This window comes from Oncorhynchus masou, chromosome 27 (genome assembly GCF_036934945.1).
Source record: "Oncorhynchus masou masou isolate Uvic2021 chromosome 27, UVic_Omas_1.1, whole genome shotgun sequence".
In the NCBI taxonomy this organism is placed as follows: Eukaryota; Metazoa; Chordata; class Actinopteri; order Salmoniformes; family Salmonidae; genus Oncorhynchus; species Oncorhynchus masou.
The window spans coordinates 43,168,731-43,285,036 of record NC_088238.1 but is presented as its reverse complement, the minus strand read 5'-3'; the positions used below and the strand labels follow the sequence as shown (position 1 = coordinate 43,285,036).

The 116,306-nt window shown below is 44.0% G+C and overlaps 9 protein-coding genes and 3 non-coding genes across 22 annotated transcripts; 4 read left to right on the top strand and 8 right to left on the bottom strand.

The window, feature by feature from the left end:
* The first annotated feature begins 802 nt into the window (after nt 1-802).
* Nucleotides 803-12,921, top strand: ajuba (ajuba LIM protein). Of its 2 annotated transcripts, none has more exons than XM_064940376.1 (8): nt 803-3,592; nt 5,569-5,670; nt 8,488-8,555; nt 8,741-8,803; nt 8,973-9,103; nt 9,262-9,361; nt 10,458-10,526; nt 10,847-12,921. In XM_064940376.1, exons 1-8 carry the CDS (start codon nt 2,050-2,052, stop codon nt 10,949-10,951), a joined length of 2,181 nt encoding a protein of 726 aa, XP_064796448.1. In that variant the 5' UTR covers nt 803-2,049; the 3' UTR covers nt 10,952-12,921. The 2 variants fall into 2 exon arrangements, with proteins under 2 accessions (XP_064796448.1, XP_064796449.1); XM_064940377.1 differs by having other exon boundaries at nt 804-3,592; nt 9,310-9,361.
* A 675-nt stretch (nt 12,922-13,596) lies between these two features.
* Nucleotides 13,597-42,612, bottom strand: LOC135516231 (apoptotic chromatin condensation inducer in the nucleus-like). Of its 3 annotated transcripts, none has more exons than XM_064940371.1 (17): nt 42,443-42,612; nt 39,234-39,299; nt 38,844-38,955; nt 37,953-38,026; nt 34,965-37,784; nt 34,392-34,468; nt 30,119-30,242; nt 25,431-25,476; nt 22,967-23,115; nt 22,669-22,812; nt 17,162-17,345; nt 16,876-17,021; nt 16,529-16,636; nt 16,205-16,312; nt 15,533-15,884; nt 15,310-15,398; nt 13,597-15,229 (listed from the first exon to the last, which is right to left on the bottom strand). In XM_064940371.1, the coding sequence occupies exons 1-17, from the start codon at nt 42,575-42,577 to the stop codon at nt 14,906-14,908; spliced, it is 5,058 nt and encodes a 1,685-aa protein (XP_064796443.1). In that variant the 5' UTR covers nt 42,578-42,612; the 3' UTR covers nt 13,597-14,905. The 3 variants fall into 3 exon arrangements, with proteins under 3 accessions (XP_064796443.1, XP_064796447.1, XP_064796446.1); XM_064940375.1 differs by having other exon boundaries at nt 22,967-23,112; XM_064940374.1 differs by having other exon boundaries at nt 34,392-34,465.
* LOC135516617 (small nucleolar RNA U6-53/MBII-28) lies at nt 34,751-34,852 on the bottom strand. Its single transcript, XR_010451963.1, has one exon. It is a non-coding gene; the product is annotated as a small nucleolar RNA U6-53/MBII-28 (small nucleolar RNA).
* LOC135516615 (small nucleolar RNA U6-53/MBII-28) lies at nt 38,309-38,427 on the bottom strand. The gene has a single exon (XR_010451962.1). It is a non-coding gene; the product is annotated as a small nucleolar RNA U6-53/MBII-28 (small nucleolar RNA).
* LOC135516618 (small nucleolar RNA U6-53/MBII-28) lies at nt 39,392-39,510 on the bottom strand. The gene has a single exon (XR_010451964.1). It is a non-coding gene; the product is annotated as a small nucleolar RNA U6-53/MBII-28 (small nucleolar RNA).
* Nucleotides 42,613-42,873: 261 nt separating the features above from the next.
* LOC135516229 (embryonal Fyn-associated substrate-like) lies at nt 42,874-56,508 on the bottom strand. Of its 4 annotated transcripts, none has more exons than XM_064940367.1 (8): nt 56,339-56,508; nt 55,371-55,747; nt 52,778-54,202; nt 51,830-51,949; nt 50,309-51,301; nt 50,051-50,125; nt 45,369-45,626; nt 42,874-45,032 (listed from the first exon to the last, which is right to left on the bottom strand). In XM_064940367.1, exons 2-8 carry the CDS (start codon nt 55,380-55,382, stop codon nt 44,850-44,852), a joined length of 3,066 nt encoding a protein of 1,021 aa, XP_064796439.1. In that variant the 5' UTR covers nt 55,383-55,747; nt 56,339-56,508; the 3' UTR covers nt 42,874-44,849. The 4 variants fall into 4 exon arrangements, with proteins under 4 accessions (XP_064796439.1, XP_064796442.1, XP_064796440.1 ...); XM_064940370.1 differs by having other exon boundaries at nt 45,369-45,491; XM_064940368.1 differs by having other exon boundaries at nt 55,371-55,662.
* A 14,088-nt stretch (nt 56,509-70,596) lies between these two features.
* Nucleotides 70,597-73,965, top strand: LOC135516228 (dehydrogenase/reductase SDR family member 4-like). Its single transcript, XM_064940366.1, has 9 exons — nt 70,597-70,792; nt 71,527-71,669; nt 71,967-72,144; nt 72,319-72,420; nt 72,785-72,855; nt 72,925-72,976; nt 73,081-73,215; nt 73,377-73,432; nt 73,716-73,965. The coding sequence occupies exons 2-9, from the start codon at nt 71,530-71,532 to the stop codon at nt 73,828-73,830; spliced, it is 849 nt and encodes a 282-aa protein (XP_064796438.1). The 5' UTR covers nt 70,597-70,792; nt 71,527-71,529; the 3' UTR covers nt 73,831-73,965.
* Nucleotides 73,966-74,270: 305 nt separating this feature from the next.
* LOC135516227 (uncharacterized) lies at nt 74,271-79,072 on the bottom strand. 3 transcript variants are annotated; one of them, XM_064940363.1, is made up of 9 exons: nt 78,759-79,072; nt 77,959-78,161; nt 77,624-77,722; nt 77,366-77,461; nt 76,932-77,166; nt 76,041-76,812; nt 75,669-75,733; nt 75,432-75,517; nt 74,271-75,149 (listed from the first exon to the last, which is right to left on the bottom strand). In XM_064940363.1, the coding sequence occupies exons 1-9, from the start codon at nt 78,784-78,786 to the stop codon at nt 74,973-74,975; spliced, it is 1,761 nt and encodes a 586-aa protein (XP_064796435.1). In that variant the 5' UTR covers nt 78,787-79,072; the 3' UTR covers nt 74,271-74,972. The 3 variants fall into 3 exon arrangements, with proteins under 3 accessions (XP_064796435.1, XP_064796436.1, XP_064796437.1); XM_064940364.1 differs by having other exon boundaries at nt 77,959-78,125; XM_064940365.1 differs by having other exon boundaries at nt 75,036-75,141.
* A 5,556-nt stretch (nt 79,073-84,628) lies between these two features.
* On the top strand, nt 84,629-92,650 carry LOC135516226 (lipid transferase CIDEB-like). Its single transcript, XM_064940362.1, has 5 exons — nt 84,629-84,764; nt 88,402-88,525; nt 88,751-88,909; nt 91,960-92,150; nt 92,250-92,650. Exons 1-5 carry the CDS (start codon nt 84,739-84,741, stop codon nt 92,383-92,385), a joined length of 636 nt encoding a protein of 211 aa, XP_064796434.1. The 5' UTR covers nt 84,629-84,738; the 3' UTR covers nt 92,386-92,650.
* A 204-nt stretch (nt 92,651-92,854) lies between these two features.
* LOC135515493 (zinc fingers and homeoboxes protein 3-like) lies at nt 92,855-95,591 on the bottom strand. The gene is made up of 3 exons (XM_064939124.1): nt 95,516-95,591; nt 95,130-95,422; nt 92,855-94,942 (listed from the first exon to the last, which is right to left on the bottom strand). The coding sequence occupies exons 1-3, from the start codon at nt 95,589-95,591 to the stop codon at nt 93,626-93,628; spliced, it is 1,686 nt and encodes a 561-aa protein (XP_064795196.1). The 3' UTR covers nt 92,855-93,625.
* Nucleotides 95,592-100,057: 4,466 nt separating this feature from the next.
* On the bottom strand, nt 100,058-112,272 carry LOC135516225 (GMP reductase 2-like). 3 transcript variants are annotated; one of them, XM_064940360.1, is made up of 11 exons: nt 112,174-112,260; nt 111,037-111,403; nt 108,282-108,418; nt 107,909-108,028; nt 106,000-106,083; nt 105,701-105,874; nt 105,383-105,464; nt 105,156-105,262; nt 102,741-102,783; nt 102,406-102,565; nt 100,058-102,153 (listed from the first exon to the last, which is right to left on the bottom strand). In XM_064940360.1, the coding sequence occupies exons 3-11, from the start codon at nt 108,366-108,368 to the stop codon at nt 101,964-101,966; spliced, it is 1,047 nt and encodes a 348-aa protein (XP_064796432.1). In that variant the 5' UTR covers nt 108,369-108,418; nt 111,037-111,403; nt 112,174-112,260; the 3' UTR covers nt 100,058-101,963. The 3 variants fall into 3 exon arrangements, with proteins under 3 accessions (XP_064796432.1, XP_064796430.1, XP_064796433.1); XM_064940358.1 differs by lacking the exon at nt 111,037-111,403 and having other exon boundaries at nt 112,174-112,272; XM_064940361.1 differs by lacking the exons at nt 111,037-111,403; nt 112,174-112,260 and adding an exon at nt 110,958-111,022.
* A 307-nt stretch (nt 112,273-112,579) lies between these two features.
* On the top strand, nt 112,580-114,039 carry LOC135516224 (NEDD8-like). Its single transcript, XM_064940357.1, has 4 exons — nt 112,580-112,773; nt 112,975-113,022; nt 113,160-113,242; nt 113,532-114,039. Exons 1-4 carry the CDS (start codon nt 112,756-112,758, stop codon nt 113,650-113,652), a joined length of 270 nt encoding a protein of 89 aa, XP_064796429.1. The 5' UTR covers nt 112,580-112,755; the 3' UTR covers nt 113,653-114,039.
* The last annotated feature ends 2,267 nt before the right edge of the window (nt 114,040-116,306 follow it).

The window sequence follows — 116,306 nt, the reverse complement described above, 5'->3', positions numbered from 1 at the left end:
TGCAAGGCCGATGAAAGAGTCTAGGGAGAAAAGACGGGGCTTCGGGGTAGGCAAAATCAGCCTGCCCACAGTAGGCCCTAATATACACAAAATTGTTTCACAAAGATGTGATTCATGTTATGGGTTAATGTCGCCAAAACGACTCAGATCGCGTTGAAATGTATGACACTTGTTTACTTTGTATCGTCCTTGGAGAACACGTACATGCCGAAAAAAAATCATAGCGCCGTGTCTCTAGCGAATGTCCTTCCGCACATTCCACAGAATGGGAGCACAATAAAGTAGTACCCAAATAGGTTTGGACCATTATGGCCGATTACACATATTCTAGTTACGTAGGCCAATACCAAAGTCACATTTTAACTGTGTCAGGTCTTGACAATATACAATATATTGCTTTCTGCCTCAGGCCCGACATATTGGTGTGTGGTTGATAAGGCTTGGGGCAAAATAACATACCTGAGACAGGTATTTGAGAGGTCATAATTGTGTAATAAGTCATTAACCCACCCATGTGAAAAATCTGAATGTGATGATTTATGATTGTAATTTAGTATAAATTATGCTATTGAAAGGTTTTTTATCCCCAATTCCACATGAATTCTTATTTAAGCCCCCACTGAATATAAGGCATAGCCTCTTAATTTGGTTAATACCGAAAAAAAAATGGGAAAACAAGATGGTGTCTTTTGATGTGTCTGTCACCCAAACTAGTGGACTCTGCAATGGCATTGTTCACCCACTGGGAATTTTGCGAATGAACGACGAAATATTTTGGGACGTTATCCATTCGCGATTGCTGGCAGAAAGGTGTTCCGGCCTGAAGGAAAAAAACAAGCCAGTGGCTGATAAAGGAAAAAGAGGGGGAGGCAAATCATTTGGGGGAAAGAAAGAAACGAAGTTGTTGTAGGCTGTGACACATTTGCGGAATGGATTAATGCTTGCCTACTTTTACGGTACAATTGGTTTGGCAACGGTCAGTAGAGTTTAAGGCAGCATGGGTTCCGTTCTCAAACTTATCCGCATATTTTTTGTCGTAAAATGATTTGAAAACGGAATGTGAGCAATAATACATCCTCGAAACATCGAATGCTTTATGTTTTCGTTTGATCCGTTTTTTTCTCGCGTTTTTATATGCATTTTCAATATCATGTTTCTTTCAAAGTGAATAGAAGAGTTTGGATACGCTACATTTTATACAGAAACTGACTTGTTTTCCTCCTTCCACTGGTCCTCACTTAGCCAGACGAGTTATTCCAAAAAGCTTTGCCGTGGAAAATCGTGCGGAACGGAACTTCACTGGACTACATGTGGCTTTAAAAAACAAGTTCAAAGGGGAATGCTTCTTAATTAAAATGACCCGAAATAAGAGCATTTAAGTTTATACTGGTGCCAGTTGCGTGGGAAACAACGAATAGCAGAAACAACTCATCTTTACGTGACCAAGTCTAACCTAATATAATGGACCGTTTCGTCACACCGAAGACATGCAGGTGTGGGGCTACCTAGTCTCAAACGAGACCGACAACAACAACTTCAGCTTCACGAGAGTGACCTAAAAAGCCATTTTTATCCGTATTTATCTCCAGCATTGCCAGAACAATAGAAGTAGTCCACTACTAACTCGATGGATTCACATGCGTTACCTTCTACCTGTCTGCCTGTAGTCTCCACAGCCAAGACACGATGACTCTCAACACTGTTATCCAAACATGATTATATCGTCATGTGATCCTCCAAAAATGTCTTAATCGTCTTATTTAACGTCTGTTTTTTTTATTTATTGTATATGTACATATAGCCTACACAGGTCTGTCCGTTGGTTGTTCTAATTTGGGGGGTATTTGTTTAGCATATAGATTGCAAGGGTCTCTGTCATTTCAACTACTGTAGTTCAACTGTACTGTAGACATACTTGAGTGTTAATGTATTTCCAACTCACACACTGTATTTATTGAGTACATTAACTTATATAACATAGTGGTTTGTTAACAGCATTTAATTTAATTTGATTATTCAGAGTTTTAGACGACCAGGTCAGACATTACAATGGACCGACTTGGAAGTAAGTTATTGGAGAAGTTGAAACTGACTGACTCAGGGAGTGTGAAATTCGCCAGTTCTAAAAAGAAAAACGAGTTGGTCAACAACACCAACAATAACAGCAATGGGAACACCAGTAGTGGACTACCACCAACCCTGAGCACTGCAACCTCCTCACCATCAACACCCGGCCAGTTCTCTCTCACCTCTCCAACCTCAACGGAGGCATGCAGACCGGCCAGTGGCAGAGGTGGGAATGGACTGGGAGAGAGAGTCTCCGCTACCCAGCACCTCTCCCCCTCTACAAGCTCCATCGCCCCCCAAACTGCTGACTGCGAACATCAACCCTACCCCCTCTCAAATCTCGCCCCCCTTCGGCGGCGTTCGCCCCAGCAGCGTGCCTCCTGCTACTTGGGGGAGGGCGTTGACATCCAGCTGAGGCGTGAGTCAGGCCTGGGGGACTGTGACCCGGCTGGGTCCAAGGCCTCTCTGAACCAGCGCCGCTACTCTCTGGAGCTCCAGCAGCTGGTCCGACGCCAGCAGCTCCTCTCCCACCCTCCTCTGTCCCACTCCTCTGGCCCCCCTCCGGCATACCCCACCTCCTCCACCTCCTCGGGTTACGGCTCCGCTCCCCGTGGTGGCGCAATGGCCGAGCTGCACTATGTCCCCGAGCCGGAGCGCCACAAACGCCTCTCCCTCCAGGAGGCACTGTTCTACAAGCGGCTGAGCGCCGGAGGGGAACTCTGGGAGAGCACCAGGCCGGCCTCGCTCTCTCACCCCCCTCACAGGCCCTCTGAGATGGGAGGAGGAGGAGTGGTGGGTGGCGGTTTCTTCTTCCCCCCAGGCCCGACACTGAGCCCCTGCTCGTCCTTCAGTCTCCAAGAGTCGGTGCTGGTCAGTCCCAGGTCCAGCTTTGCCTCCAGTACTGCCAGCGGTGGAAGCCCCATGGGCAGCCGCTGTAGCAGCAACCGCACCAGCGGAATCAGCCTGGGGTATGACACCCGCTACTCCGCGGCACCGCAGCTGCAGTTCTCCTCCCTGCACGCAGGGGGCTCCACCAGTGGACAGGGATACACAGTCTCTGGCAGGGCCGGGGCACACTCTGGGTCAGGAGGCTGGCAGGACTACCTGGACGGGGTCTCCTCACCTGGAGGAACAGGGGTTCAGGACAGCCGGCATTCATACCCGCCTGCGGTGGGTAGCCCGGCAGCGGCCTGTTACCGGGCTGGGCCCGAGTGGTGGGATGAGAGGGGAGTAGGATCAGCACGAGGGGAGGAGACTGGCGTGGGCGCTGGCAGGGAACGGGCGCGCTACTCGGACCTCCCGGGGACCCGCTACCAAGAGGAACTGACGCGCCTGTTGCTAAGAGACGCAGCACTGGAGGGGGAGGGGCTACACCTGGGTGGTCTGATGCTCAAAGAACATGCCAAGGCCCTCAGCAAGCCGGTGACGCTTGTCAACACAGCTACGGCTGCCGGACCAATCAAAGCCCAGGAGGAGCCAGGAGCGGGGAGGGAGGCGTTGTCTGAGAATCGCCAGGAGTTCTTTGGTGAGATCATCAACCACTTCATCATTTATTTATTTTTCAATGAAAGGATTGGATAGATGAATGGATGGATAGACAGATTGAATAGATGAAAGAGAAGGATGGATGGTGCCTCGATACCTGTAGGGACTTGCATGTCTTACCTACATACCTCCCACACAAGCAGGGAAAGGGAAAGAAACACATTTTGCCATCAGTGGGCTAGCTAAGGCAGAGGCCTATCCAGACAAGTAGAGCTGCTAGGCTATCCACATCAGACAGAAAGGAGAAGAGAGGGATGCAGAGATCAATTGATGAGGAGTAATTATCATAGTTGACATGCAAAAATACACACATCAAAGACTGTCTGTGCAACAGTCACTCAGCCATAATGTAAAGCAGTAAATCACATTGGGAGACTCTAGGTATACAACATTTTTTAGGTAGAGTTAAGCACAGACATTGAACCACATGGCAGGGGTTCTCAAAGTGGGGTCCGCGGTACTGCAGGGGTTCCGAGGCCAGATAAAACAATATATAGATTTATTATTTTTTTATGATTGTTACTAACAACAACAGATTAAACTGCATTTGGTCAAGGATCCGTGGAATAAGTTTAGTGTAATACAATGTAATATTAACCCTGGGCAACATGAGCCTGGGAGGCTCACAGGGATATTGGTATCCACAGTACTCTACAAATTATCCATACTTCCAATGCACTGTAATTTAAGCTTTAAAACGGCAAAGTTTTCTCTCTGCCCATTACAAAAATGTGCAAAATTGCAGGAAATTAGCTTTAAAACTGCAAAGTTATCTTAGATCCCAAGAGGCAGGCCTTTAAAATGCTCCTTCCCATTTCTGAGACGTGGTACATCCAGCCATCCAAATCAAATGTATTTATAAAGCCCTTCTTACATCAGCTGATATCTCAAAGTGCTGTACAGAAACCCAGCCTAAAACCCCAAACAGCAAGCAATGCAGGTGTAGAAACACGGTGGCTAGGAAAAACTCCCTAGAAAGGCCAGAACCTAGGAAGAAACCTAGAGAGGAACCAGGCTATGTGGTGTGGCCAGTCCTCTTCTGGCTGTGCCGGGTGGAGATTATCCATCCACTGCCAAAGTCATAGTAAAACTCCTTGTGTGCTATTTTATTCTCACTCGAGTTGTTCTGATTATGAGGGGTTCCCCTGATGAATTGGCTATCACAAAAGGGGCCCCCAAAATGTTTGAGATCCCCTCCCATAGAGGGCAGAGGAAGCGTAGCTATACATACACACTGAACTGCAAAGCCTAGTTCTGCTGCAATGTTCAGACAAATTACATGGTAGCGATAAACACAGCACTGACCATTAGTATGAGTCATAGAGAAGATTACAGCTTTGGACTGGCAGTGTGCGTGTCGTGTGGCAGGGTGTGTGTGTTCGGAGTGACTCCAGGCCATTATAATATGCAGTGTGTGGGACGCGAGTCATGCGTGTGCTGGTGTGTTACCCTGGCACGGCGTGCACAGCGGAGGTGTGCTATAGCCTGTTTTTCTGCTCCCGTATGTGAGCCCTCAGGGGATGTGAACTGTACTGCCACCTCCTCTCACTGTGGCAGCTAAGCTAGGCTCAGAGCTGTTAACACGACAGAGGCCCTAACCGGAGCTCAGAACAAGAGGGCGTTTTAAGAAGGGCCAGGAGTTGTTCCCTAGGCAGGTGACCAGAAGGAAAAAAACGAGTCCTAATTTTGAGCGTTGACTTTTGTGTCTGGCTTGAAGTATCTTGTTGGTTTCAAGTTTTATTAGTCCTATGTACGGGATACAGTAATGTTTACTGAGTGTGTGTGTGTGTAACGAGGGAGGTTTGACTAAGGCCAAGACGTTTTCTTGACGAGGTGACTTCACCAGGAAAGAATGTGGGCCCATGTCTTTGTGAGTAATGGTTGTTCATTGTATTGTGTTGCAGGTACATGTGTGACGTATAGTAAGGGTTATTTATTGTGTTGATTGTGTTGCAGGTACATGTGTGAAGTGTGGGAAAGGTGTGTATGGAGCGGATAATGCTTGCCAGGCTCTGGACAGCCTCTATCACACACACTGCTTCACCTGTGTGTCCTGTGGTGAGTTGAACACACACACACCTCTCGTTGACTGGCTGATTGAACAACAGCAGAATGGTTAAACTGATATTTCACGCAAATTGCACATTGGTTCCTTATCCTGTAATCAGTCTACGGACAAGGCATGACAGCAATTCATGCTTTGGTTTTGTTTCCCGGGCCCTGTTTCCACATGCTTACGTTTTAGCTTTTGTGGCACAAATCCCATTCAAGTTATAGGACTGATATTAGATTTTTTTGCAAATCATGTCCAAATCATCCAAAAGTATCTAAAAATTGATTGAGAAGCACAACAAAGTCACTTAAAGATGAGAGAAAAATGCTAACATCGGTCCCATGACTTGAATGGGAATGGTGCAACAAATACTCAAATTATAGCATGTGGAAACTAAACCAAAGCATGGATTGCTGTTGTACCTTGTCCATAGACTGCATACAGGGTAAGGAAACCAATGTCATTTTGTAATTTGGGTGAACTTTCCCTTTAACTCAGTGGAAATGAAGCATTCCAAGCCAACTGCATCATCAAATCAAATGTAATTTGTTAAATGCGCCAAATACAACAAGTGTAGACCTTACAGTGAACTGCTTACTTACAAGCCCTTAACCAGCAATGTCGTTTTCAGAAAAATAAGTTTTAAGTAAATAAATAATTATATTATTTAGCTTTAAAACTGCAAAATTCTCTTAGATCCCAAGAGGCAGGGATATTATAATTTATATATACACACACACACACACACACATATATGTATATATATACAATTATTTTACTTAAAACAGTAGCAGCAGTAAAATAACAGTAGCGAGGCTATATACAGGGGGTACCTGTACAGAGTCAATGTGCGTGGGCACAGGTTAGTCGAGGTAATTGAGGTAATATGCACATGTAGGTAGAGTTAGTGACTATGCATAGATAATAAACAGAGTAGCAGCAGTGTAAAATAGGGCGGGGGGACAATGCTAATAGTCTGGGTAGCTATTTGATTAGCTGCTCAGGAGTCTTAGACCTATACTTGGTGCTCCGGTACCGCTTGCCATGCGGGAGCAGAGTGAACAGTCTATGACTACGGTGGCTAGTCTTTGACAATTTTTAAGGCCTTCCTGGTATAGAGGTCACGGATGGCAGGAAGCTTGGCCCCAGTGATGTACTGGGCCGTTCACACTACCCTCTAGAGCCTTGCGGTCGGAGGCCAAGCAGTTGCCATACCAGGCGGTGATGCAACCAGTCTCGATGGTGCAGCTGTAGACATTTTTGAGGATCCGAGGACCCATGCCAAATCTTTTCAGTCTCCTGAGGGGGAATAGCCTTTGTTGTGCCCTCTTCACGACTGTCTTGGTGTGTTTGGACCATTATAGTTTTATGGTGATGTGGACACCAAGGAACTTGAAGCTCTCAATAAACAGCATTCTCACGTAGGTGTTCCTTTTGTCCAGGTGGGAGAGGGCAGTGTGGAGTACAATAGAGATGTTGAGGTGGTGTGCAAATTGGAGTGGGACTAGGGTTTCTGGGATAATGATGTTGAGCCGTGACCAGCCTTTCAAAGCACTTCTTGGCTACAGACGTGAATGCTACAGGTCAGTAGTCATTTAGGCAGGTTACCTTAGTGTTCTTGGGTACTGGGACTATAGCGGTTTGCTTAAAACATGTTGATATTACAGACTCTCTCAGGGAGAGGTTGAAAACGTCAGTGAAGACACTTGCCAGTTGGTCAGCGCATGCTCGGAGTACACGTCCTGGTAATCCATCTGGCCCTGCGGCCTTGTGAATGTTGACCTGTTTAAAGATCACATCGGCGACGGAGAGCTTGATCACACAGTCTCATGCATGCTTCAGTGTTGCTTGCCTCGAAGCGAGCATAGAAGTCATTTAGCTCGTCTGGTAGAATAATAGAAAGATTGTACAACCGTATACCTTTTTTAGGGTCTGAGGACCCATGCCAAATCTTTTCAGTCTCCTGAGGGGGAATAGGCTTTGTCGTGCCCTCTTCACAACTGTTTCGGTGTGTTTGGACCATGAAGCTCTCAACCTGTTCCACTACAGCCCCGGCGATGAGAATGGGGACGTGCTCGGTCCGCCTTTTCCTGTAGTCCACAATCATCTCCTTTGTTGTGATCACATTGTCCTGGCACCATATGGCCAGGTCTCTGAACTCCCTATAGGCAGTCTCATCGTTGTCAGTGATCAGGCCTACCACCGTTGTGTCGTTGGAAAACTTTATGGTGTTGCGGAGTCATGCCTGGCCGTGCAGTCAAGAGTGAACAGGGAGTACAGGAGGGGACTGAGAACGCACCCCTGAGGGGCCCCCATGTTGAGGATCAACGTGGCAGATGTTGTTACCTACCCTTAACACCTGGGGGCAACCCTTCAGGAAGTCCAGGATCCAGTTGCAGAGGGAGGTGTTTAGTCCCAGGGTCCTTAGCTTAGTGATGAGCTTCGTGGGCACTATGGTGTTGAAAGCTGAGCTGTAGTCAATGAACAGCATTCTCACATAGGTGTTCCTTTTGTCTGGTGGGAAAGGGCAGTGTGGAGTGCAATAGAGATGGCATCATCTGTGGATCTGTTGGGACGGTATGCAAATTGGAGTGGGTCTAGGGTTTCTTGGTGATATGATAAACTCAGTTTGAACAATCATTCCACTCCATGAATGTGTTTGCACTTAGTGACACACGGATGTATTTTATGGGAATGTGTACCGTTTTAAATACCGGTAATATCACAGAGGACACGGTACATAGTCAAAGCAAGGAAAACATCTGGGTAAGCCTGGCCTCCCTCTGTTCCTCTGCAGTCATTCATGTTTCCCTCTCTGTTAGGTCGCACCCTGAGAAACAAGGACTTTTACAACGTCAATGGCTCTGTGTACTGTAAAGAGGATTACATGGTAAGAGGGCAAGGCCAATGATTCTCTCTCTCTTTCAGTTCCATTCCTGGATATCAGTGCAGTACATTTCTAAACAATGGCCTCCTAGACATTACAGCAAATTGCATTAAAGTTTTAAATAGTACTTTTCTATGGTATGATATAAAATCATCTCAAATGTTCTCTCTTCTCTCCATACTTGTCAGTTCTCAGGGTTCCAGGCTGCAGCAGAGAAATGCAGTGTGTGTGGCCACCTTATCCTGGAACAGGTGTGTGTGTGTGTGTTTGTGTGTGCGTCAGCGACTCCTCAACATTCAAGCCCGTGTATTTTTGACCATGACCATAAAAAAAGGAAAATGTTTCTGACCATGACCACATTTTCTAACCTTGTTTTCAAAAATAATTTCTTCACATTCCCCCATCTGTTTCGTCCATCAGATCCTCCAGGCAATGGGGAACTCTTACCACCCTGGTTGTTTCCGCTGTGTGGTGTGTTCCAAAGCCCTGGACGGAGTTCCCTTCACCGTCGACCACCTCAGCAACATCTACTGTGTCTCGGACTACAACAGGTGAGGCTGGGTGTCTTCAGTAGGTCAAACTGAGGCATTGATATACAGATGGGGGTCGACATTAATTCAATTGTCAAGTTGTTTATGGTCAGAGGATAATACTCAGTTTATCACACAGTTTGTTAGATTTGTACATTAGTAGTACATTACATTTCTAGGTCTACATGTCGTTCTATTCTGCCATTGGAACTCTTGTTGCCCCGCAGAACGTTTGCTCCTAAATGTGCTGCCTGCTTACAACCCATCTTACCTGCTGAGGTGAGTGTCTCGTTTCATTCAATGTGTTTGTTGTTTGTTGCGTATCATGTAGTTAGACAATACTGCATGCCACTCAAAAGTCTAACTACACTGTTTATGCAAAAGTATGTGGACGCCCCCTTAAAATTTGTGGATTCGGCTATTTCAGCCACACCCGTTGCTGATGGGTGTGTAAAATCTAGCACACAGTCATGCAATCTACTTAGACAAACATTGGGAGTAGAGCTGCCCCAGGCAACTTTAAGCGCTGTTATTGTGAAGTGGAAACGTCTAGGAGCAACAACGGCTCAGCCGCAAAGTGGTAGGCCACACAAGGCCGAGCAGCCACACACAAGCCTAAGATCACCATGCGCAATGCCAAAGCGATGGCTGGAGTGGTGTAAAGCTCGCTGCCATTGGACTCTGGAGCAGTGGAAACGTGTTCTCTGGAGTGAAGAATCACACTTCACCATCTGACAGTCCGTTGGACAAATCTGGGTTTGGCGTTTGCCAGGAAAACGCTACCTCCCCCAATGCATAGTGCCAACTGTAAAGACTGGTGGAGGAGGAATAATGGTCTGGGGCAGTTTTTCATGGTTCGGGTTAGGCCCCTTAGTTCCAGTGAAGGGAAATCTTAAAGCTACAGTATACAATGACATTGTAGACGATCCTGTGCATCCAACTTTGTGGCAACAGTTTGGGGAAGGCCCTTTCCTGTTTCAGAACGACAGTGCCCGTGTGCACTAAGTGAGATCCACAGAAATGGTTTGTCGAGATCGGTGTGGAAGAACTTGACTGGGCCGCACAGAACTGACCTCAACACCATCGAACACCTTTGGGATGAATTGGAGCACCGACTGAGCCAGGCCTAATCGCCCAACATCAGTGCCCAACCTCTCTTATGCCCGTGGCTAAATGGAATCAAGTCCCTGCAGCAATGTTCCAACGTCTAGTGGAAAGCCTTCCCAGAAGAGTGGAGGCTGTTATAGCGGCAAACAGGGGACCAACTCCATATTAATGCCCATAATTTTGGAATGAGATGTTCAACTAGCACGTGTCCACATACTTTTGGCCATGATTGTGGTGCACTAATCTCACCACCGCTGTTTTGTTACAGGGCAGCGAGGAGATACTCCGGGTGATGTCTATGAACAACGATTATCACTTTGAGTGCTACCACTGTGAGGTTAGTGCGGCCTTCATCTAATATTAACAACACCTGCTACGTAATGTGGTCAGTCTGTACCCGTGTTCATTGAGAATGAGCAGGCTTTTGTTCCAGCTGTGCAATAACTCACCTGATTCAACTAATCTAGGGCTTGATAGTTTAATCAGGTGTGATAACTGTACTGGAACAATACCCAGAACATCCTGCGAGTCACCGGGAGTATGGTTGAAAAACACCGACCATAGTAGTGTACTGTTACTGTATGTACTTTATGAAGAATTATACCTGAACTTAGATCAGAAGTAATGTTCTCTCTCCATGTCTGTTTTATTCCTCAGGAATGTGGGAAGCAGCTCTCGGATCAGCAGGGCTCCCAGTGCTTCCCTCTGGACTCTCATCTCCTCTGCCATTCATGTCACATGACCCGGGTGTGCGCCTCATAACATTTCCCCTCACAACATGAGGAAGGAACTCTATGCATAAAACATTCCCTTTTCTTTCTCACACAAACTCTTTCTTTCTCTCTATTGCACACCAAGAGATGGGTTTCCTCTGATGTTCGAATTTCATGTGTGAGACAAGCTCACATGAAAACGCTGGTATAAGATGTATTTTATTTACCGTTTTGGTCCAGAGTTTGACACAATAGCACCAATGTCTTAGATCCAGGGATGGGTCGGTTACTTTCTAAATGTAATCTATTCGTTAACTGTCAAATTGTAGTCAGTAACAACTTTTGGATTACCCAAACTCTAACGTAATCTGATTAGTTTGTTACTTTTAGATTACTTTCCCCTCAAGTGGCACCCTGCCTCCGTTTTTGTAAAACGCTGAGGGATGGCCCTGGCGAAATGAAACCACTCTAAGATTAATAGACAGCCAATTCTCCAATGTTTTTATACAAGAAAAAATACCAATGTTTTGAGGCTATAGTGTTTGTAAATAATGTTTACAAACATTGGGGGGAAACAAGTTTACAGTATTTTGGGTTATCATGGCATGTGATAGTTGAACTAAGCTCATGAGCCATTTATAATTTATATTCTTAAAGAATCAATGGGTATATACGCTATCATTAATTTATACATCCAAAAATTGAGGTAGCAACTACAGATTTACCCTTTGTCTATCAAAAGTGCGTGAGTCCATTAGGCCTATGGATTATTTTTTTATCAACACTAATTAGATTGAGCAATAAAAGCCCTATTCGTGGTCTTAAATTAAACTTGTTTTTGACTGTATTGAGCACAATACCACAGGAGTTTAGAAATTAACACCCTCAAACTTAAATTCCATAAACTGGGATCCGCAGTATGCAACTGTTACAAGAGAGCATTTTTCACTGGCTATCCACTAGTTGCAAAAACTGATTGAAAGGCAGTTTAAACTTTTTCAGTTCAACCATTATTGGGTTAAAATACACATACATTTCAACAGCCATCTACAACAACCACAACCCATACGGCGATAATAGCTAAATGAGAGAGCTGCAGTGTGATTCACAATAATGTAGATAGATAAAGAAGTATTCTTATCGCCCGTAGGCTAAACCACTGCTCTCCAAGCATTTCTTAAAGTTGAGTCATCTTTGAATGCTGACAGCAGTCGCAACATTGGACTGTAGCCTACAAAGCCTATTTCCTTCTCTTTTCCCGCGATCCATCAAACATTTGGTACGTCGTCACAGTGGCCTCTGACTTGTGGTCAGACTCGTTTAGGCGGATCAAACTTAAACTTGCACCTTTTTTCAATTATGATTTAAATGTCATTGTGAAAACAAAAGGTGTCATATTTTTTGTTGTTGCAAACAGCCTTTCTGAATTTAAAAAGACTAGAAGTAATAATCTTGCTGGTAATTTAATGGATTCGTTTTTGTAATCCGTTACACCCCAATCTGGTTTAGATCAAACCCCTATGTCCGGGGGCAAGTTCATTAAGGCGCACACGTTTGGCAGAAGCTAAAAATAAGTATTTATTTCTGGGCAAGTTGAGCATTTTCTTCAGTTGTGTGCCTACTGAACACCACCCAGGTGCAACATAATGAGTCATGCCATTCCGCAGACCATCACTGTACCAGACTGGGAGAAGAATATAGCCGGGTCCAAGATCAGTTTATGCAGTCTCGGCAACTCTTATGGTAATTGTCACGGCATTGTTTGGCATATCTGGGACCAGGCTAAGAAGAATACACCAAACTATGGTTTTGTTTTTACCACCCGACCATGTGCTATAGAATAAGGGATTTATCGATCTGGTTAACCTGTTTTTGTATTTAACCATCACTAGCAAACAATTTGCACTTAAAATTTGACTTGTTTACCCGTAAGATATTTTGTAAGTGTTTCTTCTTGTAAAAAAATAAAACATTCCTGTATCGGTTGTAATTAATAAATATTTTCCTTTGTGTGTCTAACTTTTGAGGTAGTCTTTATTGCAGTTACAATCTGTGGCCAGAAGGTGGAAATCAAACCTAGTATTCGGGATATCCGTGTGTGTGTGTATATATATATATATAAAATACACACACAAGTTAGATTCCAGGCTCTACCGTGACCGGGAGACCCATGGGGCAGCGCACAATTGGCCCAGCGTAGCGTCGTCCGGGTTCGGGGAGGGTTTGGCCGGCATGGATGTCCTTGTCCCATCGCGCAATAGCGACACCTGTGGCGGTCCGGGGGCTGTGCACGCTGACACCTTCGCCAGGTGTATGGTGTTTCTTCCAACACATTGGTGCGGCTGGCTTCCGGGTTAAGCGAGCATTGTGTCAAGAAGCAATTCGGCTTGGTTGGGTTGTGTCCCGACCTTGACCTCCCGAGTCCATAAAGGAGTTGCAGCAGATGAGACAAGACTAACTACCAATTGGATACCATGAAATTAAGAAAAACATTTTTTAAATGCTGTTCTTGTGAAACTCCATAATAATGCCCATGATTTTGGAATGAGGTGGTCGATGAGCAGGTGTCCACATACTTTTGGCCATGTAGTGTATCCATATAATGGACTAATCTCCCAAATAAGCAATTGTTGAACATGAACAACATTACAAAATGTGACTTGAGATACTATATTAAAGAATGCGCTGACAAAATTTAAACTTTTACATTTATTTTGAATTCTTTGTACATTCAGCACTTACAGGAGAAAAAAAAGAGCCAAATAAGAATCAGTTTCAAACAAATTAAAAACAATATTAAAACAGTTATAATCTAAGTTAAACTCATCCGATGTCTGATTCATTTACAAAAAGAACTGGGAGGGTCGAGGGTACACTGAGTGGATAAGAAGGAAGAGAGCAAGAAAGGGATAGTTTCACATGTTGGGACAGTTTCACATTGTGCCACACGGATTCTCTCAGTGCGTTTGGATCCCCCCTACCCAAACAACCTAAAAAAGAACCGTATACATGCCAAGTGTGCGCAAATGAAATCAGTCCCCCACCCAACACAAAAATGTCCCTACCCCTCTGACAAGGCAAAAAGATAGTTTCCTAATTTTCTTAAACGTATGCTGCTTTCAGTGTAATGACACATTAACCAACTTTAACCTTAGTGTGTGGAGAGAGGGAGAGCAGAGCACCACCACACACACACTAGAACACACAAAAACCATCCAAGGCTGAGATTTACATGATTCATCATAATAAAACGTCAAAGCAGAAAAAATAACCTTCACATGACCCTACAAAGGGCCTTGGTACCGGTCGTAGAAAAAATAACTTCACTGGATTTTGAAATACTAAAATTGATTCTAGAACACATTTGGGGGTTGGTAAACTGGGCTGCTATTTTTAAATGGATTATTACAGGGAAGAGTCTTATTACTGTGTGCCCGCAGAGATTGGTGGAACAAGACTCGGCCTCGAGGCAAACCTCCACCCTTTATTTCCATTTCTGGTTAAAATGCATGAGAATTTCCAGAGCTCAGAATAGACCTCTGGACTGCTTCGTATGAGAAGCTTGAGACAGATGAGACAGCTATAGGAGGAAGAGGGAGAGCGAAAATGTCACCATATCTATTCCCTATATAGTACACTACTTTTGACGGGGGCAATCATATAGGAAATAGGGTGCCATTTTGGAGGCAGACATTTTTCAGTTCACTAAACTATCAACATGTGACCAAAGTCCATACATGTAGATTTTTATGGTCATGTGAGAGACAGACAGCATTACTGAGTGAGGATTTGGGGTTTTCTAAATAGGAGTCTCTCTGGCCCATAGGACAGGAGAGCCAGAAGAGGAACAGCCTGTTAACCTGAAGACTATGGAAGTGGTTGTAATGTAAAGGAGGGGGACTAGAAATCTCTTTCTGCTGTGTTCCAATTGTATGTTGAATGAGGGACTGCATCCATCCTTTTTTCCTCCTCCCCATCTCTCTCACTCCGTCAAACTGAACACTCAACGGCGTTTGTCTCGGGGGTTGCTACGGCTACGGGAACGTCGGAACCCAGCAGAGGGTTTAGGATCAGGACCTCTGGGTCTGAATCCACCACTGTCCCTCCTCTTCTCCCCCTCTCTCTCCCTCCCACGCTCCCTTTCTCCCTCAGATCCCCTGACACTCACACTTCCAGTGCTTACCGCAGCTCCTCCCTCCTTCTCTCTGCTTTTAATTCTCTCCTTTCTCTCCTCCTCTCGCTTCTTGTCCTCCTCATCCTGCTGTTCTTTCCGCCTCCTCTCTCGTTCTTTCTGTCGCTCTTCCCGTTCTTTTCCCCTCTGGTTTGCCTAGGGATGCAAACAAAAGTCATTAATGACAATAAAACACTCCCATCAAGTTGCTGTATGATGATGTGTGTGTGTCTTACCTGTTCTTCAGTGAGAGGGAGCCAGTATATACAGGGAGCTGCTTTGGTCTTATTGAAGAGGTCGTCTAGTAATTTGGCAGGAGGCTCATCTGTTGGAATGGATTAAAATGGAGGAAGGGAGAGAGAAAGATAGTGAGTTAACATCGTAATAGCTATAGGTTACAAACAGCTTAGATATTAAAACATGCATAGGGAGGACAAGAGACTTCCCAACTCCTCTCACCCTTTTTGTCAGTCTTTTTCTCCCTGCCGTCCCTCTCCTTCCGCCTTCTCTCTCTATCCAGGGACCGAGATCTCCTCCCCCTCTCCCTCTCCTCTCCTGGTTTGCCTCCGAAGTCTCGAACCTTGTCCCGGTCCCACTCACGTTCCGCCCTGGTCCTCTCCCGGCGTTCCATCTCCCTTTCTCTCTCCGCCCACTGGTCCCGCACCCCTCCGACCACGCCGCGGTCCCCGCGCCCGTCCATCAGAGGGGGCAGCACGCCCGGTCGGACTTTGGGACCTCCAGGACCCACACCAGGCTGGGGGCGGTGCTCCTCTCTGGGATCCACGGCCAGTAGGCCTCTGTGAAAGTCCAGCTAGAGAAGGGAGAGAACGAAGGGAATAAAGGATGAATGAGAGGAAAAGAAGGTGAATGATTTTTAGATGGGCAGTGTTTTATCACTTTAAAAACTTTTTCCTTGGATGGATAAAAGAGGAAGGGCTTTGTTAAATCATAATTTACACAATAGATCTACACACCACATATTTCTACACACCAAGCGCCAGCTATTTTCCCCCAAGTTAGTTTATGTAGATACCCATTAGTCCATCAGAGCAATTATTCCTATGTTCCTAGTGTTTACTAGTACTAGTCCAGTTGTTCCCTGTTGGTTGTGAAAGGGTTGGACAGAATTACCTCGTTCTGCTCACAGAAGTCCACACTGAGGACCTTAGGGTTGCTTTGGGGCCACTTCACCCCGTGGAGCGCAGCTCGTGTGGCCACAGCCTCCTCTGTGCTGGAGTACTGGGAGGAAAGAGAGAGAGAGCGAGAGAGAGGTCAAAGAACAATGACCGGTTCTTTGAAAAACAACAGTGTGATGTGCGTGGACTTTCAAAGCCATCAGTTTCTCTAGTCCCAATTAAGTAATTTGGGAATTAATTATCTGACCGACTTGACACTTACAATGATAGTGAGAGACAAACTGGTATGAGAGAGAACGAGACCATGACAGTTACTCACAGTGACGTAGCAGTGAGACTTGATCTTGTCGATCCAGAAGCCATCCTCTACCACTGAGCCTGTCCTGTTCAGCAGCTCCTTCAGCTGACCCAGGGTGAAAGGTCGCACCTAATGGACAGGAGAGAGGTCATAGGTCAGTCAGGGCCACAGGTCACTAAGTTCATGATGTTGATTCAAGTTAGAAGTTGCCCTTTTGCACAGATCTAGGAACCATATATCCTAACCTTACCCATTAGGGAAGAAAATGTTAAACTGATCAGTGACTAGGAGCAACCTTATCCCAAGATCTACTTTTATATATGCTATACACTCAAATGAGTGTGTTAAAGACAATGCTCTGAACTCACCAGGTTACAGACGTGGACGATGTTGGAGACTTTGCCTCTGGGCGGAGAGGGCTGTTTGGCGGTGCGAACCGGGTCGTCGATGGTGACAGACACACCTGACTTCTGCTGGCTGATGGAGCGACGCACCAGCGTATCACTGGGAGTGACTGAGGGAGAGAGATTGATTTGAAGAGAAAGGGACAAACAAGGGGAACAGGGCAGGAAGATAAAGTGGCTAGAAAGAAGTGTCATATTAGCCAGAGAGACTTGGGAGACAGCGTTACATTTCAGAACTGTTGTGCGTTACCTTTCTTAGCATCAGTGTCGTGCGTAGCAGAGGACTGAGACTCCATGGTGTCTTCTGAGTCCTTCCTCTTCTCTTTCTGTGCCCTCTCTCTGTCATGCTCCTGTTTCTTCTCCTCCTCCTCCTCCTCCTCTTCCTCTTCATCTTGTTCTCCCTGGCCATTCTCCTGGTTTTCACTTGGGACCACCTATGAATGGAGAAGTGACAACTTAATCACTATACAGCTCAAGGGTGTAAGAATAAATGTTGGCTTGTCGATAAAAAGAAAACTCGGTCTCTTGTCCTCACACGATGCTCGTTCCCGATGCTCGTTCCGTGGGTAAGTGAATGCTCCTACCACTGTCTTTCCCAAGCATCTTCGACCAGTGTTTAGGCTTACTGCCCAGCATATACCTTGTATCAACAGCACTGGCTTATGCTAGACAGAAATAAACACCCCAAAGCTCATGGTGGAAGAGGAATATGTATCAAACGCTACACTCCATGAACTCGATCAACAAAAAGAGTTGGATAAAGATCCCCAGAAAAAGTCTGTCCTGCAACTCTTTATGGATTCTACCAACAAAGGGGTTGATGATTTGTTTAAGGAAGTCATGGAATTTAAACAGTTGAGTTTACGCAGTCAGAGGTGGAGGAGCTAAAGGGCGTGAATGTCACCATTTAGCAATTTTCCAAACACTTGACAAGCACTCTTCCAAAAGGAGACTACCTCAAAAACCGATAGAGGCGCAAAAACATAAAAAATAAATCAATAAAAAAAAAAAAAATGGAATTGAGGATGTTAAGACTGAAACTTGGCATGACACCGAAGTTAAGGGCAAGAAACTCCTGGCAGATCAACTCAAACTGGACCCTAAACTCGTGGAGATGGAGAGGGCGATTAGGAATGGCACTTTCTTCCCTGATGGACGGCCCAGATCTATAGTGGTCGAAAATGCTCAGGTTGAAAGACAAGGAGGAGATTCTCAGGAGAGCCAAGTGCCTGAAGGAAACCAACATCTCCATAAATGAAGACTTCTCTGAAAAGGTACGCCTCAAAAGAAAGGAACTGCTGCCATGACTAATTGAAGAACAAAAAAAAAAAGAGGCCAAATTGGAAAACCACTGATGGAAATCCTGTGTATTGCATTAAGGAACATTTCCATTCTCTTTCAGTTTGATCCTCCTGATGTAATGGAGGTAATTGGTAACTTAAAGATATCAGCAGCAGCCTCTAATGTATATCTTCACCAAATCTATGCAAACTGGTATTGTTCCTAAAGATAGACCATTTTCTAAAGTTATCCCCCTCTATATAATCTGGGGATCCAAGATCTTCTGCAAATTATCCCCCAATATCTGTACTACTATGTTTTTCTAAAATCCTCAGAATTGGTATATAAAGAAAATGTTGAAACATTTAATTAACACTTCTGTATGAGCAACAATATGGTTTTCGTAAAAACTACTCCAAAGATATGGCTCGTTTGCAACTTGTGGATAAGATCTATACAGCCCTTAATGAATATATGCTTTGGCATCTTTTGAGATTTATCCAAAGCGTTGACACGGTTGATCAGGAAATATTACTTTCTAAATTGCATTACTACAGTTTTCATGATAATACATATCATTGGTTATATAGTTATGTTTATGATAGAGACCAATTTGTTTATGCAAACAGCTGTGCATCTACCAGGGCCAAGATACGATAACTAGGCCTTTGTTGTTCCTAATGTATATCAATGACCTTGCTGCTTTCTACCATTCTCTTTGCTGATGATACCAATTAGATTTTATCACACAGTCATTTTGATTCACTAATTAATGAAGCCAACTCAGATATGGCTAAATTTTCTGAATGTTTCAGATAGATTTTAAAAAATTTAAAAAAGATTTAAAAATATAATTTAACTACTTTATTCTCCAGAATCTCAATTGGTGGGAATGAAATGGAACAAGTCACATCCACTAGATTCCTCCGAATCTAATTGATGAAAAGTTACCTTGAAAAGATCATTCACTTTGTCTGCAGTAGAGGTCGACTGATTAATCGGAATGGCCGATTAATTAGGGACGATTTCAAGTTTTCATAGATTTGTTTTTACACCTTTATTTAACTAGGCAAGTCAGTTAAGAACACATTCTTATTTTCAATGACGGCCTAGGAACCGGTGGGTTAACTGTTCAGGGGCAGAACGACAGATTTTTACCTTGTCAGCTCGGGTATCCAATCTTGCAACCTTACAGTTAAGTAGTCCAACGCTCTAACTACCTGCCTCTCATTGCACTCCACGAGGAGCCTGCCTGTTACGCAAATGCAGTAAGAAGCCAAGGTAAGTTGCTAGCTAGCGTTAAACTTATCTTTAAAAAACAATCATCAATCATAAATCACTAGTTATAACTACACATGGTTTATCTAGCGTGTCCTGCGTTGCAGGACCGTCGTTGCTCCAATATGTACCTAACCATAAACATCAATGCCTTTCTTAAAAACAATACACAAGTATATATTTTTTAAACCTGCATATTTAGTTAATATTGCCTGCTAACATGGATTTCTTTTAACTAGGTAAATTGTGTCACTTCTCTTGCAACAGAGTCAGGGTATATGCAGCAGTTTGGGCCGCCTGGCTCGTTGCGAAGACAGCCAACTTCGCCAAACGGGGGATGATTTAACAAAAGCGCATTTGCGAGAAAAAAAACACAATCGTTGCACAACTGTACCGAACCGAAACACCAATGCCGTACCAATGCTGTACCGAACCGAAACACCAATGCCGTTCTTAAAATCATTACACAGAAGTATATATTTTTAAACCTGCATATTTAGCTAAAAGAAATCCAGGTTAGCAGGCAATATTAACCAGGTGTGTCACTTCTCTTGCGTTCATTGCATGCAGCGTCAGGGTATATGCAACTAATTTGCCAGAATTTTATGTAATTATGACATAACATTGAAGGTTGTACAGACCAATATTTAGACTTAGGGTTGCCACCCGTTAGATAAAATACAGAATGGTTCCGTATCACACTGAAATAATATACGTTTTGTTTTCGAAATGGTTTCCAAATTCAACCATATTAATGACCAAAAGCTCGTATTTGTGTGTGTTATGTTATAATTAAGTCTATAATTTGATATAACAATCTGACTGAGTGGTGGTAGGCAACAGCAGGCTCATAAGCACTCATTCAAACGCTGTGCTTCAAGCATTGAGCTGTTTATGACTTGAAGCCTATCAACTCCCGAGATTAAGCTGGTGTAACCGATGTGAAATGGCTAGCTAGTTAGCAGGGTGTGTGCTAATAGCGTTTCAAACGTCACTCGCTCAGAGACTTGGAGTAGTTGTTCCCCTTGCAATTTTATTTAATTTAAATCTTTGGTCCTCCAATAATCGGTATCGGCGTTGAAAAATCATAATTGGTCAACCTCTAGTCTGTGGCAAAGTGATGATATATTTTGGTATCATCAGAAAGATTAGCGGTTTGGTTCAACAGGCTTGCATCCTAACTCTATACTACAGTTTAATTTAAACATATCTAATTTACTGTAATATTGTCTGGGCCCGTACATATACCTCATACCTACACAAATTACTCATCATACAAAATACATTTGCAAGACTAGCCACCTCTAATTACCTGGCTCCATCTGAGCCTTTGTTTAACCTGTAGTGACACCCCATCCCGTGAACGGGACCGTTGTCATCATCTCACACTAATTAGCATAATGCAACGGACATAAATCTTCCTATTCATGAAAATCACAAGTGAAATATATTGGAACACAGCTTAGCCTTTTGTTAATCACCCTGTCATCTCAGATTTTCAAAATATGCTTTACAGCCAACGCTAGACAAGCATTTGTGTAAGTTTATCATAGCCTAGGCTATTGTTGTTTTGCTAGCAGCAGGCAACCTTGTCACGGAAATCAGAAAAGCAATCAAATTAAATCGTTTACCTTTGATGAACTTCGGATGTTTTCACTCACGAGACTTTCAGGTACAGCCAAAGTTAATTTTCCCCAAAAATATTATTTTTGTAGGCGAAATAGCTCCGTTTGTTCTTCATGTTTGGCTGAGAAATCGCGGTCACCACAACACCGAAAAATATTCCAAATTAGCTCCATAATATTGACAGAAACATGGCAAACATTGTTTAGAATCCATCCTCAAGGCGTTTTTCTAATATCTATTCGATAATATATCCGCCAGGACAATTCGTTTTTCACTAGGACCGATTGGAGTAATGGCTACCTCTGTATTTTACGTGAGAATCTCTCTCGGAGCCACCATGTGACCACTTACGCAATGTGGCCGCCTACGGCTATTCTTCAACAGAAATACGTAAAACTACGTCACAATGCTGTAGACACCCTGGGGAATACGTAGAAAGTGTAAGCTCGTTGATGGTACATTCACAGCTGAATAGGGAGTCATTGGAACGCAGCGCTTTCAAAACCTGGGCACTTCTGGATTGGATTTTTCTCAGGCTTTTGCCTGCAACATCAGTTCTGTTATACTCACAGACAATATCTTTACCGTTTTGGAAACGTTAGAGTGTTATCTATCCAAAGCTGTCAATTATATGCATATTCTAGCATCTTCTCCTGACAAAATATCCCGTTTAAAACGGGAAAGTTTTTTACCCCCAAAAATAAAAATACTGCCCCCTAACACCAAACTCAACATCTTGTCTATTTACGATATTAATGTACTCCAATTATGTACTTTAATCTACAAATGCTCATACCTCACAGTTTACCTAAACCCTTCAATGGAATCTTCCAGGTTAATTCTGAAATCCATCTACATAACACAAGACACTGTGATAACCGTCACCCTCCCCACTGCCACACCTGACATAGTCAATTCTCTATCAGATACAGAGGTACCATACTCTGGAATTCTTATCATCATATTGCAAAAACCTCACCATCCCTCAAATAACTTCAAGTGAAGACGGAGTCAGCCTGACGCACCAAACTACCCAGTAATCCCCTCCATCTAGCCTAATTCTCACACACAATCAAACACTTTTCTTGTATCATGAGTATATCATGTACAATTATAATTAATATGCTTTGTTTAACAAACAAACTTTTTTTAAACTTATAAACGCACTTTGGTTCAAATAAATAAAAACGAAACCTAGTTTTAAATGTACTATATATACCAATATCACTCCAGATATGATCAATTTATGGTGGTGCAATTACATTGAATGGCCCACAAAGTAATGTTGTATACATATCTGTGGTACACACATATGATATACACCTATGCGGCAGCTAGCCTAGTGGTTAGAGCGTTGGGCCAGTAACCGAATCCCTTAGCTGACAAGGTACAAATCTGTCGTTTTGCCCCTGAACAAGGCTGTTAACCAACTGTTCCCCGGTAGGCCGTCATTGTAAATAAGAATTTGTTCTTATTAACGGACTTGCCCAGTTAAATAAAGGTTCAATATTTTGAATTATACAGTAGCCTATTAAAGTTGGTCTGATCCACTCCCCAGGCCCCTTTCCCCACCTGTGTGACAGTGCGTCTGATCTTGAGGCCCTTGTCCAGGCCCTGGTCCTCCCTGGTGGTGTCCTCGTCCCCAGACAACTGGATGTCATCAGGGTGGAGATCCACCACAGCATCCTGACTGGGCTTGATGTCTGGGATCAGAGACTGGTAGGAGAAGGGGAGAAATGAGGACAATAGTCTGAATATAACAACTTTGAACCCATGTTGTGTCTGAATTGAAACAAGGATTTTTAGGGTGTTCTTTTCTTCTTCAGATTGTGTGCCTGTCTGTATGTGTGTGTGCTGCCATGTACAGTACCTTGAGTGAGTCTGTGGTGATGCTGATGGATGGTTTCTTGGCGTTGACAGCCGTGCTGGATCCCCACCTCCTCTTCCTCCCAGCAGCGGTCCCGGACTCTGCCTCCCCCCCTGCTGCTGCTGCTCCCTCCGGAGACGTCTTACTGCCTGCTGAGAGGATGAATAACATGGTAAGTATATATTTTTCACCTGCGTTCAAATACAACAGGTGTAGAGTTTTACAGTGAAACGCTTATTTACGAGCCCTTTCAACAAAGCAGAATTTAAAATGCAAGACAAATTAGCTTTAAAAAAAATTACTTTGAAATAGTAACAATAAAAATACAAAAATATATTCAAAAGGAGTACTGGTACTGTTGTACTGTAATTTAGCATGTTCGTAAGGATATTGTCTGCACAACATGAGGAGGATAATAAGGAAGAATAAAAGTTACAAAAGGGAATACTGAATTACAGACATAAGAATTATGATAGTCTGATGTATATCCTAAAGATTGATTCTATACATCATGACATGTTTCTACGAACTGTAAAGGAACTTTTTGAATTTTCGTCTGCTCCTAGTGATCGCGCGTCGTGAGTTTGGATTACTGGGCTAAACGCGCAAACAAAGGGGAGGTATTTGGACATAAATGATGGACATTATCGAACAAAACAAACATTAATTGTGGAACTGGGATTCCTGGGAGTGCATTATGATGAAGATCATCAAAGGTAAGTGAATATTTATAATGCTATTTCTGACTTCTGTTGACAACACAACATGGCAGATATCTGTTTGGGTTGTTTTGGTCTCTGAGCGCTGTACTCAGATTGTAGCACGGTGTGGTTTTTCAGTAAAGCGTTTATGAAATCTGACCCAGCGGTTGCATTAACTGTGCATGCTCCTCAAACAATAGCATGGTATTATTTCATTGTAATAGCTACTGTAATTTGGACAGTGCAGTTAGATTAGCAAGAATTTAAGCTTTCTGACAATATCTGATGTGTCTCTGTCCTGGGAAATTTTCTTGTTACTTACTACCTCATTCTAAGGACCCTGGTATTAAACATCTCCCTCTGCAACTGGATCCTGGACTTCCTGACGGGCCGCCACCAGATGGTAAGGGTAGGTAACGACACATTCGTTACACTGATCCTCAACATGGGGAACTCTCAGGGGTGCGTGCTCAGTCCCCTCCTGTACTTCCTGTTCACTCATGACTGCATGGCCAGGCACGACTCCAACACCATCAAGTTTGCCTGTAGGGACGAGCGCAGAGACCTGGCCATGTGGTGCCAGGACAACAACCTCTCCCTCTACGTGATCAAGACAAAGGAGATGATTGTGGACTACAGGAAAAGGAGGACCGAGCACACCCCCATTCTCACAAACAAGATGTAGTGGAGCAGGTTGAGTGCTTCAAGTTCCTTGGTGTCCACATCAACAAACTATCATGGTCCAAACACACCAAGACAGTCGTGAAGAGGGCACAACAAAGGCTATTCCCTCTCAGGAGACTGAAAAGATTTGGCATGGGTCCTCAGATCCTCAAAAAGTTCTACAGATGCACCATCGAGAGCATTCCGACTGGTTGCATCACTGCCTGGTATGGTAACTGCTCAGCCTCCGACCACAAGGCTCTAGAGCGTAGGGCGTACGGCCCAGTGCAACATTGGGGCCAAGCTTTCTGCCATCCATGACCTCTATACCAGGCAGTGTCAGAGGAAGGCCTTAAAAATTGTCAAAGACTACAGCCACCCTAGTCATACACTGTTCTCTCTGGTACCACACGACAAATGGTACCGGAGTGCCAAGTCTAGGTCCAAAAGGCTTCTTAACAGCTTCTACCCCTAAGCCATAAGACTCCTGAACAGCTATTCAAATGGCTACCCAGACTCTTTGCATTTTTCACTTAACACTTATTTTTCTTATATCTGCACTGTTGGTTAAGGGCTTGTAAGTAAGCATTTCACTAAGGTCTACTACACCTGTTGTATCCGGCGCATGTAACAAATCCAATTTGATTTGCAATATTTATAGTACAGACACTGTAGTAAACTAGTCTAATCATATTGAAGTTAATTTCCTTGGAATGATAACTGCCACGTGATTCTCCGCCCATGCAGTCACTAGGCAGGTTACTCTATTTCAACGAGGCGCACTAGATCCCGCACGCCCAACTAGAAGGAGCGGTAGGCTACTGAACTTGTGTGTGTGTGTGTGAATATTGCAACAAATATGTGCTTTTAGGTCGATCTAGTTTAAACGCACACGAAGCAGAAAGACGTCCGTTTCCAAGAAATGTTTGTCCAAAAGTAGTCTTATGACTGCCCGTAGCATGAAAAATGCTGACGCGTCACAATGATCTGTCGGGACCCGCGGCCTGGAATGTATCTAGACTGATGTGATTATTTTCTACGGTCTAGATTAGAGGGGATCCAGTACAGGACAGGCAACAGTTAGCCAAACTGGTAATACTCACTGGTCAAGGAGATCTTGCGTGCAGCGAACGCTTTAGGAGTGGTGCTCTGGAAAGAGAGAGAGGATGTAACAGATACCCCGGGGGCGTGGGGTGAGATGAGACCCAGATACTGTGACAACATACTAAACACACAGAGAGAGAGAGAGGGGTGGGGGATAGAGGGAGAGAACTGTCTGACAGGCTCCTATTAACCCGCATAAGGAGAAGATGGGGGGGGGGGGGGGCTTGGTCGATACAGAGGGAAACTCCAGACACGTTCGCCTCCACCTTTGTTCAAAGACACTGGAAGATTAAGACGAATTAATATGTTCCTACGTGTGTAAGTGTAGCACTGCAACTTAATCACTAGACATCTAAAGTACACTCCTACTGGTGTGTTGGTGTAGGCACAGTGGTAATTCACAGAAAATCCTCCTACTGCGGTGTTGCTGTGGTGTGGGTGTAGTACCAACTGAGGACAAACCAAGTGCATAGAATATGCTATATAAAAGGGTCTAATTTAAGGCACCGGCAAGCTTTCCTCTGCTAGACTGTAGAGACCTGGTTGAGTATAAGACAGACTGACATTAACTGTATTAATGCATCTTTATGGTATCCATGCCCGGCCAATAAGAATGAGTTTTTCCTCACAAAAGTGCTTTACTACAGACAGAAATACTCCTCAACACCACCCCCCCCCCCCCCAAGCGTGGTTACATGTGGTCTACGGTTGTGAGGCCAGTTGGACATACTTGAGACATCTGTGGCATCGGGTTGTGACAAAACTGCACCTTTTAGAGTGGCCTTTAATTGTCCCCAGCAAAATGTGCATCTGTGTAATGATCATGGTGTTTAAGTCAGCTACTTGATATACCACACGTGTCAGGTGGGTGGACGATATTGACAAATGATTAACATCCCTGTTAGTCAGCATTTTACAAATTTGTGCACAACATAGAAAAAGTTTGTGCGTATGGAATATTTCTGGAATCTTTTATTTCAGCTCATGAAACATGGGACGAACACTTCATATTTTGCGTTTATATTTTTGGTTCAGTATATATAGTCTCTGATTCAGAGGGGTTGGGTTAAATGCGGAAGACATTTCAGTTGTACAACTGTCGAGATGTCCCCCTTTCCCTTTCATTATGTACCTTACATTTTGTTGCCCTTAAAATGTACAAGGGCCTGTGTTGGTGCCTAAACATCTACATACAATGTTGTGAGTTAGTGTTTGGGTTGTGACGGAGTGTTCAATGTCACAGAGGTGGAGGGGTGGGCGCTGGAGACCTCGTCTGTCAGACCAGAGACCCCTGAGCAGGTCTAGGCTGATACTGCAGATCCAATTCAGTGGATGATTCAAACAAAGAATGGTGTTCTGCCAGGAAATGCATGCAGACACTTAGGATAGGCTACATATCAAATTAGGATATTTTATCAACTTGAAACTGCAGTAATCATGACAGTTTAAAAAAATGTTTATATTGAGTTACACATAGCAAAATGAAGTCAATCCTCCTGTCTTGAAATGACCAAACAGATCTGAGAAGAAACTATCTGACATTACTTAAGTTAATTAAAAAAGTAAAATACATCTCAAATAGAGAGAAAAATGACAAGTCATTTCCTGGTACCATCGACACCTGATTCCTCACTGGCTTGGCTATGGCCCAACCGCACGGCAGTGTGTACTGTATCTAGGCAACAAGGGTCCAATCAGAGAAGGCAGAGGAGTGAGGGCGGGACTCGATTTGAGTGTGCTGAATGGTGATTAGCCGGCAGGCAGGAAGTGATCTTAGCTTTGGACTTGTTTTTTTTTTCTCGAACGAGAGGGGGAAGAAGGCTTTTCTCAACTGACTGGTGCTTTGCTTGATAAAGAGTCATTTTGCCTTTAGCTTGTGAGGCAAGGGATTCCTGAATGGTTGGTTTAGCGAACAAATATGGTTAGAAGGGGTCAAAACGTTTGAGGTCCCAATATAAAGAAATTGGATCCCCTGATGTCATGACAGAATTTGTGTGACGTATAGACTTGCAAAGTTGCAGCTGAAAAGTCTGATGGTGTAATAACCAATAGTCCAATGAGACCACGGATTGAAGTTCACGTCCATAATGCCTCGAGTAGTTTTATAAAAAGGTTCAGTGAGGGGAGATGTTCTATAAATAGCTTTGAAAGTCTCTTACAGATGTCTGGACAAACACCCAGTTGTCAATTCAGAATGTAGGCTATAAGCACTGATGACATATTCTTTGTGTGCACTGTAACCAGATTTGCCCCAAAAATGTGCCCCAATCTTTGATACAGGTGAAAAGTTCAAATCAGATGCAGCAGTCTGATAAAGGCTGACCAGCCAATCAAGGTCCAGGTTGGCTGCTGGCAGGTCAAGCCAATAGGAGCATTCAGAACAGGGGAAAGAGCCAACAAAAGGGCCTGCAGTAACAAAACAGTTCCATAAGTTCTTGCACTCAGAGGTTAATGTCTTTATGAGAAAATATGTAGTCCAAAAACACGTTAAGTCCATTTCAATAATCCACTTGAGTGTCTACATTGAAGACACATAGCTAGGAGAGGTGTCAGAAAAAGTCCACTTGGTGTCATTTCCGATTATCGGTTTGGTCCTTATAAGTGTGTAGGTGGTCCCAGTTCATTCAAGTCAATGAGGCAGAAATCATCTGCCTATTTACAGTCCTCTCAACCAGTAGGGGGCAGACTGGAAGGAAGACATGGGGACAAACAGCAGGAAGTAGCAGGACCTCTGGACTCATCTTGTCTGCAACGAGTCCGTAGTCCACTTTCTTTCTCTCGGTAGGTGTGTGGAGAGTAGCTGTAGCTCCTCCACAAAATGGCGGAAGAAAGGGAAGGTGACAACAGGAAACAACGTCCCCCTCCCCCTCTCTCCACCAGGCAGTCCAGTGAGTAGGCTTCCCTCCCCAGGGTTCTTGTGCTGGTTGTGGTTTCGTGGTTTGTTGTGTTTCTGCCTGTTTTGGCTGGCTCAGCACGGGACATTGGTGGGTCCAGCTCAGGTCGTGGTTGGCCTAGGGTTGGGCTGGAGTTGAGGCTTTGGTCCCGGGGAGGACTTGCAGGCTCAGCCTCTGGTTCCGTGGTTGGCTCAGCACTGACCTGAAGGTTAGGCAAGGCCTTGGTGGTTCAGCTTGTCTGTATGGCTCAGCGCTGGTCTTGGCTGGAGGCTTAGAGGGGAGGCCTTGCAGGCTCTGGCTCTCTGGTTCTCTCTCTGAGGCTAACTCAGTGCGGTCAGATGTGGTGTAGTAGTAGCTGTCACTCTGGGGCCTAGATCAGGTACAGCCGAGGCGCTTGGGCATAGCGGGGCAGAAGTTGGAGTAGTAGTAGCAGTAGTACGCAGGTACCGTTAGGGACAATGGAAGAGGCATGGGCACCTTCGTAACAAAGCAATCAATGGGGTTTTAAAACAGCAGTCACACCAAGAGAGATAAAGAGATCATGGGAATGACAGAGATAAAGATGGACAGAGTCAGGCCAGAGAGAGCGCGAGGGGGAAAGAGAGCGAGAGATCATCAGTAGAGTGAGAAACAGAGGGAGAAAGAGTGAGAGCAAGAGTCAGTTGGGGAGAGAAAGAAAGAAAGCAGAGTCAGAGAAGGAAAGGGGGAGAGTGAGAGACAAAAAGGAGATAAAGAGAGAGGAGGGAGAGAGCCTTGATGCTCTGTCAGGGGCTATTACTCATGCAAACCCTGAGGTCATGGTCCCAAACACGCACACGCACACGGTGAGGGTGAGCCATTTCAAAAGGGTTTATTTAGCTGAATACCAAATCACATTAGTTTATAATCTGCAATATGTAAAAGAGCAGACAATTCTCTGAAGTTATCTCATGGTAGATCAATCAAAATGAGGGTCCTATTAGCCACGGTGCATTGCTGGTTTACAGCAATGCACTCAAGTAGTCAAGGTTTTTGCTAATTCCAAAATGGAAAACCAAATACATTTAACTCCGTTTCCCTTTGATGGCTCTAATTATTATTACAAAACTGTGTATGGCCATTATAGGATTAGTGAAAATGTATGTATATTTATCTGAAAGTGAGTCCTAAGTATGATAAGGAGGAATGTGACTGTAGATTAACTTAACTCACCCTCTCACAACCCCACACTGACACAGACACCCACACTGACCAAACAACATCGTGATGTGGAGCATGCATGCAGTCTGTGTGGAGTTAACATCTAATTTCACACCCCATTAGGGATGAACCGCCTGCAGTCCAGTCGCTTAGGCAACTGCTCTATGAAAATAATGAGTACAGAATAATGTGTGTGTGTATGGCACCTCTGTGTGGGAGTGTATGTTGCAAAGAATGGCTGTATCGAACTCCGTCAAAGGACGAGGAGATGTGAGATCATTCAGTCCCATACCGATGAGTGTTTTAACTCTAAGCCATAGTTACAAGGGCGTTAGTATGGTCGTTCACTGTTATACTTCTGTATGTGTAAGGTTCTCTCTATAACTGTGTCTGGGTCCCAAATGGCACCCTGTTACCTCGAATGCACTACCTTTGACCAGAGCCCTATGGGCCCTGGTCAAAAGTAGTGCACTATATAGGGAATAGGGTGCTATTTGTCACACGGTACCAGACTTAAGCCATAGGATGAGGGTGGTTAGTTCCAGAAACATCCACTGACGGACCCCCCCTCCCCCTGCTCCTAGTTCCCAACCCCTCCCTCTCAGCGGCCTTACCTCCTCCATGCAGCCCTCACTGTTCTGTGGGCCCCCGACAGGGGTGGGCTGGGTCTGGCCTGGGTCTGGCCTCTCCACCTCCATAGGGCCAGATGGCTCTGACAGGGAAGACTGCTTTACCTCCCTGGGGGAGAAAGAGGGAGGGAGAGAGTGTGGGGCAGAGAGAGAAGATTATCATACAAAGATCTGAATGAAAATGTCATAAATTCTAAACATAGATTACATCTGTGGTCTCTTGTCCTACCAACTCTCATTAGCCATGACAATTGAAGAGACAATCAGGTACGAAGTAACTCAAATGTGTCCCTCGTTAAAAAGCAGAGAAGAGAAGATGGATGAGAGGCTACCTCTACCTCGGAGAAGAGAGCCGGAGACACACAGAGGACAGATGGAGGACGAGAGAGAGAAGGGAAAGGTTGGTTAAGGCCAGTGATCTGGGACAGTGTACTATAAATAACTTACTCACACCATCAAGCAGCCAACTGACACCCAGCACCGGGGTCACAAATACACCTCAAAACACACAGAGGTGATTATTTACAGGGTCATAACATCGCTGAGTGCCAACTGATTGGAAATCTTCAATATTGCATCCTCAAGCCTTCCACCTCCTCCACACCAAAACAAAGTCAATTGTTACGCATGCGTCTCCTCCCCCCTCAAAAAACATACACCTGCAATCTGAGACCTGTAAGGAGCTAGGGGCCAGATGTCTACTAGAACTCGACCCCAGTGGGGCAGCAGTGCAGCAGTGCAGGAGCAGCTGGTCCCTTAAGTGATCATTAAGAGTGTGTGTGTGTTGGGCTAAGGAACTGCCCCTGTGTTTCACGAAGAGAGGCCCCTATTTTTTCAATTTCCTATTTTATCATTAATCCTTGCTATACACATTAAGCGTTGATTGTACATGTGGTACCCGCACGAGACAGTCTCATCAACAGTAAGCCTTGCCAGTTGGGAAAAGGAAAAGTATGTCACACCATAAGGGTACACAAAAACAACTTGATGGCCAACAGATGTCTTGTGTATTAATGATCTCCCATGGTGACACTTGCGCATTTAACATCACCACAACTCATCTCGCTTAACAATCTGACACCAGAGCCATATATTTATACATAGATGGTATCAGACAAAGCTATCTCAAGACAAAGGAGCATAAAAAACGACATGTGAATTGGACAATTAAAATCAGGAATACCCCCTGGATTCACACATTATATTATCTATAGATTCATACCAGTGATAGGTGTGATTTGAGATACACACACTGATTCATAAGGTGAGACAGGCAGTTTCTCTATCATTGAGATATATAAAATGGTCTCTAAACATCCAATGGATTCACAGTGAGTGTAGGTGAGTTTTAGTATACACCAGAAAAACATGTTATGACAGTCAAGAGTAACGAGGAAGTCATTCGATGTTTAATAAAATGAAACGCTGCTACTGCATGATTCTCACCATTACGCCTTTAATCAAACCACTACCAGCTATACTACTTATTTATCCGTGTAATAGATTTGGTCATCAAGATTTAAAACATGAGTTATCACGGAGTTACCCCGGTATCTCCCATCCCCTCCCCCCCAACACGAGGCAATCCGATCCACACCCCCGTGGACGTGGAGAGCGAGACTCACGTGCACGTCGCATGTAACACACTTCGTATGTAATAATCAAACGACCACGTCAATAGCTGACCATGACAACGCATGATACGACAGTTTAGCCATAATCCGAATATAAAAGGCACCAGATGGGCAGGTTGAACGAGGATTTGAGACATGACACAAGTGACAAGCTATCAGCGCGTTAGCGACTAGCGATGAAACCAAGGGTAACGTTAGCAGCTAGCAACGTAATGCCTAACCCCTCTCTATCTTACCCGTTTTTGTTGCCTTCTGACAGCATATTGCCGGGCTGGAACCCCCGACAGACAACGCTCTATCGTAATTGATTACTCCAGTAAAGCGTGGATTAAAATCGAGGAGAAATCCTTATGCGGCTGCGGGGTTTGTGCACTGCGACGGTATCAGAGTAGCAATACACTCACGACGGCCATATTGGATAGCGAGCCGGGAGGGGAAATTAGTGTGAGGAGTGAGAGAGCGAGGACCCGTCTCTCTTCTCAGCCAAGGCAAAGAGGAAGAAGCGAGAGGGTTTACTCCACCCAAAACCAGACCACGAAATTGGAAATGTGTGCATACAGGTCAATGAGTGTAGTGTTTGACAACATCAAAAAACGACTCAGAGTTGTGACTCTTGTTCACACGCGTATCTGCCCTTATTGGCCAATATGATCCCACCTGATCTCGCCTGCCATCCATCTTTGAGGACAAGCACTTCCATTGTTAGAGTGGTCACTCGACCATCTTGTCAATAATAGATAATGGCCAAAGCCACACCGGCTGTGGGACTGCCGCATTGGGCGCCTGACAATAAATACGACTACCGCTACAATCTTTGCCGCTGCCTTGGATGTCCCAACTCTGACTTTACCAATGATGTAAATAAACCCTGTATTGCGAATGCTATGCATTGGTCAATTAGAGGCTTTGAAGACTCCGGTCGGCCATAATGGCGCAGTCCTCCATAGGAATTGTACAGTGTTTCAAGGGCAAAATTACATGTATGTTGTAGTGGGGACAGTAACAGGACAAAAAAAAAAAAGATGTATGAAGGTGTCTAATAGATTTAGTGGCAAAAGCAAATGTAGGCAATTTCAAAATATTTTTTACAACGGTGGGGGAGTGGCAAGATGGAGCGGTGGCTTCAAAACAGCGCCCCCTGTCAGTCATCTATTGTATATAAATAATTGGACATTAACCAATTGGAAGTTGAAATGTAAAATGGTAGGAGTTAAGTGAAGAGTTGGGACGTCCCAAGGATATCGATAAGCACTGACCGTTGCCCTTTTCTATAATATCTATTCGTGTGAGTAAGCGATTTGATTGTTTACAACACTGCCGGAGAAGCTAACGCTCTATTGTAACAACTTTACAGTTGGGTGTAGAATTGCATCGAATTCTACATTGGTCAGAAATGATCGCTTGAGTCAGTAAAGTTTCCTTTCACGACCTCAAGCCAGAACGTTGAATAAAATTATATTTTACCGTGCTTTACCGGTTGTCCATGTAGTCGTTGGTCCTTTTGGCAGTAGGAATGTGAGACTATATCCACAGGAAAGTATATCTACACAAATGTGTTAAAGCGCTGGTAGTGCGTTCAGATTTCACCTGATTTCTATCACGAAACGTATGTATACTTGCCGTGGACGTGTTTACATGGTTCTGCGCATGCTACAGGTGATAGAAATCTGAACGCAATTTGAAAAATATGTAATTATTATATCCTGTGCATATATTCTCACATTCCCGCCGCCAAAAGGACCAACTGGTAAAGTACAATAACATATAATTGTATTCAACTTTCTGGCACGTAGAAGTCTTGCGAGGAAACTTTCCTGATTCAAACGTTCATTTCTGTCAGACATAGAATTCAATGCAATTCAACGTCGGGTTTCCAGGCAAGGAGTAGTAGAAAACACATTAAAACCCATTAAACATATACTTCACTCATGGTCATTAATAGACAGTCAAACGTCATGATGACGAGACAAGACGTATACATCTGCACACACACACATCCACACATGTTTTCTGAAGGTGCTTCCTGCTTTTATTATAAATCATTAAACTCTCAATTGCTACCTTGCGACGTCCATCCACTCCTGGAGTCCAATCCTCCACGGCTCAATGACCAGAATGAAGTGTTCTGCATGTGTTCAAGTCATCCAAAGACACATTCACATTGCAGACAAAAAAAATAATGGCGGCAGAGACGAGACATAGGGGGGGAATAGATGATATGATATGGACTGTTGCAGGTGGTAATAGTGTGTGTGCACCTCAATCATGTTTCTTGTGCATGTAAACCTACAAACTGGCATTCAGGATTGTATTCAGTTGGAAAAAATTCATTAAGTGACAGACAGGTGTGAGAGAGTATTATTTTGTGAATCTGTGTAGGCCTATATCAGCAACACCGTGAGCACAATGTCACTTGGTTTTGAAAGGTTTGCAGAAGCTTCCCCTTACCAGAGCCCGAGTGCATATACAGAAATATCTACAATTGATAATGCATGCGAAAGTGCAGGTGGGAAAATGTGAGCACCTCACCAAGGATTGTTTATGTGAAGTGTGTGTTAGTGTGTTCAAAGAATAGCAAGGAGTGTGTGTGTGTGAGAGCAACTCAAAATGGTACTATGGCTGACCTGGCAGTTTGTTTCTTCTCTCCTCCTTTGTACAGTCTTCTCTTTTCATCCCCTCTTCCTTTTCCTGTGCCAGTCTTCTGATAAACAAACAAAAGAGTGAGAAAATCACAGACAATTGGCAATATATAGCAAAATATCAACGTGTTATGTTAGAGGCAAAAATAAGCCACTTTTAGATCAAGTCAATGTGATTCAATAAAGAAAAGTTAGACAAGATGGGAATTTGTTAAGAAGCAAGGCATACGATTGTATGAGGAAAGATAGGTTATGTTAATTGTTAGTGGAAAATAATATTAAGAAATAAGCATGGCATATGCAGGTCATGAAGCATCTTTCACTAGTTCTCCTCAGCTCACACTGAACCAGTCAGTATGAGAAGGTGAGTTTAACTCACTTGCACCCACACTGACACACTGTCAGTCTGGCACATCAGTATTAGCATGGCGGGATCATCATCGGACAGAAGCATAAGCAAGAACTAATGTGTACACTGCTCGAGCACTGTATTGTGATGGTAGCTTGTCATTGCAGAGAGAAAGATTCGATTGACATCCAGATTAGCCAATCACTAACCTTTTTTTTGTCCTGGGAGGAGGTGGAGCCAGAGGAATGTGACGAAGAGGATCCAGAGTCCGAGGATGAAGAGTCGCCACCACTAGAGGGAGATGACCTCCTGTGCCTCACCCTCTCCCCACGCCTGCCTCGCTCTGCTTCCTTCTTCCTCTCATCTTCCTTCCTCCTCATCCTCTCATCTTCCTTCCCCTTCCTCTCATCTTCTCCCTTACCTGGATAAGAAGGGGGTAGAACAGGTCCCATGGGCTCAACCTCAACAGTCTCTTCAGGTCCCCTTCTCCTGGTCTCCCCGGGTTTAGAAGTCCCCTTCTCCTGGCTGGCACGCTCCTTCTCCCCCTGGCTGGCGCGCTCCTTCTCCCCCTGGCTGGCGCGCTCCTTCTCCCCCAGGCTGGCGCGCTCCTTCTCCCCCTGGCTGGCGCGCTCCTTCTCCCCCTGGCTGGCGCGCTCCTTCTCCGCCAGGCTGGCGCGCTCCTTCTCCGCCAGGCTGGCGCGCTCCTTCTCCGCCAGGCTGGCGCGCTCCTTCTCCGCCAGGCTGGCGCGCTCCTTCTCCGCCAGGCTGGCGCGCTCCTTCTCCGCCAGGCTGGCGCGCTCCTTCTCCGCCAGGCTGGCGCGCTCCTTCTCCGCCAGGCTGGCGCGCTCCTTCTCCGCCCGGCTGGCGCGCTCCTTCTCCGCCCGGCTGGCGCGCTCCTTCTCCGCCAGGCTGGCGCGCTCCTTCTCCGCCAGGCTGGCGCGCTCCTTCTCCGCCAGGCAGGCGCGCTCCTTCTCCGCCTGGCTGGCGCGCTCCTTCTCCGCCTGGCTGGCGCGCTCCTTCTCCGCCTGGCTGGCGCGCTCCTTCTCCGCCTGGCTGGCGCGCTCCTTCTCCGCCTGGCTGGCGCGCTCCTTCTCCGCCTGGCTGGCGCGCTCCTTCTCCGCCTGGCTGGCACGCTCCTTCTCCGCCTGGCTGGCACGCTCCTTCTCCGCCTGGCTGGCACGCTCCTTCTGTGCCATTCTGTCACGCTCCTTCTCCATCTTCTCATCATCTCCTCCAGCTTTCCATCCAGGCTTCTCCACGGACACCTTGTTCAGTGCGGTGACCTCCATGGTGTCGTCTGTGTGCTGCTGTGCCCCTGAGACAAGGACTGCCTGGGGTCTCACAGATATGCAATGGGGTTCAGGGAGTTCCCCTGGGGTGGTCACCACCACAGACCCCTGCTGCACAGGTTTGGGAGGGGAGGTCATGGAGCCGGAGGAGGTGTCGGAGAACATGCGGGACTTCTTGGGGGCGATGGCAGGTGGGGAGGTGGTGGTCGTCATGGCTGAGCCGGAAGCAGAGGAGAGGGGTTTGTCCCTGCCGGAGGGTGACTTTTTCGGGGTGTCTCCCTGGTCCATCACAGGCTCCTCTGACCCCCCAGACCCAAACTGTGAAGACGCAGATGGAAGCGTCAAGTCACGTCCACGCTGCCATGGCGGCAGGTGACTCTCCTCCTCCTTCACCACCTGCTTCATCTTCCTCTCCTTTTCCTCCGCCAGCTTTGTTTCTTTCTCTGTCTTCTTCTGTGCCGTCTCTCCAGATGGACCATGGGGCTCGGTTGTGAGGGTTATGCTGGGGACAGCTGTCACAGACAGCAGAGGGAGAGGATGGGACTGGGCTCCTGATCCAAACATAACCACTGGTGCAGGGACCTCAGGTACAGTGACGAATCCCGTGTGCCCTGTGCTGCCTCCTGTGTGGGTGATAGCAGCCCCAGGGAACATGACCACCTCAACCACCGGTCCTGCTCCAGCTCCTGGGCTGCTGCCAACTCCATCTCCTGGTCTGGAAGCCTCCCCTCGAGGACCTGTCTGGCTGTCCGCCGGCGCATCCTCGCCTCTCTTCCCGTAAGCTCCCTCGGACGCCATCTTGCGGGCCAGCAAGGAGAGGGGTCCGGGTCGGCGCTTGGCTCGGGGCTCTGGGCTGCTGGATCGGGAGCTGGAGTCAGAGTCCTGCCTCTGGAGACCACCTGGAGGGGGGCGGACGGACACCCCAGCCCCTTCTGGATCCTCATCCATGTCGGGCGGGCTCTGTTTGGGGGTGTCGGGAAGGGGGAAGGAGAGCTCTGGGGGTGGAGAGGGGGGCGGGGTGGGCTGGCGGAGCTGCATGGGGGGCTGGTGTACTACCTGCTGAGGGGGGATGTGTTGCGGAGGCTGGAGCTTGCGTCTGGATCTCTCTCGGGCCGCTGGCACGCTGGGGGAAGGCTGCTGGAGATGGGGGGGAGGGGCTAACCCTCTTCCGCCACCTCTCCTCGCCGCAGGTCCCCACTCATCTTCATCCTCCTCACTGCTGTCATCATCATCGTCACAGTCTTCCTGGACACGGTTACTGCCAGCTGCTGCACGGGCGGAGCGGCTGAGGTGGAGCACAGAGTGGGCGGGCCGGTCGTCATCCGCTGGGGCGGTGCCTTCCTTCTCCTGGGTCTGGGCGCGGGGGGGCATGGACGGGGGCAGGCCCTGGCGCTCAGGGTCCCCTAGGACGCGCACCGAGAGGGAGGCCACAGCTCGGGGCGGGGAGGGGGTGGTGGGCTCCTCGTGGTGGAGGCCATGTTGGAGGGAGGGACGCTGCTGCATCCAGGATCCAGGACCTCCGGGGGCGTCAGGAGACTCCTGAGGCACAGAGCCTGGGCCAAAGTCTGGTCTGCGAGACATCATCCCTTGGCCCATCATCCCCTGGCCTTTCCCCATCATCATTCCTTGGCCCTGGTGCCCCATCATCATCCCTTGGCCCTGGTGCCCCATCATCATTGGCCCTCCTCCACCCTCTTCCTCAGCTCGGGTCAGTGGGGGCTGGGAGGGCATGGGGCGATGCTGGGGTGGGAGAAGACAGGTTGGGGGAAGGAGAGAGAAACATTTTGATTGTTAGCTAGGCTGATATGAACAATATAACTTATAGGACAATACATATATCTGGAGGACCGTTCAAATGTGGTTGGCTTTTTAGCGTCTTCTGCTACTGTCTGTGTGTAGGCTACTGACCTTGTCAGGGTTATAGGAATCGCTGTCGTTGCCCTCCTCTGTGTGCTCCTCCTCCTCGGGGCCTGCTGGGCTTTCTGTTTCACAGAGAGGTCAGGGGTCAGAGTTTACCCAAAAAAAGGCCATGCAGCACACCATTTGTTTGACAACAAAATAAGATTTTTGGCCATTTAGAAAGGATGAAACTGGGACGTCTCCAGACTCTACACAACAATTCAATTGGGAATGGAGTAAACAAAGACTGCTCACTCACTCACCAAAATAAACGGTATACAATAATAAATTAAACTGGCAGAAGTTATTTGTAGCCTTTTGAGTAAAATATATTAGAGTAGGAATCGTGGTTAATTCCTAGTAGTTCTCCTCAGCCCACACTGACCCAGTCAGTATGAGAAGGTGAGTTTAACTCACTTGCACCCAGATAGACACATTGTCAGTCTGATACATCAGTATTAGCATGGCGGGATCATCATCGGAGACAATAAGGACTTGGGTGACATAACATGGTGAAATGGGCCCACTATCCATATATGCTGATGAGATGTTCACTCAGGTACATCAATATGCAGATGTATAGGGCACCAATCTAACTGCCCTGCATTCAGGTATATACCATTGTCAACAAACACTATTGTGCCACTATCTATCCAGACATACATGTGCCAACTGCACAAAGCATTGGGTACATCATCCAGTGTTCAGGTAGAGAGGAGATGTCCACACTTGCATACCACTTAGAATGTATTCTCAAAACATTGCTTCACACTAAGTAGTATGCTAGTGTGGATATTGGAATAGACTGGGATTATGTTCCAATGCCCACTCCACACTAGCATTACATGCTAAGTAGTGTATGCTCGTGTGGATATTAGAGCCTTGTTGTGGATGTTTTACCGTCGGCCTCGGCTGCCTCCCTGGCCTCTCTCTCCAGCCTCTGGCGGAGGAGCTCCTGCTGCTGAGCCAGGTACTGCTTTATAAAGCTGTTTTGGCTCATCTCCTCCCCAATCTAAACACACATGGGATATAGGCACAACATTAGAAAACAGGAAGGGAAAGGCTATCTGTGTAATTTAATATATACAGGACTCACCCCAATCTAAAAATATATAAGACAGACAACCTTAAATGTAACGATACAGGTAGAAATACTGTATGTTCTAATCAATTTGAGGGTAAAAAATAAATAAAGCTCTGGTCAAACACACAGGTGACTGAAAATGAAAATCAGGTAACTTCCACCAAGTGTTGACTCTCCAATCGGTAGTGTTTTGCTTGGGCTCTTACCTGGGAGTTCGGCTGGAGCCCAATATGGGGAGTGGAGGTCCTCTGAAGATTCTCCAACATTAGAGCCTAAAATAGAGAGCAAAATACTGGTTGAAACACACATCACAATGCTGTTGTATTTTCACAAAAATGTAGGTGAGTAAGAGCTTTTTTTTCATTCTCCTCAGCACACACTGATCCAGTCAGTATGAGAAGGTGAGGCTAACTCACTTGCACCCAGAGAGACACACCGTCAGTCTGGTGCATCAGTATTAGCATGGCGGGATCATCATCGGAGCGTAGCAATACAGTAATAAACATTTAACATTTACATTGTAGCAAAACTAACCAAATTATTCCAAGCACATATATGAAATCAGTCAACAAATAAGGGAGATAAATGTAGCACCGTAGATAGGACAACAACCTGTTGTTCCTATTTGAGGTCGTCCGATTAATCGGAATGGCTGATTAATTAGGGCCGATTTCAAGTTTTCATAACAATCGGAAATCGGTCATTTTGGATGCCGATTTTGCCAATTTTTTTAAATCTTTATTTAACTAGGCAAGTCAGTTCAGAACACGTTCTTATTTTCAATGATGGCCTCGAAACGGTTGGTTAACTGCCTTGTTCAGGGGCAGAACGACTGATTTTTACCTTGACGGCTCAGGGATTCAATGTTGCAACCTTACGGTTAACTAGTCCAACGCTCTAACCACCAGCCTCACGAGGAGCCCGCCTGTTACGCGAATGCAGTAAGAAGCCAAGGTAAGTTGCTAGCTAGCATTAAACTTAATCAATCATAATCACTAATGATAACTACACATGGTTGATGATATTACTAGTTTATCCCGCGTGTCCTGCGTTGCATATAATCGATGCAGTGCGCATTCGCAAAAAGGACTGTCGTTGCTCCAATGTGTACCTAACCATAAACATCAATGCCATTCTTAAAATCAATACACAGAAGTATATATTTTTAAACCTGCATGTTTAGCTAAAAGAAATCCAGGTTAGCAGGCAATATTAACCAGGTGAAATTGTGTCACTTCTCTTGCGTTCATTGCATGCAGAGTCAGGGTATATGCAACAGTTTGGGCCGCCTGGCTTATTGCGAACTAATTGGCCAGGATTTTACGTAATTATGACATAACATTGAAGGTTGTGCAATGTAACAGGAATATTTAGACTGATGGATGCCACCCGTGAGATAAAATACGGAACGGTTCTGTATTTCACTGAAAGAATAAACGTCTTGTTTTCGAGATGATAGTTTCTGGATTCGACCACATTAATAACCTAAGGCTTGTATTTCTGTGTGTTATTATGTTATAATTAAGTCTATGATTTGATAGAGCAGTCTGAGCGATGGTAGGCACCAGCAGACTCATAAGCATTCATTCAAACAGCACTTTCGTGCGTTTTGCCAGCAGCTCTGCTGTTTATGACTTCAAGGCTATCCACTCCCGAGATTAGGCTGGTGTAACGATGTGATGTGAAATGGCTAGCTAGTTAGCAGGGTGCGCGCTAATAGCGTTTCAAACGTCACTCGCTCTGAGACTTGGAGTAGTTGTTCCCCTTGCTCTGCATGGGTAAAGATGCTTCGAGGATGGCTGTTGTTGTTGTGTTCCTGGTTCGAGCCCAGGTAGGAGCGAGGAGAGGTACGGAAGCTATACTGTTACACTGGCAATACTAAAGTGCCTATAAGAACATCCAATAGTCAAAAGGTATATGAAATACAAATGGTATAGAGAGAAATAGTCCTATAATTCCTATAATAACTACAACCTAAAACTTCTTACCTGGGAATATTGAAGACTCATGTTAAAAGGAACCACCAGCTTTCATATGTTCTCATGTTCTGAGCAAGGAACTTAAACATTAGCTTTCTTACATGGCACATATTGCACTTTTAATTTCTTCTCCAACACTTTGTTTTTGCAATATTTATACAAAATTGAACACGTTTCATTATTTATTTGAGGCTAAATTGATTTTATTGATGTATTATATTAAGTTAAAATAAGTGTTCATTCAGTATTGTTGTAATTGTCATTATCACAAATACATTTTTAAAAAAATCGGCCCCTTTTTTGTCCTCCAATAATCGGTATTGGTGTTGAAAAATCAGAATCGGTCGACCTCTAGTTCCTATAAACCAACTCTTGCTGGAGTTGTTTCTGTGCTGCTGCAAATCATGCCCAACACGTCATCATCGTGGTCAGAAGCAGGGTCTCAAAACACTCATTCTCTCTGTCCTGTCCTCTGCAATGGATATGATATTCTAATGAACAAACCCGTTTTTATTCCATATAAATAGGGAACGTAGAAGGGAAAGGGATCGGTCGATGTCAGTTACATAGGATGGGCAAAGCTGCACGGCCATGCGTAAATCCAATTCGACTCGGGTCACTGAATTTATAGAGTGCCAGCAAACCTTTAGTTTGCATTCAATTTGAAATTAGGGAGAAGAATAGCCCATTCTCACACACAGGACATTGTAATAACACAAGCAAAGGAAACTGCATGGCAGATTAAAAAACCTGTCGTTATATCTGTGTGGTTGCTGAGCATTGTGTGCAATTAAGTTATTACGCCACTTATGTGGCAATTATAATGCAATTGGGGATTTGCTCATTCTGATTGTGGGCACATTCATATGCAGCACTAGTGTTTAGGAAAGCGATTTATTTTTCAGCTGTGGTAGTGTTTAGGAAAATTTAATTTAGGCAAATAGTAAATTGAAGAGGAAAAGAAAAGCAATTTCACAATTATCTCCTAAACATGCTTGTCTTGCTAAGCAAACTATGTAACTAGTGAGCTACTATAAACCGTGCATATGGGCAGGCGCGTACCCAATCCCCCTGCCCCCTCCTCCCAGAGCGCGGGCCCGAGGACAGCAGCTCAAAAATACAGTAGAGGGACTAGTACCGCTAGTTAGCTCGCTAGCATAAACACACACTCCAGTTGGGCCTTCAGTTCGGGCCGTGCAACACATCTCAACTTTGAAGAGTGTTGTACCACACTAGACATAGTTTTAAATTTGCTTCGACATCTTTAAACACACTGATGCATAATTCGCTAGACTTGGAATCTTCCGCACGGGTATGAGTGCCAAATATTATGCATTCCCCCAAACTACCGACACACGGCCTATAACCCCACTCTATAGCCTCCTGCTGAACTTGACCAGCTTGTTGATAGAAGCAAAAACCTGAGCCAAGCTTACCCCTTTCAGTCGCTTAATGAGTGTATTTTTCGCCCCGCTTTTAGGGAGGCATCGTTGCTCCAAAGCTGCTTTCAAGTCTGCCACACGGAGCGATTGTAGAGGTTTACCATTCAGCGTAACATCTTCATCCGCCATTTTGCTTTCCTGTCACTCGCTCTGTCGACTCGCTCGAGCTCCAACAGGCGTCACTACGTCTTCCGAATCCCCGCTAACGTCACGGTTCGGAAATCTCCGGAGGGGGTGGAAAGAGATCGCTTTCCTACTGTAGTTACCAGCCAATTCTACACGAGCCTTGTTAACGCTTCAAAAAATATTTTAAAATGACTTCACATTATTTAATCTTAACTTATCCATGTGTGTCCTTTCCAGAACCAGACTGTGCACAATATCATCTCAGAAAAATATTGACAAAAAAACATGTAACAACAAAGTGAATTTAAAACACCCTTTTTAAAATACATAGACATATTTTCATCAGAAATAATCCACAGCAAGACAGAACAATCAATGTAATTGTACAAATGTATTTGTGCATTTTTGAGGGGAACATAGTCAGGCATCATTGTAGTGTTCAACTTTCATGAAATGTAGACTGGATAGATCCATATGGCTTTTTTAGTAGCCATGGAGCCAATACCAACAATTCCACTTTAGTGTAAAAACATTCAAAAATATATTCTGGTACAAAAAAAAAGTCTAAAAAAAATTATTATAGCTCAATCAAACTAACTGCTCTTCTCCACTTGTTCTTTTGAGCCATTATTGTAGTAAAATGTAATTCACTGTGTGAAGTGAAAACATCCCTGTTAAATACGTGCATATAAGAAATAAAACAACTTAAAGCCAAGCAGATCATAAAGCAAATACAAACTTATCAATAAATACAATTATTATTATGATGATGATGATTATTTTCTACTGTCAGGCCATGGATGTGGTGTGCGCTGTGCAGGCAGGCATTCTGTAGAAATACTGCTACCTTCCACTAGGAAGAGCTCAAAGGCAAAACACGAGAGCTTGGTGAAAGTTCTTCCTACTTTTTCTTGGCACTGATGCATCTTTGTTCATTTTATCCTCATATCACCAACATACCACTGCTGCATAGACTTTGAGACAGCAGTACCAGTGAGGGTGTGGGTGGTAACATTGAGTTTGAAGGGGCAATTAGTGCCTTTCAACAACACGAAAGCCTAGAAACCTGCTCCCCAGTCCCAAATGAACCACTATCCCTTACCCCCTTATGCACTTATTAGGATCTGAGAGGATTGGATAGGAGTAGCCCAAGAACGAATATGGCCAAACTAGTACCTAGAGCTGTGTGGGAAAGCCAGGGTGTGTGACGAAAGGTGAAATGCGTGTGGGAAATCGAGAGAAAAGGAGAGAGGGGGGACAAGCGAGTGAATGGAAAGCGAGACAGGTGGAGAGAAATAAAAGTTTACATACAGGTTTTCCACTTGGTGGCCTAACTGTGGGAACAAACATGATCGACTAAGCGCTCTACTGCTCCACCATTATCCCTTTCAGTACCCCCCCCCCTCATGTTCTCTTTCAAATCGTGCCATCTATCATATCTCAATCCTGTTTAAACACTCATATAATTAACTCATATATAACACTCTTTTCACTCCCTGTCTTCCAGACTGCAAGGTAGGAAACTGCAGGGGGTAAAAGAGTGATCTGGTCCCAGATCTGATTTAGACATCTTTTAAACTCCTATAGTTTACATCCTATAGTACTTTTTTTTTTACAGTGTTGTTTTATTACATTTGATTCTCAAATGCAACACCAAGCCCAGGCAGAAACACACAGTGGAGCTGCCACGGCGTTCACATACACACCCACCAACTGCACCTTCATCAAGTTATCGCTGCTCTCTTCCATAGCACTAACAAACAGCAGAATGTGAGGCTCGATTTATATTTTTGGAGAGGGGGATGGATGGTTACCTACAATAAATAAGGATGCAAAGATAAAAAGAAAATAAAGTTATTTCAATGTAAGAGAAAATAATGGCAACCGAACAGAAATAGTCTGACTCCAATAATACAGTGGCCCATAAGGGACACAATGTCACGAACAGGGTTCAAACAAAAACCATGTTCATCAATCAGGACACACAAGATGAAAAGTGTGCTTGGCACCAAAAGCACAGAAGTGACTAGGTATTAAAAGAACCAAAAGCCAACCAACACACACATACAAGAACACACACAAAATCTAACTGGGTGGGAATTTGAGCCACAGATCAGTTCTTCTTCTGGACTGAAATTCAATGTTTCAACCTCACTTAAAACGTCAAACTGTTCAATTGGAACGATAACACATTGTAACAACAACTAAGGCATTTCAAAGTAGAGAGAAAATGTATTGTAAACACGTTATAAGAAGAGACGTTGAAGAAATAATGTCAAGATATTTCCGCGAGGCGCTGCAGCAGGCCGGAGAAGCCTGCGGCATGCTGGGACAGCTCGGCCACGCAGTTCACCATTTCCTGGGTGGCAGCGACTGATGGGTAGTTCTGGGCTGCCCCCTTCGTTGCCACAACGACAGCCTTCAAGGCCTGACACAGATGCCCACCTGAGGTTGTGACCTACGGAGAGAGAAAGACAAAAATATATTGATTATGGATTCATCATAGGACAATATGCATTTTAATCTAAACTAAAAGTCCATAATCTTGTCCCTAATGCCTTAAACCTTGACCTAAATATCATATGAATTATGTTACAAGCTGTTCTTTAAATGTCATATCAAACCCTACATTTGGAATTAAAATGCAACATCGTGTAAATTAGGCACCAAACTGAAGAAAAACTGAATGAAACGGGGGAGGGACTACCTTAACTCGTTTTCATTTTCCAGTTTCAAAACATTTTGCTACAGTGTGCCCTAATGAAAACAACCCTGTCATGAAATGTGTGCTGACCTTTGCCCTGAGGTCAGGAGAGGTCAGGAGGCGGGAGAGCGTGTCCCCGATGAACACCAGCTTGTGTGCCGTCACGATCAAACTCTTCCCCCGGGAAACAAAGACGCGGGGAGGTTGGTTCCCCTGCACGGTGCGGAAGAGCACGTCAATGGAATCGGCCAGACAGGAGAGGTGGGACAGAGACTGGGAAGAATAGAAGGAGAGCAACTCTGAGTCCTCCAGAGAGAGGGAGACGGGCAGAGGAGGGGAGGGGCTCAACTGGATGGAGAGAAAGAGAAAGACAGACAAGAGAGAGTGAGATAGAGCCATCATTGTAAGGGTAAAGAATGAACATTGTCACTCATGGAACTGCCATTTATTGTGTCATGGGCCCCAATTGTCAATTATGTCAAATTCTTAGAATCACAGATGACCTCTTGTTGTGTGCCTATGACAAGTGGATGCAACCTAAGCCTTGAGATTTTGCAAAATTTTGTCTGATTTTGTTGAAGGCAGAGCCAGAGCTCAACAGAGTAGAATTCTATTGGCGGGGGTAGCCCAAGAAGAAACATGGCTTACTCAGGATACGTTATCAGAGTTGGTACAGCCACCCGGTTTCGTCACGCATCCCGCCAACAGAAACAAACATCTCTCTGGTAAGAAGATGGGCGGGGGTGTATGCCTTGTGATTAACGAGTCGTGGTGTGATCATAACAACATACAAGAACTCAAGTCCTTTTGTTCACCTGACCTAGAATTCCTTACAATCAAATGCCGACCGCATTAACTACCAGGAGAATTCTCTTTGATTATAATCACAGCCGTGTATATCCCCCCCAAGCAGACACCTCGACGGCCCCGAAAGAACTTCATTTGACTCTACATAAACTGGAAACCACATATCCTGCGGCTGCATTTATTGTAGCTGGGGATTTTAACAAAGCTAATCTGAAAACAAGGTTCCCTAAAATTTTATTAGCATATATCAAATGCACGACCCGGGCTGGCAGCATTCTGGATCATTGCTACTAACTTTCGCAAAGTATTCAAAGCCCTCCCTCACCCTCCCTTTCGGCAAATCTGACCACGACTCATTTTTTTGCTCCAAGCCTATAAACAGAAACTAAAACAGGAAACACCTGTGCTCAGGTCTGTTCAACGTTGGTCCAACCAATCTGATTCAAAGCTTCAAGATTACTTCGATCACGTGGACTGGGATATGTTCCGGATAACCTCAGACAACAACATTGATGTATACGCGGATTCGGTGAGCGAGTTTATTAGCAAATGCATCGGTGAGGTTGTACCCACTGTGACTATTAAACATCCACCACTTATTGTGTATAGGAGAGGTCGCAATTTACACGATAAATTGGTTCATGCCAACTGCCAGCCACAAAAGAAAATCAGCCAGGCCCTTTTACGCCCTCTACCAAATGGTAGCTATAAATGCAGAGGATGCGCACAGTGCAACAATATGATGAAGTGTGAATATTTCTGCCACCCACACACAGGAAAACGGTTCCAAATAAATGACATTATTACATGTTCCACCACCCATGTTATTTACATTATTAAATGTCCATGTGGGCTCTGCTTTGTCGGTAAAACCTCTCGTTCTCTCAAACAGAGAATTAGTGAACACAAAAGTGAAATCAGGAGAAACGACAGGGATTATCCAGTCACAGTACATTTCGATGACCTGAAGCATGACATTTTACCTTTAGATTTTGTGGCATAGAGAAAGTTAAGATATCAGACAGGGGAGGGATATTAATAATACTCTGAGTAAAAGAGAATGTTTTTGGATTTTCACCCTCCAGACATTATTTCCTAAAGGACTTAATGATGAAATGCCTATGTATGTTATGTTGTGAATTTGAACATGAATTATGTGCCTATTTAAGATTACTCTGTTTTTCGTACGATGTACACAATGACTAATGAAAACTTGCTATGTCCTCATTGTGGTTTTACAGACGTGTTTGATACGTCTTATATATACACTTTTGTAATATTTATGAAATGCATATTGATATTTGGTAGCACTTATTTGTTTTTCCTTTGCCTCCAAACCCATTAGATGTGTGGAACGGATGTGGGTGGGGCTAGGTCTACATAAGGGTGCAAATATAAAAAATAAAAAAATCACAAAAGCTGATGAAGGCCGTGAGGCCGATACGTAAGCTTCTTAAATATCAGTGATACTATCAAGAGCAGTGTGCTGTTTCCTGTTCAATTGTTGCCATGCACCTGCAAAGTAGATTGCTCAAGTGTGCGAGTACCTTTTGAATTTTGTACCCACTGTGACTATTAAAACCTTCCCCAACCAAAAACTGTGGATTGAGGGCAGAATTCGCACAAAACTGAAAGCGCGAACCACTGCTTTTAATCATGGCAAGGTGACCGAATACAGACAGTGTAGCTACTCCCTCCGCAAGGGTTTTATTAACAAGCTAAGCGTCAGTATAGAGACAAAGTAGAGTAACAATTCAATGGCTCAGACACGAGACGTATATGGCAGGGTCTACAGTCAATCACGGATTACAAAAAGAAAACCAGCCCCGTCGCGGACACAGACGTCTTGCTCCCAGAGAAACTAAACCACTTCTTCGCTTGCTTTGAGGACAATACAGTGCCACTGACATTGCCCGCTACCAAAACCTGCGGGCTCTCTTTCACCGCAGCCAACGTGAGTAAAACATTTAAATGTGTTAACCATCGCAAGGCTGCCGGCCTAAACGGCATCCCTAGCCGCGTGCCCAGAGCATACGCAGACCAGCAGGCTGGTGTGTTTACGGACATATTCAATCAATCCCTATCCCAGTCTGCTGTATTCCAGTCTGCTGCAACTGGGTCCTAGACTTTCTGACGGGCCGCCCCCAGGTGATGAGGGTAGGAAACAACAACTCCACACTGGGGCCCCACAAGGGTGCATTCTCAGCCCTCTCCTGTACTCCCTGTTCACCCATGACTGCGTGGCCATGCACGCCTCCAACTCAATCATCAAGTTTGCAGACGACACCACAGTGGTAGGCTTGATTACCAACAATGACGAGACGACCTACAGGGAGGAGGAGAGGGCCCTCGGAGTGTGGTGTCAGGTAAACAACCTCACATTCAATGTCAACAAAACAAAGGAGATGATCGTGGACTTCAGGAAACAGCTTAGGGAGCATCCCCCCATCCACATCGATGGGACAGTAGTGGAGAAGGTAGAAAGTTAAGTTCCTCTGCGTACACATCACGGACAAACTGAAATGGTCCACCCACACAGACAGCGTGGTGAAGAAGGCGCTGCAGCTGAAGAAATTTGGCTTGTCACCAAAAACACAAAACAAACTTTTACAGATGCACAATCGAGAGTATTCTGTCGGGCTGTGTCACCGCCTGGTACGGCAACTGCTCTGCCCACAACAGCAATGCTCTCCAGAGGGTAGTGTGGTCTGCACAACGCCTAACCGGGGCAAACTACCTGCCCTTCAGGACACCTACACCCCCCGATGTCACAGGAAGGCCAAAAAGATCACCAAGGACAACAACCACCCGAGCCACTGCCTGTTCACCCCGCTATCATCCAGAAGGTGAGGTCAGTACAGGTGCATCAAAGCTGGGACCGAAAGACTGAAAAACAGCTTATATCTCAAACCATCAGACTGTTAAACAGCCACCACTAACATTGAGTGGCTGCTGCCAACATACTGACTCAAATCTCTAGCCACTTTAATAATAAAGAAATTGGATGTAATAAATGTATCACTCATCACTTTAAACAATGCCACTTTATAAAATGTTTACATATACATATGAGAGGAGTCATGTAGGGTATACTGTACTCTACACCATCTACTGCATCTTGCCTATGCCACACGGCCATCACTCATATATATATATATATATTCTTATTCATTCCTTTACACTTGTGTGTATAAGGTAGTTGTCGTGAAATTGTTAGAATACTTGTTAAGATATTACTGCACGGTTGGAACTAGAAGCACAAGCATTTTGCTACACTCGCATTAACATCTGCTAACCATGTGCATGTGACCAATCAAATTTGATTTGAAGAGCGGTCTTTGAATCACCCGCGAGTGAATACGCTTTTCAGATCAGAGTGCAGTATACACACATTTGTTGACATTCTTTGCTAGTTAGCAAGTTATTCGCCTAGTTACAAATAAGTATAGGTCACTGTTGGGGAGTTACTGCCTCCTACAAGAGCACAAAACATATAGGCTACATTTCAAAAAGCCAGTCAGGTAAAAAAAAGCGTGTAAAAAAAGCGTGTGTTAAATAAAAGGGGCAGTGTTTTTCAACCCAGGCTTGAATATGCAAATAAGCCAATAGACAGAGGGGTAGTCTACATTGTCTAATTCTCTGTATGGTAATAATTTATTTTATAAAGTGGTTTCTTGCATCATACAACACAATGCAATTCTTACAACGTTCAAGTTCCCGCTCACAAGACCTAGAATTGATCTCAGTGCCCCAGAAAATAAGGGAACATTGGTAGGAGCTCATCAGTAAATACATAAACAGAATCAATGATTCATCTGAGAGTGTAGTGAGTGTACGTGGTGTGAAAATTCATGTTGTGTGGTGATGGGTGTTAAAATGGAGTGTGTGTGAGAGAATGAGATTGTGTGAGCGTTTGTGTGACAATTGGACAGTACGTGTGGTGTGAGAATGATTGTGTGTTTTACCCTAGGCTCTGTGGTGTGAAGGGTCTGGATTGACCTATTCTCTGTTCGGGCATCTGAGGGAGGCTCTGGCTTTCCCTGGGGAGGAAAAGAGACAGATACTTCATTTTACACATACAACTATGGGCCCAGACATCAGATACTGTCTATTAAAACTGGATAAAACAATCCAGCAAGCGCACTTATTAAATAAAGGTGTCTGCTTAATGAGTAAAATGCAATGGAAAATGCAGACAGGTGCCAGCAAGACTGAAGACTGACCTGCAGTTTCACGTATCCCACACTGTCTCCAAGAGGAAGTGGTGCCGGGGCGGGTGTCAGACCTATTCCTGCATACTCGTTCCCCATCCCCTCCTCTCCGTCGCTCTGCCCCACAGTGATGGACATGGTCACAGTGGAGGGTTGTGTGGGGGGCAGAGGGAACGCCGGCTGGGGAGTGGGGGGTAAGGGTCTCTCCTGGATCCAGCTACCCTTGCGTGGTCCCATACTGCTCCCTACTGGTTTCACCTCAGCTACGGGCAGGGCGGGTAGGGGTCTTCGGGAGAGGGAGTCCTGGGAAGGGAGGCGGGGCCGCCCCTGGGTCTGAAATAGGATGGTGGAGTCCTCCAGCGCTCGTTGGACCATAGAGAGAAGAGTATCTGACGGAGGGGCGTGGCCACCGGCAGACAAAGCAGGAAGTAGGTCTGAGAGACGGGCCCAAGCCTGTTGGAGAGGGGGAGGGACCTCGTCGGGTTGACTCGTCTTCCAGACGGACAGGATCTCAGCCAGTGAGGTTGCCAGATCCCTCGAGGAGACAGGGGCACACGAGGCAGAGCTAAGCACCGATTGGACAAGGCCCGAAAGTGAGTTCCTCCATTGGACATCACCAGACCCATTACTGGATACAGATTGCCGACGTGTGGAAGACGAAGACGACGTTGACATCGTCGAAGAGGGCAAGACATCAAGGGTGAGAGCGGGCATGTCATAGACGCCACAGTCCGGCTCGGTGGTGGACCCCGGGTCACTGCCCTCGCCTAGCCCAAGCGGAGCCCTCTTCCCTGAGCCGGGGACAGAGTAGACCTGGCCGCTCTCCGTCCCCTCTAGGTGGGCAATGGTGGACATGTCCGCCAGGCCCAGGGGTAGGCCAGGAAGGGTTGGGAAGCTGTAAACGTCCTCCTCCGATTCATCAGTAATAACAGCCGTTGGGACGTTGACAGTCTGCTGCTGGGGCTCTGACGATGTGCTAAGTATGATGGTGGGAACATCATAGACCTGAGAGACAGAAGGAGAGAGAGAAAAAGCTCTACCATTACTGTCATTGTTCTTGAAGCCTTTCGAAATCAGTCATTCTAAGGTCATTAGTACTGTTTGTTATAGATGTATATTCTAGAGAGGAGAAAAGAGGAGGAGATTGTATAGCCTGGCTTATACATTTCCACTGCAGTATAAACAGTTGGGTGTGACAGGGAGAAAATAGCAGCAGCACTATTCAGACCAGACAGACTGGATTGCAGCAGACAGAGAAACAGGTGTGACAGAGAGAGCCGGGCTGTGGGAGGAAGGAAAAGGTGGAGGAAAGTTGAGAGCTGAGAGAGAAAGAGCGGGTTAGGAAGAGAGAGAGGGGTGGGGAGGAGTGAGGCGGAAAGGGAGGAGCCGAGGGAGGGAAGAACAGGTGAGGGAAAGTTGAGAGCTGGGGGGGGAGAGAGAGGGACAAATAAATAGAGGGGTCGAGAGAGAAATACAGAGTGAGAGAGAGGAGACCGGTGGTCTCTGTATTGTAGAGGATGGATTCTGACCGACCTCTGACTCTAGGTCAGTGTGTGGGGGAAGGGAGCGGGGTGTGTTGTAGATGCTGTCATCATCACACAGCGCTGCTGGGGCTGGCCGCTGCCACCTACTCCTGGGAGGAGTATCATACACCTAGGAGACCAGGCAGACCACAAGACAGCATGTTATAAGACTGTTATACGCTTGTTATAAGCACAAGGTCACAATGTCAGACATGTAGTTCACATAAACTAGGTTTCCATCCAATTGGCCACAGATCTTCATGCGAATATTCAAAAATCCGCATAATGAAAATATGTGCATTTTCCCACACAAAATGTACAGGTTTCACGTACCGCATAAAAATCAAATGTTCAATGTGTTTCCATCGCATTTTCAACTACATGATGACATTATTATGGATAAGAGAGAGAATATTTGTATTTGTCATACAGCAGTCAAGCATTGATCATCATGTCACATCGATATTTATTGGAAATGAGGATCAAGGTCATCACCGTGCACATTCACCGCCCTGTGAAGTTCAATAAATTATTTCATATGTAGTCCAATAAACTGCATGGTTTCCCGAGTCGTAGTGGGAGGACCACACACCATGTCATCGTCATTCCAATATTACTTCGATATGATGGTTGTAATGTCAATATTTTGCACATAAATAAAAGGAGTTTCCACGGCATGTGGCGGCATTTATCAAGTTAATACCGAAACGTCCTGTTTCCATCAGAGCTGTCGTGATTTCTTTTCTCTTAAACGGTATGACTTTACTTGCACTAAAACTGTGGATGGAAACGTGGTTAACTAGGATTGGCGTTTTCCCTGACTACATGACTTGACAGGGAAAAACTCTGGGCCTAATCATGACAAGAGACTGTGGAGAGAAAGATATGGAATAAGAGGGGCAGGAAAGAAAGAGAGCAGGGACATTGAACTTGGAAAGGTCTTCCCTTTCTCTATTACCTGTTCATCGAGGCTGTCGCCATCAGGATCTGCACACTCTCCGTCCTCGCCTTTCTTATTCTGCCCATTCTGCTTCTTTTCATTCGACGCCATCCTTCCATCTTTGCTCTCTTGGTACTGGGGTATAGGAGTCGACTGGGGAGTGGAGAGGGCAGGCTGAGAGGTGGATACAGGGGTTACGGATTGGGGCAAGTCTTTTCTGGTTACCCCCCTCACTGGGGGGGCTGGAGGAGGGGGCTTACGAGCAAAGTTTGGGGATCCAGGCACCCGGCCATGTCCCTGTCCTGTTCTGGCCAGCAAGGGGGAACCCCTGAGGGGGGCAGCAGGAGCTAGCTTCCCCCTGGTGATGGGAGGGGTAGAGGGCACTCCACCCTGACCACCAGGGGTCCCTGGGGTTTTGGGGGTCACCCCTTTCAGCTGAGGTTTGGGGGATCCCTGTGCGAGGACGGGTGGAGTCCTGAGAATCCCTGCTCCCACAGGGGCGGGGGTCTGGTACATCATCCGAGGGGTGTCCTGTGCCGGTTTGGATTGAGGAGTGAGGGGCTTAAGGGGGGCTCCCCCGCCCCCGTTTATCTGTGAAAGGGTGAAGCTCTGAGCCTCTAGGACCCTAGTAGTGATGGGAGTAACCTGGGTTGACACAGTCCCCCCGACTAACCCTCCTGTGGGGGTCTGGTAGACCTCCTCGCTGGGCAGGACCATCCCTCTGGGAACCAGGTAACAGCCGTCAGAGTGGCCTACCGCCGCTACAGTCTCCCTGGGGACCAGGTAAGTGTTGTCCTCTGGCCCTAGACCCACCACCCGAGGAATCCCGCCGGGGGCCAGGTAGACATTCTCTGGTCCAGGGTCTCCAGCCAGACCCCTGTGGTGCTGGGGCCCGAGAGCTGTGGGGGTGGATGGGGTCTGGTAGAGGCTCCCAGCGGAGTCTGTGCCTCTGGACCGGAGGGATGGCGAGCGGGGGCGGCCCGTCACCCCAACGTCCCAATCGGGACAGGGGCGTGTGCCGGAGCTGGAGCGGGAGCGGGGTCGACCCCCTACCTCGGCCTGCCGGAGGACCCCTGGTCTAGAGGCGACAGGCACCGCCCCTGGGCTCTGGTACAGGGCCTCCCCCAGGCTAGGTGGGGTGCGGTAAACCCCATCCACATCCTCCGTGGAGACTGCCGTGCGGGCCAGGGGGACTGGGGAGAGGTATACAGAGTCCTCGCTGGGGGCGCGGCTGGGGGGTCTGGAGTCGACCCCTGGGGCGGTGTGGAGGAGGCGGAGGCGGTTTGCGGGGGCGATGCCCTGGCGCCCGTGGAGGGAGCAGAGCCACCAGCCAGGACCCCCTCCCTGCTCCTGTTCTAGAACCATCAGGATGTCTCCCTTCCGGAAGGCCAGCTCCTCAGGGCTCTCTGCTGCATTGTCAAACAGGGCCTTCGCCAGCACCGTCTGAGGAGAGCGAAAAAGATATAACCAAAAAAGAATAATCACTTATTACACAATAATTACTCAGAAATAAAGGGAGATTCACAAACAATCATCACTATCCTAGTTAACACGTGGTCTGGAAAAAGTCTGGGCCCTACTCATAGGGGTACATACACACTGAAGATAGAAATGCATGCAGAGACAGAGATGGCCTGACTTCACACTGGGAAGCACACATCTACATACTGACTGGACATAGACAAATGCATTGACTTGATGCCAAGAAAGAGATTGAGAATAGCTATTTGTATAACAGTCTTAGTGAATAGAAGAGAAAGATGGGGGGGGAGAAGCAAAACAAAACAGAGTGGTGTGAGAGAGAGAGACTCATTCAGAACACAGTCACATAATGAATAAATACATACTGATATAAGTGCTGAATCACTGCATATTCAGTCACTGCACACACGACTTACTTATAGGGGAATAGAAAAGAGACAGTGAGAGGAGGGAGGTCAATTATTTAAAAGACAAGAGGAGTAAATGGTAATGAGAAAAGGAAGGGAGGGAGGGAGGTAGGCAACATCTGTCTCTAGTTTGGGGTTTAATTGCCATCCCTTGGCCCTCCTATCATGTTCTCCTTTTCAAAGCCCTAACCCCCTGGGGATTGTCTATAGAGACACAAGCTGAGCCCCGGGCCATGTTCAGTCTCAAGGAAACGTTTTCAAACAAAGTGAAACACTGTCTGATTGTCCGATTAGATTTTTGTTTTAGGTTGCAAAACACATTGCTACGGTTCGCACACCGCCAAATGAATAAGAGCTATACTCAAACACCAGCTCAAGTGGATGGAAGCCAGGACAATGTTCAATTACTTAAAAACGCATCCTTCATTCATTTCCTTTCCTGAATGATGTAATCACTGATTTGACAGTATTTGATGGGAAAAACGAAAGGTTCACTTCAGCCAAATGTCCTTGAACACGCCCAATCCAGTTACGTCATGATGATTCTCCCAAAGAAAAAAGGATCATGCATTTTTTAAAGTATTCAAACAGTACCCTGGATTGAAACAGCAGTATAGTGCCATGTCACCAGTTGGGCGCCTTTCCATCTGTGCCCGCTTTTAATCACCATCTCTCATACAAAAGCGCGCGCACACACACACACACACACAATTTCTACTCACTGAGAGGGACATGTTTGCTCTTCCTCAGACAGTGCTCCTGTCAGGATGTTGGGTCAAACAGACTCACAAGCAGACATGGTCCTCCATCTATATCCAAGAGGTGAACTGGTGACTGCTGCAGAGTCCAAACACACAATCCAAGTTGTGTTCGAGGGCAACACCACCAGCCTCCTTCAAGGCTGCAAAGGTTGAGAGATGTCCAGCTTTCTTCGCTCGCCAAAGCCCAATGGGTTCTTCTGTGTTGAGGGCATGATTGAACTGCTCCTTCTTGGCTCAGTGTTGTTGACAGTAACTGTCGAGAAAATGAGAAAAGCCAGTTGGGCTGGATCGTGATGTCATCTTTAGATCACACTCCTGATAACCACTGAAGAATAATCCTAGTCAGGGGAATATGATGATCAGTTATTGATGTTCTGTAATGTTGTAAACAATATTTGATGTCAATGTCTACCACTGATCTATAACCAATTCATAACTTCAGTGGTATTCTTACCGTATCCAATATTGTGGTCATACATCCTAGCTCTAATTTTGATACCTGTACTATAATATCGTGGAGATGAGTAAACGTAATTTACGACATAAAGTAATCTACTCAGAGGTTGTATCAGTGCCGGACATTGGGATCACCCAGTAAAAAGCATAGACCATTGCATAGATATGACGTCTTATTTCTTAACTAACGTAAACTACCCCCTAAAGTTAGCAAGCATCTTACCCTCTCGCTGATCAAATTAAAATATACCGCAAAAAGAATGCATTTCCAAGATTTTGCTAGCAAACAATTTCACCAATATTATCCACGTATGTAAAATCGATGGAGGCTAGCTAGCTTGCTACAGTAACGTTAGCTGCTAGCTACAGTAACTGGCAAAACAAAAGGAGGCATGAAATCCATTCGCAGCTAGCAAACTTCAGCCAGGCATCAAATTACACTCACTTATTGTTTCGTTAGCTAGCGTACCTACCCTTAATGCTCCAGAAAATAAAGATATCGAGCATTCCCTTATTTCAGCAAGGGAATTCGTGGCCAACGAGATTTTTATTTTCTCTCTCCCTCCTGAGAAGGACTACGTAATTGGATACGATCAATATTGTACACAAACCCTTGATTGCAAATGGCCATTGAGAGGCTTTGAAAAACACAGTCGGCCATATTGTCACTTCCCATTCGGAGCAGTCCTCCATAGGAATGAATGGAATTCCACAATATTTCAGTGAAATGTTTCAAGAAAAGAATTACATGTATTTAAGTATTTTTGTCATTGTAGTGGGGACAGTAACATTAGTACTCTCTAAAAAAATACTTTAAATATATTTGTCATTGTTTTATTTGTATGTTTAGCTAACATAATACAATTGAAAAGTATGCATTCAGGTTTCTGTAATAGAATAAACGTGTCATAAACCAATGTAGACATTAATAAGTGCATTTATATATTTTTTTTAAATGGAGGATTACCAAGATGACTGCACGGTGGATTCAATACAGCGCCCCCTGTCAGACATCCAGGGTTTATACACATCATTGAATACAACCCTCAATAATTTTGAGGATGGCGTAACCGAAGTTTATAGCTCCACCTTCAGCATTTTATTCTGGAGACTCTGGGGGTAAGGTACGTGCCAGTGTTCAGTCTGTGCCGTGTTGGCCAGGCAAAGAGAGATGTGGTAACCAACTAAGTAGTTTGCATGCAAGCAGATGGCAAAGCAAGAAGTTGCTATGCTGCATGCTTAGCGCCAGGATGCGTGTACATACATAATATCTTCATGACAGAGACAGTAGAGAAAGCGAGACACCCCACGTCCTATTTTTTTCGGATTGGGCAGGGTCACTCTGGTCGACCTATTCCTCCGTCCCGCAGAGCGGATGCCCCAGAAGGGAGACATCACTTGCAAAAAAAGATTTCTAGTTGGGGCGGGTGGGGAGATCATTACATTTGTAATGTCTTTGTTATTTTGGAACTTTTGTGAGTGTAATGTTTACTGTTAATTTGTATTGTTTATTATCTAGTTAACTTGCTTTGGCAATGTTAGCATATGTTTCCCATTCCAATAAAGCCCTGAAATTGAAATGGAAATGAGTGGAGAGGGGACAATAAGTAAACCAGAGCCATTGGTCTCACGCGGGAAAGCATGCTCACACGAGACAGGGAACGCCCACTTACACAGACCATTTCTTCAAACATAGTGGCTGCGGTTCCGGATTTTCTAGAACCAGGCTTACTGTTGCAAAAACACTGAGATTTCTGCACATGCAGGATCCACTAGCCTACATCCATTCAGCTGCTGTTCAGTCACTATGTGACTCTACTGCCACCTGTACACAAAACAGTTAAAACAAACGTAGTTTGTCTGTTGTAACAATAAGTTATTGCAAACATAAACAGGAACAACACAAAAAAGGTTGTCTAGCAATTTCATGTTATTTTTTCAGCAGGGGAGTTACATGCAGCCATTTAGGCAAGCTATATGTAGCAATCACAGCATATTAAAAGAAAGACACAGACCAGCAGTCAACACCATGCTCATATGGGGCACAGGTGCACATACCCCCTCAGATTTGCCCTGCTTAGCCCAGATAGGTTCCCAATCTCCCAACCTCATAACTAACTACCAAGATGCCAATTCAGGCTATCAATCAAGTTAGAGCAGCTAGCTTGCCTACCTATCTTAGCTGACATGCCTGCTGGCAAGGTTGGTAGACTTTAGAAAAGCAAGCAACCAAAATGTAAACCTATTGTAGTTGGAACCTGTTATAGACCACTAGACCAGTACAAGTTTTATGAATTGTTGAAGACTTGTTCCAACTGTACAGACTTTGGTAAATCAGAGGTTATTGTTACTGGTGATTTTAATACAGATATGCTCTAATAGGGCCATGCTACTTTTAAAGATCTTAAGAATTTTTGTAATCTGTTTGCTTTTTACCAGTTGATTAATGAGCCCACAAGGGTCTGTCCTTCTACCCAAACCATCATTAACCATGTGTTGGTGTCGGATAGATCAAGGATATCAAATAGTAGTAGGGTTGTAAACTATGGGCTCGGTGGTCATTCCATCATTTTCTGCAGTAGGAAGGTTCAGAAAACAGTTTTTAATTGTCATAACTTAATAAAAATTAGGGCTATGAAGAATTATGGTGAAGATATTTTTGTTCATTGTTTGAGCAAATTGGACTGGTCTGCTGTATTGAAATGCAACGAGAAGGAGAATGCCTGGGGCCATTTTAAATCATTGTTTTTACATGCTGTAGATAAGCAGGCTACAGTAAAAAAAACATTAAGGTTAGAACTAAGCAAAGAACTGAACCATGGATAAATTATACAATTTTAAAGGCAATTAAGCATAGAAATGAACGCTTTCTGGAGTTTAGGAAATTCAGGGCAGATGATATATTTATAGATAGGAAATTAAGAAATGAGGTCAACAGGATGATACAGAAGGCCAAGAAATAATATTTTAATGACAAAATAGTTGAAAATAGGAACAATCCGAGAAAATTATGAAAGTGTCTGAAGCTGTTAGGTTATAGTACCAGATTAATAACCATATATCACGTTGGTATGAATGATTCGGGAGACAGATGCAGGAATGCGTAATATGGGTTTTTATTTCACCCAAATTACTGTGTGCACGGGGACGAAGTCCAATCAAACACGTAACAAAAACACAGGGTTGAAACCCAAACAAAAGAGCGTGGAGTACCTTGAACAAATAACACACGCGCACGGTAGCCTAGTGGTTAGAGCATTGTACTAGTAACCGACTAGGAACCGGAAGGTTGCAAGTTCAAACCCCTGAGCTGACAAGGTACAAATCTGTCGTTCTGCCCCTGAACAGGCAGTTAACCCACTGTTCTGAGGCTGTCATTGAAAATAAGAATTTGTTCTTAACTGACTTGCCTAGTAAAATAAAGGTAAAATTAAAAATTAATAAAAAATACACCTGATGAGACCTGTAATCATCTGTGCAATCCAGGGGACAGGTGTGTGTGATGAAAGTTCCAGAGGGATTTGTGACAGTACCCCCCCCCCCCCGATGTGTGCCTTGAGGACAATAACAGGGACATAAGGGGTTAAAACAAGGCCTCATACCTTTTAAAGGGTTAATAAATTGTGGTATGATAAACTGTGAAGACCTCTCTGTGTGTGTTAACACCTGTTTTGAGTGTTGTGCCCTCCAGACACTATCAGAAGGCGGAAACCGCCTACGCTCAGACTCCTGTCTGGGCCCCATGGTGGCTGAGGTTCTGAGAATATGAATGGATCCCCTGAGAACACAAGGCTGCCGCAGGCCTGATGAAAACAGCCACCTGTCAGAAGATGCTTTGACTCCTTCACCTTGTTATGACCCTATCTATACCTGTGATGAAAGGTCAAGTTTTGGTCAAACCCACTTCCGAGCTTTTAATTGCTGATAGGATGGTTGTTGCTTCAGGGGGAGGTTAGATTTATTAAAATGTTGCTGCCAGGGAAAGTCATGCAAGGAGGACTGGGGATATACTGTACTATCATATACTGTACTCTGTACCAACTTCTGCCTACACGTTATTACTAAAGGAGAATTGTAATACTTAAACAGAGTGTTTCCTTTCTACTTCCAATATATATGTTTGATAATTATATAGACCTGATCATCTGTTAAAGAACTAGACCAACAATTTGGCATACTAGCCAGGAGCAAGTGACCACTTGGCTGGACTGATCATTGATCCACGTGCAAGCACTACAAAATTACAAGGTAAGCAGACGCCTGTTATATCTAAAGTCTGTCATTTGCTAGAGCACATTGTGGTTAATGAGTCATTCTAGCAAGTAAGTGGCGCCTCGCTGTTAAATTTATACGAACCTACATTTCTCTGGAATAATTGAACGTTTGAAATTGTTAGAAAACCCTTGGAAGGAAGCACAGACCACCTAGGTGGAAGTAGGTTATACATATACGTTAAATGTTTGAGACTTGGCGATAGGACTTAGGGCATAAATTCCAAGTAAAAATGGTGATTGTTGAGATTGTTGTGATGAGACTTGGTGATAGGTCTTAGGGCACAAATTCCAAGTATAAAATGCGGATTGTTGATAGAATTGAGTTGTTGAAATATTTTCTGATAACTGAATTTGTTATGGTTCCGTTTATGATATTTTCTGTGTATTATGACTGGATGGTGGAACATTAAACCAGGAGTTAGTTATAAACAATATAATGCCCATGTATTTGAATTAACTGAATGCGCATTCGGATCAGATGCTCGAAGAGTTGCCTGTGGGGGTATAAACCTTAACGCATACACCCTTGCTGTGTTAGGAAATAGACCTACCCGTGTGTTACTGACCCATGTTATTTTAGAATGAACTAGTTTTGAAGTAGTAGTTTCTCCTTTGTAAGGAGAACATTATCAAAGGGATACCAGAATCGTAGTGGGGGTTATACCAGTTATAAATCATCTTGAACCTTTTACTGTTCCGTGTTTGCTCCATGGAGGACATTTATTTTGCACCACCCATACATTACATGGTATTCAATCATCATTTACTTATCACCCTGTTCTCAATACGAGTACACGACATAAGGGATAGATTATTGTAACGGCTGTCGTCGGAAGGATGAGACCAAGGCGCAGCGTTCCTTGAGTTCCACATAATATTTATTACTGAAGTGAAACTTTAGGCAAAACAATAACGAACACAACGACCGAACAGCTTCCTTGTGCAAACTAACTGCACACAAACGAAGAACAAGATCCCACACAGAAGGAGGGGAAAAAAGCTACCTAAGTATGATTCCCAATCAGAGACAACGATAGACAGCTGTCCCTGATTGAGAACCATACCTGGCCAAACACAAAGAAATAGAAAACATAGAAACATGAACATAGAATGCCCACCCAAATCACACCCTGACCAAACCAAAAATAGAGACATAAAAAGCTCTCTATGGTCAGGGCGTGACAATTATATTCACATATAGGGACATTTTGCAGTTCATTTATCTATACATTACACACAGAGCCTATTTTTTTTTAAATAACATTTGAGATATGGCAGACGGGAGCTCTGTAATGGGTGCGTGTTGGTGGCAGGGAAGTCAGGCGCAGGAGAATCGAACTTGGTATAAACTGAGTTGTTTAATCAGTGCTTCACAAAACTCCAAAACCAAAATTACAAAATAAATAAAAGTGGGTACAAAACCCGTCGCGCACCGACACATAATACACAAACATACAATCAAACAATCTCCGACAAGGCCATTAGGGGAAACAGAGGGTTAAATACACAACATGTAATTGATGGGATTGGAACCAGGTGTGAAGGAAGACAAGACAAAGCCAATGGAAAATGAAAAATGGATCAGTGATGGCTCAAAGGCCGGTGATGTCGACCACCGAACACCACCCGAACAAGGAGAGGGACTGACTTCGGCGGAAGTCGTGACAGTACCCCCCCCCCCCTGACATGCGGCCCCAGCAGCTCGTCGGCACCGACCTCGGGGACGACCCGGAGGGCGAGGCGCAGGGCGATCCGGATGGAGATGGTGGAAATCTTGCAGCATGGAAGGATCCAACATGTCCTCCACCGGAACCCAGCATCTCTCCTCCGGACCATACCCCTCCCAGTCCACAAGGTACCGAAGGCCCCTCGCCCAACGTCTCGAATCCAGTATGGAATGAACGGAGTATGCCGGGGCCCCCTCGATGTCCAGAGGGGGTGGAGGAATATCCCTCACCTCAGACTCCTGGTGCGGGCCAGCCACCACCAGCCTGAGGAGAGATACATGGAATGAGGGGTAAATGCGGTAATCGGGACCCAGCTTCTGACAGGGCAGGCGGAGGGGCAGGTTTCGGGTTGAGAGCCAGACCCTGTCCCCCGGTGTGCACACCAGGGCCTCATGCGGTGACGGTCTGCGCCAACTTTATGGCGCAGTACGGCGCGCTGAAGGTGGACATGGGCGGCGTCCCATGTTTCTTCCGCGCACCGGAACCAGTTGTACACCGCAGTCGTACACCGCAGTAGTACACCGCAGTAGTACACCGCAGTCGTACACCGCAGGAGCCTCGGTTAGTGGAGGAGTGGCGGAGTGAGTTCTGGGCCATCTCTGCCTAGGGCACGAACGCCGCCCTCTCCCCCGGCCGGTCCTAGAAATAAGACCTCAGAAACCTACCCATATCGTGGTTAACACTCTCCACCTGCCCGATACTGTCGAGGTGAAAACCTGAGGTAAGGCTGACCGAGACCCCCAGACGTTCCATGAACGCCCTCCAGACCCTTGACGTGAACTGGGGACCCTGATCAGACACTATATCCTCAGGCACCCCGTAGTACCGTAAGACGTGTGTAAACAGGGCCTCCGCAGTTTGTAGGGCCGTAGGGAGACCGGACAATGGGAGGAGACGTAGGGACTGAGAAAAAATGATCCACAACGACCAGGATCGTGGTGTTACCCTGTGAAGGTGGAAGATCGGTTAGGAAATCCACCGACAGGTGCGACCATGGCCGGTAAGGGTTGTAACTCACCTGTGGGCAAGTGTCTAGGAGCCTTGCATTGGGCACACACCGAGCAGGAGGAAGCCTAAACCCTCACGTCCTTAGCTTAAGTGGGCCACCAGTACTTCCCACCAAGACAGCGCACTGTCCGACCGATCCCAGGATGACCAGAGGAGGGTGACGTGTGGGCCCAATAGATCAGCCGGTCGCGGATAGCAGACGGAACGTACAGACGCCCCGCTGGACACTGATGAGGAGCGGGCTCTGCATAGCCCGCTCAATGTCCGCGTCCAGCTCCCACACTACCGGCGCCACCAAACCAGAGGCGGGGAGTATGGGAGTGGGATCCATGGGCCGCTCCTCTGTGTCATACAGCTGGGACAATGCGTCTGCCTTAACGTTCTGGGAGCCTGGTCTGTAAGAAAGGGTAAACACAAAATGGGTGAAAACATGGCCTGGCGAGGGTTCAGTCTCCTCGCCGCCCGGATGTACTCCAGATTGCGGTGGTCAGTCCAGATGAGAAAAGGGTGTCTAGCCCCCTCAAGTCAATGTCTCCACGCCTTCAGGGCCTTGACGGCAGCCAACAACTCCCGGTCCCCCATGTCATAGTTTCGCTCCGCTGGGCTGAGCTTCTTCGAGAAGATGTGTGGTGGCATTTTTCTGCTTTACCAAATGAGGAGAGAGTTACAATCTTCACACACCAGTCAGAGTTACACTTCAAATACATATTTTTTTAATAAGAGCTTTGCAATAGCCCTTTGACTTTCAACAATTCACTATTTCTAATGACCTGTTGAGAAGTACCACCAGAAAAGTACAAAGATCTTTTATAGCCAAGATAAACCCCTCTCAACATACATGACAAATCACAGATCTTAGGAACAGTTCAAAGTTTAAGATTTGTATGAAAGATATCTATAAAACATAGCAGACAGTTACTGCTGTGTCAACAGTTCTCATTCTCACTTTGATATATCAGCTGATGTAAGAAGGGCTATATAAATACATTTGATTTGATTTTAATTTGATTTACATAAGGCAGTGTGAAGAAAAGAAGAGAGAGGAGAGAGAATGCGAACAAATAAAAGAACACGAAAGTGGAACTGAAGATGAAGAAGAATATGGGTCTTGCGAGAGTCACAAGGACTCCCGAGCGCATGCCGGCGGCCAACAGAACATAAAACAGCAACTGGATCAATCGAGGGAGACATTGAGGCGCCTGTCAAACATGGTGGTGCAAAGTGAGGTAGCACCATTACAGGGTGAATTTAAAAACATACAGCCCTGAACATCACAGAGACTGGAGATTAAACAAACTGAATGGATGAAGACACAGCCAGGTGAAGATGACCGTCCTGTGGGAACTTACCCTCTGGTGATAAAACCCTCTGGTACAGGACAACTGTACTATGATTACAAACCATGGAGTTTTGGGGACTTGGACACAGCAGCGAAACAATTGCCCCGCCTATCTAAAGGAGCAGACAGGTGCATTCACACCTTTGAGACTGTTATAGCCTCACACCATCAGCTGTGCCTGGGTGACCTCAGAGCTCTCACGGCTAAGGTCCTGACCCCTGGACAGTGTGACTCTGTTTGGGGTCAACTACAACTTATCATGCCATGTCGAACTGCCGTTTACACATTTCAGACAACCGGCAGTTGAGGGAAATGTTTCCCACCACCGGAGACGTTGCCAGACTGGGTTAACTACTTTTCACTGATATGATGATATTCTCAACTGGATGGATAAACTTTAGACAGAGTGGCAAGGAGAAGCCACTGAGAGGTTTGACTCCTCTGATACCACTGAAAACCTCCTCTATGCCAGACTCTGCAGGAATCTCCCTGAGTGGGTCAGAGATAAACTGATGAATGTTGTGGGATGGGACAGATTTGAAGGCCCTACTAAAGAGGGCCACATTAGACATCACTTCAGAGCCTTGAAAAAGATGAAGACTGAAGAAAAAGCAAAGAAGGCTGGCCTTGACACACAAGAAAGCCCAACTGGACAAAGGAAAAACCAACAATCTTAATGGTGGCTGTAACCCCAGCTGCCCTGTAGCAGCAACCTCCTCCACCGCCTGCTCCACAGTTTACCCAAGCACTTGCTACTCAGTTCCCTCCTCAACCATATGGGAACCCACAACCATACCTACCCACACAGAGACAACCTCTGTGTGCTGGTACTGCGGTGTGGCAGGCCATATGAGAAACATGTGCCCTCACCAACCACAGCAGCAGCAGCAGCCGCCCTGGCAGCAGAGAGGGAGAGGTCAATGGAGAGGGAATGCTGGCAGAGGGAACTTCCAAGGTGGAAGACCAGCCTACACTGGACAGCCTCAGCCTGCCTTTTCCCAGACTCAGCCAATGAATGGTCGACAATATGGATGGCCCAACAGCCTCCTGCGACAAACCAGATGTGTACCGCAGAAAAATCAACAATAGGGATGCCCTGACCCCCTTTGTAAGTGTCACCAGTACATTTTTCCAGATGGCACCAAAGAACCAATCATTACAGCTTCACCTTATGATTCAACAATGCTCTGTTGTTAACCCAGCACAACTGCAAGTGTCTCTGGAAGATAGAGAACCACACAACTGTCCTGATTTGGTCCAACCTGACTAACCTTTACGATGAACTTCTTGAGCTCTCTGATGTTACTCTCTTTGTTGATGGCTCTGTCTTTATTGATAGGGAGACTGGTAGGAAACAGGCAGGGTTTGGTATAGTCTCACTGTATAGGACATTGTTGATTGAACAGCCCTTGCCTGAACATTGCTCAGCACAACAAGCTGAGCTCCTGGCCCTTACTGAAGCATGAATATTAGGTAGTGGTTTGACGATTAACATTTATTCTGACTCTGCATACGCCATTGGTGTTTGCCTCTCCTGTGTTGGCGTTTGGAAGGGTAGGGACTTTGTCTGATACCCCTATTAAACACTGTTTACAGATTGGAGCCCTGCTGGAGGCCATGTTGCTTCCAGCTGAGTTAGCTATTCTTAGGGTCCATGCCCACACAGGTAATACTGACAGCATTAGTTTGGGTAATGCAGCTGCTGCTGATGCTGCTGCTAAGAATGCTGCTTCCCGCTGCCATACTCATGCTGTTCTGCTTGCCTCCCCGTGTACGTCTGAAATCACTGATCTGGACCAACACCAGGCTGCGGATGCACTTAATCATCCCTCGTGGGAGTCTAGAGATTGCTCTAGGGGCCCTGATGATCTGTGGATCCCTCTCTGGCAAACCAGTTCTGCCTCTACCTCTCGTCTCCTCTGTGTGTCGCCTGGCCCAAGGGATGGGTCACGTGCCAAGGGGGGAGATGGTAAGACTAATATCTGACACCTGGTTTTGTCCAAATCTGATTGAAATTTGCAAAACACACATGTTAAATGTACTACATGCATGCAATACAACACTGGTTACGGTACCCCCCTGAAACCAGGGAAATTTCCAGCGCTGGCTGGCCTGTTCACCCATTTAGCTATGGAAAGACAGAAAGAGATACTGCCTGGTAATAACTGACCGCTTTACCAGGTGGGTCAAAGCATTTCCAACCGTGCACTGTGATGCCAAAACAGTAGCGAAACTTCTGGTAAGGGAAATTATCCATAGATTTGTTATTCCAGAATTTCTTTCCGCAGACAATGACACCCATTTCACAGGAGGTGTGGTTGCACAGGTGGCTGGACAATTGGGGATAGATCTGAAGTTTATTTGTATCTACCACCCACTGTCATGCTGGAATAAAGGATTTAGAGACAGACGCAGGAGTACACAATAGGGGTTTTTAATAAACCCCCCAAAAACACATATACAAAAACACTGGGATGTACCCAAACAAAAGAGCAAGGGTAAACCTTGTTAAACGATACGGGACGATACCTGTAATACACAATATATAAAACACGCAGCATAACAGCTGCACCAACGCATAGAGTTGATGTCGGAAGTTTATATACACCTTAGCCAAATACATTTAAATTCAGTTTTTCACAATTCTTGACATTTAATCCAAGTAAAAATTATGTGTTTTAGGTCAGTTAGGATCACTTTATTTTAAGAATGTGAAATGTCAGAATAATAGTATAGAGAATGATTTATTTCAGCTTTTATTTCTTTCATCACATTCCCAGTGGGTCAGATGTTTACATACACTCAATTAGTATTTGGTAGCATTGCATTTAACTTGTTTAACTTGGGCCAAACGTTTTGAGTAGCCTTCCACAAGCTTCCCACAATACATTGGTTGAATTTTGGCCCATTCCTCCTGACAGAGCTGATGTAACTGAGTCAGGTTTGGAGGCCTCCTTGCTCGCGCACACATTTTCAGTTCAGGCCACACATTTTCTATAGGATTGAGGTCAGGGCTTTGTGATGGCCACTCCAATACCTCGACTTTGTTTGTCCTTAAGCCCTTTTGCCACAACTGTGGAAGTATGCTTGGGGTAATTGTCCATTTGGAAGATCCATTTGTGACCAAGCTTTAACTTCCTGAGAGATGTCTTGAGATGTTGTTTCAATATATCCACATAATTGTCCTACCTCATGATGCCATCTATTTTGTGAAGTGCACCAGTCCCTGCCGTAGCAAAGCACCCTCACAACATGATGCCATCTATTTTGTGAAGTGCACCAGTCCATCCTGCAGAAAAGCACCCCCACAACATGATGCTTCCACCCCGTTGCTTCACGGTTGGGTTGGTGATCTTCAGCTTGCAAGCCTCCCCTTTCCCTCCAAACATAATGACGGTCATTATGGCCAAACAGTTCTCTTTTGGTTTCATCAGACCAGAGGACATTTCTCCAAAAAGTACGATCTTTGTCCCCATGTGCAGTTGTTAACCGTAGTCTGGCTTTTACATGGCGGTTTTGGAGCAGTTGCTTCTTCTTTGCTGAGCGGCCTTTCAGGTTATGTCGATATAGGACTCGTTTTACTGTGGATGTACCTGTTTCCTCCAGCATCTTCATAAGGTACTTTGCTGTTGTTCTGGGATTGATTTGCACTTTTCACACCAAATACATTCATCTTAGGAGACAGAATGCGTCTCCTTCCTGAGCGGTATGACGGCTGCTTGGTCCCATGGTGTTTATACTTGCGTACTATTGTTTGTACAGATGAACGTGGTACCTTCAGGCATTTGGAAATTGCTCCAAAGGATGAACCAGACCTGTGGTCTACAATTTGTTTTCTGAGGTCTTGGCTGATTTCTTTTGATTTTCCCATGATGTCAAGCAAAGAGGCACTGAGTTTGAAAGTAAATAAATCCCATTTTTCCCATGATGTCAAGCAAAGAGGCACTGAGTTTGAAGGTAGGCCTTGAAATACATCCACAGGTACACCTTCAATTGACTCAAATGATGTCAATTAGCCTAAAAGAAGCTTCTAAAGCCATGACATAATTTTCTGGAATTTTCCAAGCTGTTTAAAGGCACAGTCAACTTAGTGTATGTCAACTGCTGACTCACTGGAATTGTGATACAGTGAATTAATTATAAGTGAAATAATCTGTCTAAACTATTATTGGAAAAATGACTTGTGTCATGCACACAGTAGATTTCCTAACCGACTTGCCAAAAACTATAGTTTGTTAACAAGAAATTTGTGGAGTGGTTGAAAAACGATAATGACTCCAACATAAGTGTATGTAAACTTCTGACTTCAACTGTATATATACAGTACCAGTCAAAAGTTTTAAAACACCTACTCATTCAAGGGTTTTTCTTTATTTTTACTATTTTCTACATTGTAGAATAATAGTGAAGACATCAACACTATGAAATAACACATATGGAATCATGTAGTAACCAAAAAATTCTTAAACAAATCAAAATATATTTTATATTTGAGATTCTTCAAAGTAGCCACCCTTTGCCTTGATGACAGCTTTGCACACTTTTGGCATTATCTCAACCAGCTTAATGAGGTAGCCACCTGGAATGCATTTAAAGGAACAGGCGTGCCTTGTTAAAAGTTCATTTGTGGAATTAATTTTCTTAATGCGTTTGAGCCAATCGGTTGTGTTATGACAAAGGAGGGGTGGTAACAAAATATAGCCCTATTTGGTAAAAGACCAAGTCCATATTATGGCAAGAACAGTTCAAATAAGCAAAGAGAAACGACAGTCCATCATTACTTTAAGACATGAAGGTTAGGCAATCTGGGAAAAATCTATAACTTTTAAGGTTTCTTCAAGTGCAGTGACAAAAACCATCAAGTGCTATGATGAAACTGGGTCTCATGAGGACCACCACAGGAAAGGATGACCCAGAGTTACTTCTGCTGCAGAGGATACGTTAATTAGAGTTAACTGCACCTCAGATTTCCGCCCAAGTAAATGCTTCGCAGGAGTTCATGTAACAGACACATCTCAACATCAACTGTTCAGAGGAGACTGTGTGAATTAGGCCTTCATGGTCGAATTGCTTCAAAGAAACCACTACAACGAACACCAATAATAAGAAGAGAATTGATTGGGCCAAGAAACACGAGCAATGGACAATAGACCAGTGGAAATCTATCCTTTGGTCTGATCTGACCTTTGGTCCAAATTTGAGATTTTTGGTTCCAACTGCCGTGTCTTTGTGTATGCCGAGTAGGTGAACAGATGATCTCTGCATGTGTGGTCCCACCGTTAAGCATGGAGGTGTGATGGTGTTGGGGTACTTTGCTGCTAACAGTGTCAGTGGTTTATTTTGAATTCAAGGCACACTTAACCAGCATGGGTACCACAACATCGATACGCCATCCCATCTGGTTTACGCTTAGTGGGACTATCATTTGCCAATTGAGCTGGTTTGCGATGAGTTGGACCTCAGATTGAAGGAACAGCAGCATATGTGGGAACTGCTTCAAGACTGCTGAAAAAGCATTCCAGGTGAAGCTGGTTGAGAGAATGCCAAGAGTGTGGAAAGCTGTCATCAAGGCAAAGCATGGCTACTTTGAAGAATCTCAAATATAAAATATATTTTGATTAACCCTTTTTTGCTTACTACATGATTCTATATGTGTTATTTCATAATATTTATGTCCTCACTATTATTCTACAATGTAGAAAATAGTACAAATAAAGAAAACCCCTTGAATGTGTAGGTGTGTCCAAACTTTTGACTGGTACTGTATATATATATAATTGTTTACATTGAATTTAGCATAATGATTATGGCTTCATATGGCAGGAAAAAGCTGTTTTCGGTGTTAGAAAAATGCAACATTCTCCAACTTCTGGACTGGTGGTTTACCTCCCCTCTGGACCACACCCAAGCCATCCTCACATACTTTATACTTTGTGCCCCCTCAGATTTTTGGGGTGCATAATGCCACTTGGTCAATAGCGATTTAATGTTATTTTTTAATCATCATTGCAAGTATTGGCTAAACAGGAGGAAAACTTCTGGCTATATGACAGCAACTATAAGGATTGTATCATCAAACAAAATGCTAATTGTTCTGTCCCCAATGCAACGTGTTGACTGCATATTGCTTGTGCTACTACGGCAATATCTGTTACAACAGACAGAGAAGGTTGTAGCCTTCACAATATTTTTGGAACGCAGCTGTTCAGAAATATGAGGAAGAGACATAGGATTCATCATCATATCGATCAAATTGGTTGATGGTTCAGAAGAGGGTGAGTAAAGAGATTTCCGAAAGTTTCCAGAGGGGCGGGGGCGAAAACTCCCTTTTTCGTAACATTAGCCTTTTCCCAATGCTAAACTGCCTGAGTAAGACATCTTCAATTATCCATCGTCGTTGGTGTGGCCCATATGCTGCCGTACAGAGGAAAGTACAGGCGCGAGACCAATTGATGTCGTTAAATCATCGTTGGAACACCCACTGTAGAACTTTTATTTTGAAAAAGTGCCGGAAACGCTGTATCTCTCGTCTTTAAACTCGTGTTTTCGTCACTGTACTGAACGGACTCATCAACAGAGGTAGATTACTTTTTATATAAAGCAACATTATGCCCAAACGTTGATTATTGGCTTTTCATGTAGCTCTTGTTGAATGGAAGGTCATCTCTCTGCATTTTGAATTCAGCACAAACTATAGGCTACTGTTGTCGCGTGCTTGTACAATTCAACTTTCACCTACTTTCATCTCTTCAAGCTCGTCGACTGCTTTACAACTACAATAAGGAAGAACATAAATTCAGTTTAAACACATTTGTTTCCTCCATCATGGATAAAGCAATGCAATAACTAAGGTAGCCGATGAAATCAAATCAAATTATATAGCCCTTCGAACATCAGCTGATATCTCAAAGTGCTGTACAGAAACCCAGCCTAAAACCCCAAACAGCAAGCAATGCAGGTGTTGAAGCACGTTGGCCAGGAAAAACTCCCTAGAAAGGCCAAAACCTAGGAAGAACCCTAGAGAGGAACCAGGCTATGAGGGGTAGGGCCCAGAGTTTTAAAACTCAACTCCAGGATTTATGATGGAGTTGAGCGGTGACTAGTGTTTTTTATCAAAAACTCCTGATTTCAGCACTCAAAGAATAGGCTGCAATTGCACAAGTCACCGCTCAACTCCATCGTAAATCGTGGAGTTGAGTGTAGTCTGCTATTGCTAAGGGAGCTTGTAAGTAAGACGTTCAGTTGTGTTTTTGCACCCTGAATATGTGAGCCTACTGTATGTGTGTGCATTGCGAAATATTCTTTCTTTCCAGGTAATGCTGCGGAGTCTTGTTAGCAGGTGCCTTTTGACCAATCCAGTCGCAGGTCAGACAAGAAAGATGTCAGGAGGCAGTCTTGCTGGGTCTCAAAGCAGTCTTGCAGGGAAGGTTGCCATAGTCACTGCCTCCACAGATGGGTAAGTAATGGCCGTACCAGCCGTTTTGCTGGGGTTATATTTCATTTGTTTACAGTGAATTGCTCTCCTGCTCTATGTTCCTTATAGTGATTTCTGACCACTTGACTTGACCTGGAAATTATATCTGGACAATTAGCCTATATTGTGTAACTAGGGTAACTAAGGTATATCTACAGTATAAGGCCCAGAGATTTCCCTGGTTAGGTCATCCTGGCAGGAAAACTCTGGGCCCTACAGTATGTCATGCAAAATATACATATTTCTTCTACTGACTGGGACTTGTGGCATCTCTTCCAGAATAGGTTTGGCTGCAGCCCAGGCTCTGGGGCAGAGAGGGGCTCACGTCGTGGTGAGTAGCAGACGGCAGTCAAACGTCGACAAGGCCGTGGCACTACTGCAGAGTGAGAAGATACAAGTGACCGGGACGACTTGCAACGTTGGGAATAGTGAGGACAGAGCTAGACTTGTTGACATGGTAAAAAAAAAAACTCCATACAGTTTGGTCCCATTCTAACGGTTGCATCCAGAGTAAACATTAATTAATCATTCTGGCTTGGCCTTATACAGGTCGATTTAATACATGATCACAGGCATCAGTCATAAGCCTAAACTGAATTTCACTGTTATTATTTTCTGTTTTGATGTTTAGACAGTGGAACAGTGTGGTGGTGTGGACATCTTCGTTTCGAACGCTGCAGTCAACCCTTTCTTTGGGAACATTATGGACTCGACCAAAGCAGTCTGGGATAAGGTGTGTGCCTGGCATCCCTATTATCTAGGTCAGTGTTTTTTCATCTTGTTCCTGGCTCATGTTGTGGTGAGTAGCAGACGCCAGTCAAACGTCGACCGTGGCACTACTGCAGAGTTGATGATTTGAATCAGGTTTGTAGTGCTAAGGCAAACACGAAAATGTGAACCCCTTTGTGTCCCCAGGACCAGGATTAAGAAACACTCATTTAAATAACCAAACACAAAATGCATCAAATAACCATACATTTAGGAAGATATAGTTTCACTTAGTCTGAGAAGGATGATAGCATATGAGAAAAGTGGTTTTTGTCCCAAAAAAGAGAGTTGCGATATCAGCTGATTTTTATATCGTGCACTTCACACAGATCCTGGATGTCAATGTAAAGTCGGCCTTTCTTATGACCCAACTGGTGGTGCCGCATATGGAGAAGAGGGGGTAAGAGAGAGAACGAGGAATAGAAAGTTAGGAAAGTGTTTTGTGAGCTATAACATATCTGTTTTCCAGGGGTGGGAGTGTTGTGTTTGTGTCCTCTGTCGCTGGGTACCAGCCTATGCAGGTAAGTTCTTCTGATTTGACCTCTAAATTCCTCTTGGTATGATCATTAGATCAATTTGCATTGTTATGGAGAATTCTTACTTTCTTTGACCTCCCCACCACCAGGCACTGGGCCCTTACAGTGTGAGTAAGACAGCTCTGTTGGGACTAACCAGAGCCCTGGCCCCTGAACTGGCCCAGAGCCACATCCGGGTCAACTGTGTGGCCCCTGGTGTCATTAAGACCTCCTTCAGCCAAGCAGTGAGGACCCCCTCCCTTTCTATTCTGTCATCTTTACCTGTGTACCCTTTTCACTTCACCTACCCTCCTTACCCTCACTTCTCTTCCTGTCACATCTTTGTCCTTTGTTTCCCTCTATAATTCATACAGAGAAGGGAGTTTTGACAATTCTGTGTTCTCAGTTGTGGCAGGACGAAGACGTTGTGGACGAGTTCAAGAAGCAGCTTAGCATTAAAAGGTTGCCTTCAACTTCATACTTGGTTGTATCATTTAGGGTACATTCTTACCCTCGAGTGTTATTGTGATGTGTGGCCACAAGTGCCTCATTGTGACTGAATTGGTAGAAGTTATGACATGGTCTGTGTTTATTTATTTTAGTGGCGTACACCATGAAGTAATCCGACACTATTCATCAAGCACAAAATGAAATGCATAATCGTTGCATGTACAACTACCACCTTGTCATATAAGGTTATTTCATACAACAAAAAAATACATCCTTTCTTGTAATATTCTCCCAGGTTTGGAAAGCCAGAGGAGATCGGTGGTGTAATCGCCTTCCTGTGCTCTAAGGATGCGTCTTACATCACTGGAGAGACAATCACTGTGACTGGAGGGATGAGCTGCAGACTGTGAGGCTGATTGACTGGAAAGTGCTAATAGAATCTGGCAACACTGACACTCAACAGAAACAATGCTTTTGTAATATAATGGACTGTAAGACAGGAAGATTCACTATACATTTCAGTCATTTCTTTCTCTCAAAATCAAATGACACAAAGCCAGGAAGTGATGGGGAAGTGGACAGTCACCACCACTGATTCTTTCTGGGTATGTTTTCCAGTGGGCACTATACAGTGCAGTCAGTTACAAATAAACGGCATGTTTTTTTACTAAGCTTTTAAAGCTCCGTCACAGCACATTGTAAGCATTTGAGCGCACAAGCAGAGTCCAAACTCAGGCCAGTTTATACCTACATTGCCTTAATAAAAAGGACTACACTGCTTTACATGTTTTGGACTATTGTATTTCATTGATAGAACTACACGGTAATTAGTGAAACCAAGAGAAGTGTATAAAAGACATCCAAAACAGTTTAATACTTTGTAGTTTACACAGTAAATAGACATTGAATGTGAAAAAGGTATTACTTTACTACTTGGCAGATGCTTAATTTACATTTAATTCATGACAATCTTTAATGACATTATAGCTTAAACAGTTATTAGAATACAGTTATGAAAAGTCTGACAAGATACAAAAGTACACATTAAAACCCTACTCATTTACAGAGATAATTGACAATACTTGATTGAAAAATACATTAGAAAAAATATTTTCTCGAAGTTTTTATCACAACCAGGCATCAGAATCTGAAGATATTGAGCTGAAATAATCAGTTGAACTCTTAACAATTACTTAAATTGTCAGCCAATATAAGAAAGCTCTTGCCTCAGTTATCACAGCCATCAACGTCTGAAGATATAAGTATGACCCCTAAAAGAAAATGTGTTGGGACATCTGAACTCTTGACAATGACAGCACACAGGCTAAGTATTGGTGACATAGGTTAATCCTCGATTTCAAAATAAAAGTCACAGGTTTTTAAATAATGCTTATTGCAAAGTGATTCAAATACAAAGAATCCTAAAACTGCCAATCATTCACTTTTACAACCATGGTTGTGTTCAGTTGGCCAAACTGTAGCAAAATGTTTTTGCAGTAAGAAACATGTTCCTATTGGAAAAGTTCAGATGGTACTCTTCCTGTTTCAAAATTCATATTTTGCTCCCCATGGATGGTGAAAGGATTTTGCCGTACGTCTGAATTATTGAGTGTGTCATCGGTGTCCGTTGCCGGGAAACAGCAGGTCGGGCCAGGCTGGGCTTCCAGAACTCCCTGAGGGTGGGTACATAGGTGTCGTGCTTGGTCCTATAGTAGCGCTTCCTAAACAGCTGGAAGAGACAGCACATTAGAAAGACAAGGTAGTAGTCCATTTTATTATCCCACAATGTGAAATTTGTTTGTGGTCATTTTAAAAAGACATGCCAAACATGATAGCAGCAAGTAGGGTCTCAGTAAGGAGGAAACATTTTGAAACAGAAATATTACCTTTACTTTTTTTTGTGGTCTTCTGATGCAAAATGTTTTGTTACGATGTAACCTACTGAACATGAGGGGGGAACTAAAGGTGCATCTCGATATTCTAAAGTAACTTCAACAGGATCAATTCTTACCCTGCCTTTGAAATTCTTTGTCGCTTCATCCTCTGAATCTCCTATGACATCATCATTGTCACTGGTTACTGGTGAGGTCAGTATTTCTAGATGGAAAAACATAAGGCTTAAAATAACAAATCTAAGAGTGTTACTAGGTTACCATTGCACTGTAAACTAATTCATAAACAGTACAATGAGTTCATGCTCACAGAAATGATCAAACATTTATTATCTTTTAGGGGGTGGGGAGATTACCTGTGCTTCTCATTTGAGGCAGAGGAACAATGGCGGGAGAGCGAACTGAAGGAAGCACACAGTTCCTGAAAAATGGGATGTGTAACAATGAGTAAATGTCATACATTTCTGTTTGTATTGATAATCTTTTTACAATATAAATCGTTATGGCTCTAGTTTTAAGTATTAGTACTAGTAGTATTTTACTAGTTTAGTTGCCAGATCTGTTTGTGCTTTAACCAATTCCACAATTGTGTGTCGTCATTCCATTATGAAATGACAATGAACAACAGGGAGTTGGCTAAAGAAACCACAACCAAATCTGGCACCCAGGCTAGCATAAAAAAAAGTAGTCTTGGTTGTTTAATTAATCAGCACCAGACTCTCTCTTACTCTTTGTCAGCCGATGCTGGAAGCACCACATCGAGGGTCAACGAGCTGTCATTCAACTTCCGTTGCTGGGTCGAAGGAAGCCGCCGCACAGTTATCGTCAGCCTCTTGTTCTGTCCCCATGGAGATCTACCTGCTGTTGGTGTCTCGTTGCTGCAGGAAGGACTGTGAGGTTGTGACCTCACATGTGCAATGATGTCTGTGGAAGTCAGTCGGGGGATGAGCACTCTGGGTTGGTTAAGCAGACAGGATGTGATGTAAGAGCAGAGGTGCTGGTCTTCCGGAACCTTGAGGCCTGCAATCCCCAACTGATCCAAACAGTCCCTTCGAAGGTCCCTCTCAGTCTCTTCATCTGTATCACTCGTCAAATCCTTCTCTTCACTCCTCCTCTTCCTCCCTCTTCTCACGACTATCACCTCCTCGTCCTCTTCAGATTCCACCTCAGTATATTTTGACCTTGCCGTTGACTCTGCTTTCTTCTCCACTTCTCCTGAATCCGATTGGATAGTAACATCTTCCTTGCAAGTTCTTGGCCTGTTATTGGCTGAAGCCATGACTGGCAGGTCTTCGTTGCAAATCCCACCTATCACAGGCATGATGGGCAATGAACTGTTTTGCATCTGTCTGTGATTGGTCAATGGGGTTAAAGACTGAGGGTTTGGGGTGGAAACAAAGGCAGGCTTAGATCCTGATTGTTCGCTTTTCTGAGCTCTTCCAGAGGGAGGGAGAGATAGGGATGAGAGGATGGAGTCGCCCATACAGGGAGGAAGAGAAGCTGAAAGGAGATAACAGACTGATGAGGTTCGCTGATACATTAAACACCTAACCAGGTGTTGTGAGATATGGCTGGTGACGCCAACATAGTGGCCTGGAACGCGCCCTATGTCGACCCACCTGCCAAATCCAGGTGACCCAGGCAGATCTGGTGCTGGAGCAGGGTCCTTAGGAGCTGTGGTTGGGAGGCAGCCTTCGCACACTCCTCTAGGACAGGAGGGGCAGCAGTGAGCCAGGACACCGTCTGAGCCAGGCTAGGCACGGGGAGAAGTTGGTTCAGTCTGAGCAGGAACTCCCACAGCAGTTTCTCCAGTTCCTGGTCAAACTGAGGGCCATACTCTGAAGGAAACTCCTCCTGAAGGGAAGACGGGAGAAGAGAGGTAGGGGGAGAGAGAGAGAAAGGGACAAACAGGAGAGAGCGTGAGAAAAAAAAATAGGGGGAGAAAAAGAGGGAGACAAACAAAGAGAGCGAGAAGTTCCTAATTTGATGGTCTCTCAATAAAAGCTGTCCATTTAAGCATTGATACATTGCATCTGGGAGGAGGCAGTTTCACCATGTAGAACAGTGCTCTCTCTGTGGGGTCTCTCAGGAGGACTTCCACCAGGCCATGCAAGTTGGTGACTGCAGTCTCAATCTTCACATCCTTCTTCTGCAACATAGGCATGCAAATAACTTACAGCAAACATACTGTATTTCTCACAAAATGATTGGGGAAAATGTGTTAAAAAGGTGATAAAGGCCCATTCAAATACCACACTTGTGGTACAGAGAACTGCTGACTTAGAGGGGTCAGTATTTGACTGTCACTCACCAGTGCAGAGGAAGGAGTGAGGGCACGGATCCTGTCCAGCTGGGGAAGGATAACCGCTGGATCTGGTGGGTCCAGGCCATGACACACTTCTAAGATCAGCTATAAACAACCAGAGCCGTGAAAATTAGGGACTGAACAGCGATAGACAACAGCTCATACAGTGGAAGCACATACTGTATACATACAAGGTTGTATTCATTAGGACACACCATAGTAAAAGAAAACAAAATTGAGTCTCTTATTGGACAAGTTGAGATAGTCCCACCATGTTTGTTTGTTTTCTTTCGTTAGGTGCCAAATTAATACAACATAACTGTCCCAAAAGTCTCACCCACCCGTGCTCTCAGCCCCAGAGCCAGCTTGGCCTGGTGTCTAGATGTGAGCAAGCCAGGGACCGTCTCACAGGTTGATGTCACAAACTCCTCCAGCGTCCCATAATGCATCACATCGCGTTCCTTTATCACCTTCCACATGGCAGCAGAGACCAGCTGGAGAGGAGGGGCTAGGAGGCATAAGGAAGATAAGGGGAGGGAGATGTCTGAGGGGGAAAGAGGAATGAGTGACTGGCTGTTCTTTAAGTAATTCCTTGATTACTGAGCAGATCTTATTTTAGTTCAAATGTGTTTGATATGATATCAATGGCTCATTGTTACAATTGTTTATTGGAATTACAATTCTAATCAAAAACATCATATTACTGACAACTTCCTACCAGAGTAACCACACAAATATCAATACAAACAATATTGGGCAAAATGATACGAATGTAAGTAGTTGTTAGTAACCATTTACTACAAGCCCTTAGCCAAGCTAACGTTAATGGTTGATGACACCAGAATTTATTGACTGGGTTGTAAAACTGTCTGGCAACTGTCAATGTCACTGATTTTACACTAACTAGCGGTCTTGTTTTACGAGACTAATTACTACTGGTATAAGAGATGGTTGAACAAGCTAGTATGGCAACCACCGCAGGGTTTGGATTGTTCTGAACTGATTAAAGTAATTTAGCCCGCCACGGCAGTTAGTTATGCCGTGTCTTTACGGTCAATGGTTGCTAACTACTGCTACTAGTTCACTAGTGTCAATGCAAAGAGAAAACAATTAGAAACCAAATATAATCAAAGGTAATTACCCATTTCAGATAACTTCTTAGTTGCCATATCGTCCAGTCCGAATTTAGGCAAAGTTAGCTCGATTTCTATAGCTGAGATAGTTAACGTTGTATGCGAACTAACAAAGTGCTTATTCTGAGATTGCTGGATATTGTTAACGACGAGGTTACAACAGTGGCTAACTAGCTATACAAACTGAAAATATGCAACTCTTGAAGTTCTGTATCTACTACACTGACTTTGAAAGTTTGGACATTTTAAGAAGAAAAACAATCTGTGTTCTTTTATATCTCAATCACCATGTCTTCTCCCGCCTTGTCCAGGATACTTTCCTTTCAGGATGTGACGTATGTGATGGCTCTGGCAGTAGTAATGCCGTGTTCAAAACAGCTGGGAACTTAATTCATTTTTTTTAACCTTTATTTAACCAGGCAAGTCAGTTAAGAACAAATTCTTATTTCCATTGACGGCCTGGGAACCTTGGGTTAACTGCCTGTTCAGGGGCAGTATGATAGATTTGTACCTTGTCAGCTCGGGGGTTTGAACTCGACAGCTCTAACCACTAGGCTACACTGCCGCTCCAAATTTAAATTGAAGGGGATTTATTGGCATGGTAAACATATGTTTACATTGCCATAACAAGTGAAATAGAGAATAAACTAAAGTGAAATGAACAATAACAAATTAACAGTAAACATTACACTCACAAAAGTTCCAAAATAATAAAGACATTTCAAACGTCATGTCTGTATACAGTGTTGTAATTATGTGCAAATAATTAAAGTGCAAAAGGGAAAATAAATTAACATAAATATAGGTTGTATTTACAATGGTGTTTGTTCTTTAACTGTGATTGCACATTGTGGTATTTCACCCAATATATATGGGAGTTTATCAAAATTTGAATTTCTTTCAAATTTTTTTGTGGGTCTGTAAAAGGGGATATATTTGTCTCTAATTTGGTCATATATTTGGCAGGAGGTTAGGAAGTGCAGCTCAGTTTCCACCTCATTTTGTGGGCAGTGTGCACATAGCCTGTCTTCTCTTCTCTTCTCTCTTCAGATAACTTCTTAGTTGCCATATCATCCCGTCCGAATTTAGGTAACGTTAGCAAGATTTCTATACTTAGCTAGGATAGCTAAGCAAGGCTATACTCACTGAGTCAAAGATTTCCCTAATTTTTGGTCAGTCACAGTGGTCAGGTATTCTGCCACTGTGTATGTTTAGGGCCAAATAGCATTCTAGTTTGCTCTGTTTTTTTGTTGTAAATTCTTTCCAATGTGTCAAGTAATTATCTTTTTGTTTTCTCATGATTTGGTTGGGTCTAATTGTGTTGCTGTCCTGGGGCTCGGTGGGGTCTGTTTGTGTTTGTGAACAGAGTCCCAGCTTGCTTAGGGGACCCTTCTCCAGGTTCATCTGTCTGTAGGTGATAGCTTTGTTATGGAAGGTTTGGTTATCGCTTAATTTTAGGTGTTTGTAGAATTTAACGTCTGCCTAATTCTGCTCTTCATGCATTATTTGGTGTTTTACGTTGTACACTGAGGGTATTTTTGCAGAATTTTGCATGCAGAGTCTCAATTTGGTGTTTGTCCCATTTTGTGAATTATTGGTTGGTGAGCAGACCCCAGACCTCATAACCACAAAGCGCAATGGGTTCTATAACTGATTCAAGTATTTTTAGCCAGATCCTAATTGGTATGTCAATTTTTTTTTTTTTTAATGCATAGAACGCACTTCTTGCCTTGTCTCTCAGATCGTTCACAGCTTTGTGGAAGTTACCTGTGGTGCTGATGTTTAGGCCGTGTCTATATGGAATTTATATTAGTGGTCCTGGCAACTGGACATTTTTTGGAACATTTACTGTCAGGGCCCAGGTCTGACATAACCTGTGCAGAAGATTTGGTGCTGCTGTAGGCCCTCCTGAATGGGGTACAGAAGCACCAGATCATCAGCAAACAGTAGACATTTGACTTCAGATTCGAGTTGGGTGAGGCCGGGTGCTGCAGACTATTCTAATCAAATCAAATCAAATTTCATTTGTCACATGTGCTGAATACAAAAGGTTAACCAATAATACAGTTTTAAGAAAAACAAGTGTTAGGTAAAAAATATAAATAACAAATAATTAAAGACCAGCAGTAAAATAACAGTACCGAGGCTATATACAGGGGGTTCCGGTACAGAGTCAATGTGCGGGGGCACAAGTTAGTCGAGGTAATTTGTACATGTAGGTAGAGTTAAAGTGACTATGCATAGATAATAACCAGAGAGTAGCAGCAGCGTAAAAGAGGGGGTGGGGGGACAATGCAAATAGTCTGGGTAGCCATTTGATTAGCTGTTCAGGAGTCTTATGGCTTGGGGTAGAAAATGTTAGATTCTATGGATTCTTCAATTACATTGAGCTGATTTCTGGCATGTCGTTCCTTCTTTTTCCAAAGTGCATTTCTGTATTGTTTTAGTGATTCACCATAGTGAAGTCATAGGCTCAGGTTTTCTGGTTATATGTTTTTGGTTGGATAGGTTTCTCAATTTCTTTCTTAGGTTTTTGTATTCTTCATCAAACCATTTGTCATTGTTGTTAATTTTCTTAGGTTGTCTGCTTGAAATGTTTAGATTTGATAGGGAAGCCGAGAGGTCAAATATACTGTTTAGGTTTTCTACAGCTAAGTTTACACCTTCACTATTACAGTGGAACATTTTTTCCAGGAAGTTGTCTAAAAGGGATTGAATTTGTTGTTGCCTAATTGTTTTTTGGTATATTTCCACACTATTTTCCGTCCAGCTATAGCATTTATTAATATTATTCTATTCCTTTTGCTTTGATGCCTCATGATTGTTCAAGTAGTGTGTTATTTTGCTGTGATCTGATAGGAGTGTCAGTGGACTGACTGAACGCTCTAAGAGACTCTGGGTTGAGGTCAATGATAAAGTAGTCTACAGTGCTACTGCCAAGAGATGAGCTACAGGTGTACCTACCATAGGAGTCCCCTCGAAGCCTACCAATGACTATGTACATACCCAGCGTCCGACAGAGCTGCAGGAGTTGTGACTCATTTTTGTTGGTTATGTTGTCATAGTTGTGTCTATGGGGGCATATGGCGGAGGGAATGCTGTCACCTCTAGGTAGGTGTTTGTCCCCCTTTGTGGTGAGGTTGTTGTGATCTTGTCCAGTTCTGGCATTTAGGTCGACACAGTACATGTCCCTGAGCCTGGAAATTGTTGATCTCCCCCTCTAGGATAGAGAAGCTGTCATTGTTAAAGTATGGGGATTCTATTGGGGGGATATAGGTAACACACAAGGACATTTTTCTCTGTTGAGATCATTTCCTTATTAATTTCTGGCCAGATGTAACATTTTCCTGTTATGACTAATTCAATAGAGCGGCTTAGGGCTGCTCTATACCACATTTGCATACCCCCTGTTTCACACCTGGTAGTTTGGTGAATGGGACTACCAGCTACCAGTAGACATTAGGTTTTGAGGCACAGTCTCGCAAAATGCTTGCATTCACCCGCTGTATGGTGTCAGAGTCAGTGCGTTCAAAATAACAGGGAACTCAGAGGAAATTAGCTCTGACTGGGAAAATTAATATTTATTTAACTACACAAGTCATTAAGAACAAATTCATATTTCCAATGATGGCCTACACCGGCAAAACCCGAAAGACGCTGGGACAATTGTGCACCGCCCTATGGGACTCCCAATCACGGCCGGTTGTGATACAGCCTGGATTCGAACCAGGGTGTCTGTAGTGACTCCTCTAGCACTGAGACGCAGTGCCTTAGACTGCTGCGCCACTCTGCCATCCAACTTAAGTCTCATTTTTGAGCTCAGACTTTCCAGCCTGATGATTTTTTGACGTCAATATTGACCTATTTTTTTTTTCCAGAGTTCCCAGTTGTTTTGAACCAGACATGAGGAACTCCATTTGGGTCTTTTTCCATGTTCAAAACAACTGGGAACTCAGAAAAATACGAGGTCAAATCATGACGCAAAGTCAGAGCTCTAGAAAGAGGCCCGAGTTTCCAAGTTGGATAACTAACAGTTCAAATCTATTGCCCCTGTAGGAGCTTGTTTATTTTCCGAGTTCACAGTTGTTTTGAACACACTGGGGTCGAAAACCAGAGATTTCAGAGTTCACAGTTGCTTTGAAAGCGGTAGAAGTAACATTATCACGCAATCAATGACTCTGAAGAATCGTTTGATCAGTGGTAGGCTTGATTACCAACAACGATGAGACGGCCTACAGGGAGGAGGTGAGGGCCCTCGGAGTGTGGTGTCAGGAAAATAACCTCACACTCAACGTCAACTAAACAAATGAGATGATCGTGGACTTCAGGAAACAGCAGAGGGAGCACCCCCCCTATCCACATCGACGGGACAGTAGTGGAGAGGGTAGTAAAGTTAAGTTCCTCGGCGTACACATCACGGACAAACTGAATTGGTCCACCCACACAGACAGCGTGGTGAAGAAGGCGCAGTAGCGCCTCTTCATCATCAGGAGGCTGAAGAAATGCGGCTTGTCACCAAAAGCACTCACAAAATTTTACAGATGCACAATCGAGAGCATCCTGTCGGGCTGTATTACCGCCTGGTACGGCAACTGCACCTCCCACAACCGTAAGGCTCTCCAGAGGGTAGTGAGGTCTGCACAACGCATCACTGGGGGCAAACTACCTGCCCTCCAGGACACATACACCACCCGTTGTCACAGAAAGGCCATAAAGATCATCAAGGACAACCACCCGAGCCACTGCCTGTTCACCCCACTATCATCCAGAAGGCGAGGTCAGTACAGGTGTATCAAAGCAGGGACCGAGAGACTAAAAAACAGCTTCTATCTCAAGGCCATCAGACTGTTAAACAGCCACCACTAACATTGAGTGGCTGATGCCAACATACTGACTCAACTCCAGCCACTTTAATAATGCCACTTAATATAATGTTTACATACCCTACATTACTCATCTCATATGTATATACTGTACTCTATACCATCTACTGCATCTTGCCATCTTTATGTAATACATGTATCACTAGCCACTTTAAACAATGACACTTTTATGTTTACATACCCTACATTACTCATCTCATGTGTATATACTCTACTCGATACCTTCTACTGCATCTTGCCTATGCCGTTCTGTACCATCAATCATTCATATATTTTTATGTACATATTCTTCATCCCTTTACACTTGTGTGTGTATAAGGTAGTTGTTGAGAAATTGTTAGGTTAGATTACTCGTTGGTTATTACTGCATTGTCGGAACGAGAAGCACAAGCATTTCACTACACTCGCATTAAACATCTGCTAACCATGTGTACGTGAAAAATCGAATTTGATTAGATCAAGACGTTTTTCAAACCGTGTGCTACCGAAAAAGAGATCCCACTGATTTATTCGATTCCAAGTTAGTTTCAAACACCGATCTCTAGTTGATACCATACTTACGATGTAGGTAGGATTTTTGTTCATTGAACGGTATCTCGACACACTGCTGCACTAAGATTTGATTGATATTATGTAGAAAAAAACGTTTATAGAAACGCTGATTTTCATTGCTGACCAGCAGGTGTCCCTGATCTGCATTGTGTTAATCTCCGAGTAATGAACCGTTTCTCGGCACAGTTTGTTGAAGCCCCAACGGCTTTAGAAAGCCACCGTTTCACATTACTAGTGACGTATGCTTTTCATAAGTATTATCGTAACTTCACTGAAAGGGTAGAAAACTGCTGAAAGGTAAAACGTTTTACAAATATGGAATTGAATGCCATGACACAGTAAATGATATATGGTCAATGTTATCTCTCTCACGCACGCACACAGAGAGACAACTTTGCCCTATGCGTCTGTATCTGATTCATCGTCATAGGTCACTCACCGCAAAGTCCATCCAAAATAAATTGGTGAGTCAGACACGCAGAAATCGAGAGGCCACAGCACTGACAACAACAGGAGGAAAAACATAAAGAGAGAGGAAGATAAAAAGTGGGATATGGAGACGACGTCATCACTAATAAAGTAAGTACAGTTGCTTCCTCCTAATTTACCACATTTTGGGTTGCAACAGCTCATTTTCAGAGTATTTACGATAAATATCTCATTGGATTTTCACTTGTTCAATCAATTGTTATATTTTGAGATTCTGATTTGGTTAGCACGCTATTGTATAATACTATATCACTCGCCGTTGGCTACTTGTTTAGGTGTGGGTTGTTGAAGGCCCAGGGTAGGGATCATCAACTATAATGAACACAAATATATTTTATTTAACCAGTTAAACTAGTTGAGAACAAGTAATCATTTACAATTGCGACCTGGCCAAGATAAAGCAAATCAGTGCGACACAAACAGAGTTACACGTGGAATAAACAAGCGTAGTCAATAACACAATATAAAAAAGAAAGTCTAATAACAGTGTGTGCAAATGGCGTGCCGCAGTGGTTCGAGATACCGTTCCAATTTACGTTCCATGAACAAAAATATAAACACAACATGCAAAAATGCCAAAGATTTTACGGAGTTAAAGTTCATATGAGGAAATCAGTCAATTGAAAAATGTATTAGGCCATAATCTATGGATTTCACATGACTGTGAATACAGATTCATCTGTTGGTCAAAGAAACCTTACAAAAAATGGGCCTTACAATGGCCTCAGGATCTCGTCACGTAATTTCTGTGTATTCAAATTGTAGTTTATGCCTGCCCATGCCATAACCCCACCTCTATCATGGGGCACTGTTCACAACGTTGACATCAGCAAACCGTTCACCCACATGTCTCCATACATGTCGTCTGCTGTTGAGACCAGTTGGAAGTAATGTCAAATTCTCTAAAACAACATTGAAGGTGGCTTATGGTAGAGAACTGAACATTCAATTCTCTGGCAACAGCTCTGGTGGACATTCCTGCAGTCAGCATGCCAATTGCACACTCCCTCAACTTGAGACATCTGTAGTGTTGTGTGACAAAACTGCACACATTTTAGAGTGGCCTTGCACCTGTGTAATGATCATGCTGTTTAATCAGCTTCTTGATATGCCACACCTGTCAGGTGGATGGATTATCTTGGCAAAGGAGAAATGCTCACTAACAGGGATGTAAACAAATTTGTGCACAAAATTAGACAGAAATAAGCTTTTTGTGCGTATGGAACATCTCTGGAATATTTTATTTAAGCTCATGCAACATGGGACCAACGGTTTACATGTTGCGTTTATATTTGTGTTCAGTGCAGATTCAGCCGCGGGCCAATTTTGTTCTGGTGCAGGTGGTTGGGGGCCGGGACATAATACAAAATGTAGACTGCAAATTGAACCCAAGAAGCCAAAAGTTATATATTTGACTATAACATAATCATTTCAAACCTTGATTACATTTGGGAACATTGTCCTGCGTAGGATGCCGGCTTTCGGATGGGTTGTTAAAATGGGTGTGCCCTGACTGTTTGTGGTCATTCAAATTCCCATAGCTCTTGTAAGAGTAGGGTTTGTTCACCCCGTTTTAATGGCTAATTTCCCAACTTGGCCAAATTCCATCATGGCCACCTAATCATCCCCCTCATTCCTAATGGGCATATATCACGTGGAGAGGTGAGGAGTGATAGCTGATGTGTGGTGAGAGTTCTGGTACAAAAATATTCGCCGTGCATCACTGAGGTTGGTGCTGCACATTGATGGAGGAGGAGGTGAGTTTCCCCCTACTATGTAAATACTTTGAGTACCTCAGTTGATAGAAAAGTGCTATATAAATCCAATTAATTATTATTTGTATGCAAACACATACAGTATGTCTCTCTATTATGCAATACTTGGGAACAGATTTCCCAATTTAAAATCACTTGGAGCTGATTTACTTGTGTTAAAGTTTTTATGGCCAACAACGGAAAAATAAATAATTAAATATCATTTTTTTTCTTTTTCGGGCCACCGGTTGGGGAACCCTGGCCTAGGGAGTTGGCAAAAAGGCACAGTGACAACAAACCACTGGAACATTTATATAATTGGGGCCTCTAATTGGAGTTTGACTTATTTCCACACTTTGTCTCACATACACTGTATTGTCTCTACTACCACATTCATAGACGCTAACTGCTGTAGCGCCTATTGACGATAGTGTTTTCTGACCGGGTGAGTTAAGCTAAATGCCCCAACGCTTGCTGTAAACATTATCACACATCACTTGTGGTACTGTTTTGGAGACATAAGGAAGTATCTATCATGTCAGCGAGAAATGTTTTTCAAAAAACAAAAGTTAAATTACTACACCTTTTTTATAGGGTTAGTGCTCACAGCCATATCTCCATGTTACAGCGTTTGTGTAGTTTTTCCGGATGGAGGCACCCATAGCTGTATGTATCTGTGCAAAACTGCTACAGTTACTGCATATTTTATTTATTTGAAGGGTTCTTTCTCGCTGATGAAAGAGCCATATGTTTCGAAACCCGTATCGCAAGCGATGATTATTGAATTTTTCTAAACTGGATTGTTCACACGAGCCAGTCGTGGGCAAAGCCAATCGCTTAAACCTGTAAGGAGAAGGCAGAATGCTTCCTAGAGTTTTCGAGAGCTACACTACTTGACCAAAAGTATGTGGACATCTGCTTGTGGAACTTCTCATTCTGAAATCATGGGCATTAATATGGAGTTGGTCCCCCCCTTTGCTGCTATAAGAGCCTCCACTCTTCTGGGAAGGCTTTCCACTAGTTGTTGGAAAATTGCTACGGGGACTTCCTTCCATTCAGCTACGTGCATTAGTGAGGTCGGGCCCTAATGTTGGGCGATTAGGCCTGGCTCATAGTCGGCATTTCAATTCATCCCAAAGGTGTTCGTTGGGGTTGAGATCAGGGCTTTGTGCACTTCCACATCGATTTCGACAAACCATTTTTGTATGGACCTGCTTTGTGCCGGGGCATTGTCATGCTGAAACAGGAAAGGGCCATCCCCAAACTGTTGCCACAAACTTGGAAGCACAGAATCTTCTAGAATTCCATTGTATGCTGTAGTGTTAAGATTTCCCTTCATTAGAACTAAGGGGCTTAGCCCGAACCATGAAAAACAGCCCAAGACCATTATTCCTCCTCCACCAAACTTTACAGTTGGCACTATGCATTGAGGCAGGTAACGTCCTCCATGCATCCTCCGAACCCAGATTCGTCCGTCGGACTGCCAGATGGCGACGTGGTTCATCACTGGAAGAGAATGCGTTTCCACTGCCCCAAAGTACAATTGTGTCGCGCTTTACACCACTCCAGCCAACCCTTGGCATTGTGATCTTAGGCTTGTGTGTGGCTGCTCGGCCATTCTATTACTCTTACTATCTCTCAGTGAAATATTTGTAGACCAAATCAATCTTCCATAGAGCAGTACAAATGTATACACTTGTATCTATGGACTAGGTAGAAGTTGTCCCTAACCACTGATACAGAGTCAGGTTGTACATTCCCTTCATGGTTCAGGTTAGGATTGGTGTGTGTGTGTGGTAATCTGATACAAGAATAGGGCAACTTCAAGCCTTCCCCGAGATCTGTTTGCGTGACAATGACCGTAGGTGTTGATAAAACCGCATAAACAGATCTGGGACCAGGCAAGGCAAATTCTACATTAAGCTGGCTGTGTCTGGCCTTGTGAACATCTTCTTACTCCTCTTCCTCCACAGGTCTGTGACCAGGCGGGTGTGGTCGTCGGCCCCTGCACATCAGAGACCATTCAGGGTGTGTTCCCATGACAGGGGCACCAGGAAGGGAATCACAGCAGGAACCCTGGAGGAGCTGAGAGAGAGGGTGAGAGAGATGGACATGATGAATAAATAAAGAAAAATGGTTTCCTGTTGTTATAAGGCCATGAGTGACCATGTGACCTGAACAGGAAAAGCTCTGTACTGTAGTTTTATAAGGACAGGTCTGGGATCTGAAGCACTTGCCATAGAAGAATGTATTTGTGCCTTCAAAATACATACACTGTGTCTGCATGTCCTCTGACTATATCTACCTTTGTTGCTACCCCAGGTGTGCCAGGCCAAGATGCTGTGTTTGTCCAGTCTGGCTGTGGTGCTGGTGTGTGAGGAGGATGGGACAGTGGTGGACTCTGAAGACTTACTGATGTCTTTGCCAGACAACACAGTCCTCATGGCCCTGGAACCTGGACAGACATGGAAAACTCCTCCGGTATGGATGTCCTGATCTACACTACCGGTCAAAAGTTTTAGAACAACTACTCATTCAAGGGTTTTTCTTTATTTGTACTATTTTCTACATTGTATAATAACAGTGAAGACATCAAAACTATGAAATAACACATGGAATCATGTAGTAACCAAAAAAAAACGTGTTAAACCAATCAAAATATATTTTATATTTGAGATTCTTAAAACAGCCACCCTTTTCCTTGATGACAGCTTTGCACACTCTTGGCATTCTCTCAACCAGCTTCACCTGGAATGCTTTTTCAACAGTCTTGAAGGAATTCCCACATATGCTGAGCACTTGTTGGCTGCTCTTCCTATACTATGCGGTCCGACTCATCCCAAACTATCTCAATTCGGTTGAGGTCGAGGGATTGTGGAGGTGACGTCATCCGATGCAGCACTCCATCACTCTCCTTCTTGGTCAAATAGTCCTTACACAGCCTGGAGGTGTGTTTTGGGTCATTGTCCTGTTGAAAAACAAATGATAGTCCCACTAAGCCCAAACCAGATGGGATGGCGTGTCGCTGCATAATGCTGTGGAAGCCATGCTGGTTAAGTGTGCCTTGAATTATAAATAAATCACAGACAGTGTCACCAGTAAAGCACCCACACACCATCACACCTCCTCCTCCATGCTTCACGGTGGGAAATACACATGCGGAGATAATCCATTCACCCACACCATGTCTTTGAGGTTGGAACAAAAAATCTCAAATTTGGACTCCAAACTAAAGGACCATTTTCCACCAGTCTAATGTCCATTGCTCATGTTTCTTGGCCCAAGCAAGTCTCTTCTTATTATTGGTGTCCTTTAGTAGTGGTTTCTATTTTATTTTTTAAATTTTACCTTTATTTTACTAGGCAAGCCAGTTAAGAACAAATTCTTATTTTCAATGACGGCCTAGGAACAGTGGGTTAACTGCCTATTTAGGGGCAGAACGACAGATTTGTACCTTGTCAGCTCGGGGATTTGAACTTGCAACCTTTCGGTTACCAGTCCAACGCTCTAACCACTAGGCTACCCTGCCGCCCCTATGCAGCAATTAGATCATGAAGGCCTGATTCACACAGTCTCCTCTGAACAGCTGATGTTGAGATGTATCTGTTACTTGAACTCTGAAGCATTTATTTGGGTTGCAATATCTGAGGCTGGTAACTCAAATGAATTTATCCTCTGCAGCAGAGGTAACTCTGGGTCTTCCATTCCTGTGGCGGGAATTCTCAAAAATAAAATATATTTGGATTTGTTTAACTTTTTTGGTTACTACATGATTCCATATGTGTTATTTCATAGTTTTGATGTCTTCACTAGTACTTTACAAAGTAGAACATCGTAAAAATGAAGGAAAACCCTTGAATGAGTAGGTGTCCTAAAACTTTTGACTGGTAGTATAGGTATCTCCACTTGAATGTGTTTTGTTAGCACAATATACACGTGTGCACACCCTTTTCAGATGATTAAAGATAAGTCGGGTTCTGAGTTTTTCTCTCCCACATGACCCAATCAGGAAAATCTTAAAGGCCCAGAGTTTTTTTCTGGTTAATAATGTATAATATATGCCATTTAGCAGACACTTTTATCCAAAGTCATGCGTGCATACATTTTACCTATGGGTGGCCCCAGCGTGAAACAAACAGTAGCAGTGCATGGGTAAAATCACTGGGGAAGCCAAGCCAGAAAAAAGCCATATTACAACCCACGTGTTGTGATAATTGCGTTGTTTGTTCTATAACCTGCTAGTTCATATGCCTTGCGACCATGATATATATATATATATAGATGCCTAAGGCCTAGACAATACGAATACACAGTGGCAGAATAAATTAAACCACACCTTTTGTTTCATCACAAAACCGGAGACCAACCTCTGTCCGGTGAAGTCCACAAAGCATATTACATGTAACAAACAGTTAGGTGACCTACTGTTTGACCTTGCATGGTCAAGCAAGTTTATGTTTCCAACATTTTCAGACTACTAAATATCTATTGATTTAGAACCGCGGAGTTACCATCATTCTAGAACCATTTCAATTTCTTCATCATCAAATCATGCTTAGTCTAATACAGTGACAACTGTACTTAGTCCAATCAGCATAAGCTAAATGATGTGGCTATCCATCGTTCTGATTTCTGTGTGTGTATGTATCTGTGTGTGCAAGTAGAAAAAAACATGTGGACTCACCCTACTTGTTGAGAAAGGCCAATGTCATCCTCTCTTTCATGTTGACGAAATGGTCTCTGTCATACAGTACACGCTTGTATTTTTTGTTTTCCTAAGCTACCTGGCTAAAATGCTTGCTGGCTAACCTAACTTCCTTTCATGGGCAATGCTAGCTATTTAACGTTAGCCTTCTACATCTAGCTACATATTGAACTTACATCCTCTCAGGCCAGGGGCCCATTGTATACATTTATGGTTGGATCAGAATCGCCATTATAATCATTGGCCAGTACGGAGAATTAAGTAAAACCACAAGTCCAAAGCCATGGATGAAGACAGGGATAATTTAGGAAAGGGACAATTTTAGCTAGTTAGCCACTGGAGGACAACAACACAACGAGATGCAACAATGAAAGTTTTTTTTGTCAGTGACGTATTGCTCTCCATGTGATTGGAGTGAAGCCAAATCCAAACTGGCTTCCCAAAACATTTTTTTGTGTGTGCCAGGACCATTCACAGTTGAGTTCACTCTGTTTAGCTCAACACTGATTGACTATTATTTTATATATTTTTTTTTATCAAGGGAGGCCAAATGCTAGCTGGCATCCCTTGCATTCAATGCTACGGGCGGCAACAATCTTATACTCTTTTTGACCTGACAGCATCAGATAGATGGCCTACACATATAGAGACAGAGGGGCGCTGTGAGCTCTAAACCAACAATGCTAGAGTCTCTTCTGGAGTAGGGTGCTGATCTTGGGTCAGCTTTGCATTTCCCCCACTAACCTGATCCTTAGATCTGTACTTAGGGGAAACTTCGCCCTGGAGCTCTCTCCCTCTCACACCATATCCTATGCTAAACCTACAGGGTACAACGCTCTCTAAAGCCGAAGACCCCACCCAGCCGCGGACAGGAAAGGATATAGCCCGCGTGACCTTTGACCTGTACCGGCAGAACCCCAAGGATGTGTTTGGCTCCCTGAACGTAAAGGGCACCTTCTCAGGCCGGTACTCCGTCAGCGCCGACTTCAAATGTCTGGGGCCCAAGAAAGTCCTCAGGTGAGTGGAGTGGGACGGGAGGAAGTCTTGTCCCTGGTGGAATGTGTCTGTAACAATGGTAATTTATAATATTCTCTCTTTCCCCATTCTCTCTCTCAGAGAGGCCCTCCGCGTGGCCTCCACTCTCCTCCAGGCAGCAGGTCACATGTTGATCACCTCAGCTAATCTGATCAAGCGGCTCATCGAGGGAGCAGAGTTCTGGCAGCCCCAGAGGGCGGAGGTTGCAGAGTACTGAAACTGAGACAGTTGAGGCTGTAATTAAGGCTTTTGAGGCTAGAATTGAGTATGTACAGGTCCAATCTTAACACGAGCTCAAGTTAGGACATGGCCCTATAAAGTATTGCTCTAGGATCAATGAAGAAGAGAAGAGATCCGATGTTTATTAAAGCTGAACACAACAACCACACTTGTAGTAATACCAATTGCTGCAGCGCAACATTCCTATTTGTCTGTTGAATTTTAAATACTGTAAATACTAATAAATACTGTTCTAATCACTGTCTCATCTTGTGTTCAATAAATGCTTTCAGTTGTTACAATCAGGCGGTCACCTGTCAACAAGGTAGAGGTTCATGATCCAAAATATAAAAGATACCCAATTGCAGAACAAGGAGAACAGTTATTTTTATTCATAAAAGGGAAGAAACCTGTTCACCACACAAAGAACCAGATACGACTCAACATACTAGCTCTGAAATCTACTCTCTTACTACCAATAAGACCACACCTTATGCTATGTCCCAATAATCTCTGTTCTCCCAAAGTGTGCACTTGTTCAATTCCCTTAATGGACTCCCCCCTAGCCCATGTCTACATCACTCCAATGATTTTAACTTTATGGGGAGAAATGAATGCGCAAGTGCACACTTCAGGAGGAAGGAGAGATTATTGGGACGCACCCAAGGACATAGGTTGTCGCAGGTCTGGTAGTTTCCCTAATTCTTTACACTCTGAACATATCAAACAAGGAACATCAATGCAATGTCATAGAAACATCCCAGCATAAAATCGTGATGGAACTTGAAATATGAATTGCCATTTGAATGAATAACTGAACAGGAAGTGCCAGTTTCAATAGTGCTACAACTAAAGTAGACTAGAACATCATAAACATAATCAACAACTTGTAACATAAAAACAGAATGCTGCCTCATTTGTGACAATTCCTAATATGTAGCCCTTTTCAGCACCCTCCAGGCCTCTCCAGCATTACAGCAGGGGTGTGACTCAATACTCAGCTTCTTTTTCCATCACTGCAGACAGGTGAGTTTCAGATTTCAAGTTTCAACAAATAACATTTCACCTGTTAGGCCATGCTGGATCAGTGGTCCTAGAGGAGAGAGCACAAAGGAGAAGAATCCTTTTTATACTATTGAGTACCCCAAGTCTGTCCCAGCTGTCACTCCAGCTTCACGCCATTCATAGGTCTCAAAGTCCCAGCTCCATCCTCCTCCCTGCCAGCCTCCCCATTAGCACTATGAGTCACGGTAAGCAGAAGACTGCACGGAGGAGGACCCTGATGGACCGGTTTCCTCAGTCATCAACCAGTCCCTCTGCCGTTGCCTCTGCTTCCCCCTAATCTGCGCCAGGACCTCCCGGTGCTCTTCCCCACTCATCCAGCGTTCCATGCCCTTCTTGACGTAGTAGCGGGTGTCTCCGAACCACTGGGTGAGAGCCTTCCGCGAGAGGCCTGTCTGCTGCTGCAGCTGCGTGTAGTCCCCTTTGGTGGGCCACTGGCAGGTGAGGAAGAAGTGTCTCAGGAGCTCCAGCTGGGCTATTGTCTTGTTCTTCGGCCACGGGCCCATTTTGAGAACTTGTTCTTCTCCGTCGTCATCGATGAATTTGGTGATCCCCACCGCTTTCCGCTCCTCCTTCAGTTCCTTCTTGATGTTCTTTGTCCATCTCTTAGCTCCAGCTCTGGCCGTTTTCTCTTTGTCTGCTGCTCCCGTCTTCTTCTTCTTCTGTACGTCCGCTGGTTCTTTCTCTTTTTCCTTCACCTTCAAGTTTGACCTAATCTGGTGGGGGGTGTTAGCGGGGTTGCCATGGACAGGGTTACCATTGCGGCTCCTGCTTAGGAAGTCGACATCATCTACTTGACAGACCCTTTTCTTCGCCGGTGATGATCTGACCCTGCTGTCAGTTGGCGGTGGTGGTTGTGTCAGACGCTGAATAAGCTGTGTCTGTGAGGACAGGAGGTCGTTGGGCTGTGGCTGGCCGTTCTCTTCAGACTCTGGGTCGGCCTTGACGCGGTGGTGGAGCAAGAAACGCCGGTTGCAGAACCACTTGCGGATGTACTTCATGTGGAGCCTGGTGAGGGCCTGCAGACGCTGGAGCTCCTCCTTCGGAGGATTTGTGTTACGGCCGAAGCTCCGCCACAGTTCTGAGTGAAAATCCTGACAGTGCCTCTGGGGTTTGTCGGGGGCTTCGAGGGTTTGCCCTGTGGTTGTGGGGGGCGCCACTAAGCACACAGGGAGTGGAGGAGAAGGGTGTTGCAGATTGGAGTTATTGGGTGCAACAACAAGGTGGTGTTTATGGCTTTTTCGAGGAACGGGTGAGGAGGACTCGAAGGACAGGCTGTTAAGCTGATTCGAGGTGGAGACAGGTGAATGTTCGATCCTGTTTCTCCCATCATCCTCCTTACTGAGGGGAGGCAATACCTTCTCCTCTTTCTCTTTTTTGTCCTTCTCCTTCACCTGGTTTGGTCCGCACATCTTGCACCGTGCCATACAGATCTCTTCTGCATCCCAGCTGATCCCATAGCGGAGCCGCTGGACCATGAACCACACTCTGACCTAAGATAAGGACAGGATAAGATTGGTTGTTTTCACAAGAAATGTGCTGCTGACTCCTAATGACTAAAGGAAAGAAGCTGAGCAAGGACCATGTGTTGGTAGTTTGCCCATGCTATGTCGAAGTCAACTAGAAGTGGACAACCATGTATCAGGGCTAGAGGACTGGGGACTGTACAGGGGACTATACCTGGTCCAGATGCAGAGAGCAGCTCTGGGCGAGCGATGCCGTCTCCCCCAGGGTCGGGTATGGGAACACGTTGAAGGCCTCTATGAGATAAGTCACGCCGTCCAGTTCCTGGGTCTGGTCTGAGCACGCCCACAGGAACTTCAGGTGCTCGGAGACCAGAGGCAGACACACCACGTGGTTCTGGTTGAGGCCGAAGGGAGCCGGAGCCAGATTGTATGGGGATGCTGTGCCTGCCCTCCCCTGACTTTTGGGGGACATGATCCCTGTGCCCCCCTTGCTGCTGTCAGCGGGGCCTACGGGAGGGAAGGGAGTTTGGTCAGGGATGGAGGCTGGGTACCGTGGTTGTGGTATGGGGGTAGCTGATGTTAGGGCTGGAGCTAACTCACTCTTCTCTGTGAGCTTAGCAGCAGCAGCTGGATCTGGATACTTGTCCAGCTCTGCTGTCCACTTTGTTCTGGTCATCACAGCACTCTTATGGTAATGGATATATAATTTAAAAACTCCTACCTTTTGTATATTCTTAATTTAAACAACAAAGTTGGCTAGCGAGTTTGCTACTATAGTTAACTGCTTTGGACAAATTAGCTAGCTACACTTCCATCCAAGTGTTTTTGTCATTGTCATGTATTCCGTGCATGTGTGCGTGTCATGCGTCAGCGCGCTAACTACTGGGTGTGTGCAATGCAATGTAAGCTACAGTACTTGCTACTGTTAACCAATAATGCTAGCTTGCTAGCTAACTATTTGCTAGTTAATATAGCTAAATGGGATTCATAGTTGGGTAACTAGCGCTACTTATGACTATCATCCCAACAACAAATATTTATCTAACAGTACTTACCAATAGATACCATTAAACGAACTCGCAGTATGGCTAGCTAACGTTAGTTTGCTGTGCTTCACTGTTGTTTCTCATAACATGGGCACCGTATCCATGACCACATAGCTAGCTACATGCCACCGATTATTATTTTTGATTACAGTATGGATGGATTCAGGTTTACATGTAAACTCGCACTTTTTGTCTCCCCCTGTTGGCTATGTTGTACATCTAACATGAGTTCCATTCATTTATGCCCTGGATCTCTTACTCGCGGTTTCCACTAGATACAGTGGTGGGAAAAGTACCCAATCTTCATACGAGTAAAAGTAAAGATACTGTACCTTAATAGAAAATGAATCACGTAAAAATGAAAGTCACAGTAAAATAATAGTTGAGTAAAAGTTGAAAAGTATTTGGTTTTAAACGTCATTGCTAAAATATAACGTTACTTCAGTATCAAAAGTAAAATTATAAATCATCCAACATTTCTTATATTAGGCAAACCTGACGTTATTTCAATTTATGGCTAGCCAGGGGCACACTGCAACACCCAGACATAATTTACAAGCGAAGCACTTGTGTTTAGTGAGTTCGCCAGATCAGAGGCAGTATGGATGACCAGGGATGTTCTCTTGACAAGTTGCTTGAATTGGAGCATTTACCTGTCCTGCTAAGCATATGAAATGTAACGAGTACTTTTGGGTGTCAGTGAACATTTCTGGAATAAAAGGTACATTATTTTCTTTAGGAATGTTGTGGAATAAAAGTAAAAGTTGTCAAAAAATCTAAATAATAAAGTACAAAGACTTTAAAAAACGACTTAAACAATAACCCTTACCTAACTCTTACTTTAACCATTTAAAATGTCAACTTCAATGGTGTAGCTACGTCTCAAGAATTCAGGATGGCACTGACCAATTCCACAGCCACAAAGTCTAAATTTGCTACAAAAAGGTATAAAATATGTGTGTTATACATAAGGTTAGCAGTGTGGTTAGGATTAGGTTTTAAATTTTAAGAAGATACATTATAGAAATGGACAGGGTTTAGACAATATTGGCCATATTTAAGTGGATCAAAACGACTGCATGCGACTGCTCCACAAAGCACCTTTCATCAAAATGACTCATTATTTGAAGATTGGTCAGTCACAATTTACCCTTGATGCATTGCGGGTTTGAGCCTCTCGAACATGGCCTACGACTGTTGCTGTGGTAATGATACATTGGAGCTGAAGATTCGAATCACGTTCTTTACCACTACTTTACGCACATTTTGGTGGTCATCCAACCTCGAGTCCGTTCACATTTCCCACTGTCCACCGTGAATGATAATTCTTCAAGTTTTCACTTAGGGCCCTCAAAAGGCTAGGGATGGCTTTGACTGCATGTGCTGGTATGGATGTGGGTACTCAGACCCGCAAGCCACTGAGGGCCCTCATGAAGACTACAGATTTTTTGTGGCCCCCACCCCTATCCAAGTTGGCATCCCTGATTTAGCTCTTCTTGAGATGCTGTTGAGTTTTGGCCACATGAGAGAAGCATGTGACCATGTGCACAATCATCCTAAAACCTCCTAAGAAATTTGGTGGTGTTTTTGTCTTCCAGTAATGTTATACTATGCTATTACTACAGTATATTTGGGTATGTTAGTATTCTACATATCATTATGTGATCTTGCAGCCATCCCTAAATCAGGGATGCCAACTTGGATATGGTGTGGGGGCCACAAAAAAATATGTAGTCTTCATGAGGGCCCTCGGTGGCTTGTGGGTCTGAGTACCCACATTCATACCAGCACATGCAGTCAAAGCCGCCCCTAGCCTTTTAGGCTTTGACCTAACTTTATTAAAACAAGCACCATTCGCCAGAGTAACATGTTCTCAGGAGGTGACCCAGCCATTGCCAGACAGTATGGAGAGCAGCAGTGGGGATGCCCATGTGGAGAGGTCTATCACTTTCAACAGCAGTCTTACCACCACCAAAATCTAATGAGTGAGTCTCACCAAGGTCCCATGTGCAAGTGTGAGAGGGTTATCGGTATGTCGTATACAGAGGAATTCTGTGAGCTTGTCTAGGCAATATCTTAAATGTTTTGAATTCAGTTTGGATCCCGACTATTGTGCTGCCATGCTATGTTGTCATCATAGGTCTCTCTTTATGTGGTGTTCCTGGTGTCTCTCTTGCATTGTGTTTTGTCCTATATTTTTATTTAATTTTTAATCCCTGCCCCCATCCCGACAAGATACTTTTTGCATTGTGGTAGGCCATCATTGTAAATAAGAATTTGTTCTTAACTGACTTTCCTAGATAAATAAAGTGAAACAAAATACAAATATTGTGTCTTACACTGGCTAGATTTCGGTTAACTTGTAAGGCAGGACTTTGTCTCTCCCTGCTGGCTAAATTACCCACCTATCACAATGTTGTCCCATTGAACTATCTTTTCATGTCCCTTAATCACATTTCATTGACCTCATCATTGTACAATAAATAACGTAAATATTCAGTTGATTGAATGTAAATGCTGATGTTTCTGTCCAGATATTTTGAAATGGTTAATTTACAAACAAGTCTGAGGAATACATTGCCATTTTCTTGACAGTATGCCAATATATCAAACAGTACAGTTTATTTATGTACTGTATTTTGTATACTATATTATGTGGATATTTCTGTCATGTTAAGATGTACTCTTAAAATGAACAAGAAACAATGTACTAACAATAAACAATGCTCTCTGAGTCAAGATCACTTTCTGAATCAAAATACAACATAACTTAAAAAAACATAAGCCTACGCAACATAAACCAATTAAACAGTTGTGTAGCAATGAGGTTTGTGCAGTAGGCTATAGGCCCAATACATGCATACACTGCATATTGGCAATGCTTGCATTGACCATCTTGAAATCATATTTAAATATGTTAGGTGTATGATCACACTGGTAATGGATCATTTGTTGTATTATTTGTGAGGCACAGCTGAGTGAGCATAATAATGACATTTTTTTAATACTGGACCAGTATGAGGGGAGAGAAGGAGAGAGAGAAGGAGCAGCGGTGAGGCTGCCTCTCACCGTCCCTCCGCTCACCGTCCCGCCGCTCACCGTCCCTCCGCTCTACCTTCCCTCCACTGGGGAAAGGGGACAGTTTTCCAGCTGATGTCAAAACCTATTTCTGCCTCGCACAAATTCATGTTGTTACCCCTATGACCAGAGAAAGTGAAAAAGTCCTTCACATTAGAAAAGACAAGCCGCTAGTAATAACAAACGCAAGCTTATCGGGAACACTTCGCCATCTATACTCCTTCATTGCAGCTGCAGTGATGGTTGCAGCGTGAGTGGAAGTAGAGAGAACATGCATTTTATGGCTTAACATGTTGACAGTGCTGAATAACAACTTAAACGTGAACTTGCTCATAAAAACATCCGCTCTTTGCTGTATTCGTTGAGTTTCTTTGTAGTCAGGGTTTTAAACTCTCACAGTATACATTTTTGCTGTGCATTCCAGGCTTATTTTTAGTCTCTAGCTTGAGGAAACTGTGCAGATAGGTGATCTGAGCTAAAGTGTTGTAGTCTTATAGGTGCACTTGATTTGCTCTCTGGGCCTGCAGGGTAGGCGGGGTTCTACATTCAGACACATGAAATGGTTTAAAATGGGAATACTTTGCCTTCCTTTTGCTGGGACTGCTGAATAAAGTGCACCTACCGCCAACTGTATGAAATAAATCCAATTAAATAAGGAACGCTAGGCTTCATCACAAAGTTTCTAAACCCAGAAGTCAATGAAAGAGAAGTCAATGAAAGAAGTGAAAAATTCTACTTTAGCTGTTCATTTTCGAGATTCGAGACAATGTCTTAAGTTGTTGAACATATTATTACTCCAACCTCGTCAAAGTAACAAACTGGGACGTTTTAATTTTCGTTAAAAATTTGACAGCTTGCACATCTTGCGCTGTTCGACGCGAGACGACCGTTAGACCCGATGGCGTGTTTCTGCGCTTTATCGTGGTTTTATTTGACCTAAATGCTTGGTGATCTAAGAATGCCTTGGAGCTGGACCGGTCGATGGTGACCATTGCTCTAAAACAGACGGTGAAACAACTCATATGGAATGCTCTTTATTGGTCAGAACCAGGGCCGCAACTTTCACTGGGGCGGACATGTCATTCTGAAATTGCATTTTCAGTTTTATAATTGGAATGTGATACAAAACAAGGCAACGGTGTGCTTTATGACCATGCGGACGACCCCGAGCGGTCGGGTAGGCTGTTTGGAGTGTTTATCCGACTGGTCAGAACTGACAAGACTGAAACAACAACAAATGTGGCTTAAAAACGGCATGACATGTTTGACTAATACCAAAATATATGAAAAGGAATCATCCTGGAAAACACCATGAAGTAAAGTAAATATACAGACATAATGAAAACTAGTCAGTTTCACACCTTAAAATAATAATGCATAGACAACATTCTAGCAAAGTAACTGAATATCCAGTAAAGTAATAATGTGAATACGGATTGCATGGAGATTCTATCTAGTCTAATTGACAACAGTGAGAAATTAACAGTAAATCGAGGTAACAATCAAAGCTGTCCTGCCTTCCTTACCATCGAAACATACTGTAGCGAATTCAGGAGGGAGCCCTGACAAGGACTCGAACCATGTCCATTGACTGTCAAGCCAACACCTTAACCATTAAGCTAAGAAGTCCGAACCTCTTGACGAGGTCGCTAGGTGTTGTGTTAAGGTCGCTACAATACTTTGAATTTGGGTTGCAAAATCCCGGTTCCTTTCCCCAAATTCCCAAGTTCTCCAGAAATCCTGGTTGGGGATTTGCTGGATTTCCTGCTTTTTCTGCCATATTCTGGGAATCTTCCAAGTCCCACTCAGGACTTCTGGAAAACCTGGGAATTTGGGGAAAGTTACAGGAATTTTGCCACTCTATATTTTGTATTCCACAACAGTTTCCCGTCAACATGCGGTGTGTAATTTGACTGACCGAGTTGCTGCTGTAGCTGTACAGCACACGAAACCCTTGTTTGGCAGTATTTTCATTCAGTATCTATTTCCTCCTCGCCTTAATATTTGGTCCGCATGAGAATAGCAGAAAAACTAACTTGCTTTAGGGAAAACGACTGGAATACTACATCATTGCAAATCATTAAGTGCAATATATATTTTAAGTTATTTTGAAAAGGATAAAATAATCTAAAATATTTTAAATCAGCAGTATTGGTCATTATTATGAACATCTGAATCTCTTCACTGTATGTAGCCCGTCCACTTGACTCAGAATTTAAAATAATAAAAGCAGATGTTTTTAACGCTTGCAATCTCAATATAGTACATACAGTGAAATACTGTATATTCATTTCTGGCATATGGTTTTCAAACAGCATGGCGATGAGATGTCTTGAAAAACAGGGATAGATAGATAGATAGATAGATAGATAGATAGATAGATAGATAGATAGATAATATTGGACATAGAGAAAAGCCTGAAGTCCTGAAGTGCCCTTAGTTCACTTATTACCAAGAAATGTACATTTATGGCAGTTTAGAATAAGTCAAAGATGTTTAAAGTTGAATTATGAACTGGGTGGATTCGAGCACTGAATGCTGATTGGTATGAAAAAATGTTTATTTTTACTGCTCTAATTATGTTGGTAATCAATTTATAATAGCAATAAGGCACCTCGAGGGTTTGTGGTATATGGCCAATATACCACGGCTAAGGGATGTATACAGGCACTCCGCATTGCGTCGTGTGTAAGAACAGCCCTTGGCCATGGTATATTGGCCATATACCACACCCCTTAATACCTTTTGCTTAAATATGACTCTTAGATAAGGGATTGTTTGATAGTATTATCTAAAATGGTTTTGGTTTTGGCAACCAAACATTTATCCTAGGTTTAAGTTTCTCAAATGACTGATTCTTACTATCAACGGTATGGTGTGTGTATATGTGTGTATGTGTGTGTGTGAACTAGCCTGGGCCTCGCCTAGTTATCATTCCCAAAGACAGTGTTGAGCTGCTGGGTGACCCTGATGAAGGTGGTCCTGCGGCTGAGCTCCTTGAGCTTCCCTGCACCCACGTAGGTGCAGGTGGAGCGTACCCCACCCAGGACATCCCGTATGGTCACGTCCACGGGACCCTTGTAGACTACCTCTACCGTCTTCCCTTCAGATGCCCTGGGGGAAGAAGAGGGAACGGTTTTGCGATCTCTTATGCTTCCCCAGATTAGAGTCCTGTCAAGGGGGTGTACTTGTACATCAAGCTGCCTCATGCTACAGAAACAGGTTCCTGGCGTGCCCCTGTGGGCCGTTCTGACTCAGACAAGGCTTACTTGTCCAATACTGACTTACTACTTATTCTTTCCCTAAAGTGTGCTACAAAGTTAAAAACGGCTAATTTCCTGCTTTGCTGCCAGTAGCATCTCTGACCTGTACTCGGCCACACCCCCGGCGTGTCTCTTCATGGCCGTGTCGGAGCTCATGCCGTAGAACAGCTTGTACTTCTTCCCGTTCTTCTCGATGACCTCGCCCCCGCTCTCTGAGTGGCCGGCCAGCATCCCGCCCAGCATCACAAAGTCCGCCCCGGCACCTGTGAGTCACACACAACCACAGCACACAGCCAATGAAAATGCAGAGCAAATCCAGCCGGGGTCAGACACATAGTACTCTGTTGTAGAGTCTCTGTACATGGTTGAAGGCTGATTAAAGTAAGTACTGTGTGCTCTGTGAGCTGAAAAATCGAATTTGACCGTTACAAAACTCACCAAAAGCCTTGGAAACGTCACCAGGGCAAGTGCATCCACCATCCTTTATGAGAGAAAAAGAAAATAGGGACTAATAAGATTGTGCACATTTTCAGACAAAGTCTCTGCCTACGGAACAATCTTTGTGTGTACAGGGACACCCCTTGTTTGTAAATAAGAATATAATGTTTTAAACACTTGCACATTAATGTGGATGCTACAGTGATTACGGATAGTCCTGAATGAATTGTGAATAATGATGAGTCATAGCGTCCACATTCATTGTAGATGTGTTTAGAAACATATTCTATTCTTATTTACAATAAAAGTGACTCCAAAATGACACAATACATTATTTACCATTCATTTGTATTGGGCACAAATATAATCGAAAACACAAAGAAAACAAACAGCAAATGCATCCAACAAGTTTGTAGAGTCACAATCTCGATGTATTCTGCTTGGAATATGAGACAAAATACAAAACGTTTGATTACACTATAAGTGAAATTGTCCCAATACTTTAGGTCCCCTAAAATGGAGGGACTATGTTAAAGAAAATGCTGTAATTTCTACACGGTTCACCAGATATGGATGGAAATACCCTCAAATTAAAGCAGACAGTCTGCACTTTAACCCCATAGTCATTGTATAATTTAGAATCCAAAGTGCTGGAGTACAAATCAACACAAAAAACGTGTCACTGCCCCAATACTTTGAATGTACAGTTCATTCAGAAAGTATTCAGACCCCTTGACCTTTTCCACAATTTGTTACGTTACAGCCTTATTCTAAAATGGATTTGTTAAAAATCCTCATCAATCTACACACAATAGCCCATAAGCAAAATCAGGTCTTTTGATTTAAAAAAAAATGTATTTGTTCCAAAAACAAATTGAAATATCACCTTTATATAAGTATTCAGACCCTTTACTCAGTACTTTGTTAAAGCACCTTTGGCAGCGATTACAGCCTCGAGTCTTCTTGGGTATGACGTTACAAACTTGGCACACCTGTATTTGGGAAGTTTCTCCCATTCTTCTCTGCAGATCCTCTCAAGCTCTGTCAGGTTGGATGGGGAGCGTCGCTGCACAGCTATTTTCAGGTCTCTCCAGAGATGTTCGGGTTCAAGTCCGGGCTCTGGCTGGACCACTCAAGGACATTTAGAGACTTGTCCCGAAGCCACTCTTGCGTTGACAACAACCCTAAGCACACATCCAAGACCTGTTAGAAGGTGAACCTTTGCCCCAGTCTGAGGTCCTGAGTGCTCTGGAGCAGGTTTTCATCAAGGATCTCTCTGTTCTTTGCTCTGTTCATCTTTCCCTCGATCCTGACTAGTATCTCAGTCGCTGCCCCTGAAAAACATCCCCACAACATGATTCTGCCACCACCATGCTTCACCATATGGATGGTGCCAGGTTTCCTCAAAACGTGACGCTTGGCATTCAGGCCAACGAGTTCAATCTTGGTTTCATCAGATTAGAGAATCTTGTTTCTCATAGTCAGAGTCCTTTGGGTACCTTTTGACAAACTCCAAGAGGGCTGTCATGTGCCTTTTACTGAGAAGTGGCTTTTGTCTGGCCACTCTACAATAAAGGCCTGATTGGTGGAATGCTGCAGAGATGGTTGTCCTTCTGGAAGGTTCTCCCATTTCCACAGAGGATCTCTAGAGCTCTGTCAGAGTGACCATCGGGTTCTTGGTCACCTCCCTGACCAATGTCCTTCTCCCCAGATTGCTCAGTTTGGCCGGGCAGCCAGCTCTAGGAAGAGTCTTGGTGGTTCCAAACTTCTTCCATTTAAGAATGATGGAAGCCACTGTGTTCTTGGGGATCTTCAATGATGCAGACATTTTTTGGTACCCTTCCCCAGATCTGTGCCTCGACACAATCCTGTCTTGGACCTCTACGGACAACTCCTTCGACCTCATGACTTGGTTTTTGCTCTGACATGCACTGTCAACTGTGGGATCTTCTATAGACAGGTGTGTGCCTTTCCAAATCATGTCCAATCAACTTAATTTACCCCACATGGACTCCAATGAAGTTGTAGAAACATCTCAAATATGATCAAAGTAAACAGGATGCACCTAAACTCAATTTTGAGTCTCATAGCAAAGGGTTCTGAATAATTATATGAATAAGGTATTTCTGTTTTTGTTCTTTTATAAATGAGCAAAAATGTCTAAAAACCTGCTTTCGCTTTGTTATTATGGGGTATTGTGTGTAGATTGATATTATATTTAAAAATATATATATTTTAGAAGAAGGCTGTAATGTAACAAAACGTGGAAAAAGTGAAGGGGTCTGAATACTTTCCAAATGCACTGTATGTGTGTATAATGATGCTCAGGGTGTATAAACGTTTTATAAAGACTGTTGAGCCAAAAGGATGTGAGTGTATAACTATAGGTGTATAATAATAATAATGGAGGCTTACAGAGATGATGTGTCCGCCCAGTCCGTGGGCAGCATCTGCACACTCTATCACAGCGCTCAGCTGGGGATAACCCACCCCTGTTTTCTTACGGGTGGTGCACACAGAGCCTACAGACAGACATACAGACAGAAAGTTAGGTGTTTATCAGTATGATCACACTAAGGCTTCAATTCAATACGGCGATCCAGGAAAACAGCAATGTGATAGTCCCCAGTTTATGACATCACCTGGTCCGATGCCCACTTTGATGATGTCAGCGCCAGCGAGGATCAGCTCCTCCACCATCTCCCCGGTAACCACATTCCCCGCCTGTGGCAAAGACAACACAATCACTTTAAATGGTGCACTACTATATAGTGCACTACTTTTGACTAGTCCTATATGGCTTCAATTGACACCCTGAGAGCACTACTTCGACAAGAGCCCTCGGGAATAGTGTGATTTGAGACGTATCAACTATCATCAATGTCATCACTGTAAAAACACTCCAAAAGGCCTAACCAGAGTATGCCCAATGGAAAAGACAGCGTAGAGGAGTCACTGACCATGATGGTGTGTGTCGGGTACTTCAGGCGCACGTCTTTAACAAAGTGGACAAAGTGCTCAGAGTAGCCATTGGCCACATCCACACAGATGTACTGGAGCTGAGGCACAGCGGCTGTGATCTCACCCAGCCTGTCAAAGTCCCCTTCGCCTGTCCCTGTGCTGACTGCCATACTCTAAGAGAGAGGGAGCGAGAGAGTCAGAGAGCGAGAGAAAGAGATAGAGAGACCAAATTAACACATCATTCAAAAACAAGAGGAGTCTTGTCATACAGTTATTACAAGGAGTTGTTTCAACGTACCGGTACACATTCTGGATTCTTTGTTGCAAACTCCTTCCAGTCATCTACTGAATAGTGCTTGTGAATGGCAGTGAAGAGTGTGAACTGTGGGGGAGAAAGAGAGACAAGAACACTTACTTTACAAACACCTTTAAAGTTCTAAAACCTATGTGTACAGAAACTTCAGAAAGTATTCAGACCCCTTGACTTTTTCCACATTTTGTTACGTTACAGCGTTGTTCAAAAAATGGATGAAAAAATATAAAAATCCTCAGATCTACACACAATATCACATAATGACAAGGTGAAAAAAGGTTTTTAGAAATGTTTGCAAATGTATAAAAAAATAAGGAACAGAAATACCTTATTTACATAAGAATTCAGAGCTATAAAACTCGAAACTCAGGTGCATCCTGTTTCCATTGATCACACTTGAGATGTTTCTAAAAACTTGAATGGAGTCCACCTGTGGTAAATTCAATTGATTGGACATGATTTGGAAAGGCACATACCTGTCTATAGAAGGTCCCACAATTGACAGTGCAAAAACCAAGCCATGTGGTCGAGGGAATTGTCCGTAGAACTCTGAGACAGGATTGTGTCGAGGCACAGATCTGGGGAAGGCTACCAAAACATTTACGCAGCATTGAAGATCCCCAAGAACACAGTGGCCTCCATCATTCTTAAATGGAAGAAGTTTGGAACCACCAAGACTCTTCCAAGAGCTGGCCGCCCGGCCAAACTGAGCAGTCGGGGGAAAAGGACCTTGGTCAGGGAGTTGACCAAGAACACGATGGTCACTCTGACAGAGCTCTAGAGTTCCTCTGTGGAAATGGGAGAACCTTCCAGAAGGACAACCATCTCTGCAGCACTCCACCAATCAGGCCTTTATGGTAGAGTGGCCAGGCAGAAGCCACTCCTCAGTGAAAGGCACATACATGACAGCCCGCTTGGAGTTTGCCAAAAGGCACCTAAAGACTCTCAGACTATGAGAAACAAGATTATCTGGTCTGATGAAACCAATATTGAACTCTTTGGCCTGAATGCCAAGCGTCACGTCTGGAGGAAACCTGGCAACATCCCTATAGTGATGAAGCATGGTGGTGGCAGCATCATGCTGCGGTGATGTTTTTCAGTGGCAGGGACTGGGAGACTAGTCAGGATCGAGGAAAATATGAACTGAGCAAGTACAGAGAGATCCTTGATAAAAACCTGCTCAAGACTTCAGACTGGGGTGAAGGTTCACCTTCCAACAGGACAACGACCCTAAGCGCACAGCCAAGACAATGCAGGAGTGGCTTCGGGGGAAGTCTCTGAAAGTCCTTGAGTGGCCCAGCCAGAGCCTGGACTTGAACCCGATTGAACATCTCTGGAGAGACCTGAAAATAGCTGTGCAGCGACGCTCCCTATCCAACCTGACAGAGATTGAGAGGATCTGCGGAGAAGAATGGGAGAAACTCCCCAAATACAGGTGTGCCAAGCTTGTAGTGTCATACCCAAGAAGACTCAATGGTGTAATCGCTGCCAAAGGTGCTTCAACAAAGTACTGAGTAAAGGGTCTGAACACTTATGTAAATGTGATATTTCAGTTTTTAATTTTTAATAAATTAGTAAACATTTCTAAAAACATGTTTTTGCTTTGTTATTATGGGGTATTGTGTGTGGATTGATGAGGGGGAAAAAACAATTTAATACATTTTACAACAAGACTGTAATGTAACAAAATGTGGAAAAGGTGTCTGAATACTTTCCGAAGGCACTGTACTGTATTTGTAGTTTGCTTTCTATGGGAGCCAGGAGGGGATATTTGTGGGAGTAGAGGTTGTTTAGTATTAGAAGGTTGGACTGAGGGAGGAGGTTGATGATTGCTTTTTGCTATCTATACCCAATGATGTATATACACACACTATGTATTTCTCTATGTCTATACCTTGGACAAAGCCAGAGCCATCTCGAAGGTGCCGACAGTGTCCATGTTGGCTGCAACAATGGGGATTCCTCTGTAGCTTCCCTTGGAGTTCCTGAAGGTGTAACTTCTCATCAGGTCCACCTGGAGGAGAAGGACAGACAGACAGACAGACAGACAGGCAGGCAGAAAAGCAGCCAGACAGGCAGAAAAGCAGGCAGGCAATAAGACAAAGACAGACATACGTACGGAGGGACAGACAGACGTGTTATTATTAGAGAAAAAAACTTAATTTTTATTGAAGAGCGATACGCTGTGTTTGTCTGGTACAAATGGGTATTTGAATACAACAGAACAATACATAAACAGTACAAAATAGGACAAAGGAGTTATGCACCTCACTACGGGACTTGAGTGTGCTTCGTTTCGGACGGAGAAGTACATCCTTGAAGTCCAACTTGATGTCATTCTCAATGCGAGGCATTTCTACTGCTGGTTACCTGTAGTATGGACACGTATCCTTTTCTGCTCTGTCTGCAATGAGGTCGACAAAACGAACAACAGAATAGAACAGGCTGTCACACCAACCCACACAAGGTTGTGTTGGTTACTTTCTAAATGTAATCCGTTACAGTTACTAGTTACCTGTCCTAAATTTTAATCAGTAACGTATTTTCTGGATTACCCAAATCTGTAATTACTTTCAGTTACTTTTAGATTACTTTCCCCTTAAAAGGTATTAGCAGAAGACAAAAATAATCCATCAAATACATCTGGCGTGTCATCATAGCGGTCTCTGACTTGTGGTCAGATATCCTAAGTGAATAAAACAATAATCCAAGAAGTAATCATCTAGTTTTTCAAAAGTATCTGTAATCTGATTACAATATTTTTTGCATGTAATGTAACTGATTAAATTTTCATTTTATTTGGTAGTCAGATTACATCTCAGCTAACATTATGATAACCATATGTTTCTTAGAGCTTGGTGAGTGTACTGTATGGTCGTCCTATGGTTATTTTGCATACAACCTTCTCACAACTTTCTGGGAATGGTGCAGGATAGTTGCTTGGCTTTGGAACATTCTCAGCACATTTAACGAACTTGACAAGAAACATTATTTTCTTGGTATTTCATTAGGCTACTTTAACAGAACGTTTCCTTAAAGTTAAAACATGGTTACGTTCTAGGAACGTTCTCCAACTGGTTTAACATTGGGTATGTTCTCAAATAGGCTAGTTTAGAGAATGCTAAGAAAAAATGTATGTGGGAATTTCCGTACTTCAGCATAGTATTTCCTACAGGTTTCCTCGTGGTTCTAGTTAAAATAATCAGCGGCGTCAAATTCATTCCATGGAGAGCCATGTGTCTGCAGGTTTTTGTTTTTTCCTTTCAATTAAGACCTAAACTACCAGGTGAGGGGAGTTCCCTACTAATTAGTGACCTTAATTCATCAATCAAGTACAAGGCTGAAGCGAAAACCCGCAGACACTCGGCCCTCCATGGAATGAGTTTGACACGTGGTTTGAATAGACTATAATGAACAGCTTTGCATGCGTAAAAAAAACATGGAATTCAGTAAAAGTTTTAAGAAAAACAAAAACCTCCCAAAAAAATATAATTTTTGTTTTCAGAGCGTGAATAAAACCTCCCGGGAAAACTTTCAAGGAACCATAGTAAAACGTTTTCAGAACCTTGCTGCAACCTAAAAATAAACGTTCGCAGAACAGGCTACATTTTCACTTCTGTTCTCAGTGCATTTAAATAAATTAGTAAATCAGTTTTACCAGTCAGGAAACGTATGGACTTGCTCCCAGAAACAATGTCAAACCAAAAACATACGTTCCCACAACGTACATGTAATCACTTACCACTCCACAACCCTCCCCATACACACGCACTCACTCAAACTTAACGCACAAATGCACGCACAATATTTGTATTAATTCATACACAAATGCACATTTTTGCAATTGTATAATGTCGACCACACTATCTACCAAGAGAGACCTCATCTGTATTATTCGTAGCCGTCTATTTCCCACCACAAAGCGAAGCTGCCACTAAGACCGCTCTCAACCAACTCTATAAGGCCATAAGCAAAGAAGAAAATGCTCACCCAGAATCGGCACTCCTAGCCGGGGAGTAACACCCAGTGTTAAGGATTAGCTTGGCAGACGTGTTGTTGCCTACTCTTACCACCAGGGGGAGTCCTGTCAGGAAGTCCAGGACCCAGTTGCAGAGGGAGGTGTTAAGTCCCAGAGTCCTTAGCTTAGTGATGAGCTTCTTGGGCACTTTGGTGTTGAACGCTGAGTTGTAGTCAATGAACAGCATGCTCACATAGGTGTTTCATTTGTCCAATTGAGAAAGGGCAGTGTGGAGTGCGATTGAGATTGCGTCATCTGTGGATCTGTTGGGGCGGTATGCGAATTGAAGTGGGTCTAGGGTGTCTGGGAGGATGCTGTTGATGTGAGCCATGACCAGCCTTCCAAAGCACTTCATGGCTACCGACGTGAGTGCCACGGGGCAGTAATCATTTAGGCAGGTTACCGTCACTTCCTTGGGCACAGGGACTATGGTGGGCTGCTTGAAACATGTAGGTATTTCAGACTCGGTCAGGGAGAGGTTGAAAATATCAGTGAAGACACTTGCCAGTTGGTCCACGCATGTTTTGATTACACGTCCTGGTAATCCGTCTGGCCCAGCGGCTTTGTGAATGTTGACCCGTTTAAAGGTTTTGTTCACATCGGAAACCGAGAGCGTTATCACACAGTCATCCAGAACAGCTGGTGCTTATTTTTCCTTTCCTGATTGCACGTGACATGCTGGTAAAAATTTGTCAAAACTGATTGATGTTTGCCTGCAGTAAAGTCCCCGGCTAGGAGTGCCGATTCTGGGTGAGCATTTTCTTCTTTGCTTATGGCCTTATAGAGTTGGTTGAGAGCGGTCTTAGTGGCAGCTTCGCTTTGTGGTGGGAAATAGACGGCTATGAATAATACAGATGAGAACTCTCTTGGTAGATAGTGTGGTCGACAGCTTATCATAAGGTACTCTTCCTCATGCGAGCAATACCTCGAGACTTCTTTAACATGAGACATCATGCACCAGCTGTTATTGACAAAAAGACACACACCCCCACTCCTCGTCTTACTAGAGGTACCGTCTCTGTTCTGCCGGTGCATGGAAAATCCCACCAGCTCTAAATTGTCCGTTTTTTCATTCAGCCACGTCTTGGTGAAACATAAGATGTTACAGTTTTTAATGCCCCTTTGGCAGGATAATCTTAATAGTTCCAACTATTGCACGTTAGCAAGGAGAATGGAAGGCCTTGGGAGTTTGCTCACTCGCCTCCGGATTCTCAGAAGGATCTCCAATCTGCGTCCTCTTTTCCGGTGTCTTTTCTTCACCCAAAAGGCGTGGATCTGGGCTTGTTCCAGTGAAAGCAGGATATCCTTCTCGTCGGACTCGTTAAAGGAAAACGTTTCTTCCAGTCCGTGGTGAGTAATGGCTTTTCTGATCTGCAGAAGTTATTTTCGGTCATAAGAGACGGTAGCAGCAATATTATGTACACAATAAGTTATGAAATAAGTTACACAAAACATTATTTTTTTTAATTGCACAATTGTTTGGGAGAATGTAAAACGTCAGCCATGTTCTTCGGCGCCATCTAACGCTACAGCTTAAAATGACATTCTAGATGATTCTGTGCTTCCAACTTTATGGCAACAGTTTGGGGAAGGCCCTTTCCTGTTTCCGCATGACAATGCCCCCGTGCACAAAGCGAGGTCATACAGAAATGGTTTGTTGAGATCGGTGAGGAAGAACTTGACTGGCCTGCACAGAGCCCTGACCTCAACCCCATCAAACACCTTTGGGATGAATTGGAATGCCAACTGCAAGCCAGGCCTAATCGCCCAACCTCACTAATGCTCTTGTGGCTGAATGGAAGCATGTCCCTGCAGCAGTGTTCCAACATCTGGTGGAAAGACTTCCCAGAAGAGTGGAGGCTGTTATAGCAGCAAAGGGGGGACCAACTCCATATTAATGCCCATGATTTTGGAATGAGATTTTCGACGAGCAGGTGTCGACATGTAACGTAGCTACTCGAAAAAAATCTAGTCAATACAGGCTATCCTGCTGTCATTTCGATGGTCCTGTCAAACTTCAAGGTTAGCTAATATTGAATCAAAACCGCCAAATTAGGTTAAATTCCCTATATCTGTACGGTTAGATGTAATTATATAAGTAACCATATTATTCTCTACGAAATGAGGCATAAACTTCTTACCGTTATGAAATGTGTGAGAAAGATATCTTATTTCACCAGCACTGTTTCCGCTACAAATGCGAGGCATGAATGTTTAAGAGGACGGGTCTTTACTGTAAAGCCATTATTGTAGTTCTATTATTCGGCTATCTGTGATATTTTTGGTGCAGTTGAGGTTAAGAAAAGACTACAAAGAAAGACTAATTTACGTAATTCCTAAGACTCATTTACGTACGTTTTTAAAAAGGTCTACGAAAATGTATTTTTTTTAACAGTAGTTATGGGGCTACCTCTAGGAATTTTTCGAACAGTAACTAAACTATTTAAAATAAACATATTTAATCTAATACAACTTTTTGACGTAGAAAGCGTAACACCGTAGTTTACTAAGCACATCGCGGAACTCTTTCGTTGTGAGCACGGAGAATAGTTGGACCTATTTCTGAGAAACACAGGAACTTCAATTGAATTATTTGCGACAAAGAAAGATTGGTGGAGAAATGTCTCATGTTGTAGCTAAGCAGGATACCAAATTTATCTGATATTACACAGATACCAATTCAGTTATAATATAATTGTGTTTAGAAAACAAAATAAGTCAAAATGTTGATTAAAGTCAAGGTAAGAGAACGTCAGACACATACAGTATATGCAGCCACACAAGCAATTTGGCTCGTTTAGGTTTTAATTCAGCTAGCTCGCTACATGGGTCCATAAAATAAGAATCGAATAACTTGGATCATAAGTAACTAACTGACGTGTGCTGGTTATGAAGGCTTCCTCTTAACATGACTAACTATTTGATCAATGTCTGTCTCTCAGACACTCACTGGGAAAGAAATTGAGATTGACATAGAGCCCACAGACAAGGTATGTGCTAGAATTTTTTCCACTATTCCCATTGTTCCTTATCAGTGTGTGTGTGTGTGCATGCCACAGCCCTCAGTGAAACCATACAGTGATATTATGTATTCAGTGTGTGTATTCTCTGGCTCGTCTCTTGTCAGGTGGAGAGGATTAAAGAGCGAGTGGAGGAGAAAGAGGGGATTCCGCCTCAGCAGCAGAGGTTGATCTACAGTGGGAAACAAATGTAAGGCACGGAGGCAACATCGTGGAATTAATCATGTGTAAAAGAAACCTTAGCTTATATATTCTCTGTGTTCAAGTGATTGTGCCACATTAGTCTTGGGAGTTCCAGACCTAGGGCAACAGCACTGGACCATTGTTAATGTAGGAGGCAACCCATCTTCCTAGGAAGAGTACACGTCCACAGACATTCTCTCTAGTCAGTGGTCAGATAACAACACACACAAAAATAACAGTTTGTGCATGAGAATGAAGTTGTCCCTCTCTTCCTAATATCAGTTTCCTTCCCTCAGGAACGATGAGAAGACAGCAGCAGACTACAAGATCCAGGGAGGCTCCGTACTCCATCTGGTCCTTGCGCTAAGAGGAGGGGAGGTCCACACCCGCCTTGGACCCAGTAGATGTTGCCCTTAGGCACAGATCTAGGATCAGCTTAAACCTCCTCAAATCCAAACCATAACCATTATGGGCTATACATGCTGAACTGATCATAGATCAGTGATTATGGGCAACTTCAGCCCTCTCCCCTTGGGACAGGCCACCCTAGACCTTCTTGGAGACGTATTACCCTGTTACAATCACTCATGTGTCATTAATATTAAAATATGAAGGCCCTGCTTCATATCTGTAAAGAGAAGGTTTTGTCCTTTGGGTTTATCACCATGTCCTCTCCCTCCCTCTTTTGAGCTGATGATGCCGATGTTACGTTTACAGTGCATGAAAGTGAGAAATTATTATTATTTTAAGTAGATTAACGTAATGGTTTAGTTTGTCAATAAAAAAAACATCAGTTATCAGTGACCGGTGTTGTCATTAATGATGTGTTTAATGTTATAGAACTGAAAGGTACGTTCTGTAGGAAAAATGCAAACGCCACCCCAGTCATCAACAATGAATATACTTCAGTATATATTTATCTATCTCTTGTTACTATATGTACATTCATGCTGAAACTCACAAAAATAATCCAGAAGAGACAGGAGGTTGGTAGAAAGTTAAACAGTTATCATGTGGTCAAGAAAATCTCCTGGCTCTATGTGTAAGGGAGATGGTTGGACTCAAAAATCATCTGCAGCAGAAAAGTATTTTTTTTTAAATAGCTTAAGTTATTTGAACTATCTGTCTATTTGGCTCCCAATGGTGCCAGGAGGATTAAGTATGGGGCTCACAATCTTATTGCTTAGAACAAAAAAGTAGTGAGACCTCACAACATGTATTGCATGGCTTTTAGCGCGTCCATCTCCATCAACACATACAGTGCCTTGCAAAAGTATTCGGCCCCCTTGAACTTTGCGACCTTTTGCTACATTTCAGGCTTCAAACATAAAGATATAAAACTGTATTTTTTTGTGAAGAATCAACAACAAGTGGGACACAATCATGAAGTGGAACGACATTTATTGGATATTTCAAACTTTTTTAACAAATCAAAAACTGAAAAATTGGGCGTGCAAAATTATTCAGCCCCTTTACTTTCAGTGCAGCAAATTCTCTCCAGAAGTTCAGTGAGGATCCCTGAATCCAATGTTGACCTAAATGACTAATGATGATAAATACAATCCACCTGTGTGTAATCAAGTCTCCATATAAATGCACCTGCACTGTGATAGTCTCAGAGGTCCGTTAAAAGCGCAGAGAGCATCATGAAGAACAAGGAACACACCAGGCAGGTCCGAGATACTGTTGTGAAGAAGTTTAAAGCCGGATTTGGATACAAAAAGATTTCCCAAGATTTAAACATCCCAAGGAGCACTGCAAGCAATAATATTGAAATGGAAGGAGTATCAGACCACTGCAAATCTACCAAGACCTGGCCGTCCCTCTAAACTTTCAGCTCATACAAGGAGAAGACTGATCAGAGATGCAGCCAAGATGGCCATGATCACTCTGGATGAACTGCAGAGATCTACAGCTGAGGTGGGAGACTGTCCATAGGACAACAATCAGTCGTATATTGCACAAATCTGGCCTTTATGGAAGAGTGGCAAGAAGAAAGCCATTTCTTAAAGATATCCATAAAAAGTGTTGTTTAAAAAAACATAAAGCAAAATCTACAATGGAATGGTTCAAAAATAAACATATCCAGGTGTTAGAATGGCCAAGTCAAAGTCCAGACCTGAATCCAATCGAGAATCTGTGGAAAGAACTGAAAACTGCTGTTCACAAATGCTCTCCATCCAACCTCACTGAGCTCGAGCTGTTTTGCAAGGAGGAATGGGAAAAAATTTCAGTCTCTCGATGTGCAAAACTGATAGAGACATACCCCAAGCGACTTACAGCTGTAATCGCAGCAAAAGGTGGCGCTGCAAAGTATTAACTTAAGGGGCTGAATAATTTTGTACACCCAATTTTTCAGTTTTTGATTTGTTAAAGTTTGAAATATCCAATAAATGTCATTCCACTTGTTGTTGATTCTTCACAAAAAAATACAGTTTTATATCTTTGTTTGAAGCCTGAAATGTGGCAAAAGGTCGCAAAGTTCAAGGGGGCTGAATACTTTCGCAAGGCACTGTAGATAGGCATTGCCATAGCCTGGTTGAATGTGTTGTTATTGCGCTCACCATTGTTTCACTTGGTGAGTGCAATGTTCAGTGTGGTTTAACCAGGCTAGCATAGACAAGAAGGTGGGCAATGATTTACTGAGGTGTGTTTTACAATATATAAAAATAGAATCTACCTATTTTATTTCTATGTTGCAGTACTAAACACACCAAGGCTTCTACTGTATATTCCTGATCCACATTGAAGGCCTGCAGTCCTCTGTTTGGTCTGTGTCAAGGGAGGCAATTGCTTGGTGTTATTAAATAGCTCATCAGTTTAGATGAGGCAGTGATTGAGTAGCCTGGTTCTGTGCTTTAGCCATTCATTGTACACTACCACAGTGATAGTCATGGTTGCATATACAGATCTAAGACCAGGCTAATATTGACCAAGCAGAACAGAAGGTCTGATACTACAACATAAACAGAACAGTAGGTCTGATACTACAATGTTGCTACAACGACTTCTCATTGGCAACGCATAGTAGTTGAAAATATGAATATTCTACTGAAGGAAATAGCAAAATG

Excerpts from the sequence above, each read along its gene's own strand:
- ajuba (XM_064940376.1), top strand. The coding sequence starts at position 2,050 with ATGGACCGACTTGGAAGTAAGTTATTGGAGAAGTTGAAACTGACTGAC. Across the intron at positions 3,593-5,568 it reads GAATCGCCAGGAGTTCTTTG|GTACATGTGTGAAGTGTGGG; the intron begins GTGAGATCATCA and ends ATTGTGTTGCAG. Across the intron at positions 10,527-10,846 it reads TTGAGTGCTACCACTGTGAG|GAATGTGGGAAGCAGCTCTC; the intron begins GTTAGTGCGGCC and ends TTTATTCCTCAG.
- LOC135516231 (XM_064940371.1), bottom strand. The coding sequence starts at position 42,577 with ATGGCGGATGAAGATGTTACGCTGAATGGTAAACCTCTACAATCGCTC. Across the intron at positions 38,027-38,843 it reads GGAGGCAGCCGAGGCCGACG|AAAGCCCAGCAGGCCCCGAG; the intron begins GTAAAACATCCA and ends TCTGTGAAACAG. Across the intron at positions 25,477-30,118 it reads GTGAGGGCTGCATGGAGGAG|AGCACCACTCCTAAAGCGTT; the intron begins GTAAGGCCGCTG and ends CTCTCTTTCCAG.
- LOC135516229 (XM_064940367.1), bottom strand. Across the intron at positions 51,302-51,829 it reads ACACTGACCTAGAGTCAGAG|GTCTATGATGTTCCCACCAT; the intron begins GTCGGTCAGAAT and ends TCTGTCTCTCAG. Across the intron at positions 45,627-50,050 it reads TTCACACCACAGAGCCTAGG|TTGAGCCCCTCCCCTCCTCT; the intron begins GTAAAACACACA and ends CTCTCCATCCAG.
- LOC135516228 (XM_064940366.1), top strand. The coding sequence starts at position 71,530 with ATGCTGCGGAGTCTTGTTAGCAGGTGCCTTTTGACCAATCCAGTCGCA. Across the intron at positions 71,670-71,966 it reads GTCACTGCCTCCACAGATGG|AATAGGTTTGGCTGCAGCCC; the intron begins GTAAGTAATGGC and ends CATCTCTTCCAG. Across the intron at positions 72,977-73,080 it reads CTGGGTACCAGCCTATGCAG|GCACTGGGCCCTTACAGTGT; the intron begins GTAAGTTCTTCT and ends CCCCACCACCAG.
- LOC135516227 (XM_064940363.1), bottom strand. The coding sequence starts at position 78,786 with ATGGCAACTAAGAAGTTATCTGAAATGG. Across the intron at positions 77,167-77,365 it reads AGAGAGCACTGTTCTACATG|GAGGAGTTTCCTTCAGAGTA; the intron begins GTGAAACTGCCT and ends TCTTCCCTTCAG. Across the intron at positions 75,150-75,431 it reads CAAAGAATTTCAAAGGCAGG|CTGTTTAGGAAGCGCTACTA; the intron begins GTAAGAATTGAT and ends TGTCTCTTCCAG.
- LOC135516226 (XM_064940362.1), top strand. The coding sequence starts at position 84,739 with ATGGAGACGACGTCATCACTAATAAA. Across the intron at positions 88,910-91,959 it reads AGACATGGAAAACTCCTCCG|GGTACAACGCTCTCTAAAGC; the intron begins GTATGGATGTCC and ends CTAAACCTACAG. Across the intron at positions 92,151-92,249 it reads GGGCCCAAGAAAGTCCTCAG|AGAGGCCCTCCGCGTGGCCT; the intron begins GTGAGTGGAGTG and ends TCTCTCTCTCAG.
- LOC135515493 (XM_064939124.1), bottom strand. The coding sequence starts at position 95,591 with ATGACCAGAACAAAGTGGACAGCAGAGCTGGACAAGTATCCAGATCCA. Across the intron at positions 95,423-95,515 it reads TGCTAAGCTCACAGAGAAGA|GCCCCGCTGACAGCAGCAAG; the intron begins GTGAGTTAGCTC and ends TCCCTCCCGTAG. Across the intron at positions 94,943-95,129 it reads GCTCTCTGCATCTGGACCAG|GTCAGAGTGTGGTTCATGGT; the intron begins GTATAGTCCCCT and ends TCCTTATCTTAG.
- LOC135516225 (XM_064940358.1), bottom strand. The coding sequence starts at position 108,368 with ATGCCTCGCATTGAGAATGACATCAAGTTGGACTTCAAGGATGTACTT. Across the intron at positions 102,566-102,740 it reads TGACGTTTCCAAGGCTTTTG|GTGCCGGGGCGGACTTTGTG; the intron begins GTGAGTTTTGTA and ends TGTGACTCACAG. Across the intron at positions 102,154-102,405 it reads GGGGGTGTGGCCGAGTACAG|GGCATCTGAAGGGAAGACGG; the intron begins GTCAGAGATGCT and ends TTCTTCCCCCAG.
- LOC135516224 (XM_064940357.1), top strand. Across the intron at positions 113,023-113,159 it reads ACATAGAGCCCACAGACAAG|GTGGAGAGGATTAAAGAGCG; the intron begins GTATGTGCTAGA and ends GTCTCTTGTCAG. Across the intron at positions 113,243-113,531 it reads ATCTACAGTGGGAAACAAAT|GAACGATGAGAAGACAGCAG; the intron begins GTAAGGCACGGA and ends TCCTTCCCTCAG.